Source organism: Martes martes (assembly GCF_963455335.1).
Source record: "Martes martes genome assembly, chromosome: 8".
Taxonomy (NCBI): Eukaryota; Metazoa; Chordata; class Mammalia; order Carnivora; family Mustelidae; genus Martes; species Martes martes.
This window is the reverse complement of record NC_137895.1, coordinates 45,554,091-45,680,782: the sequence shown is the minus strand read 5'-3', so window position 1 is coordinate 45,680,782 and position 126,692 is coordinate 45,554,091. Positions and strand designations below refer to the sequence as shown.

General features: G+C 37.2%; 3 protein-coding genes and 1 pseudogene across 7 annotated transcripts; 3 read left to right on the top strand and 1 right to left on the bottom strand.

Moving 5' to 3' along the window:
* Window positions 1–14,990: 14,990 nt before the first annotated feature.
* On the bottom strand, window positions 14,991–66,227 carry ZFC3H1 (zinc finger C3H1-type containing). Its single transcript, XM_080810566.1, has 35 exons — window positions 65,351–66,227; window positions 59,681–60,094; window positions 52,963–53,027; window positions 49,782–49,980; window positions 49,313–49,536; window positions 47,008–47,131; window positions 44,969–45,066; window positions 43,345–43,554; window positions 42,998–43,162; window positions 41,787–41,924; window positions 41,062–41,183; window positions 40,338–40,487; window positions 37,314–37,488; window positions 36,926–37,057; window positions 36,009–36,551; window positions 35,814–35,923; window positions 34,807–34,938; window positions 34,589–34,710; window positions 33,505–33,606; window positions 33,059–33,178; window positions 32,038–32,221; window positions 30,335–30,521; window positions 28,776–28,964; window positions 27,917–28,154; window positions 25,535–25,640; window positions 25,253–25,451; window positions 24,615–24,709; window positions 20,854–20,964; window positions 20,475–20,579; window positions 20,181–20,346; window positions 19,007–19,107; window positions 16,970–17,071; window positions 16,298–16,337; window positions 15,998–16,060; window positions 14,991–15,868 (listed from the first exon to the last, which is right to left on the bottom strand). The coding sequence occupies exons 1-35, from the start codon at window positions 65,943–65,945 to the stop codon at window positions 15,731–15,733; spliced, it is 5,964 nt and encodes a 1,987-aa protein (XP_080666692.1). The 5' UTR covers window positions 65,946–66,227; the 3' UTR covers window positions 14,991–15,730.
* A 105-nt stretch (window positions 66,228–66,332) lies between these two features.
* On the top strand, window positions 66,333–76,859 carry THAP2 (THAP domain containing 2). Its single transcript, XM_080812330.1, has 3 exons — window positions 66,333–66,907; window positions 73,400–73,595; window positions 75,702–76,859. Exons 1-3 carry the CDS (start codon window positions 66,837–66,839, stop codon window positions 76,089–76,091), a joined length of 657 nt encoding a protein of 218 aa, XP_080668456.1. The 5' UTR covers window positions 66,333–66,836; the 3' UTR covers window positions 76,092–76,859.
* Window positions 76,860–82,545: 5,686 nt separating this feature from the next.
* Window positions 82,546–105,134, top strand: TMEM19 (transmembrane protein 19). 4 transcript variants are annotated; one of them, XM_080810336.1, is made up of 7 exons: window positions 82,546–82,848; window positions 83,122–83,244; window positions 85,324–85,437; window positions 98,394–98,531; window positions 98,920–99,174; window positions 99,985–100,194; window positions 101,637–105,134. In XM_080810336.1, the coding sequence occupies exons 2-7, from the start codon at window positions 83,157–83,159 to the stop codon at window positions 101,798–101,800; spliced, it is 969 nt and encodes a 322-aa protein (XP_080666462.1). In that variant the 5' UTR covers window positions 82,546–82,848; window positions 83,122–83,156; the 3' UTR covers window positions 101,801–105,134. The 4 variants fall into 4 exon arrangements, with proteins under 4 accessions (XP_080666462.1, XP_080666461.1, XP_080666460.1 ...); XM_080810335.1 differs by having other exon boundaries at window positions 82,599–82,848; window positions 83,206–83,244; XM_080810334.1 differs by lacking the exon at window positions 82,546–82,848 and having other exon boundaries at window positions 82,861–83,244.
* Window positions 105,135–116,899: 11,765 nt separating this feature from the next.
* On the top strand, window positions 116,900–117,668 carry LOC308346979 (large ribosomal subunit protein eL32-like; annotated as a pseudogene). The gene has a single exon. The product of its transcript is annotated as a large ribosomal subunit protein eL32-like (transcript).
* Window positions 117,669–126,692: the final 9,024 nt, after the last annotated feature.

Here is a 126,692-nt window from a genome sequence, read left to right as displayed (position 1 = left end):
TATGACTGGAACTATTGATAGCTCAGTGTATTAAATCTCTCATCGGAGCACCTGGAATGGAGCAGATGTTTAAAAAATGATTGCTGTCTTTTCCCCCTTTCCTAACAGCCCTATAACATAAGCAAAGCAGAACTTGCTATTCTGTAGATAAACTGAGAGTCAGAGTGAGAAGTGATCCCTAAGATCAAAAATGAGGAGCTATGATTAAAACTTGGGTTTTATTCAATTGCAATTGAAAGGCAGTCACAGGATGAGCCAAATTACTCTTTTAGAGAAGAAAAACCAATTGGTAGATTATTCAGGGAAACAGAATTGGGCTTAACCTAAGGAAGATTCACTTCATCAGATGTCTTGGGTACCAAAGAAAGTCTATTACATTAAATGAGAAGCTAGATTAAATAATGGTTAACTAATCAATTCTCAATTTGTTTTAGATGAATTCTTGGAAAGTGTGGCATTATGATTTATAATAAGAAATATGTATTTGGTCTTGTTCCCCATTCCCGGCAGAGTTCTTGAAACCCTTGGAATTTCCTAAGTGATGAAAACCATGTAGGTGTGAGTTTTTATGTTAATGAATGACTTTGGGGAGATCCCTAGGTCACCTAAGGATGGAAGCTGATTGCCAGGGGAGCCAACCCTGTGATTAGAGGGTTGGAACTTTCTGTGTACTCCCCCCACCCTCCCACCTCCTTCTACCCCCCACCCCAAGCTCTGACCCTGCCCTTGATCTCCTGGGAGGGGAGGGGACTAGAGATTGAGTTCAATCACCAATGGCCAATGATTTAATCAATCGTGTCTATGTAATGAAGCCCCCATAAAAATCCAAAAGGATGGGATTCAGAGAACTTCCAGGTTGGTGAACACATGGAGATTTGGGGAGAGTGGCTCCCATGGAGAAGGCATGGAAGAAGTGCCTTTCCCCATATTTTGCTGTATGCATCTCTTCCATCTGGCTGCTACCGAGTTATATCCTTTTATATTAAACTGGTAACCTAGGTAAAATGTTCCTCTATGTCCCACGAACTGCTCTAGCAAATTAATTGAACTCTAGGAGGGTGTCTTTGAAATATCCCATTTGTAGGAAGTGTGTCAGAAGGTAACAACCTGGGATTTGCAACTGGCATCTGAACCTAGGGGGCAGGGGGTGGGGGAGGGTTGAATTGTGGTTGTTGGAAGGAAACCCACACATGGGAATTGGTGTCAGGACTGTAGAGGAAATTTTGGAGACTTAGGAATTTGTTGGGGGAAGGCAGTGAGATCCTAAATCAACATCCTGAAACCTAGAGTACATAGCTCTATGTCATGAGTGATGGACATTCAGACCATTCATTTAGTGACGATGAAGAGTAAAGACTTGGGATTTAAAGCCCCTTCTTAGAATCCTGCTATGGGATCCTGGGCAAGTCTCTTAATTTCTCCAGCCCTTCACTGTCTCTCATTCTTCCTCAAACTACTGATGAAACAGTATCAACTCCCTAAGGTTAAAGTAGGTTTGAAGCCTGTGAGAGGGGCAGGTAAAGGCCACATAAGTCAGAGAGCCACAGCACAAAGTCCCAGAATGTACCAGCCCGAAGATCATGGGTCACCAAGTTGAAGCATCACATATCAAATTCTCTCTGTAGTTAGTTCAAGTCCTTATACTTCCCTTTTTGTCTTTCTTCTTCCTTCCCTGTATTTTCGCCCTAAGCTGTACGTATTAAAATACTGAGGTGACAGAGTCAGTGATAGTGGTAAATTAGGCTCTTTTGATCATAAGTAATGAGGGAGAATAGAGAGTAGTTGGGAGGACACCTGTGACCATAAGGAAAGCAGGAGTCTTGGGGCACCTGGGTGACTCAGTCAGTTGAGTGTTCAACTCTTGATTTCAGCTTGGGTCATGATCTCAGGATTGTGAGGCTCGCATTGGGCTCCACACTCAGCAGGGAGTCTGCTTGAGATTTTCTCTTCCCCTCCCCCTCAGTCCCTGATCCCTCCGTGCACCCACACTATTTCTCTCTCTCTAATAAATAAATATATATTTTTTAAAAATGGAATCTCATAGGAGCACAGGGACAATAAAAATGGGCTTTAGAACCTTAGTGTGGTGTTGGAGAACTAGAAACCTTCAACTCAGCTCTAGGAATGGAAATTCTTGTTATTCCTTAAATTTATGGATCTCTCACCTTCAAAGTGACCCAGTCTTTGTGCTTCAACTGCTTCTATTGCTACCAACTGACCATCTCTAGTCTGTAAGTTCTCTTTAATTTGGTTATTTATAACTTGGGCTCATTCGTGACTTCAGCCTAGTATCTCCCAAGAGGACCCCACCATCCCCTAGGTCTCACTTCAGGACTCTCACTTTGAGACAGACTCTCACTTGCTATCCTTGCCTTGGCTCATTCTGTGTCTTCCATTCCTACTATACAAGGTAAAGATTGATCACTGTTTCCCTGTGGAGCAGAGCTTTGAGGGTTATCCAATCTCAGAGATCACTACCCAGATGAAGGAAATGCTGCCTCTGGGTCATGTAACCCTTTCTGATCCAATTAATCATGGTAGTGATAAGGAAAAGTCAGGGTCACATGTTCAAAACCCTGACCATCAGTACTTAAGGAACAAGCCAGAGTCACCTCCCTCTTGGGCAGCCATGGGCAAATGGGTCTTTTAGGAGAGTCTGGGGGCTCTTGATGGGCCTGTTCTATAGATGTGACAGATTTTTATTTTCCTTACAAAGGGAGAGAGATTGGAGGTACTTGTCCATCCCATGCACCATGTTTGCAGTTGCTTCCCAGCCACCACCCCTATCACATTCTCCTTGACTCAAAACAGATCAATCAGATGCTCTTTCCAAAGAATTTAGAATTAGGACATTAAGACAGTCTAACTAAGATGATGATGGGATGGGTGCTTGAACTGAAAGCTCAAACAGAATTTTGGCTAGCATGGACACCCCAAGAAGTCAAAACCATGTGTAAGGTTAAGTTTTGGAAAGCAGAAAAAGGCACTTTGCAGAGAAAAACAAAAGACTGGTATAGTAAGCAGAAAGGAATAGAAGTGGCTCAATCATTAAGCATCTGCCTTCGGCTCGGGTCATGATCCCAGTGTCCTGGGCTCAAGCCCCATATCGGGCTCCCTGCTTAGCAGGAAGCCTGCTTCACCCTCTCCTACTCCCCCTGCTTGTGTTCCCTCCCTCCCTGTCTTGTTGTCAAATAAATAAATAATCTTTTAAAAAAAGATTTTAAAAAAATAACTCTATTAGATTTTATACCTTGAGACCAAGAATTAATTAAAAAAAAAAGGTTGACTTTAAAAAAATTTAAATTTTAATTTAAAAAAAAAAGATTCCCTGGGTGGCCTGATTGTGCCTTCTGTCCTGCTCTTAGATGTCCATGAAATTGCAGTATCCTCTCAAATAACGTCCTTTTTCACTTGAGCTAGTTTCCCATCTCTCACAAACAAGCCCTCCCCAACTAAAATGCCTACCTTCGCTATCCAAAATGTTTTTAAATACAGCTGAATTGTCTTTCCTAAGTTCCTAGCTAAGATCTTCCCCCACCTCCCCCAGGTTCCACTGACATAGGGGGAAATACAGCAGTGAACCACCAACCCTTCCACAGATCATTATTTTCTGCTGCATTTGGTACTCACTGGTTTATTGGTAATGTTTATATAACTTCCAAAATGAAGCCTGCATTTACATAAAACATATATATATTACATAGAGGGGTTTTTGTTTGTTTGTTTGTTTTTTGCCTAACACTCTAAACCGTATTTTTTAAACTGCCTTCTGTTCTCAAACAGGCAATCTGGACAAAGGGAATGGCAGGCCCCTGGCCAGACAGTCCCACCCCTGAGTGCCAGTGCTACCATTTACCAGCCAAAGGGGCATATTACTTCATCCTGGACGGGCATATTCTTTAATTAATCATGAGCATATTCCTTAATTCTTCTAAGCAGCCATTTCTTCATCTCTAAAATGGGGATAATAATAGCATCTACCTCACAGCTTACTCTGAGGAATTGCTATTGCACAAAGTGTTTGGTACTTCATAAGTGCTCAATAAATGCTTAACTACTGTTTGGTGTTTGGGAAGTTTCAATAAATAGAAACCTTTTTCCTGGCCTTTGTTTGGAACCTGTTGAAAACCAGCTGAAGGTCAAACATCACCTTTATTGCTGTTAAAGCTGAGGAAAGACAGCAGGGCTTTCATCTGCAGACAAGGCGGCTTCCTAATACCTAAGGCTTCCTAATACTTCCTAATAGCTGCCTAGTTCAGATGTATCCACAGAGTCACAGGCCACACTGGCCCGCCACCGATCTCCCCACGTGAGGGTGTGAAATAAAAGCACGGAAGAGCAGAACCTTCTTGAGGGCACTAGACAAGGGAGGAAAAGACTGAGTTCTCGTAAGTTCTAATAGCTAAGTCATTTACCCTCCCTCCAGGACAAGGCAGTGAGAGGACGGAAGGCTGCCAGGAGTATGTTCTGTTCGTGCCACTCACTCCCTGCGTGTGGAAGGAAAGGGCAGGAGGGGGCTTAGGATATGATCCCCCACCAGCCCCAACCCCAGCCTTCACCATTTCTTTTAACTCAGTCCTTTTGGCTTCACCAGCAGGGCTGTGATCAACAACACCGTGTGTGGCTGTCCCTTCAGGAGAGGGTATCAGCTATGTGTATCTGGGCAGTTTTATTCCACCTTTGCAAAGCTGTTCCCCTACGGCAAGCACAGCTTCTGGAAATAGTCCCAGGACCAACAGGAACAGAACCAGAAACCAGAAGGCTCTGTGATGCCATGATTCCAAAAGTCCAGGCTTTCCTCAGCCTTCAAACGCCCCATCTTGCTTAACATCAGTGCAGCCTACATAAAAACATTTACTCGTCTGTAGAGACAGACTCGATGAACCTTGGTAATGCGCCATGACCAAAACACTACGTAGCTAAAGGCCCAGCCCTCATACTGCATTTGACGAGTTCCAGGGAGTGGCACACTTTCTCTCAGCTTGAGTTCTAAGGAAGTGAGAAATAAGAAAAAATAAAGCAGTTACGGATCAATTTGTCACATTTTTAAAAAGTAAACTTAATATTGCAGAATATATCTTAAGAATCTCAGCAAGTGAGCTTTCTAGAATTAGCCATATTCTTTTCCCAGATACGGGCAGCGCTGGATGACCACAGCCTCCCCACATGGAGAACAGGTTTTCTATTACTTCAGGGAGCAGCAGAACTGATGGTTCCTCTGGACAGACTAGTTCCAAATTTTTTAAGAAGAGAGGAAAGGGATTACACAAGCTGGCCAGATGCCTCTCCTGGACTTTCCAGTAAGATTTATCTCTCCTACTCTCCTGAGAGAAGTAGGCTGAGAGGCCAGGATCATGACAGAAGAAAAAACTTCCCTACCGAGAATTATCAAGAAATACTTTTTTTTTAAATTGCTAACAACTATTATTTTAGTATTAAATGTGTTTTAAGGGTGAGTACATCTGGAAAAGCCAGCTTGTAACAATAGTTACCTATTTTTGGAGACCCGACTATGCCAGGCAGCATTTGGTACTTTTAAGTACGATACCTCATTTAATTAGGAGATAAGCCTATGAGATGGGTCTTGTTGTCATCCCCATTTTATAGATGAGGAAGCTGTAGCACAAAGTCATTGGGTTTTTTAAATTTTATTTTATAAGTAATCTACACTCAACATAGAGCTTGAACCTACAGCCCTGAGATCCAGAGTCCCATGCTTCTACCAGCTGAGCCAGTCAGGCACCCCACAAAGTTCTGATCAAACAAAGGTTTGATCACTTGCCTAATATATAGTAAAGATGAGTCTCAGAGGTATTTCTTTGAATAGCTGCACTAGTGATTTTCAAAGTATGGTCTCTAGGAACTTCGAAATTAATTTTCTCTGGCCTCACCCCAGACCAAGTGAATGGGAAACTCTGGGCCTGGAGTCTGTCCATCTGTGTTTTAACTGGCCTTCCAGGTGATTCTGATGCAGGCTCACAAGCTCACGTTTGAGAACCACCACCCCCTCCTGCCCACGGGAGCTAGGTCTTTAGGGAGAATGGAACTATCACTGCTAGGGCAAGGGAGAATGGGAAACAAAAGGAAAAGGAAAGTAGCTATCCCGAGTGTAGAGAAAGGGGGAGTAATAGAGGCAGACAGGAGAAAATTTATTTCAAATTAAAGAAAAGTGGCTGAAAATGTTGGCTAACGCATTGACTAAGAGAAATATTTATAAAACGCTTATAAACATATTCATCCTTTGTTTAACATTTGTCTACAAAAAATTTGTGTAGCACACATTAACTTAAGTCAATTATTTAGTGAACACGCATTGAGTGGCCACGTGGAGGAGGAGTATAACAAAGTGAGCATTCAGATCCTGAAGCCAGGTGGCCTGGGTGCAAATCCCAGCCCTAAGGCTTAATAGTGGGCAAGTTTCTTCACTTTCCTTTCAAGACTACTCACTAAAGAATGGGGTTAATAAAATCCTCACAGTATAGTGCATCTGTCAACGAAGTGCATTTTCTAATTAATTGTAAAAATCAAGAGTAAAATGGGGCACAAAGCTATATTCATTATTGGAAAAGTTGTTTTCACTGGTGGGATTTGCAGCTCATGTTGATCTGATACCTATCTGATTAAGTCCTCAAAGTTTAAATCTCCATTCCACAGTAGAAAAAGACCTTGCTTGACATTTTGGTGAAAACTTGCTAACCACTGAGAGGTTTATTGGAAGCCACAATAAGGAAATGATCCACAAAAAAGAAAAAAAAAAAAACTTTCATATTTTTTACCCAAGGCTTTTGTCTTAACAAGAGAATTGGCCTTCTGGGTTATGGAAGGGGCTTTGATCTAAAGTAGATCAAATTGTCATTGTTTCTGATTAACGTAACTTTATTTTCCAATGGAAAAATGAGAATAATGAGAATTTTTTTTTTTCTTTGACAGAAAGCGCATAAGCAGGCAGAGCAGCAGGCAGAGAGAGACGGAGAAGCAGGCTCCCCGCCAAGCAAGGAGTCCGATGTGGGGCCTGATCCCAGGATGCTGGGATCATGACCCGAGCTGAAGGCAGTCGCTTAACCAACAAAGCCACCCAGGTGTCCAATGGAAAAATAAAAATCCCTGATGTGTTGCTTTGTTATAATAATTAGAAAAAGATTGTGTAGCAGATTTTGCCTACTACAATCTTTGGAATATCCAGTTTTTCTTCTGAACACCTTTGAAATGAAAAATAAAGTTTAAATATTTAAATACTTGTCATGTGTGTCTAGAGGCATGTATCCTGATCAAAATTTAGTGGAGATGGACAATAGCTCCTCTATAAAGCTTTTTTCAATTTTTATAGTTTATGGACAATGGGATATAAATGAAGTTGGGTTGATCATACGCTTGGTCCAATGTAGGAGATTGCAGAAAGATACACAGAGCTGCTTAAGAAGGAGGTGGCATCACCTGAAGCGAAAGGATATAGCCTCATTTTAAAGGGAAATGATACCAAAGTGACAATTTTTTTTTCTTATCTGCTGGCCTGCTGGTAAGAGGAGTTGCAGAAGTTTCTCCATTTGGTTATACTCATCATTCACTGCTTCTTTGGCTCTAGATCAAAAAGGCCAACCTTTGATGTGGGAAGGTCATTATGCATGGTGAGTATGACCTATTTGGAGGAATCAGTTGGGCTATTTTCAGGTAAAACATTCCTCCCCACTTTTTGATACAATTATGAATTAAAGAACTTCTGGGACCACTCTGGATCCAGATTTTTTGGAATGTAAAGGCTGTCTCGACTGAATAGGTGTTCTCTGCTTTTATAGACCCCTCTTTTCCCCATCTAATTAGGACAAAAATCCATTTGTGCTTGAATCAGTAGCCCTTGAACTAGTTCAAACACGGGTGTGAGATATGCAGGTCATTTATTGTTTGTGCTCCCTCCTATCCATGGAGACTGCAGAGGCTCCTAGCTGTGTAAGCTATACTCAGAGCTACTGATGGGTTTCACTGCTCATAAGGAAGAATTTCCTTCACAACTGTAGTTGCCAGGCTCCAAGATGGCCCCTCAATGATCTTCACCTGCTGATATTTATACCCTTGGATAATCCCCTCCCGTACTGCACCAAGGTTGGTCTGTGGTACTAAAGAGATTACAATCTCTTTAGTAGCATATGGCAGAAGTGATGGCACGTCATCTCCAATTTTAGGTTATAAAAGACTTCAACTTCCATGTTTTGGTCCTGTCTGTCTCTATCTCTGTGGGTCGCTCTCTCCCCTGGCTCATTCTGGAGAAGCCAGCTGCCATGCATGAAGCCACTCGGGGAGTGTATGGAGACATTCAAGTGGTAAGAAACCTAGGCCTGCAAACAACTACGTGAGCAAGCTTGGAAGTAGATCCTTTAGCCCTAGTTAGGTCTCAGATGACTGACAGCAGCCCCAGCCAACAGCTCAGTTCAACTTCTTACAAGACCTGAGCCAAACCACCCAACCGAAAAGGACAGGATCTTCATATTGATCTCTTCTGACTTAACTTGAAGGAAAGACCATTTGCTAATGGACAGTTTTTTTACCTGTTATTTTGGGCAGTAACACCAGTGAATTCGAATGGTAGTGCTTTCTATTGTGTTGCTTAGAGACAACTAACTCATGCTTGAGTATTTTGTATGGTCACATGCTCCAACAGACAGAAATGAAATTATGTCCAAAAAAAAGCAAACTTATTTTGTAGCATCTGTGCCCTCAAAATTTTGGATAATGATCCCAAACTCAAAATATTGTTTTTAAAAGGTAATTTCTACTATGTAATCTCTCAACACCCCTGAAGTAAATGCACATACTTCTATATTTTGTATATGTGGAAACAGACAAGAAGAAATGAAATGACCTGTCATGATTACACAGCTAGTTAATGGTAGAGCTAAATCACATCCCGATCTTTTAGATATGTGCTTTTTTTTCATTACTCACATTGGTTCATACTCTTGAAACTATTTCTTTGTAGCTCCATTTTGACCAGTATGAAATGCCAAATCTATCCACAGGCAGTCATAATTTTGAGTGTATGATGTGCTAAGTTTAGTGTTTGTTTTGGCCTTGGCAACAGATGTCCTGATTACCTCCATTAATGCAAACAGCTCCCAGTCCTCTCTCATTCTTCCTAATTGGTTCAGCTCCCTTAGGCTATTGGCTACCATTCTCTTTCATAATGCTTATACATCATTAGATAAGAACACTCGCAATATTTAATTTGCTTGACTGACCAAACAATATTGTGAACCCACTTTTGATTTTGGCTGCAGTTGATAATCCTGAGGTTTTTAAATTACCAAGGGCAAATGCAGCATTTTCTTTTAGAATAGCTGTGTGAACAGTTTTCTTATTGGGAGTTAGGGCTTTACTTCATTCATAGAAGATGGCCCTTTGAAGAGTCGCATTCATTTATATTTTGGGTGGCCCCTCAAATTTATTAACATCTTCCATAAAAGTAAAGTATTTGTTATTCTATGGTGTTTGTGAAACAACTGACACATTCTTAATATTCTCTCCACTGTCTTTTTTTTTTTTTTAAGATTTTATTTATTTATTTGACAGACAGATATAACAAGTAGGCAGAGAGGCAGGCAGAGAGAGAGGAGGAAGCAGGCTCCCTGCAGAGCAGAGAGCCCAATGCGGGGCTCTATCCCAGGACCCTGGGATCATGACCTGAGCAGAAGGCAGAGACTTTAACCCACTGAGCCACCCAGGCGCCCCTCTCTCCACTGTCTTCTATGCAGTAAGTTGTACCTTTAAACTGGAGAAAAAAAATTCCGGCCCACCAGCACTCATACTGAAGTCATGACACTTAAGACCGATTAAATTTGCTTCCAATAGTACAGATCTTCTGCTTTCTTGATGAAAACTAGGGAGCACATATTTCTTCTAAGCTCATGTATAATTGTTTGCTCCCCAGCTGAACTATTTCATTCCTGGCATTACTGAGTTCCACACTGACTGAAACAGTTCTTGTGTTGGGCTAAAATGTGTCATTTGGAAAAATCAGTTTAAAGCATTAAAAGCTGGGTTATCTCCAGGTAGTTCTTTTATAGATAGAAAAACAGCGGTGAGTCTTTTTTTTTTTTTTTAATATTTTATTTATTTGACAGACGGAGATCACAAGTAGGCAGAGAAGCAGGCAGAGAGAGAGGAGGAAGCAGGCTCCCCGCTGAGCAGAGAGCCCGATGCGGGGCTCGATCCCAGGACCCCGGGATCATGACCTGAGCCGAAGGCAGAGGCTTTAACCCACTGAGCCACCCAGGCGCCCCCAGCGGTGAGTCTTAAAGACAGTCATGGAACAGAGCTTTGTAGCTTTGACTGGGATTGGAACAGGGCCCTGCAGTATTTGCAGATACTAGTCTATGTTCAGAGTAACATTTCATTCATGCATTACTGAAGGAGTTAAGGAAAAAAAGAAAAAAGGAAACCAGTAGCAGTTGTAATTCCAATCAGACTCCCCACATCGAGGCTGTTTAAATTGGGTCTGATAAGCCTGACTTCTATTCAGCATGTTCACGTGCATTTGGAAGCACAACATGCCCCAAGATGGACAGATGTGGTTAGTATGGAGTTTTACATGTCCTACCTGTTGTCATGTCTAACAAACAGTCAGTTGTGAATAAATTAGTACAAAGTTGAAGCAGCTTTTTAGGAAGTTTAAAAAAAAAAAATGGCACAGGTTTTGGGGCACCTGGGTGGTTCAGCGGTTAAGCATCTGCCTTCAGCACATCCTGGACTAGAGCCCAGCATTGGGCTCCTTGCTCAGAGGGGAGTCAGCTTCTCCCTCTCCCTCTGCTGCTCCCCCTGCTTATACTCTTGTCAAATAAATAAATAAATAAAATCTTAAAAAATAATGCACAGGTTTCTAAACATCTGCAAACCCTTCTATAATATTCAGGTGTAAGTACCATGTTATTTTCAAAAAATATTGGCCGTAACTTTTCCTATTTTATGACTTCACTGGTAATTTACTTCCAGGAAGACTTTCCCAACCTGTCCCAGCCCAAACTTGGAGCCCCTCTGAAATGCTTCCCTAGGGGGTCACCTGGGTGGCTCAGTTGATTAAGCATCTGCCTCTGGCTCAGGTCATGATCTCAGGTTCGTGGGACTAAGGTCTACATCAGGCTCCCTACTCAGTGGGGAGCCTGCTTCTCCCTCCCCCTCTGCCCCACCTCCTCCACCATGCTCTTACACAAATAAGTCAAATCTTTCTTTAAAAAGATGCTTCCTTAGCACATATTCTTGTTAGATTTAGTGGCCTCTTTTTTCATCTTTGTACATCTAGCACAAAGTTCAAATTGTTTTTTTTTTTTAGATTTTATTTGGGGGGCAGGGAGAGGGAGAGGGAGAAGCAAACTCCCCACTGAGCAGGGAGCCTCATGCAGGGCTCAATCCCAGGACACTGAGATCATGACCTGAGCTGAAGGCAGACGCTTAAACGGACTGCACCATCCAGGCACCTTTTTTTTTTTTTAAAGATTTTATTTATTTGAGAGAGAGCACGAGGCAGAGGCAGGGAGAGGCAGAGAAGGAGGGAGAAGCAGGCTCCTTGCTGAACACAGAGCCCAACACAGGGACCATGACTTGAGCAGAAGGCAGACAACCGAGCCACCCAGGTGCCCCTCAAATTGATTCTGAAATAAAAAAATGTGATTCTGTTCTGTGAGGTCTCTGAAAAACTTGTACGGTCCCTCGTGTGAAGATTGAATGAAATGAAGAGTGGAGACAAATTCTACAAACATTTTACTATCATGAAAGACAGACACGGCTATCACCTAGCTCAAAGATGCCAGAGAAATAAAAAATAAACTCTATTCACACTGACTGCAGACACCTCAGTCAAGTCAGACTCACAAAGTACAGCGTAACTGTTACTGAGGAGGCTGAGTGAGTGGTGGTGGGCCATGGGAATGAAGGCAGGGCAGCAATGTCCTTACATGGCTGTCCACCGGCCCCCAAAATAATAAATGCACAACTGAAGAATACTTGCAGAAAGTGAGGAAGACTTCTTGGTGGTAAATGGAATACAGCCCTAAAAAAATAAATGAAAGAAAAACTGTTTTCCAGCTCAGGTCTACCACCTACATTACGCACCACAGCTTGGGAAGACAAAGATAAGAGACCCAACTGTGAAACTGTGAGGTTGGACAAAAAAGAAACAATGTCAAAAGTGCTCCTTGGAAGTCTGCCTTCTTAAAGTTTTTATTCCAAAATGCTCTGTATAATTACTGTTAATTTGTACTGAGGGGCCATGATACATTTGCAGGCATAATACCCAAATCTAAAAGGTTACTAAAATTGCATTTCCCCATTCCTCCCTCACACTGATGTAAAGCGGACTAAGGAAATTACGATTTATCTGTGAACACATGACAGCTTTAAGCAAGAAGAGTGACCCTGCTTTGTATTACAGCCACATGTTCCTACTTTTTCAACAACCTTGAAAAATAAATATTTGAACTACAATCTTCAATAAAGTCTCTCTACATTTGTTGTCAGTCTTAATCACCTTTTGCTTGTCTGCTTAGTGCCTTTAGCTCTTAGATGTTGCACCTGGAGATTCTTGCTTGCTTTATGATGTAGGTTTATATGCCCTTTAATTGAAAGCAAACCGCCTTAGATAATCCAGTGACAACAATGTTACAAGGTCCACTTTCCGTTAAAAGGCAAATAGAAATATTAGGCTGTTCTCTAAAATGAAGGAAAGCACATAAAAATACACCACAATATGCCACACCACTTTCTTTACCAGAGATAAAACCCCAAAGTCTAAAATGCCTCTTTTGTATTTTCCCCCACCCCCTCGGTGGGAGTAAGGAAGTGCAAAGAACTGCAGTTCTCAATGACTAACTTTTCCTCACTGTACGCCACTTCTCTGCCCAAAGACTTTAAGTCATACAGCATGTTAAATATCATATTTATCCTACTACAGTACCTTTATCAACTTTAACCCCAAGTTTTAATACACTAATTACTTTATGTTGAAAGCACTAATTAAAAAAGATAAAAATGAATATGGAAGGATGACCAAAATATATACATACACCTCAACTATAAGCAGTGCTTTTTATTTATTTATTTTTTTGAGGTTAAAGTGGATTTGTATGACGACAGGTAGGGTGACATAAGAGGTTATCTTAGAAGGAATAGAATTTCTATAAAACAGCTTCTTGATTTTATTTATGTAAAATACTTTTTTTTTTTTAAAGTAAACTCCACCCCCAATGTGGGGATTGAACTCACAACCCTGAGATCAGGAGTCGCATGCTCTTCTACCGACTGAGCCAGCCAGGCACCCCAAGCTTCTTGATTTTAAATATCAGTATAACATCAGTATAATACCAGTATAACAACTACATATGCTAGGTCCTCTGCCTGCATAACTAAGCACAATATGTGATGGTGACCCCTGGAGTTGTTATAGTGCATAGCCTGCATGGCGGAACCTTAGAGGTGATGCACCAAAGCATTCTTCACCACCACTCCCGCCCCCCAAGGAGAGAAATAGAGAGGGGGGCAAAAGGAGAGGGAGAAAGAGAATAATAAGCAGGCTATTGGCCCATGGCAGAGCCTGACACAGGGCCTGATCCAATGATCCTGAGATCATGACCTGAGCCAAAATCAAGAGCTGGTCACTCAACTGACTGAGCTACCCAGGTGCTCCCAAAGTATACTTTTCTTTTTCTTTTTTAGACAGAGAGAGAGACAGACAGAGAGAGAAAGAGACTGAGCATGAGCAGGGGGGAAGAAAAGAGGGAGAGGGAGAAGCAGACTCCCCACTGAGCAAGGAGCCCAACACAGGGCTCAATCCCAGAACCCAGAGATCATGACCTGAGCTGAAGGCAGATGCTTATTAACCAACTGAGTCACCCAGGTACCCGCAAAGTATTCTTTTTGAAAAAGATAAAGTTACTGCTGATGAGTTGTTAATGCAACAAATCATAGTTTAAGAATATACAAAAGTTCAATACTTAGCACTGTCTCAAAAAAAAAACCAAAAATGAAAAAACTATTGAGACACTTTAACTACTAACATCGAAACTGTTACACTATGAGGGAACAGACTGGAAAAATTTCTCTAATCACCTAACAATGGCTTTCAAATAATAGAGCAGGAAAAACTTTCAATGTTAAATAGTTAAATGCATAAAATGGAAGAATATAATCTTCTACCCAACTTTCTTTGGTTTTAGAGAAAAATCAATCAGCCTCTTTTTGATTTAATGAAAAACACTAGACAAGTGGGTTTCGTTCCTGACCTCACCCAACAGCACTAACTCGCCAAATATGCACCATCTGGTAGGCACACAGTGGGGCCTCAAAACATGGTTTTATTTTGACTAAGCATTATACAAATGTACAAGATGTACAAATTTGCCTGTTATTTCAAGGGAGTTGCTGCTCTGCCTCAAACAGTTAGACTGAATTGTGGCTATAACAACAGATTTGTGGAAGTTTGTGTGTGTGTGTGTGTGTGTGTGTGTGTGTGTGTGTGTGTGTGTTTGAGAGAGAGAGAGAGAGATTAACCAATTTTCTACCAAGTGCAAACCATGGACTAGAGACTAGAAAAAAAAAAAAGTGCAAGGTCTCCTTTGTATTTGGTCACACTGATATTGATATTGAATATAAGAAAGCCTGTCACTAAGCAAATCATTCAAACTACAACTGGGAGATACTTTCTAAACATGGGTCTTGAGAATGAGGAAACAGTAATGCAAATCTATGTGTTCACTGTCCTCAAAACAGAACAGAACCTATCCTGTCATGAATGAAAAAGTCACAAGACTGTTTTTATAGGAAAGGAGGTTAGGATATAGTTACAGTGAAAATCTGGATCTCCTACTTCAACCCTTTCCCACCACAGTGTGAAAAGTGAATAAAGACAGCAACATTTTTTAGAAAGTTAACTTATATTAAAAATATTTTGTTTATAAACAATTTTAATACTACAAAGTAGTATTTCAATACAAAGCAGTTCAAATATTAACTGTTCTTTAAACTGTTAAACTTTATTATAAATTAAAATTTCTTTACAAAAAAATTGCACATAATATTTGACCACTCTTAGGTTCTGATGCACTGGCATTTGCAATAGTTTCTTTAATCTTCAAGTTAAACAGTCTCGGCAAGGAGTCCAGAACGTAGAAAGGGCAATTAACAACCCTGTTAGAGCATTCAAGTGCAACTAGCAGACTTGTGGCCATGGCAGTTACACTTTCCTTAAGATGGACTGCTTAAGTTTTAAATCCTGAAATGAAGAATCTCAAAAGGTTTAAAGAAGAAGAACTAAAAGGGACTGCCTGCATTTTACTGTAAACACAGCCCTGGAAATTAAATCCCAAACAAGAATCTCTCAGGCATCAGAGAGTGTCAAGTGAATCAGGAATAGCACAACGTAAAGAAAGGGGAAAAGTAAAAAATAAAAACAAAACAAAGCAAAATTAAAATAAATGTCAGTCACTTTGAGGAACTATACTTACGTACATGATGTTATGAGAATCTGGCAGGGCCCAGAAGTAGGCCAAACAGGAAGTTCATTTATCCAACCGAAGAGGGTCATGTTCATTGCTTCCGGTTTTGAGGATAGTATATTGTAGGGGACTTGATATGATCAGTAATGCTTGTCTGCCTTACACAGACCTTAGCCAGGGATCAGCCTAATCTTGAAGGATCATTCAAATAATTTTGGCAATTATTATAAGGACTTAGAACTGACTGCACCCAGTGTTCAGTGATTCTTGCTTTCTGTTTTGTAACTGTTTAAATTTAAGAGCTCATTTAGGCTGACTCCAATCTCTTGGCACTTGGAAACTAGTTTTCTCAGGTTATCAGTTTTACCTCCTTCTGATGCTTCAAACAAGAGTTGCTGTAAAAGACAGGGAAGCACAGAAGTAAGACTTAGCTAGATTTTGAGCATCACCACATCAATGGATATGGCACATGCAGAAAATTTATAGGAAAACTTCAAGATGAAATAAAAGATAAAAAGCATTACATCTTTCCACAGTGATGCACAAAGAGGTAACTTCTGTAAGGCTCTCTGATATAAACGGTGGACCTATAAGATAGATATACACACAATTCCATCAGGAAACATGATGAAAAACACCTCTATAATCCTAATTATTTAACTGGGACCTCATAATATACAAAACAGGTTTTCAAGTTTCCAAACATTTAGAGTTCTTAGCATGTAAATGTTTTTGTTTTAATCCTTTCAAACTGAGAAGTCAACAAAAGGGGCCAAACAGCATAAAAATAAAATGACCCATCTGATAAATCAATCATAGCTTACCTCTCTTTGTCCCTTTAGAACAATCTCAGCAGCAATGGCTCTAAGAAGAAAAAAGGAATATAGAAAAGGGAAAAGAAAAATTTATATATCTTTGAATGAAATGAGATACTACCACTGGCAGAATACTGACTGTGGGAATCTGAGTACAAAACTTCCTGAAAGTAACAGGCTAAACTTCCAAGGAGGGTAACCTATAGTGAAAAGAAAAATTCAACAATTTTTATCAACTTTACAAGAATTAAGCAGACCAGTGTTTTGAACATAGATAACGTTCATGAAAAATACTCATAATTACTAGTAAAAAAACCTGACACTAATAATACCTTTAAAAGAAAGAAGACATCAGACTATAAGAAGGGGAAAACCCCCACATTTAAGAAAAAAGATGGTCTTAAAATGTGCATAATGATTTGTTTGATAACAATACTGTTATCTAAATGTTCTGCTTCAAAAAAATTAAAACTCCATCCACTCTGCTTTTAGAAGCAATTGTTAATGAGCATGCCCTTACTCTCAGGAGAAAAGCTCAGCAAGTGTCAAAAATAAATCTAAATTAGAGTAGAGATCTGTCCAGGAAAAAAAAAAAAGATGTCATTTCAGATTTACCTGTCTGGAGCAAACCTTACAAATAAAGCAAAAGCTATAAAAACATGTACATGATTGCTGCATTACATTTTCCAGGTGGCCAGGCATGTTGGAATATTATATGTAAACATCTTGGCTTGAAGTTTCAGAATCTGAACATTGCTTTCTTCCCATTCATGTTGAAGTAGCCTGCAAAGTACATTCAGGAAAATGAACAAAGCATTGCAAGTGTAGGGAACCCCAAATGTGCTCTATGAGCAGAATGTCTGCTGAGGTTTAATTTTTGAACAGTTTAATTCCCTCAAGGCCATTCAGAAAGGGATTGTAGAATGCCTCTTACAAAAACTGCCCTGGGACAGGAATGGGCAAACTATCAAGATGCCCAGTCAAGGCCCCTGCCACATTCAACAAACTAAAATAGGCTCGTATATTCCCATTAAAGCACTCACTCCATGTGCTTCCTACCCCACAAATTTTTGAAAATAATGACTTGATATGTTAATACAATTTCCTTGTATTTTTCTTTACTAAACAGAGTAGATGTAAATATGAAATGTTTCTTGGGTTAAAATGTAAGTACACTAATTACTAAGTTCTCTATTCCGGGTGGGGGGGGCAGCGGAGAAGAATGACCACAAGGAAATAACTATCAGAACACCGAGAGAGAGCTATACCATCAAAACCGACAATTAAACAACTTGTATTCCTAAATGCCTATCCTAGTCGTAATTGTCAAAATACAACATTTTCAGTTTTTCATGTTTTACCAAAAGTGATGCTTTCTTTATTTTTAAAGATTTTATTTATTTACTTGACAGGGAGAGAGCATGCTAGAGCACGAGCCAGGGGAGGGGCAGAGGGAGAGGAAGAAGTAGACTCCTTGCTCACAGGGCTCAATCCCAGGACCCTGAAATCATGACCTGAGCCAAAGGTAGATGTTTAACTGACTAAGCCACCCAGGGGCCCCAAAGGTGATGCTCTGTAATAGAAATTTCCACATTAGCTTCTGCAGACTGGAATGCTTACTAAGAATTTTTATTATGAAACACTATTTTCGCCATAGCCTTAAGCCTTTCAATTTTTTCAATCTCATACCATTTTCCCACATACATGCTAAGAGGAATGTAAATAAAACACAAGGAAATACTTGGTAAGTATTTTAGGTACCTTATGATCCACAAAACAAACTTAGAAACGTAAGACACAACTGATGTAGTGGGAGTGACTGCACAATTAGAAGCCAAAGCATTAGCCTGGAGGGTACTGTTTTGAATTAAAATGCTCAATTCTTGAGGGTGAGAGAGTAAGTTTACTCTGTCAGAGCAAAGAAATGCTCAGAAATCTCCTTCTAATTCAATGTATGAAATCCCTAGATAAGTGTTTCTCAAATATATTTGAGGGTTCAACCTTAGGAATCTATATTTTATTTAATTAATTAGCTGACTTTTAAAGTAGGCTCAATGCCCAACATAGGGCTTGAACTCTCGATCTCTGAGGATCAAGAGTCACACACTCTACCAACTGAGTCAGCCAGGTGCCCCCAGGTATCTGTATTTTAAATGGGCATCCCAGGAGACTCTGATGCATAATAATACTCGAGCGTGACTGATCTACATGAAAACAAGTCATAGTAACCAAAATATATATAGTTAGCTGCTATCTCCATGAACACTTCATAAACCTTTTAAGTAATATTCCTTTGCTATATAAAACATGATCACTGCTTATAATGCATGTGCTAAGGACATATGGTGTGTGCTTAGTGAATGCAGATGAACTTTACTTGAATTATACGCCCCTTATAACCTGCAGTTTTCTAAAGTGACCAGATATTTATACTCTTACATGAACAGCTATATATTGCTCAACAACTCTGAAACTGCAGTAGTATGTATCAATGAGAAAAGGCTAAAGAACAGACAACTCTTATTTAAGACAATTCTTATTTAAGAATAATCTTATTCTTAAATAACTTAATTATATTCTTATAAATTATTATATATTATATATTATTCTTATATTCTTATATTCTTAAATAACTTAAATAACTTATTTAAGAATAATTTTATATGAGGAGCTATATACTATTAGGCTGAGACCAAAAATAATTTTATTTTTTCTTACCTCAGTGCAAGTCCAGAATTAGTTGGCATAATTGAGCAAAACCGTTCCAAGGTTTTGGAATGCTGAGTCTTTGGAACACAGCTCAAATAAAAGAAAATAACCTGTAAAGATTGGGGGGGGGGGGGAATGAATGCAACAAAATGTGAAATCCAATTACCTATGTGTTTTAATGAGAAAACCAAAATGGTCTTTAAGACATGAATGTATAAATTATAACAATGTATGATGCTGTGAGTTACAGTTCCTACCATTAATTATATTAGTGACTTTCCAAATATGAATTAGGTAATATGATCTAGTGATGACAGCCATGGACTGAGAACACTGGCAAGAAGCCAGGAGTCCGGGTTTACATTCCTGAGTCTACCTTTACTTGCTGTATAGCTGGGCAAGTCATAGGACTAATAATACCTGCCACATCTTGCTCATGGAATGCCCGTGTGTAAATGACTTAATGTCCATAATGTGGTTTGAGATCCTGGGATAAAGAATGGCATAGAAGTACAAAGCATAATTGGTTATCCCAAATAGCAACAAAACCATCCCACCAAAAAAGAAAATAAAATACATTTATGTTTTAGTCTACATGGAGCTTTAATAGGAGCTCTTAGCCTACACTGCACTGAATGAAAAGTGTCTCTGAAAATATACAAAACCAAACCTGTGCTTCCCTTCCTGTAAGAAAATAACCTTATAAATATATTAGTCATATTCTACTATTAAAAATCTAAACTGTGTAATTTCAGCTTTCTTATGCCCTATGTATAGCTAATACTCACTTGACAAAATAGTAACCAAAAGAAGTAGCCACATTGTACATTATGGAATTTTTCATTGAGTAAAATTTCCAACTAATCAAGAAAAACATCACTGATACTATAATTACTTTTTTCGATCTTTCTTCTTTAATATGTCTTAAACCTTAACATCTCTTTAATTTTACTTTAACGTTAAATGTTCTTAAATATAATAATCAATATGCACATTTTATCTTAACTTAAAGGGCTCTGTTCCTAGATTTAAGTCCTAAGTAGGAAACATGGTCAAGAATAACATTAGATGCTACAAAAGTGGTCCTAAGAAAAGCTCTCTTGATATAAAACAATAGTTTTGCTGTCATTTTTTAAGTCCCTTTCTTTTGCAAATATCAAAAGAAAAAAGTTTAAGTTCTTACCCTATTATGAAATTCATAGTTGGACCAGTAATCAGCACTGCTAAAAGGAATGGGGTATCGGGCAGGGACTGTAACCAAACATCTATTCACTAAATCGGTAAAAAATTTGAATTCTTGGACTTTGTTTCTGGATCCAGCAGCTCTATTATTGGCAAAGACAAGATAACTGCCAAAAGAAAAATATTATAATTTAGAATAATTAAGGCAGTGTTTTTCTCCGAAAGCTGATCACCCCTTTCCCCACCATATCCCTTTATTCCAAATCCCATTCTTATTAAGAGGAACTAAACTTACTCCATCCAAATCTTCTGCACTATATCAGATCTCATGGCCACCCCTAATGCTGCCTCATATGCCTCCACTGTCTCTTTAATACTTGATTGAAGAGGATGACAAAGGCTGTTTAAAAAATGAAGGAAAACATTGTATGTCTACAGCTCAATTCAATTAGGTAAAGGAATGACAAAGTATTATTTTAAACATTACAGATATTATTACAATGGAATCCTTCTTTTGAGGTTTCTTCTTTAATAATGTATAAACCTTAGCATCCCTTCAATTTTGCTTCAATGACTTTAACATCAAATTAGTTTTAATATAGTGTAACTCAGTAATAAATAATAAATGCAAGTCTAATACGCAGTATTTCTCTCCACAGTAGATAATGTCTCACCAGTAAATCAGCCACAAATAAGGAACTTGGTAGTTGAACATCTCATCATCAAAATTCCCTTTACATAAACGGGCTGGAATGTCAAGTGGTCCTGGTATATTTAAAAGATACCTGAAAACAAAACAAAACAAAAAAACCCCTCTGTTTGAAATTATGTCTATGCACACATGGATTACTAATACTTAAGAAAAACAAAACAAAACAAAAACACCTCTGCTTCAACTTAAATGTTTTTTAAATATTTTGAGTCTTGAGACTTTGTGTTCACGTGTATACCATACTGCTTTGGTAACATCTCTAGCATCACACAGTCTATTCTTTTATACCTATATGAGTAACTCCTTTTCAAAAATGTATTCTATCCCCCAAATTAAACAAACCCCATAATCATCTAATTAAATCTAATTAAAAACAGAGAACACCAAATGGGATTACCATTTCTCTAAAACTTTCCCACAACTATACTTTCTTGCAAAAAAAAAAAAATTGTTCTTTAAGAGCTTGACAGAACTTGACATCTGAAAACAATCTCTTTCTCATATACATACATACACATACATACCATTATAGTTTTCATTTTAGAAATGATATCGAAGTATATTCTGTAACATACTGGTCCACAGGCACTTGTCAGAGGAGGTCCATGATCATAAGATTGAGAAATACTGAAAATTACAGCCCTCTCTTAAAAAGCCACAGTAGGATATTTAATAGGATATTAAAGGCTCTATGAAGTCAATCAGTAAAGAAATCTATTTGACTCTCACTTATTAAGATTTCTCCCTAATACATCCGATTTTGTGTGTACAACACTTACTAACATCCACAGGAACCATGAGTTAATCACTTAACTTCTAAAGATACTAGATTCATCACCTGCAAAATGACATAAGAGATGACTTCAAATCTAATCTATGACAGACTCCATCCCTAGGCTAACTTCAGTAAAATGAATAAAATCACAAAGTTAACTTTTGTAGCTATCTACTAAAATTCGAACTGACTTGACATGCATGAAAATTACCTCATCTAGTTTTTGTTTTTTTTTAAAAGATACATTTATTTATTTGACAGAGAGAGAATGTGAGGGGGTGAGGAGGAGCAGTTGAGGGAGGGAGAGAAGCAGACTCTACCCTACACGTAGAGCTTGACGCAGGACTCCATCTCACAACCTAGAGTCAGACACTCTAACCACTGACACACCAATACACCTCCTCTCTGTCCTTAGAGTAAATGTTACACGGGAAATGACAGAATCCAACTCTAGGTAAGTATTACAATACATACAAGGTTCTAAGCATTTTGCTTTACAGTTTCTACTTATGAAGTTGAAAAAAAAATTTTTTTTTGACCCTAGTAAGAGCACTGACCAGCACCATTAATAAACTTTGGCTATATTTATAAATTTTAAAAAATTATGTATCAATAAGAAATATGACAATGCTAAAAACTCTCTGACCTATCGCCATTTTTCTAATAACTGACTCAAAAAATATTTTCTAAATTAACAGAAAAAGCACACTCTGTATGAATAAGGTCTTCAGTAATGTCTAAATAAACTAAGCACAAGATACTCTTTTTGTCAACTCTTAGTATACTGTGAATTATGACTATTCCCATGAAAATCTAAATAAAGCAATGACTTAGTAAACAATGAGAAGATTATATGGAGGCACCCCATTTCCAAATTTTGACTGACAGTTATTTAGTCTGCTTCATTAAGCTGACATCAAGAAGATCTGAAGATCTCTAGTTACCACAGTAGAAACTGGCAGCATCTTTTAGGCTAAACCAATTACCTCCATGCCCAAGGGACGATCAGAACCAGCAAGTCTGTAAAAAGGTCAGCTTTGGATCTGTCCTGTGCCTAAGTGTGGGACATTAAAGCACTCTAATTTAAAAAGGGACAAAGTCAGCATGGGGAAGCTGAACAAACTCTAACTTTCTTATAGAATAGTTTAATTCTTCTCCATTAATTTGTATTTTAAATTGTTCTTTTGTAATTAATCTTAAGGTATTAACCAAGATGTTAGACAGCAGAAAGAATTTCAGGAACAGTACTAAAATCACTATGTCAATAAACTGGTTATCATTAAGGACAGACATAAAGACTCAAGTCTAGGAAAAAACAGTGACCCCAACTTTTGCCGAATCTCAAATAAAACTGGAATGTTCGTAAAATATTCTAGGGTAGATGGATTACCAAATTAACAAAATGTGAATTACTTCTGTTTTTATGTAACACTGCTACACTGTGGGGTAGGCAGAGGGAGCACCTAAATTAAGAAAAATATTTCTAAATATTAGATTTGCATATATAAAACCAAAATGTTATCTGTACTATTTTCTATAGTAAAAATTTTCGGGAGATATTCAGCCTAGGCCATTCTCTTTTTTTTTTTTCTTCAATTTTTAAAAAAAGATTTTATTTACTTATTTGAGAGAGAATCAATGAGCAAGAGAGAGCATCAGCAGGGGCAGGAGCAGAAGGAGAGGCAGACTACCCACGGAGCAGGGAACCTGATGCAGGGCTCAATCCCCTCCAGGATCATGACCTGAGCCAAAGGCAGACGCTTAACAGAGACTGAGTCACCCAGGTGCCCCAGGGCCTTCCTTCTACTAACATAAAAAAGTAAAGTATGTAATGATAAAGTACTTTCCTTTTGATGCTGTTTTACTTGGAATCAGCAGACTATGCCTATTTTTATAAATAAGGTTTGTGGGGGTTTTTTTGTTTTGTTTTGAATAAATAAGGTTTTATTAGAATACAGCCATGCTCATTCATTTATATGTTGTCTCTGGCTACTTTCTTCCTAAAACAGCATAGGTGACGGTTAGTGATAGACCATATGGCTTGCAAGCCTAAAAGATTTACTATCTGGCCCTTAAGTGAAAAACTTTGCTGATGCCTACAGAGAGATGGGAAGAAGGAACGAGAACCCCCCCCACCCCCAGCAAATAATTTTTTACGACTTCCTGTGGCCTCTTATTGTTGTTCTCTTGTTAGAGTAAGAACTCACAACCAAACAAGCAAAGGCAGTAAACACAGAGCTTTACATAAGTTACTGAGAAAATGATGCCTGAGAAAAGACTGCTTGAAAACTTCTCACTCTGTATTTTAGAGGCTAGAGTGGTTCTCTTTAGACTTAAAAAAGGTAAAAAGTGTATTATTTACAACCATTTGAGGTCAACAATCAAATTAAAATTCATTTTTTTCAAAACTTACTTGAGATTGTCTCAGATAATTCATTGCTATAGTATTAAGTGCTAAAATTAACAATAACAATGAATTAAAAGTAGAATGAGTCACCATGATGTTAATATAAGCATTCCTTTGTCAGTGTCTTTAATCCAAAGAATGCAAAGCATATTACATCTTTTCTTGGTTTGTATTCAGTTCTACTGCCCTCATAACAGTTCTGTAAGAGTGTTCAAGTATTTTTTTTTACATTAGTCTAAAATGTAATCCCCCCCAAAAAAATCTATAATCTTTCCACTAAACTATATTGTCCCTTTCTTCTATAAAATCAAGAGTTCAGGGGCGCCTGGGTGGCTCAGTCATTGGGCGCCTGCCTTCAGCTCAGGTCATGATCCCAGGGTCTTAGGATCGAGCCCCACATCGGGCTCCCTGCTTGGCAGGAAGCCTGCTTCTCCCTCTCCCACTCCCCCTGCTTGTGTTCCCTTTCTCGCTGTGTCTCTCTCTGTCAAATAAATAAATAAAATCTTAAAAAAAAAAAAAATCAAGAGTTCAACAAACTTACCGAAACAGATCCAAGTTACTATACTTCTCAAACCCAGGTTTAAAGAAGGATGCAATAAATTTCCGCAAAAATGGAAGAAGATTATCTCCTTGATTCTATTTCAAAAAGAGAAAGGAAGGATACACATTAATGTGACTTACAATGTTTAATTAAATCTTTCAAGGGAGGAAAAAGCACCTAACTGCCCCCTACTGATTAGATTAAGTTTCTCAAATAGATGTGGGTAGAGAGAACTTCTATATTCTGATCTCCAATTAAATTCAATCAACCATTAAACAGCTTAACACCCAATATACCACATCTACCAACTGTCTAATAAGCTTCTATTACATGTTTAGCACTGGTGCTAGGTGTGTTGGGGGCTCTAAATCTGATTAAGACATGGTCCTAGCCCTCACAAAGTCCTTATTATAGTATATAAAAGAGCTACAAATAAAACAATGAAGCCACAGAGTAAGTACAATGGTAGAACAGAGTATTTCTAGCAAAGAGAGAAGGAATACCTAACACAGTCTCCAAAGGGAAAAAGACTAGGAAAAGCTTCCTAGAGAGGCTGATGCCTCAAACATCGTGAAGAATGAACAAGAAAGTGTGAAACACAAAAAAATATTTAAGAATTATGAGGCTTTTTTTTTTACCTGTAAGATGAAGAATTTGCACATATGATAAAAAACCTCTGCATTCTGAGGATTTCTTTCAAATGCAGTAAGCCACACTGCCCTGGCTTTGTCATGTTGATTTGTTTGCAAATATAAAGCAACAAGGGCTTCCAACAATTGGCAGTTCATGGGACAGGTTTCCAATAAACATTTACAAAGCTCCACTGCAGCCTCGTACCTTAGTAAGAAAAAAGCATGTCTAAACACATGAGAAAAAATCACTTTTAACACAAGGTTAACTGCTTGCCAATTAAGTTTTACCTCTCTAGAAGCTGGTGCAGAGCAATCATGTTTGTGTAAAGTGGAACGCAGACCTCTACTCTCTCCTCAACAGTAAGGCTCTCATCTGTGCAAGCTTTCACTGCATCTATCGAAAAACATCACAGTAACAGAAATCAAACATAAAACGAATTATGTGACTATGTTATTTCAACTCTAAGAGACCAATGAAATATGGTGGCCTACCCTTTTCTTTTGCCTGACCATCATCTTACTATCTTTAGTGAACTCCTGGCTTATTACCCGAAGGAGGTATTTCCAAGTATCTCCAAACTCCCTAAAACTCAATCTCTTACCTTCACATTCCCAGTAATAAAACCATGCTATGTAAGCTCTCGCATGGATCAACATTTTCACTTAAAAAGTGTCTCTGCATTTACCTGCCTTAAAAATGATCTCAAAAAAGAAAATCAATGAATTCTCTTCATCTTTCTTTGACCCCATTCAAGAGGCCCTGCTTTCTGTTCTACAGCCATTTAAATGTCTCCACCTAAACTAAATCTTTCATTACTCCTTCAAAACTCTCTTTTCCCCTTGTAAAATCCCCACTCTGCATCTCAGAAAGTGGGCCACTGTTTCACCAAACAACTGTCACCATGTTCTCCTTGCTCAGTGGTATCAAGATTGCCCAGATTTACAGAGTTTAAAAGTGAATGTCATTCTGAAACTGCACTTCTGACGTTCACTTATAAAAATCATCTAAATAAACCTAAAGACCCAGCTCTCCATTTATTTGATTAGCATTTGATAATGTTGTTGTTCTTCATTTACAGGTCCTCTTGGTCTCATTCATTGACTCCTCTCTTTCAACTTCTTACTGATATACTCTTAAATATCTGTTTCCTCAGAGAAAGTATCTCACTGCTTCAACTATGGAATAATTTATTGCAAAAGCACACTAAAAACTGTAAAGCATTTTTTAATACAGTAACTCCTATGTTAGTAATTTTCTAATCATTTCTCTATCCATAATCACCCACTTAAGGTTCAAGGTCCACTTATTTCCTCTGCAAACAAGCATTTCCACTTGGATGACCAATTACCATAAATACTACTCCTACTACCAAAACCAATCTTCCCAAATTTACTTGTGTTCTATCCATACACTTTCTTTTTCCAAGTCTCAAAACCCTGAAATCATCTTTGACTATTTCTTCTCTTCTTCCCTGACATTTAATCAATCCCCACATGTCTATATGATAAACTCCAAATAGCTCCAATAAATAGTCCCTCTTTCCTGGTTACTTTTTTTGTGCTCACTTTTGGTCATCAGCTTCCGGCTGTTTTCATACCTTTGCGATCACTCCTCTTCAGCACACACATTCTCCCTTTCTTCAAGAACCATCATCAACAAGTCTACCACACTTAGAAAGTTCTTGAAAATCTGGTATCATTCTACTTACCAAGCTTAATTCCTACTATTCTCCTGCATAAACTCTGACTTTGGTAAGGACTCTCCCTTCTCCTAATCTCCCTTCAAGTCCACTGCACCAATTCCTATGTTGCTTTTTGTTTACTTAGCTCCTCTACCAGGAATATCCTTCTTTTCCTTCCTTTCTTCACTGGCTTATTCAATACATATTTACTAAGCACTTAGTATGCTGCCAGACATTATAGGTCCTTGGGACATACAGACGTAAGTAAGACAAGAATTCCATCTTTAAGCAAGCCAAATATGTCACATCAGAGTCAAGCTTCAAAGTCCAGCTCCAAGTCCTAATTTTTCTATGAAGAATTCCTTCATCATGCCAACCTACAATAGCCTCTTTCCTTTGAGTTTATGACCTGTACAATATAATTCTATAAATCACAGATCTTTGTTTCTTCTGTAAGCACAGAACTTAGACTATATACTAATACAGTTACATGGTCTCATAATTTAATAATTATATCAAATGTATAGATTTTATCTTCTGACTAGGCTATATACTTCCTACTAGGAGAAAATAGGCTTTACACCTTACTGTTGTCTAGTTACTAGAAAAGATAAGATATAATCTTTTCATGTTCAGCTTGACAGACTGCTTTAAAAAAAACTACCTGGTTCTCTAATTCAATCAACTCATTAAACCTATATATAATCTCTATTACCTACATATTTAGCTAGTATCTTTTACCATAATGAGAAAAATTATGTAATGCAGCATAGTTCCTGGCTTTCGTATATGCCAAATGTCTAATAACTTATATGACTCAATTCCTAATCATCTTCTTTTTTGATCCTTAATCTTCTAAGCACTTACATAATAATGTGTGAAACTACAACTTGCAATATATACATACAGATTTGTTTCATTTAATTATGAAGACTCATAGTAAGGGATAAGCTGATGCTCTAAATAACTTATAAACATTTACACTTACCTTCAAAAACTGCTAACAACATGTCAGGATTAGTCTTTACATCTTGAACTGCTTGCCATGGCATTACAAATGATTCTGTGTTAACAATTCTTGAAGGATTGGCATTAGATGGATCATAAAATTTTGAAGGGAGAACGTTGAATTCAATAAGATGTACGTAGGCCAGCCATGCCAAACATCGATCACTTGTTTTAAGGTATTCAGCTACTATTCCACTATTAGCTGATTTCAAAGCATTCTAGGTAAAATGAAAAAATAATCTGTCTTTTTAAAAATAATGACTCCTATTTCTCTTAAGATTCAAGTGTGAAGGCAAAGAAGAATACAAACTTCCTATTTCTTTGGAGTGGTTCTTAAATACCTCAGTCAAAAGAGTGACAGTCAACAATGTTTTTAATAAAAAAAACTCGACATGTCAATACCAGATTGTTTACTGTGCTTAAGATTTATGATATAATTTGTGGAAAAAAAATTCAACTTATTTGTACATTTTAACTGTCTTGACATTCAAAATCTAGTAAGATAAAAAGAAAAGAGTGAAACAAACAAAAAAGGCTCCGATACCCTTAGAGGAGATTTTCAGTATGGATTATTTTCCCGTATGTCCGAATACTGAAGTTTATTCTGGTGGGTACTTAAAATACGTTATTTTTATTTAAACCTCATGAACACTCTTAAAAACGCATTATCTCCACTAAGCAAATGAAAAACAGTCATAAACTGATCCAACTTACTAGTAAATGGCAAAACAAGGATTCAAATCTAAAGTTTGTGTTCTTATTAAACAATGCTAACCTATAGTGTTTTAGACCTTTAAAAAACTCTCGAAGTGTAACTAAATGCTGTAACAAATGTTTACCTGTAAAACTGCAAGTGCACTCTGGCATCTTCCAGTAAATATGTGGAGCTGAACTCTAAACAAGAGGGCCTCTAAGAGCTGAAAGGACAGAATATCTGATGCTTCCCGCTTGGCTGCTCCCATCAGAAACTCCACCATTCTTTCACATACATAATCCTTTTCTTCAAAGGTGCTTTCTAGGTGGAGAAACTGCCCAAAGAGGTTTCATATAATTATATTTCATAAAAATAAACTGTAAAGCTACAGATTTCCCACATTTCATTAAATGTTTTATTAAATCTTCAATTTCTGCAAAAAGGATAATTATAAATATGTATAAACGAATCTTCCTGGGGCATCCGTCTGGTGCCTCAGTCCACAGAGCATGAGACTCTTGATCTTGGGGTTATGAGTTTAAACCCCATGTTGGGTACAGAGCTCACTTACAATAACAACACACATCTTCCATTACTATAACCCGTATTTCCCTTTCTACAAGTTGGAAAATAGACTCCAATGAAACTAATAAAATTCAGATGTATTCTTAGAAAACCCTGAAGCAATTTCATCTCTCCTTTCCTTGAATCATCATATAAATGGCAGTAAGACCACGACAGATTTTCTAAAGTTCATGTTTATGATCATATACAATTTATATTGCTTAGGTGTATGAACATATACAAATTAGATATATGTGGCAAAACAAAAGGGCCTAAGAAATTAAGAGGTCCTTTATAGACCAAACAACTTTGAGGAAAAACACTATACCCTATAAAATCTTACGAGGACCAGTGGCATTAACCAATGCACAAGGCTCCAGGTCAAAAATCAAGCACCTTTCGCCTCCATACCTGAGTTAGGAGAGTAAGAGAGTGGCAAGTTCATTCAGTAAGGAATACCATGTTATCCAAATCTATCTGTTCTGAATTTCAGTTAGCAAGTAAATGATGGATCTGACAGTAACAGATTAGCTAAATCTTCTGGTTGTTGAGTTTGGCTGGTAAAAATTCAGATATTAATGAATACTTGTTTTACAAGTGGATTAATTATAATTTTATGTTTAAGCATGGGTAGGAAACACTCCATTGTCTCAGAAAATAAAGAAGAAAGGATTTTTTTCACCAAATCTTTGTATCTTGGCAAGTTCAATATTAGTATGAATTACAGATTATTTTCATAAGTAACGAGAACAGATAATAAAAACAAAATGTTCCTCAACATTCATGAAAATGTTATATAAACATAAGAAAACTTTTTTAAAAAATTCTTTTCATGTGCTTTACAAGAAACAATTCACTTAACTTTCGCCCAAACTTTAAAACTGCCTCTGAGTAGGTAAGTGTAGAATGTTTTAAAATGTTTATAAAGTTAACAAGAAAATTTACTTCTTCACTAAATATTTTCTTCTTGTTTACTCTGAATTTAATCCTGACCCAGGAGTGGTTTTGAGGTTTGGGACAATGAAAAATTATTATATGTATGTACAAATTAAGCATATGACTTAAGCTACGTATCAATATTTAAGATGATCCAAACACACACATACACACACACAGAACTATGTTATCTTTTCTACTCACAGTCCAAAAACTTTGATAATCGGGAGCATATTCAACAGCTGTTTCACACATTTCCTGCACCTCTTCCTTGGTTCCTCGTTTTGAAAATAATCTGAGGTAATGGCACCAAATCTCTGGATTGTCTTTGTTGTTTTCCAAAGCTCGAGCCAGAACATTTAAAGCAGAATCCAAGGACTCTGAACATAGCCTATATGTTTAAAAGAAGAAACAAGAACATTTTTTTTAATGTTTTAAAATACTCTTAAATCAGGCTGATCTGATGAGCCCATTTTAAAGTTCCATTTCTACTGGAACCTACCGAGGAGCTAGAATCGCCTATGACAAAAATAGATTAGGATTTTAAATCACATTAGTCCATAAAGGGTCCTAATTTCCCATAGACCTAACAATTCCTTTTTAAGTTGATATTCAGTGAGCATTTACCAGATAAAAACACAATGTTATAAAACCCTAGATTATCAACTTCAAATGCACTTTATGTCCATATTCAGCAATACCTTTTATGAGTTACACTTGTCTGGGAATGGGAAAAGTTAAACAATTCCCCCTCAAGGCCAGCTACTGCCAGCACAAAATATCAAAGCTTTCAATGTAACAGTTTTTTCAACGGTCAAAAGCTTGCTATCTCTTGAAGAAGATAATTGTCTCTCATGATCCTATTCATAAAATGATACAGTTCTTTTGGCCTTCACTCAGTAAATGAGTCAGAAAAGAAAACAGTGTAACTTATCCCACATGGAAATGACACACAAGGCAAGTTAAATGAGCACCACACTCAGGTATGTGTGATATATTAGCATTCTGTATGCTGCCTTACTGAAGAAGCTTTTATACCAAGTTTTAAGACAGATATTCTTTTCTTTTCTCAAAGATTAAATTAAAATTTTAAATCATAGTAATAAAAGGTTATTCCTAGTAATAAAAGATTATTCCTGCTAATACTATCAAAAAGTAGGAGTCAGAAAATGTAATAGGTTAGTGAGAAAAATTACTATTTACCTTATTTGAAGGCACATAATATAATACCACCCACAGAAGAAAAGTCAATTCATCAGAATTTAGATGTTCCTATACAAGCTTTAAATCTCTAAATAAAAAAACTAACATTATTTAAGTTGTTCTATTGTGACTTTATCATAATCTTAAGAGACTATCACTACTGGGGCACTTGGGTGGCACAGCCGGTTGAGTAGCTGACTCTTGGTTTCAGCTCAGGTCATGATCTTGGTGTCATGAGATCAAGCCTTGTGTGGCGCTCGGTGCTCAGCTCTCTGTGCTCTGTGCTCAGCTTAGGACTCTCTTTCCCTCTCCCTTTGCTCCTTCCCCAGGTGTGCTTGCACACATGTGTCCTCTCTCTCTCCAAGAATAAATAAATAAATCTTAAAAAAAAAAATGCTACTATCAAAACCTGCCTTCTAAAAAGAAAAACCAATAATCAATCTTTAGACCACCAGAATTTACTCTTTTAACTAATCCTACTAGAGTTAAAAACTGGGGCTAATTTATTACTCACACACTGAGCCATGCAAACAAGTCAAGATTTAGAGCTTTTCTACCAGCTTTTAAACAATAAAGTGCTATTGACTTTGTCAAAAGACTTCATTGAGACCATGATGGAAACGTGATTACCATAGATGAAACAAACTTCAAACATAAAAATATAAATGTGCAACAGATGACACAAAGATTAGAAGTAGACCTACCCCTCATTTTGATTCAAGTACTTGTACGCAAGCTTGAGCCAAAGTTGTACATGAGAAGGATTTTCAAGCACGCTTGCTTCTAAATTAGCAATGTCATCAGTCTCATTTGTAAAGTATCTAACATCGTCTGGAGTGACAACCGTATCTAAAGCTGGAACATTTATTCGGTTCTCTGGCTGGAAGGCTGGAAGGAAAAGTATCATTAGCTTTATACTTTCTCTTATCCACAGACCAAGAAAAAAAACAACTGGCTTCGTCTTTAAAATAATCTAAAAATCTAAAGATTCAAAATAAACACATCAGCTCATAGCTTTAAAGTAGACTGTAATATAATTTACAAACTGGACACTTCTAAAAGTGAAAGGGGTGTTATTAAAAACTACACCAGGATAACAAATATAAACTAGGATTCTGCTGGGCAAACCAGAAATATGGTCTCCCTACTTCAAAGGTAAGTGGCTTCACCTAATAATTCAGAAATTCACTAAACAGTAAAACAAACAAAATTATCATTTATGAAGATAATTTATTCCACTATACTTAGAGAAAAAGTACTATATTACTTTAAATAAGCTCATGGGATCATGTATCTATTAGATATCAAATCCACAAATAGTGAACAAATTTTGCAAACTTTAATAATTAACACAAATTTACAATAATATAAGATGCGCTTGATAATACAGAACTCATTCATATTTACTTTGTTCATTATTTATTCATTCTGTGAGCCTATTGCATGTTAGAAAGCACAGACTCAAAAACAAAATAAAATACTACACCTGCCCTCAAGACACAGGCGAGGCAATGGGCAATCCTGCACAATGAGGAACTGCATTAAATGCCAAATGGCATCACTATTCTAAAAAAGAAAGAAAGAAAGAAAGAAAGAAAGAAAGAAAGAAAGAAAGAAAACAAAACAAAAAGCCCAAGCTGGCAGATACACCAAAAAATTAGTACTGTGTTAGACAAAAATGGAACACCACAATGTAATGATTCAAGGTCTTAAATTACTTCTTACCATACTTAATTGGTCCTGTAGACTGTTCCTCATCACTACTGAAGCTATTCTCTGAAACAGGTTTCCTCCAAAACTTTGGCTTCCACTTTCTTTTATCTTTGTAGGTTGTAAATGGAGGTGCTAAAGTAGATAGGGAAAGATTATTATCTGATGTAACTAGTTTTTTATAGCTTAAAAGGGTACCCAAACAATACTCAAAACGAGCTAAAATTATTATTAGTCAGAAATGACATACATATGTATTTTCTGCCCTACAGAAAGAGATGGTTATTCTACTCTGTGAGCATGTTACATACATATATACACATACGTATTTATTTTGGAAAGCATAACATCAGAAAATTTGCTATCATAAAGAAACTACAAGGTCCTTGTGTGTGTGTGTGTGTGTGTGCGTGCATGTGCGCACATGACAGAGAGAGAGAGAGAGAAAGAGAGAGACTCACTATGGCCTTTACTTTCGTTGATATTGCTAACAAGGAGAACAGCCATCTGGTCCATTGACATTCGATCTTTGTTTACTCCAAAAAGTTTCTCAACATATTTTTCTGAAATTAGAAAAGTATTATCTTCATTTATAAAAAGCATAAAAAACATGGATTACAGAGACAAAGCCAATTAAAAAATATAAAGAGAAGAGTAATTTAAAAATTAAAAGAAAGTGTATGTTACCAGTTAAAAACATTTATGCCTCCTAAAAGGCAAGGCTTCCATTACCTTAACTACTATAGCAAATCTTACCACATCATGCACCCAAGTTGGGCTCAAAGAAAAAAAAAAAAAAAGGTATTTACTGAAACAAACCAAACAAGCAAGTGAAAATTAAAGTCCCAAATTAAGAAGGACTACACAGATTCAGTGACTTCATGATCACTCCGGGTTGTGGTTAACACTAAATTTAATAAACACCAATTCCTTTACTTCTAAAATACTTGCAGTTTAAGGTTGAATATTTGGTAACAAATCTAAAGAAAACCTTAACAGTATTTACTTACAATGCCACAGAAATCTATGCTTTTTACAATATCAAGGTGTATAAAGTCTTTTTTATTTCTTTGTAGAATTTGAAACCACAATTTCCAATCCTTCTCTATTTATTAAAACATAATAAAAATAGGGCTCTACTTAAAAATCATTAATAAAATTGTTATACAAGTATGTTACTATATTCCTCTAAATAAACAACTATTTAGATGAGCTCTATCCAAAGAACTTCACACAACAATGGAATATCTTCTATCTGCACTATCCTATTGGTAAGCACTTAACCGCTAATGAGCTATTGAGCTCAAATGCAGCTATCAAGCACCTAAAATGTGGCTACAGCAACTAAGGAAGAAATTTTAATTAATTTGTATTTGAACAGCAAGATATGGCTAGTGACTACTGTATTAGAGCAAATCTGGATAAAATGCCATAGGTGAATGTATTGAATTATTATTACAACTCCTTAAAGATATCAACAACTAAGCAAATTTAATTGCCTACATTCAAATTTTCTCTTGGAGAACAGTAAGAGTCTTTCAATACCTGCTGCTGCAGCAATTTCGTCATCAGTGCTCGTCTCTGAACAACCAATCAGAGACAGATTATATGACAAAATGTCCTGAAATAGCTGTTTTCGGCTAAGTGTATAGTCTTGTGTATGCTGCCTAAAACAAAACGACAACACACAAAAGATAATCGTGTAATATCAAACCAAAACTGTCTTTTAAGTTATAAAATATTCACAAATAAAAGCTACTCACCACTGACAATCATCATCATTACATGTTCCTGTTAAATCAAAACGGCAGAAACACTGATCCGGTTCAATCATATTACTGTATGATACTGAGCTTAAGGGAAGTTTTTCCTTGGTTCGATAGTATGGACTAAATCTAAGGAGAAGAAAGGTAGACAGGGACATTATGCTCGACAAACACTCCCTAGAAAATTGGTAAATTTTTCATTTTTCTTAATTAAAATTTCTATGCTTTCAGTTTACTATTTATCTAACAATATCAAAATTAACTCTAAAAAACCAGAATATCAATGACAGGGACAACTTTTTTATACCTAGAACACAAAAGATCCAAAACAGAAAACAACAACAAAAATCCCTGTATTTCAAAAGTAGTGTTTTCTGGGTACCTGGGTACCCAGAAAGCAGCCTCTCTGCCTGCTTGTGATCTCTGTCTGTCAAATAAATAAATAAATAAATAAAAAATCTTAAAAAAACTAGGGGAAAAGCCTATAGTACTTGATATGTGTTTTACAATTTTATGATTAAATCCTACCCACTTACAGTCTCACAACTTCCAGAAGTTTTTTTCAAAAGAAAACCTCAATAAAGTTACCATCTTTATCAATCAATTCAACCACATCAACCATAAAATCAATTTTATGGAAGCTGGCCGAAGCATTACTTAGAATAATGGTAAAATTATTTTTAAAACTTAAAAATTCTTATTTGACTCTAATTATTTTTCCTAAAATCCCTACCAGAGATAATTCAGAGTTCTCCACAATTCCCCCCAATAACCAGAAATTAGAACTTGGTAAGAATAAACCTAGTATGAGCTAAACCTTACTTCCTGATATGGTTCAAATCTGACAATAAGACAATTTCATTTTCCCTAAAAGGACAAGTTCATTTTTTAATCACCATGACGCCAATTATTTTTTTCATTATCATGAACTAGCCAAGGTTATACTGTCATTAAGATCAAGGAGCAGTCCTGAAATTCAAGCTTGTCGAATCTTTCTTTCATACCTGTAGGACTTAAAAACTAGAAGAGGACTATGGTAGGGTCTAAAAGGACACGGCTTCACTTCTGTTGTTTTACTCTGTGCTGTCACAAAATCCACATCCACAGAAATCTCCTGCAAAAGAAAACAGTAATTGCATAAAGCAAAGACAGCTAGGGTGAATCCTAGACTTTATAAAGCATATGAAATGTTCAGTTACCTGACCATGCAAAGTCTTTTCCATAATGCCTGTGGTGGTCTTTAAAATCAACTGTTTTAAGCTATCAGCTTTTGAATATAATTTCTGTAATTCACCGATTTTTAACCCTAGAAAAAGTTCTGGTTTTTCTACTGTATTCTTAGTAGGTTTGTTGATGCATTCTTTGTTAGGTGTATCAGTGTGCTTAAGGTTAGGTTTAGTAAAAGAATTCGACTCTAAAAATGATCTTCTTCGTTCCCTGTTTGAACCCGACAAAATCTCATCATCAACATCATTTTCCTCAGTGTCCAGACTTAATTTATCTTGAGTCAAATCGTGAAGTGACGGTTGAGGTAAAGAAAATTCAGGTTCCTCTTCCACAACTGGAGCAATATTTAGTTGTTCCTTTGCTTTAAGGGCCCGGGCTTCTTTCAGTTTCTGAATTTTCAGGGCATATTCATATTCTAGCTTTTGTAATCGTCTTTTTTCCATAGCAATCAGTTCTGCTGAATGCTTTCTGGGACTTGATATTGGAGAATTGTCCAGTCTCATCATTTTGTTTGGCTGGAGGAAAAAATGGTATACATATTTTACATCACTATGATTTCATAAACAATTTTTGGTTAAGATAAATGTGTTATCCCTACAATACAGTGCCAATAGTAAAAAACTAAATCACTGACAAGAATATAATAGTTTGACAAAACTCCCCAATAGTTATGCCAGTTAATCTATAATCTATGAAAAACAAATGACAAAGCCAAAACAAGAACTATAAAATAAAGCTTCCAAAAATGTGGACATCATTTAAAAACAAAGCTTTAGCCTTTCTGAATATGCAAGAAAAAACCCGAGTTATTTTATACATCTCTTACCCTCGGAAGTACCATGAAAAATTTTTCCTTTGCAAAAATAAAATATTCCTACAAACAACTTACTCCAAGGCGATCCTGTTCCAGTTTACGTTTTCCTATTTCTTTACTAGCCACTGCCTTTGCCCGCGCAAGCTCTTCCCCATACTTTAGAGTCAAAGCTTTCTTAATGGTAACACGTTGCTGAACTTTGTGAATCTGAAAATACAGGGTAATTCTGGAAATGTAAATGTAAACCTTAGGAGAGAGGAAATACCTTCTTAAACACAGAGTAGCTTTAGGGTATGCACCTGAAAATAAAAATATGCCAATATTATGTCACAATGGAAAACAGTACAAAAGTTATACATTTTGAGGTCTTTGGTTTATGGTTTTGTTTTTTAAAAAATCTGGACCATAAAAATATACAGTAAACATGAGACTACAATATCTTAATGTAAAAAAAGAACATTACTTGTTCCTGAAGCTTCTTTAAAAACATTCTGTTGACACTGAGAATTTTCTCTGTTGCCTGAAGCTGTTCTGTAAGTTTTGTAATCTTTGTTTCAGCATTTCGAACAGATTCTTTCTTCTTAGCTTCTTGCTGTACGAGATTCTTTAAAACAGATTCATCTTTCATCAAGAGAATCCTAATTGAGAAATAACAAAATTCTTACTAATGTCTTTCTAAACTAGTAGGCTAACACCATCAGAATACAAAACTTACAAAGCAGTAGCTTGTTTTACAAAATATACTGACAGGGTGCCTAGGTGGCACAGCAGGTTAGGCATCCAACTCTTGGTTTCTTCTCAAGTCATGATCTCTGGGTGGCGAGATGGGAGCCCCACAATGGACTCTGTGCTCAGCAAGAAGTCTGCTTAAGACTCTCTTCCTCTCCCTCTGCCCCTACCCACTGCATGTGCACATACATACTCTCTCTCAGATAATCTTAAAAACATATATATTGATATTAAAATGATGACTATTTTCACATGCACTAATCACAGATATTCAAATAAACATTATTCCATTTTATGAAAGCTATGAGCTGATCTTTTTCTTAAAAAAAAAAAAAAATTTAAGTCTGAGTAATGTGAATTACAGTTGAAAAACCACTACTAGATACGACTGAATCTGACCATACAGGACTCCTAAAAGATGAGGACTTAGGACAGAAAACCGCAATGTTTAACATCACTTATAATGCTCAATATACACACATATAAACATCTGATAAACATACTCAAGCACACTTACAAATCTCTAACTCATTTTATCTAAAGCAAGGCAAGCAAGGGGAAAAGGAAGTCTAAATTTTTAAACAATATACAGATGTAAAGTTTGGAAATGAGAATAAAAACAGGACAAAAAATAAATTTATAGATACAGATTTTCATTTTCTCAATTACTGAATATTATAGTTTAAAAAATGAAGGATCTTTCCCTGAAGATGTATTTCAACAGCTGATATCTAGAAGGAATCATAAAGACAGAGAATATGTGATAGAATGGGGGACAGAAAGACAAAGAATTTTTAAAAACCTTTCCACTTTTTAACTTGTTTTTTTTTTAAAGATTTTATCTATTTGACAGAGAGAGAGATCACAAGTAGGCAGAGAGGCAGGCAGAGAGTGAGAGAGAGGGAAGCAGGCTACCTGCCAAGCAGAGAGCCCAATGTGAGGCTTGATCCCAGGACCCTGGGATCATGACCTGAGCCGAAGGTAGAGGCTTAACCCACTGAGCCACCCAGGCGCCCCTACCTTATTTCACTTTTTATTGAAGCTACTAAATAAATGGAACTTAAGTGAATCTATTTTAATCTTCTTTAAAACACACACAATATCATTTCATATTGATAACGCTGGAGGTTTACAGTCACCACAGCATTTCATTTATGAAGCACATTTTTCAGATCTTCAGTATCAGTAATGTCTTAGCATCACTGCGTATCATAGTTTGGCTAGCAGCAGGTTTTCTTAGTGCATAAAATAATGGCATACTTTAGATGTAATAAAATGCTGAAGACATTTCTAAAGACTATTTTTAAATGTATTTTATTTTGTTCAGAATACTTAATCTCCAATGTCTTGTAATGAAATGAAAAACAGAACATATTTCTGTTTACTTATAAAAAATTTACAGTCACTAAGTCCTTGAGCTATCTATGGTGCCTTACCAAAACATTTCAAATTACATTGTTTCTCGTGATTTAAAAAAATAAAGAGTACCAAAATGGTTATAAATTCCTACCTTTTTCCATTAACCGTGGGTAGATAAACTTTTGAAGCTTATTTTAAAAATCATTAAATTATTTATACATTGCTAATTCATCACTGCAATCAATTTTTACAATCCAACTTTGAAGTTTAAGAATAAGTCAATTAGTTAATAACAACAGAATAAGGAACGTCTTACTTGAACAAAAACTCCCCGCCTTACGTATGTAAACCTAGGGGACTAGCGGAACAAAACTCACAAGTGTTGATGTTAACACTTTGTTCTTCACCAACTAATGATTTCAAGGTGTGTGGAGTGAAAAAGATGTATAGCCACAATCAAATATAATCATTTCTATCAAATATATGCTAATGGTCCTCATCACAATAAAAAAAACCTTTAACTATATATGGGGACAGATACTGTGGTGATCATTTCATACAGTACATAAATACCGTATCATTATGTTGTAGACCTGAAACTAATATAATATGTCAATTATACCTCAACAGAATAAATAACTTCCCCAAATACGCTAATGAATTCTAGGATTATGTTCATCTTGTGAGGTTCTATTTTTTTTTAAGATTTTATTTATTTGACAGAGATCACAAGTAGGCAAAGAGGCCGGCAGACAAAGAGGAAGGGAAGGAGGCCAAGCAGAGAGCCAGACGTGGAGCTCAATCCCAGAACCCTGGGATCATGACCTGAGCCGAAGACAGAGGCTTTTAACCCACTGAGCCATCCAGGCGCCCCAAGGTTGTATGTTTTCAAAATTTTGAAACACCACTCAAAACACAGGGATTTCACAAAACATGTTAAGTTTAGGATTGTAACTTAATATTTACACATTCATAACAACATCATATTTGACTATGTGTCTTATTGAACAGACTGGGTAATGACTCTTTCCAACAAAGAAGCCCACCTTTAACAACAACCATACGGTTCCAATGAAGGTATTTCAAAAGATGTCAAAGTTTTAAAGAAAATTCAAAAACAAAGAGTTTCATACATGTTTTTAGCAATGAATAAGCCATGTGTATATCTGAAGAAAAACAAATCTCCTTTGAAGTCTTGATATTTTCATTTAAACATTAATACTATTACTTTATGTAAACATACAATTCAATAAATGATAATCTTCTATAGTTTTCCCAGGTATGAAAGAATCTGTAATCATATAGTATACTTTGTATGACATACAGCCACAAAAATACATCATTCTAATATAGGAACATTTAAATACATACCAATATTTAATCAGATAAAGAGGCTCACCTATGTTTTTTAAGTTTTGCTTCTGCATCTGTAACCTGCTTAGTAACCATTGCTATTCTGCCAATCCCATCAATTTCCACGTCAGAGTTTCCTGGGGATGATGAACTTGTCTTCAGCTGATCTGATTTAATCAAACGCTGTTTCTCTCTACTAAAATAACCAATAAAAGTAGAATTATACCAAGAAATAAACTAGATTTATCTTTAAAGCTCTATTTTATTTCATAAAATAAAAATATTAATCATGTGGACTAATAATGATGACCCATATGCATGACCAAGCTAGCATTCAAAGTTGATAAGTCTGCGTAGCCTAAGTATAGAGTTGTCAAATCACTATGTTGTACACCTAAAACTAGTGCAACATTATGTGTCAACTACACTTTAATTTTAAAAAAGAATACTGCTGATTCTAAGTATTTTCTCAGCTTTACTGAGGTATAACTGACAAAATGATATATTTAAAGTATAAAAATGACTTAGTGAGTTCTCTTTTGTAACAGCTTTCATCTTGCTCTAAGCTGTTTATATCTCAGTGCACCACTGTATTCAAGTCTATAAATGATCATCTGGCTCCCCCTTCTGTGAGTTATAAAAACATTAAGTCTGGATCTTGGATAAAATCAGCACCACTCATCTCCCAATGTCAATAAACTGTATAAAGACTAAGTTAAGTATTGAAATAGCACATACCTTTAAAGCTAATTACAAAAAATGCTACTTACTTGGCAATCTCTTCCTTTAACAATCTATATTCAATCTTCTTTTCTTCAGGCAAAGCTTCAGGTGTTCGCATGGGATCATTTTCTTTTTCAGATTTTGGAGGTACTTTCGGTTTTGAAGCTTGCTAGAAAATCGTTAAAGTCAACCAGATCAACAGCTTCCAATAAAACCACTGAGATTTATATTTCACATCACAACCCAGCGCACATTTATGTAGTTAGAAATAACTGAATAACTTCATAATTATTTTCTATTTCTTTTCTTAAAACAAAGCAGCCTGTTAGCCACAACTTAACTGTACGATCCACTAAGTCTACAGTTTTAAAATAATCGAACTAAATCATATGTAACCTACATATGTGTAGTAAAAATAGGGGTAAAAGTTATATTTAGATTTTATGTTTAATAAAAACGGTTTTCTGGTAATGTGATACAATTTTCAAAGCAATACATTTCCGTAGTACAGAGGACAATTATCCACTCAATTTTTACTAGTTTGAAAAAGGGACTAGTCAATTGGAAAAAAAATAGATTTTTGATAGGTAAATCCAATTAAATTTATACATTCTTCATTCTGTAAAGTCCCAAATAACACAAACACTTAAAATATTTCCACAATTCAATATATTAAAAATCTAGACCTCTAAGGTCTAACTTTTGGGGGAGGAAAAAAAACCTTTAATGACTATCAATAAATCATCTTTTTATCTTTCATTATTGCACTGACCTCAGCAGTTCGTCTTGCTTCTTTAATCATGGACTCCAATCCACCAAAAACACTATTTGTTGACTTGGAAGCCTCTCCATCAGACTCACTGTCATCTGAATCATTCAGTGTTACAACTACTGACTTATGCTTTGGAAGCTGCAAAAATAATATATTTGTTTCTTCTGATGCAAAAGTAACTATTTTTCCTTGGTTCTACCCCCAATTAGATGTGTTGTCTTGGACAAGTCATTTAATCTCTTGAATTTCAATTCCTAAAAATAATGGACTCCAAGTAGACAGTCTATGGTTTCTTATGGTTACGTTGATTATCTAACTTTGTCCCATTTCACCAATACTGGTTATTTACCCACCACATAAAATACTCTATATTTTCTATAGTTCTGGACACTACTATGATCACCTTTCCATTAAGTTTTATTTTCTCCAACTTTTTTTTCTTTAATTATTTTGGGAGGAGGAAGGGCAGAGGGAGACAGAGAAAGAATCTTAAGCAGGCGCTCTATCCCACAACCTTGAGATTACAACCTGAGCTGAAACTGAGTCGGATGCCTAACCGACTGAGCCATCCAGGCACCCTATTTTCTCCAACTTTCTATAAAGAACCATAATGCCACCTAAATTAGCTATCTTATCAACCAAACAAAAAATTAACAATTCTACATAGTTACTGACAAAACTTTTTGGCTTTTGTGGTTATATTGAGAGGGTAAGTGGCCAAAATTGGTTTACCTAACTGAGGAAAGATTTCAACTTGGCTTTGGCTCCAGTTATTTTATTTCAAAGCCATTGGAAAACAAGGTAAAAAAAAAAAACTGTCATTTCACTTTCTTTAATGGACATCAGTAAACATCGTAAATAAATCCTACCATTACAGTATAATCAGTAATTGAAAAAAATACGAGCAAACATAAACAAAGGTGGGAGAAATAAAAAAATATACATACAATTTGCTAAAAGTAACTCCAGAAACAAAGAAAATCTGAATGGATTTATACAGAAAAAAAAATGGAAAAAATGGCAAAAAAAAAAAAAAATAATGCTTCTCCAAAAACATTATCACTAACTCTACTAGTTTTCAAGCAAAGAAACTGCTCCCATTTCACTATTAATAAATAAAAATTGTTTTTACTTAAATAGGACAGCAGGAAAATTTCATAAAAATTTCTCACAAACTGTTTAACAGAATTAAATATGTTGCTTGTTTTTACCGAGATCACAGTTCGTGGAAGACGAGGTCCTCTGTGAAACTTTGGATTCTGTATCCTAGGCTGAGATACCGTATTAATACTGACTATCGACAGATTGCTTCTTGGCACAGGCTGTGAATTGTTCAGAACTGGAGGTGAAGGTGGGTCACTATTACTGGATGTTTCCTAAATAAAGAAAAAAGAAATATGAAACATTTTTAAATAAAGAAATTCTGTCATCTTGAAAAGTCCTGAGTAAATTAGCTTCAGACATATCACTACTCTGAAAGGCCCAATGAATCCCAGAGAAAAGCAAAGCTAAAACTAGGGTCAAGAGCACCACCTAGAGGTTCAGGCACCTAAATTACCTCTGGCTTAAAAGCTCTTTTATTTGCAAGAGATTTAAGGAGCTCTTCTCTAAGCAGCATTTCTTCCTCCTCTTCCTCATCTGCAAAGGGTGGTTTTGGAGGCTGTTCTGGATCTTCAGGTGGGAGAGGTGGTAAAGGTGGTAGAGGAGGTAGAGGTTCAAGAGAAACACACAAGCCTTCCACATAAGGCTGGCTCAAAGGTGGCATAGACTAGTTATTTTTAAAAGAGAAAAAAATAGTAATTACAGTGCAAATTTTATAAATTTCAAATATTTATCTCTGGAGCAACATTAAATTTAAAAAGATAAACTTTAGGTTATTACTTTAATTGTAAGCATAAGTGAACTAAGTGTCAGTAGATCTTAAAACTAAACCAAATTCAATATTCAACCATGAAAAGTGTAATTTTTGCAAGTAAAAAAACATTTTTTGAAACATCAAATTTCTGAAACATCTAATTTATGAACTTCAGGGTAATTATACAAACTTCTCCATTCCCTTTCTTATTTTCACTCAGCTTTCCAAAAGACAGAAATCAAAGTCTAGAGAAGAGACGGTTACCTGAAAACAAGTGAGGATACTGAAAACCAAAACATATGATAGATATTTAAGTAAAAAAACAAAATTAGGCACCAAAGGAATTCTGGAAATAGTCCAGAGTATCTCAAGAACTATTCAGAAGAATCTCTTAGATGTTTGAGCAGTGGCTTCTTAGAAAGTACTTATGAAGAAAACTAAATTTATACAAATATTGGAGTTTGGATATATTTTTGTTTTAAAGAACTGCCAGAATTTCTCTCGGCATTTAGTTCATCCATTCTCCATTTCCCAAAAGGAAACATTTCAAGGAAGAAGAGGAAAAAAAAGTTTTCTTTCACTCTGTGCTCTCATATTCCCCTCACCTTAAGCTTCCAAGGAGGACATCAGATGTCCACCTAGGAACTATGAAATGACAAAGATCCCGTTAACCTACTGAGAGATCCGACTTGGTCTGCAGGTTCTTTCAAACTAGAAATAACCTCAGAACTTTTACTTTATGATTCTCCCACTTACTTCTTCCTTCCTTCCTTTTTTTTTTTTTTTTTTTTTTTTTTAAAAAAAAAAACGAGGGCCTGGCAGTTCTTTTAAAAAGAAGCTGGGAAAAAAAGAAACTAACTACTATATACAACGTAACATTCTTTAGATGCAATTTCAAATTAAAAATAACTGTATTCATCAAAAGAGGAAAAAGGAAAAGAATTCATTTCTAAAAGTACCCTAATGCACTTAAGCCCGACTGCCAAAGAAGATAATGCAAAATAGCAGATAATCTTATTCTGCTTTGGTATAAATTTTTGGAGAAGCTACCAGTTGAGAAGGAAAATGAAAACATGCTAAGTACTGAAAGAAAATACACGTAAGATTAAAAATTACCTATGAAAAAATCTCCCAAATGGACAGCCTGCCAATATATAATTAACTATTTATTCTATAGGCTTCAGAGCTATTAATTTTGGTAAACAATTCTACTTTAAGCTCTCTTTAAACATTAACTACTTTTAGTTACATACCAGTTATTCAAAACAAATTAGGAAAGACACAAAACAGAATAATTTTCTTAAAAATCACATCAATTCACACTTACAGAAACCTGAGGTGGTGGAGGCAAAGAAATAGACGGTGCTGGAGAAAAATACCCCAGTGAACATTCAGAGAAGAATGGTGGCTGCACCGGTGAAGGGGCTGTAAAAAATTTTAAGAGTTTACAAACAAATATACTTAGAAAGGAATAAATTAAGATTACGATATGCCTGAAGAAATACAAATACATCTATCTAAGCAGAGTGCAAATTAGTATCTTTAACCTCCATGAGACCTCCCTACCCATTCAATAGTGTCCTTAGTCATCAGAAAGCCAGCCTTCCAACTTAGTTGACAATTAGTGCCTTAAAACTCTTTGTTCCACTTTCACTCATCTTAACAGGAAAGAGAACAGGAAACACAAGAAAAACACTTTTTTTTTTCCTCTTTTACAAACTATTTTTAAAGGAATAATAAAACAAAAAATTCCTGAATTTGCTTAAGTGTCCTAACGAAAGGACAAACAAAAAACAAACCAGTAATGTGGTAATTCCATTCCTCCCTTTATGTGGAATGAAAAAATGAACTACTTAAGTTGTATAGAAAGCAAATAGCATGAATGAAAAGAACGACTTCCTGCTGTATTTATCAATTAAATGTACACTCTGTCACATTTAATAATTCTGAAATAGTTATAATCAATGCACCTCAATGAAACTGTTAGCATTTTTCTCTTCCCTGGTAGCAGATAAAAATAATCACGCATTTTACCTTCAGTGGTTTCTTACAAGCCAGTGAAATACGCCAGATTTGAAGACTACTCTTGCTACCCAGTAACTATAAACCTCAGGTAAAAAAAACTAATGTTTCTTTATCCCAGCTGTCTCACAAGTCAATATGGCCATTACCCACATGATTTATATGGTTAACTTGTGCCTATATGATACTATTTGAAAATTCAATTGGCCTTTAGAACATTTTACTTCTTAAAAATAAATACTGGTAGTGAATATAACAAAAAGCTATAACTGGACAAAGGTGAGTAAAGAGTACATTCTCTACTAATTTTTTACAAAATTTTTTGAAAGCATAGTACATAAAATTATTTTATAGAAATAGAAAGTATTAATAATATCGTTAATACTTGGGAATACAATGAAATATCTTGAGGAACCTGGAAGCAAGAAAACTTAATACTGACCAGAGAGTTAAATTCTGAAATCAAAACATACTATTCTGAAACAAAACATAATATGAAACAATCAAACGTAAGTCTAAAGGGTAACCAAAAAATAAGCACTTTTGGTAAACATAACCCAAATCATATAGATTTTTGTTTCTGTCTAGATATACTCAAGTAAGATTCTCGTTTTGTTTTGTTCTGACAACATGATCATAGGGAGAAAAACACTGATGAAATGATCTTTCAAGTAAGTGTTCCAGTTCCTAGAATGCCAACTGCATTCAGTTATCTGCCTCAGTTTTACATGTTTTAATTAATGAGAAAATAGATCTCCCACAGAATTACCCCTGAATAGCAACTAAAGCAAGTCTCCAGCCCTCAAGAAGAATCACATCCTAAAATATGCAATCTAATTGAACATTGCCCTGAGTGGTTCTAACCAGCCTCTACTGAGACGCCACTAGTAATACCACTTACCATCTCCAAATTCCTACAAAGTAACATCACTGGAAGAAGAAAGGAACCTAAGAACACGAAAGATTCTTTTTTTCCACTAAAGCAGAAATTGTCTATGATATAAAGATAACTTAAGAGATGAAAAATCTATTTTTTTTAATTTAAAAGCAGTGTTCTCATCTTTCCCACAATCTTCATTTTTAAGATCAAACAGTTAATAGTAGACTTTAAACACTGCCTTTTTATTTAAATGCTATCTAGAAAGAAACACCTGAAAGAAAGGTTAATATTATATATTTGAGGTTTGCTCTCAAAGTATCTCCACTAAATGTCTATGGTTACCCAATTCACCAGCTAACATCACTTTCATTACACATTTCTTTCAAGCTTTTGGGCAGCTTTATGATCATTGTCCATTTATGAAAACTTGTGAATATGTGAATGTTTCCAGTTTGGGCTCATACCTGGAGAATTGGTTTCACTATCTGTATCCATAGCAACTTCTTCATAGTTATCATACTGATAAATGCCGCCTCCACTATCAGTAGGTTGCTTATCTAAGGATCGTCTTAGGTCAGGATCTGAAGACTAATAACACAAGATATTTTTCAGTTTCAAAGCATTTTCTGTCTTAGTCTATTCTTAGGCTAGAAATTACAAAACAATTGACAGCTATCCTCTAGGGAACAGCATCAAAAATCATATTCCTCTGTAAAATAAGATGACACCAAGTTCCTGAACACTTATGGCCTCTCTGTATGAGAGACTGGATGAATAAATTCAAGTTTTATGCCATCAAGACTATACTGTAGAGGCTCCTTTGTGGCTCAGTTGGTTCAGCATGTGACTCTTGGTTTCAGCTCAGGTCATGATCTCATGATTGTGGGATCAAGCCCTGCACTGGGCTCTGTACTCAGTGCAGAGTCTGCTTCAGATTCTCTGTCCCTTTCCCTTACTCTCTCTCTCTCTCTAATGAATAAAAATCTTTTTTAAAAACCCTATATTTTAGAGTATTTTGAAAAAATACAGTAACATTTTAGTTATGAATACACTGATAAGAGCTGAAAATTAGAAACTCTTAGGTGATGTGTCTGTGTGTAGTTTTCTTTTTTTTTTTAATTTTTAATGATTTTATTTATTTATTTGACAGACAGAAATCACAAGTAGGCAGAGAGGCAGGCAGAGAGAGAGGAGGAAGCAGGCTCCCCGCCGAGCAGAGAGCCAGATGCAGGGCTCGATCCCAGGACCCTGAGATCACAACCCGAGACGAAGGCAGAGGCTTAACCCACTGAGTCACCCAGGTGCCCCTCTTTTTGTATTTCTTACATTTCACTCAGAGACAGTTTATAGCTAACAAAACCTATCCAGATTGGTAAGAGTAATGTGCAAATACATACTTTTCTCTTTAAAAAGATTCTAACAGGGGCGCCTGGGTGGCTCAGTGGGTTAAAGCCTCTGCCTTCGGCTCAGGTCATGATCTCAGGGTCCTGGGATCGAGCCCCGCATCGGGCTCTCTGCTCAGCGGGGAGCCTGTTTCCTCCTCTCTCTCTGTCTGCCTCTCTGCCTACTTGTAATCTCTGTCTGTCAAATAAATAAATAAATAATCTTTAAAAAAAAAAAAAAAGAAAGATTCTAACAAAGTACTCTTTAGAAGTTCCAAGTATTACAAATTCCTTGCTTAAGCAAACCTAATTTCTGACTCCTTAAAATTAAAGAGCTCTTATTCTTTAATATCCCTCTCTTCTTCAACAGTTCATTCACACGCATAATTTCAAATCTCAAAATCCTGAAATTTGTCACTGATAATATATCACAAGATTAATTATTAAATCTCCAGTTTACTGCCTGACACCATCCATAATAAACAATGACAATCATTATCAATGACATTACTTAGTAAAGGTTTACAAATGCTAAATAAGTAACTAAAGTAAGCACAAGCACTAATGCTATGATGATTTAACTTTCTTTAAAATAGTCCATACCAATTAGTCATGACACACTTTTAATTCTATAATACTGAACAAATGCTAAAAAAAAATTAATGGAATTCCACCCCTATACTTAGGGTATGGCCATTTTCTGGATAAGTCCTCACTACAATTTAGTAATCCTATTTTTTTTTTAAAGATTTTATTTATTTGACAGAGAGAGACACAGCAAGAGAGGAAACACAAGCAGGGGAAGTGGGAGAGGGAGAAGCAGGCTCCCATGCCAAACAGGGATCCCGATGCAGGGCTCAATCCCAGAACCCTGAGATCACAACCCGCGCCAAAGGCAACCGCTTAATGACTGAGCCACCCAGGTGCCCCAGTAATCCTACTTTCATCTAAATAGAAAAAGATGAAAAAGCTATAAGGAGACTTTGCTAACCATACTTTTTATTTTTCATTTCTTCTATTTCTAGTATCTACAACAATAGAAAACTCATTCTTAATTATAACCAAACCTCCCCCCAAAAGTTATAACAAGTTCTATTAAACACAAAAACTCGGGGCGCCTGGGTGGCTCAGTGGGTTGAAGCCTCTGCCTTCGGCTCAGGTCATGATCCCAGGGGTCGGGCTCTCCGCTCAGCGGGGAGCCTGCTTCCTCCTCTCTCTCTGCCTGCCTCTCTACTTGTGATCTCTGCCTGTGAATAAATAAATAAAATCTTTAAAAAAAAAACAACACAAAAACTCTATACTTTTTCTTAGTTGATTGTATTTATGAAGATAATAAGGACACTTAAATTTGAATAATGTTTTGATTTTATATTTTTACATTCTTTACCTTACTTCTTGATCTCCTCTTCCCACCAACCAATTTCATGAATCGATTGTACTGCTCTTCCTGATTTGAGAGATCTCGAATTTTTCTGATTTCTTCTTCTCTTTTCCTTCTCTCTTCTTCTTCAGCTTGTTTCCGCTGATCCTCCTCTTTCTGTCTTTCCTGTTCTTTTTGCTGTTGTAGTTTCTTCCATGCTTTTGTTTGCTGCTTCCTTAATGCTTGTTTAGCTTTAAATAAAAATACAGAAATATTGGTATCTATTAGTTAGAATTTTCTAGATAAAAGAAAATAAGAGCTTTATAATTTATTTTCATTGTCATTAAATCAAATATACAGATGCTCCTCCAAGTTCTGTTTATATAGGACTGTCCCCATTCAGGGCCCTATAGTTCCCAAACTTTAAACTTTCTGAATTAAAATCTTAAAACTGTACTGATATATGAAATCAAAAGAATTTAACAGAAATGATCACCTGTAGTGCTAACTTTTTTGGCTGAATGTGTTTTCGTACTGGTTTTAACTTTTTGCTGTACAGTTTTCGTCTTAGTCAACTTTTCTTTGCTTTCCTTCATCACCTGCTGTTCTTTTTGTTGCCATTTTTTACTGGCTGACTGAAGAGCCAAAAGACGAAGTTGTAGTTCTGACAGTTCCTCTTCATCTTCACCAAGTTTCTTTGAAAAAAGAAATAGTTGTAACTTTTTAGTTTAGTTTTATTATTTGACTTTAAACATTTCACCAAGTCAAACCTTTCCAAGGATCAGAATTTAGTTGTAAAGCAAATACTTAACGGCAATATAAGTAAAATAAGGAAACTGAACTATTTACCACAGCCCTACATCTCCAATCTTTATGATACAGACAGATCAACCTGTGGAGGGTGTGTGTGTATATGTAAATTGAAGAGTTAGAGGAGATGAATACAACCGATGGAATAGTATGATGCAAAAAGGAAGTTAAGTGTCAGAGATCAGCATTTAACTGAGCCTCCCAAGCAAGAAAGTAAAAATCTGATGACAGCAAATGCAAAAAGAAATCCACTCAGAAGAGGTCAAGAATGAAGAATGAAGTGGTTCCATAAACATGTGATTTCCTAGTCTTACAAGTAATACAGAGAACAGGTACGGTACACTGAATGTCAAGATTGAAATTTGCAAACTTTAAAAAAAAAAAATATTTTATAATTCTTCAGACTTACTTACATTTGAACAATGTATGTTCTAAAATTACAGATACTTATCTGAATGTTTAAAATATTTTGAACACCCAAGACTTTCCTACAGGGAAGCTAAAACAGGAAAACAGGTTAAAGACAAATGTTTGAAAGCTTTTTTCCAACTGAAATATCTAATTTTTTTCACCCTACCTTTTTTTAAGGTAATTTTAAAAATCTATTCTCTACATTTTAGCTAAAATATAACTGAAAATGTCAGGTAAACTAAGCACAGATTCTTTTTTTAAAAGATTTTATTTATTTGACAGAGAGAGAAAGACACGGCACAAGTAGGCAGAGAGGCAAGCGGGGAGGCAGGCTCCCTGCTGAGCAGAGAGCCTGAGGCGGGGATGTGGGACTGGATCCTAAGATCCTGAGACCTTGACCTTAGCTGAAGGCACAGGCTTAACACACTGAACCACCCAGGCGCCCCTAAGCACAGATTCTTAATTGAAGTACATGGATATAGTGGGGACAGACGTATTTGGGAGTCCTCTGGCTTCCCCATCCTTTAAAATTAAATGCAAAACTGTTTTTCTTTTATGCGTATGTATAAAAAAGGAGGGAATAAAAAGAGACTAAGAAACTAAGACTCAAAAAGGTCAAGGCTCACTTACCTAATAACCTTTGCTTACACATGAATTATAATCACATTTGTCTAATATCCAATTAAATTATTTAACTTCTGGGAACCTGGGTGGCTCAGTGGGTTAAAGCCTCTGCTTTCGGCTCAGGTCATGATCCCAGGGTCCTGGGATCGAGTCCCACATCGGGCTCTCTGCTCAGCAGGGAGCCTGCTTCCTCCTCTCTCTCTCTCTCTCTGCCTGCCTCTCTGCCTACTTGTGATCTCTGTCTGTCCAATAAATAAATAAATAAAATCTTAAAAAAAAAAAAAAAAAAAATTATTTAACTTCTTAAGATACCTTAACCATAAAGAAAACAGTGGGTACTTCCTACTGGTTTCACTCTACTATGAACTATTATAAATGCCTAACTGAATTGCCACCACGTATTTCAGTACTCCAGTTTATCCAAACCAGGCTATACGTACCCTTTCCACTGGTGGGAAATATATGTAACAAAGGAGTTGAAAAAATTATCTTTTTTTTAACTCTAAGTCACTTAAACATACCAAATTCTACTACTTGGTCCTGCAGTTCTAGAACTGTGCTATCCAGTATGGTGGCAATGAGCCCCATGTGGCTATTTAAATTTAAATTAACTCAAATTGAGTAAGAAATTTAGTTCCTCAGCCACACTAATCACATTTCAAGTGCTTAAAAGCCACATGTGGTTAATAGCTACCATATTGGAAAGTGCAAATAAAGAACATTTCCATTATTGAAGAAAATTCTATTGGATAGTGCTGATTGAAAGCATTTAAAATAAAGTTATCATCACTGTTCCATGGAGACTTAAAAGTCTTTGATTACTTTTTGCAACCACTCCTTTCGGAATAAAAGAAAGAAGTTACTGGTTCTGTCATACAACTATATGCTACGTAAAGCAGCTACCTGATCAGCAAGATTACTGAACCCCATTTAACTCCTGGCTCTAACACTTAAGTCCTACATAACTTCAGGTAACTCACTTAATCTATCCATATAAATCTTACCTCATTTGTAAACCAAATAATGTCTCCCTAATTTATGAGGTTATTTTAAGGACATTAAAAAACATATATACATGCACACATATATGCATATATGTGTGTGTTTGTGTGTTTGTGTGTACATGGGTATCTATTTTATTATCAATCTTAAATTCAGGATCATCTCTTTTCTAAAGCTTCTAGGCTCTTTGCTTCATTTTAATTTACTCATAAAAACTAACTGAAATCTTAAAAGAAGGAACTGAAGGTATTTCAGATCTCTAATTCAACAAAGAAAAGACTTGGGCTATTGAGAGCTACTACATGTCAAACACAGTGCTGGGTGCCTCTGTACTTTATCCTGCTCAACCTGGCCACAATCCAGAGAACAGATGATATCACACTCATTCTGTAGAAAAGGAAATCAAGGCAAGCAAAGGCAAAGGGCTTACACAAGAACACTCAGCTAATAAGAGGAACTAGAACCGAATTGCAGGTCAAGGTCTAACTCCAAAGATTTCCCACACAGGATAATCCCCCAAAAGCAGGAAAAAACTCTCTGGGTGAAAATTAAAAGTTTCAAAAAACTAACTAACAAAAAGATCATCTATGGATATATATAAAAAACACTTCAATTAAATTCAATTTAACTGAACCCAGCACAAAGATACTGAAGGACATCTCTCCAGATTTTATCTTTAAGATTTATATCCAAATGGAGGTAATGATGAAAGAAATGACATAAAGGAAATGAGTAGAAAGCAAGACAGAACCTTCTTTCAAAAGAACAGAGTAAAGCAGTATAAGAATCAGTCTTACAGAGACACCCAATTCCAGAAAGCAGAATCTTACCTTTTCAGATAGAATGTCTGAGGCACTAATTCTTCTTGTTAAATTTTGTTCTTTATCTTCTAATCCTTTAAAATAAAACAGCATACTTTGAATACTCCAAAAAACAGCTACCATCAATTTAAAATAAAATGCTGTATGATACTTAGTAGTAATTATTTTAAGAAGTCTCTCGTTTTCACAATCACTAAGAAGGAAAGAATTCTATTAGAATGAAAATCTGACCAAACTTTTCATATCAGCCTCATTTCTGAAGTTATCAGGCAAAATGATTCAAAATATTAAATAAGTTAAAACTGTACTTTGATAAAAGGACTATGAATTAAAAGTATTTCAATAACAAAATTTACATTAAGTTGGCAGCACCTTATTAGCACAAAGCTACCTTAAAAACAAGTACAAATCATAAATTTCAAACTATAAATCTAACTTAACACAAAGTCTATAAAAGCAGGTAATTGTTTAATTCACCAAACATGTAGTTAGACACTGTCCTACCACTGTTATGGGTCACTACAATATAGTTATTTCAATTCTGACTCCGTATTTCCAATGAAAATTGGTCTTTTGCAGTCATGCTGTATTTTTTAAATTATTATCCAGAATTCTAAACTGAACTAAAGACAATCATCAGGACATAGGCGATAGTTAAAACCATATAATTAAGAACACCCTTGGAGAATGGAACAGAGGGCATTCGACAGTTGAGGAAATACAAAGGAAAACTTCAAAAAAAAAGGAAAATCAGAAGGTTATAAGAAATTCTAGATGTGTATGGTATTACCGAAACCCCCCAATTTCATATTTATCAAGAAGAACATGACTAAATATAGTAGATATGTCTACTCCCTATAGAATATTCTCAACATTGTGGACTGAATGGTCCTTTGAGAATATAAATTAATTATACCAGTCCTTTTGCTCAAGATCCTGCAGTAGTTCACATTTCATTTGGAATAAAAAACAAAGTTCTTATGAGGCTCTACATGATCTATCCCAACCCATCATCTCTGACTTCTTGTCTTTCACTACTCAGCACCCCCACTCTCTTTTCTTTAGTGGCAAGGCCTGTTATTCCTCAAATACAGCAGGTACCCTTCTGCCTTAACAGTAGTTATTCTAGTTTGTTGATTTTCAAACTTTACCAGGTATTAGAATCAACAAGAAGGCTTGTTAAATACAGATTCTTGGGCCTCATTTCCAGGGTTTCCAATTCAGTAGACCTAGGATAGGGCCTGGGCATTTGCATTTTTTCTTTTCTTTTCTTTTTTAATTTTAAACAATTTTTACTTATTTGAGAGAGATTGCACATGCGCTAGAAAGAGAGAGAGAGAGCACGCATGAAAGCAAGCTAGCACAAGTGGGGTCGGGGCAGAGGGAGAAACAGACTTCCAGCTGAGCAGAGGGAGGGATGAGAGGCTAATCCCCAGACTCTGGGATCAGGATATGAGCCCAAGGCAGCCTTAACGGACTGCTTATTAACCAACTGAGCCATCCAGGCACCCCAGCATTTGCATTTCTATCAGGTTTCCAAGTAATGCTGGTCCAAGGGCCAAAGTTAGAAAATCAATACTCTAGGGGAACCTGGGTGGCTCAGTTGTTAGGCGTCTGTCTTGGCTCAGGTCATGATCCCAGAGTTCTCGGACTGAGGGCTGCATCCGGCTCCCTGCTCAGCAGGAAGCCTGCTTCTCCCTCTCCCCCTGCTTATGTTCCCTCTCTCACTCTCTCTCTCTCTCTCTGTCAAATAAATAAATAAAATCTTAAAAAAAAAATCATTGCTCTAGCTATTTATTATCTGCCTAGAAAGCTCTTCCCTCACATATCCATTTGGCTATTCCCTCATGGTCTTCAAAGCCTTTTTTTAAATCCCACCTTCAAATTCAGGCCTCTCCTGATCACTCATTAATACTGCAATCTATATCTGCCATCCCCCTACTTACCCTGCTATACTTTTTCCATAACTGTTTTTTACTAATCATACTTATTCTCCCCCCTTTCTAAAACGCAAGCCCATGAAGACATACATGACTAATCTGTTCATGGATAGATTTCCCAAAGCCTGAAATAAAGTGCTCAATTTCTGAATCAATGGAAGAATGAAATGAAAAAATGAAGGAAAATTAAAATTAATTTTGTAATTACATCAAAGTAACTCTGTCCTGACTAGTTTCAGTGAAGAGCAGAAAAGCAGATGGCATTGGATTGAGAGGTAAAGTGGAGAGTCAACATGGACCAGCCTTTCAAGGAGTCTGGTTGAAAAGACAGAGGTTAAGGGAGAATACAGACAGGAGAAAGTGATTACATTTTGGGAAAGAAAATGCAAATATGTTTATACTAAGAACCCCTTAAGAGAAAGTGACTAAAGATGAATCAAAATAAACAACAGATGGAGCAAGGTTCCAGAGAAGGTAGAGGTTAGAGCCAGGAATACAGGTTAATACAAAGTGGCCATAAACAAAAATGAAATGAAGTGAAAATCAATACAGTTATAAGTTTACGGTAAGAAAGTGAGAAGCTGAAAGTTGAGTCAGATCACCTGAAATAGGAGGCACACCCATAGGCTGAACAATAGGAATAAAGATGAGTAAAAGCCTGAAAAAAATAATGAGGTTTAGAAGAGTTGTTGAAAGAAATGGAAAAGCATTTCTTAAAAATGCTTAAAAGCTTAAAAGCTTGATGGCAGAGCTGAGAGTCTTGCTGAGGACTGGGGAAGGCAGAGGGTAAGGGGTGGAAAGGATGCATATGAAGAAACTAACCAATATAATTTATTCAGATAAAATTTTAGCTTTTTGGGTTTTCCTCCAACTCCTCTTCCATACTGCTGTCAGTTACATTTCTAAAACAGATACCTGATAACATCATTTTCCTATTTAAAAATATCTGATGACCCACCTGACATTTAAGAAAATCTATATTCCCTAGCCAAGACATTCAAGGCTCTCTGCAATCCGATTTCAATCTACCCTTTTATAAATTTATATCCAACTCCTCCAAGAAACATACCATATATCCCACACTGCCCCCATTTCAGATCAATCTCAATTAGCCTTTAAAAGTTCTGTGCTTTTTATCTGCTCGTTTGGTTCCTTCTTACTTCCCAAGTCGAAAAGACTAATTTTTTGAGCCACAAACCAAACATTTCCATCACTAATGAAAACTTTCTAAACCCAGGCAGACATATTTGATCCTTTCCCTGTATTACTGCAAGCTTTTATACATAACTCTTATTATACTCTGTAATAGTTATTTGCATTTTTTTTTCTATCCCACTGAGTTATACTTTTTGAAATTTCCTACCTGGAATCATGGTGCTAAACTGAAGAAGAAAAAACATGTTCCTGAGAGTATGTAACCAAAACCAGTCACCACTCAGGTTTGCAATACAATGTACACATGGCTGGCCTTGAAAACTTCAAATATAGAGCAGTTCCAGAGCAAAAGTCTACTCAGGTACCTGGCAGTGGCAAAAGCAAACCCTCTCTTGGAAATTCTTCTTTGTCCCAGGCCTCAAAAAATTCCCATCAAAAAAACCTGAAACTAAAATGAGCACCTTAAGAAACAAAAAAGAAGGAAGAGAAAAAGAAAAGAAAAAAAAATCACTAAGCATTCAAGAAAAGGTATCAAAAATTGGAACCAGAAATGAGACCCATAAAAAACTTAGGTACTGAAAATTAGCAAACAAGGGAAAGAAACAACTAAAGCAAACCTATGGTTAACATGCTTAAAGAAATAAAGATAAATTTGAAAAAATAAGCAGGAAAATCTAAAAAGAATGACCAAAGTAATTTGAAAAAAAAAAATGCTAAGATAAAAACTGTACTGAATTTAAAATTCAATAGGTGAAATTAAGACAAATCAGACACAGCTAAAAAGAGAATCCATGAACTGAGAGATGCATCAGAAGAAATTATTTAGAATGTAGCAGATTTACAGAGAGATGGAAACTTAAAAGAAATTAAGAGAAACGGAAGATAAAGATGATTTGACATACATATATACAGAATTCTAGAAAAGAGAATGAGAAAATGTTTAAAAGATGACAATTTTTCAGAATCAATGAAAATAAGAAGCACAACAAACCGCAAGCTATTCTGAATAAAAAGAAATCACAATCAACACATCATAAACTATAGAATATCAGAAACAAAAATTGGATTTTTAAAGCAAGCAGAGAAAGAAGATAAATTAACTTCAAATTAGAAACTATTAAGCCTGATAGCAGACTTTTCACCAAAATCAATAATGGAAGCCAGAAAGTATCTTTAATATATCGAGAATATAATTAGCCAATCTAGAATTCCAAACCTAGATCACCTCTTGGCCTTCTGGCTAAGAGCAAGTGTAGAATTCCAAACCTAGAAAATTATCTTTAAAAAAAGGGCAAACAGATAAGTTTTCTATCCAGCAGACACATCTAAATTCTAAAAAATGTCTTTTAAGGATAAAAATTCTAACCATAGAAAAGTGAGTGAAGAAAGTGTTAAATTATGAGCAAAGCTAGGCAAATTTACTGGCCTTTGTACAGGAGAGGGTAAAGACCTTGATTAATTTTAAATGCTGATAAGAAAAATTCATGTTACAATTCTGAAAGGAAACAATATGAGACAAGAAACTTAATATCTAACTTCCAAACCAGTAGAAGGAAAAAAAAATTGTAATGGGGGGGAACACAAAAGAGGCATGAAAGAAAAAGAAAACAACAAAAATCCGAATATCAGTAATAATGATAAATGCAAATGAGTAATATATTCTAGTAAAGGACAAAGACTGTCAGACTAAGTTACAAAAGAAATCTAGTTCTATACTATGTACAACTGACATGTGAGACTTGAGAATATGGAAAGACTGAAAGAATGGAAAATGATATACAAGGCATTTATACTTTTCAAAAGAAAGACGGTGTAACTATTGGCATAGGATAAGTCTTTCAGTCAGAAGCATGACTAGAGATGAAGAAGGCCACCACACAATAATGAGAATAATGAGTCAATCCTCAGCCTCAAAGTATTTAAAACAAAAACTGAAAACCATAAATCCACCATCATAGTGGCTCATGTTAACAAACCTTTCAGTAATAAATTGATCAGATCAAAAAATGAATAAAGATGTGAACATAAAAAGCTTGATCTAACAATCCATGTATTCCTTTCTTTTTTTTTTTTTTTAAAGATTTTATTTATTTATTTGACACAGAGAGAGAGATCACAAGTAGGCAGAGAGGCAGGCAGAGAGAGGGGGAGAAGCAAGCTCCCTGCTGAGCAGAGAGCCCGATGTGGGGCTTGATCCCAGGACCCTGAGATCATGACCTGAGCCGAAGGCAGAGGCTTAACCCTCTGAGCCACCCAGGCGCCCCCATGTATTCCTTTCAAACACACACAGAACACTTATAAAAAATCAACTGCATACAATAAAACAAGTCTCTACAAATAAATATGACAGTATCTATATTCTCATTCTTTTCTCTAATAGCTCCTTCTCTGACAGCATGGTTGACTTAGAAACCAGTAACAAAAACTATAAAGAAGCTTCATGTTTGGAAGTTAAGAAACATACTTCCAAATAGCTACAGGTCAAAGAAAAACAAAAATGAGAAAATATTTAGAAATGAGTGGGAAAAAATTATATATCACAAACAGCTAAAGTAAAAACTTCAAAACCCAAACCGATCTTAATAGGAGAAAGGCTGAAAACTAACAAGTTTTTTGTTTTGCTTTTTTAAGGTTTTATGTATTTATTTAACTGAGAGAGAGAGAGAGAGAGAGAATGAGAATACAAGCAGGGGCGGGGTGGGAGACAGAGAAGCAGGCCTCCTGCTGAATAGGGAGCCAGCCCAATGTGGGGATCAATCCCAGGACCCTAGGATTATGACCTGAGCCAAAGGCTGATGCTTAAGGGCTGAGCCATCCAGGCACTACGTTTTAAAAGCTATGGACTTATTTCTAGGGAAGTCTAAAAACTGGGGGATATAACTTATAAATGCTACAAGTTATAGAAAAGTGAGATTCTTCTTTTTTTTTTTTTTCTTTTTTAGATTTTATTTATTTGAGAGAGAGAGAAGCGGGGGTACAGGGAGAGGGAGAAACACACCCTGCTGAGCAGGGACCCAGGACCCTGAGATCATGACCTGAGCCAAAAGCAGACACTTAACCAACTGAGCCACCCAGGCACCCCAAAAAGTGAGATTCTTAAGAATTTTTTTTATAGGGGCGCCTGGGTGGCTCAGTGGTTAAAGCCTCTGCCTTCGGCTCAGATCATGATCCCAGAGTCCTGGGAGCGAGGCCCACATTGGGCTCTCTGCTCCTCAAGGAGCCTGCTTCCTCCTCTCTCTCTGCCTGCCTCTCTGCCTACTTGTGATCTCTGTCTGTCAAATAAATAAAATCTATTAAAAAAAAAAAAAAGAATTTTTTTAATAAATTTCACAACTTATAGGAAATGGACACATTACTAGAAAAATACAGTTTATCTAAACTGCCTTAACCAGAAACAGAAAGCATGAACAGTCAACAGTATAAAACCTCCCCAGAAAAAATTCCATCCAGACCCAGGCACTTCTACCAATAATACCTACCAAATATCCCAGGACCAATTCTAACTTTATTCTTGAGAATAAAGAAGAAACCACTCCCCAACTCATTGTGACCATTATCATAACCTTATACTAGACCTTGGCAAGGAAAAAGGAATAAATCTTAGTACTAATTGAAAATTTTAATTCCATTACCTTGACTAGGTTCAGTAGTGTCAGATTTCAGGGAAAGCTGTTTTGTTCCATCTTTAACTTTTTTCAACCGGTTCTTATCCCCTGGTAAAGTCAATTTTTGCCTGAGTGGTTTTAATTCAAATGCCTGAAAAGTTTTGACCTGTGTTTTCTCCTCAGGAGCTACTTCTTTACTTGGGTCTTTTGTAATACTGACATCAGTGCTTGTTTGGTCCTCAAAGTTCAATGTTTTAGCATCTTCCTGCACATTCTCTTCTTTGCTACTCAAAGCTAGTTTTTCATCTTTATTGATGCATTCTAGTTCCAACTGTATTTGCTTATACTTCAAAAGTAAATCTTCAAAAGTTTCTTCTCCACAGTTTTCACTTTTTGATGAATAATTTTGTTTTCTTGATGGAGATCTTCCAAAACTTTTGGCTGAAGAGCTTATTAAGGAAACCAGCTTCCAAAATTTTTCCAGTAAATTTAATAAAAACACATTAGGTTATAGATGACTTATCTCTCTTTTTAGCATGTTTTTCAAAAAAGACAAGTTAGTATTTTTAATTACTAAATTACATTTACTGTATGTCCAATTTCTTAATGTGCCTGTATTTCAAATTTAACAAGTTACCATACAGAACAGTCCACTTAGAAAATCACTGGTATCAGTTACTACGGACAGTACATACAGGTATTCCACCTACTTAGGTTAGGGCAGCATTCCTTCTATAGTTATCAGAAAAGACTATATAAGCTATATCTTAAAGATTCCTTTTTAAAGAAGAGAGGAGAAATAGAATGGTTTGTCAGATATGGGTAATTTACACTTCAGATAATGAGGAGGAAACATTTCCTCTTAATTCGTTTCTTCTCAGGTCTCAAATTTTAAAAAAGAAGATAAAAAACACTGACAACTAATAGTTAAAACTAATTTATAAATAGGAAGCATTTTCTTAAAAACCAAATACGTAAAAATCTTGAAGCTCAAGTATACTAATATGCAACATATGCACAACAAAAAACGAGGGAATTACATTGTTTTAAAAAAAAATACCTTCCATTGTATTCAAAATGTATATCTTATAAACTAATTTGTCTCTGAAGACAGGGAATAATGCTACCAAAAAATGTTTTCCTTCTCTAACAGTGATACACAGAACATAACTTTTTCCTTAGAAATAAATGGCTATAAAATTCCAAACTGCAATTTTTTCTCAAAATAATTCACACTGGCAAAAACTGTTACACCTCACTTCTCCAGCCTAGATATTAACAAGATTTAAAGACAAGTACTTTATGTGACAAACGTCATTTATGGATCATTTAAAACTGGCTAGGATATAACATTACAGTTCCCTAAAGATGGTTCCTCCATTTAACAACCTACAGTACCAATCAACCTTCAGATATTTTAAAATTTCCCTAATGACTAATACAAGAATGGGAATCACCACCAAATTTTTTTCACCACCATTAACTTCAGAAACTAAACTAGCATCACAACTGAAAATCTTAACAGTTCTGCAACAAAACTGTTTTAGTAAACCTCTGGTTCTGTGACCTAAGCTCTTCAGAGCCAAGTTTCTTCAAACAATATTAGTCTCTCATAACCTGTCTTACTCTTCAAACAGAATCTGGCTTCTGCTAGCTGAGTTTGTTTATCCACCATGTTTCCAAACTATTTTACCTGACTTCTCTGCAGCTTTGGGCACTGCAAACAACTTCTCTCTTGGCTTTTCTAACTCCTCTCTCCTTTTTTCCCTACATTCTATCTTCCTTTAAGTCTTCATGACTCCTTTCCAACTCCTATAATAATGGTGTTCTCACTATTTAGCCTCTTTCACTTTTCCTTTTGAGCACTCTAGTGCACTCCTGTATGTTTACGTAATACAAGAAGTTTGGCCTCATGATAGATATTCTGGGTCTTATCTTCCACAAGCCATCCCCTACTCTGCTGCTGGACTAATGTATCTAGAAGACAAATCTGATCAGATCTGTCCCCTAGTTTAAATCTCATTAAGAACAGAATCCAGGGGCGCCTGGGTGGCTCAGTGGGTTAAGGCCTCTGCCTTCGGCTCAGGTCATGATCCCAGGGTCCTGGGATCGAGCCCCGCATCGGGCTCTCTGCTCTGTGGAGAGCCTGCTTCCTCCTCTCTCTCTGCCTGCCTCCCTGCCTACTTGTGATCTCTCTCTCTGTCAAATAAATAAATAAAATCTTTAAAAAAAAAAAAAAAAAAAAAAAAAAAAAAAAAAAGAACAGAATCCAAAATACTTACAATGGCATACAATGCCTTCATTTGACCTGTACTTCCTTTCCAATCTCACATTTCCCCTGTTCATCACAATTTATGCACAGCTTTGTATTTAGGTTTTTCTGTTCTTCAAACCGACCCCAATCTAAAATTCAAATGAACCTCCTATCTGAAGCCAGAGCATTACTTGCTCCCCCCACCATTATATACTTTGTACATAAATTCTGTAATTATCCTCATCTATGGAGCCATCCAAAGGCATAACCACAGTGATTAAAAAAATAAATACAACTGAAGACTTTAGGAAGACTTGTGGAGAAAAAATATTCAATACACTAACAGAAAAGACAGAAAAATGGGGAAAAGCAACTGAGTTACAACTGTAACTAATCTCTGTCAAGGCTAAATAAGATCTCCTACTTCGGTCCAATATAGGACAACTAGAATGAAACCAACACTTAGAGAAGATTAAATTTTAAACTAGTTAAGATACAATTTTTAAGTGAAATCTGGTTTAAAAAAAAGAAATGCTTTCCAACTGCAGGTGAAAATGACTTTCTACTGATGAGAGACACTGGCCTAATTATGTTACCTCTCATATTAGAAAGTTTAAAACAGAAATCAACCAAAGGAAACATATGCTAAGAGGGACTGATGAAGTGTCTATCACTAAGAAAAATTTTAAATGAATGATAATGAAAATAAGTGCCACATCGGAATCTGCTGTTTGTTTGTTTGTTTTTTTAAGATTTATTTGTCAGAGAGAGAGCGCGCGAGAGCGTGCTCACGAGCACAAGCAGGCAGAGTGGCAGGCAGAGGCAGAAAGAGAAGCCAGCTCCCCACTGAGCAAGGAGGCTCCATGGGGGGCTCCATCCCAGGACCCTGGGATCATGACAGGAGCCAAAGGCAGCGGCTTAACCGACTGAGCCACCCAGGTGTCCTGACTGGTACATTTTATTTCTTTAAAGCTGCACCTAGCTTACCTTAATCATTATAGAAAAATAAGTCAAAAACAAAAAAAACAAACAAACAAAACTACTACTCATGTTACTTCACTTCTAGATTATGGAAATAAGGGATGCCCGGGTGGCTCAGTTGGTTAAGCGGCTGCCTTCAGCTCAGGTCATGATCCCAGCGTCCTGGGATCGAGTCCCACATCGGGCTCCTTGCTCGGCGGGGAGCCTGCTTCTCCCTCTGCCTCTGCCTACCACTCTGTCTGCCTGTGCTCACTCGCGCTCTCTCTCTAACAAATAAATAAATTTAAAAAAAAAATTTTTTTTTAAATTTAGATTATGGAAATAAGCCACAGTATATCCCTTATTCTTTCTTACTTTTTTTTTTTTTTTGGAAACTCCACCCCCAATATGAGGCTTGAACTCACAACCCCAAGATCAAGAGTCACATCCTCTACTGACTGATCTAGCCAGGTGCCCACAATTCTTATTCTTTCTTAAAGTAATTATTTATAAAATAAAACTGTCATTATTGTATGTGCACAGTGGATATACGAATAAGCCTGAATACAGTCTTGGTATTAAGGAATTTAAATTAATAAAATTTTGTATTACAAATTTTGTTTGCTCACATTATGTAAGAGTAGCTAAAAACTATGTTTTCCTTCACAAATTCTTACAAAGAATACCACCTCTAGGATGGATTAATGATACTTCATAAGGAAAACAATGAGCAGAGGATCAAAACAAACATCCTTTTCTTAAGCACAGCATCTACGGAAAAGAAACAGCAAGAGAGCTCATTTCTGCTAAGTTACTACGGAAATCGGACTGGATATATTCCTGTACTTTTTTCACATCATATGCCTGTTTATTAAAAGAAACATATAAGCTTAACAATTAATAAATATACATATGGCAAAGACCAAACTGGTATTGAATGAATGGACAGAAAGAAGGCAAAGGCAGGAGCTAAGCAAATCCCCTCATCACCACCTTCTCTAATACAGATTAATTGAAGAAAAAACTCTGTGCTTCCAGAGTACTTTTTACATACCTCATTTTGAAGTTTTTACATTAAACTATATATTTATTACATTAAACTATATTTATTCACACCTGTCTCCCCAACACAAATTCTAAGTTTCCTCTTTTATATTCTTAAAAAATATGTATGTGCTGAAGCAGCCTCTTTTTAGAATCAGAATCAACAACTAACAAATCCTTCATTAAAAAAGTATCTTGGGCAGAGTTCTTTTTTTGAAAGAACATCATTTACCTTTTTAAAAGTTAAATCCCTACTTGATTTTCTTTGAAACAATACTAGGTGCTCCTAATCCAACTTTTGGTTGCAGAATTAAGTTTTCTTCGGGGCACTAGCACCAGAAACTGCCACTTTGTACCTAAACTTACATTTCTTGCCCATTTAATTATTCTGACATCTGGAAAAGACCATTTGATCCTAAGTATTCTATAAAAATAATGTTGAATGTCTTCCAAACAAATGTCATTACATGTAAGTTTCACATATAATATGTTAAAAAATCAATATACCATAGAAATTACAACCAATAATAACTGTACTTATAATGATTTTTATGCAGTTATCATAAAATAAAACCTAGGTTTACAAACCCATCATAACCTAGCAAATCTTCAGATGACTGATTCCCCAGTATAAATCTTAAGTTAAGAATTACATATAATGGGATTGGAGACAACAAAAATCAGATATTTTTGCTATTTTCCTTTTCAACCTCCCCATAATCTCACCCTTCCATACACTCCATGGCTTTCAATATATTAAAATTAAAATAGTGTTTATCTTTCTCTAACCTACATTTGTTAAGCACTGAGTTATAAAATGTTCAAAAACTGAACATAAGAAATAAAGGAGTAAAGTTTTGCAGAAGGTTGTATGAATTCAATAGAGTTGGTAAAGATAAGGGTCCTTCTCCCCTCCCCCACTTTAAAAGGCAGCATGTGTAAAATTTAATCAGGAAAGGTAAAAGCAGAATCACAAATAAAAACTATAGCATTATGCAGAATGGAACTTCACAATTTTCAATGTCAAAGTTCAATACTGCATGAGCAACAGTATTCCCCAAATCGTTTGATTCCTTTTTCTCCTTCTAACAATCTAAGTCAACCTTATATAAAAACAAAGTTCTTGTACCGGTGAAAGTAAATACTATTGAAACCTGGGTTTCCGATGTACTATTGCAAATCTGATCTCACTAACCTGTCCCCAATCCATAATACCTTAATGTTAAAAAGCAATATACCCAAAAAGCAACCTTAAGAAACAGGTCTATATAGTGTGACACATGGAGACTACCAAAGAACAACTTAAAGTATACTGACACAGTGACAAATAAGCGGTTCTGATGGTTCAGAAAAGTTACTCATCTCATAGACCTAATAATGACGCTAAAGGGAACTTTAGTAAGTGACACACCCAGGGCGGACCGCCACGTTAAGGATACAACTCTTCCGAGGTGGAGAGGGCTCTCGCCAGCTCTGACTGCTGCTGAATCCGGATCCTGCTCCACCCAGAGGAGGTCTGCCCCCCGGCTTGCCTCCTCGCTCACCCCCTCCTCGCCCCCGACTCCAGCGACTTCCACCCCGGTAAGGCCTGCCTCGAAAGCGGAAACGGTCCAAGGCGATGTGGCTCCGTTCCCAAAAGGACGGCCGGGGGCTGCTTTCGGACAGTGAGCTCGAAGGCATCCGTACGGAGGGCGGGTGAGACCGGAACGGCTCTTTGGGTCGGTAGCTACTGTGTCCCCTGAGGTGGCCCCGCTCCGACACGTGCCGCGAGCGTGAGAAATTCCTCAACTGCTGCTGAGAAGAGGACGACGACGAGGAGGAGCCACCGCCTCCGCCAGATCCACCGCCCCGGGCCGGGTGAGGAGGCCTTCGCCGCGGATATGGCAACAGCCCGCCGCCGCTGCTGCTGCTGCTGCTCCGGCTCCGTACCTGGCTGTTGTTATCGTCGTCGCTGATTTCCCCATCTTCTAGCTCCCCTTCTTCCTTGGGCGAGAGGCCACTGGAGGCCGGGGCCGAAATATCTGCGGTCGCCATCCCGGGAGCAGCGCCTTCCACACAACCTTAGCCCTCCGTCCGGGGATCCGCCCGACAACTGCTTTCCTCCTCGGTTCCCTTCTTTTCTAACGGACCCGGTCGGTGCGGCCTTACCCTACTCGGACACCTAGCGGGCTTTGCTCCCCAACTTCCCCGCACCCCAGCTCTTTCTCGCCGGACCGTCGCAACCCAGTTCCCTTCCCTAGCGCCCCCTTGCTCCTCCGCGATCGGGGCTCTTCCGCCTCGCGAGAAAAGGCCTCTGCAAGTGGCTCTGCCCGTGACGTCACTTCCTGCGGCACTCAGGAAACAAGGCGTCCAGCTCACGCGATAATAATTAGGATAGAGCGATGCTTAGTGGGACTTGTAGTCTTTCTTTCCTCTGTCTTCGGGTTTGTCCTTCCAACCTCTATCTCACACCCACCCCGGACTCCGGATTGGGATATCTGGGTGCGTGGCGGGGTGGGCGGTCCCGTTTTTAATCTTGGCTGCAAGAGTTTCATAGTGACGGAGGGGAGGGGGGAGAGACACATTTTTCATTGCTCCGAGGACCGCTGCCAAAGAGACGCAGTAGTTCCACTCCCTTTTTGGAAGCCGGGAGAGGGCGGCTTGTGTCCGCCATGTTGGTGAAGGTAAACGCAGGCGACCGGAGCTCCAGGACTGTCTGCTTTGCTGGCTGAAGTCCGCCATATTAATAAAGAGACAGGGAGGACTGACACCCCCCTCCCATTCCCCCCCCCCCCATTCACAAACCCGTTTTCCCCTCTCGGCTTTCACGACTTCTTTCGGTGGGCCCGTCCCCTGCCTCGCTTGCCTAGCCTTTGCCCGAAGGAAGCGTAGCAGCCAGCGCCTCAGAACAGGCTTAAGGCAGCGCCGAATGAGGGGGAAAGGGAAATGCCGACCAATTGCGCCGCGGCGGGCTGTGCTACTACCTACAACAAGCACATTAACATCAGCTTCCACAGGTAACCTGGGCAGGGAGTGGGGGTGACAGAAACGGGAGTTCCTAGATTGGGTGTCGCTTGTGTGGAAGGAATAAAAGGATCCTACTAATTCTAATGACTTCACTACCTAGCTAGTAGCAGGGAAGCATCAGTTCTGCCCTTTGTGTCTATTTCTCAAATCTGTCCAATTTTTTTCTTCTTCGGGGAGGGTTAAATCACTTTGTCAAAGAAATCCAAGTTCTATATGGTGGTTACTCCTTAGAGAAAAAGTAAAAGAATATTTTAATTTTTTATTCTTTTGTATTAGGCTGGGTCTTGACATGAATGATGCCTTAAAAGGAAGCGAAACCTTCCTGTTCGAGTCAGCAGTCACCTTAAAAGCCTGCTGTGCTCCCATCAATATTAGGAAATTCTCACTAGCTAAATTGAGATGGGAAGCATTTAGATTTCTAATAGTCACATACAGTTACTGCGGAGGAGTTGAGTCATCATTGATATCCATGGAATTAAGAGATGGTAATGAAAGTGCAAAAGATGAGCCTTCTGTTCTTACCAGAATAGAGTAATAAAAAGAACTTAGGTTTTGTTTTTCCTCCGTTTGTTTGAAGAGCAGTCAAAAGTTTTTAGTCCTGTCAAATCAGAACTCTTGAAAACATTGTGAACACTGCATGAAATATAGTAAGTACTCGGTAAATGTTTACCTTCCGTGCCAGTGCCTGCCCTGTGCCTGAAGAAAAGAAGCATTGAAAAAAAAAAGCTATGTGCAAATAGTTCTGATTTTATATATCTCTCAACTTAGTACGATCTTAGAATGTGGGGAAAAAATTATATCCTTAACCATTTTCTTGCTTAATTATGACTGAATGATCCCTTATTAAAAACCGCTACTTAAAAAAAAAATCCTTGTGATGTTTGTTTTTCAGGTATTTCATGGAAATGTAGTGCTTCATTCATTCATCCATCAAATGTGTACAGGGTTCTTATTTGCCTGACGTTCCGCCAGCGATCCAGAATTTTTTTTTTTCTTTTTTTAAGATTTATTTGAGAGAGCTCGAGCACACAGGAGCGGGGGAGGGGCAGAGGGAGAAGAAGACTGAGCCTATCCAACAAGTGGGGGAGCACCACTGGCTGTTAGATCTCACATCCCTGAGATCATGACCTGAGTCAAAATCAAGAGTTGGGGGCCTAACCGACTGAGCCACACAGGCGCCCTCCCACCCCCTAACCCCCGGAAAATTCTTATGCTTTTTGAATTTAGTAGGTAGTGAGAAAGAAGGATAATTATGGTTAAGTGCCACAGAAGAGACACCTCGGATACCTAACCTATAGTCTTGTAAAGTCAAAGAACATTTCTCAAAAGGCTGTGAAATTTCAGATGATACTAAAGGATGACAGATTTAGTCCTGTATGCTACTTTACTGATTTTCTCTTTTATCCAGTGAGTATTTGAGAAGACACGAAGGTTTTTAAAAGAACGGCATGATTAGATTTGCATATTAAGAAGCCCTCTGGCAGCAGTGTGGAGAATTATGGTGTTACTGAAAGTGTTCAGAATGAGCTTATTACACAATATTAATTTATCTACTAATTCTTTCACAGAGAAATTCTCCTACAGTGTCAACTAAGCTAAACTATATACTTCATTGCTGGCACAACCAGCACTAGATTGGAAGAGGTGAGAGTTAGTAGGGAAAAAACAGGAACTTAGAGTTAAGGCAGCATCTACCAGTAACCTGGACTAGAGTGATACAGAGATAGAAAGACGTGAACAGATTTAAAAAATGTTTGAGCAGAAACTACTGTATGGTCATTTGATATGGAAGATGAGGGAGAGGGAGGAGTCTAAGGCACCAATAATCTGGAATGTTTAAGAGATACACAGTGATACAGTAACATGCATACTTGACCATTTGCCTCCTATGAAATTAACCTTTTCATGGAAACTTAGATCTTAACATTATAATAAATTATATTCCTATTTCATAAATACAATGTTTGACTAATTTCTTTCCTAGGATGTTGATAGACTTCTTTATCCCTGTGTACAATTTATGTTCTCTAAACTCACTATCCATTTTTCTTATCTCTTAGCCCACTCCAGTCTAAATCCCCCAATAATCTTCTGAAACTGCTGTTGCTACGAGTTATCACTCTTGTATTTCTTTTCATGGCATGTCTTCATTTCCTCCTTGAAATACTCTCTACTTTTGAATTATTTGACACGAATTTTGTGATTTTCATCTTCTTTGACCTGTCTTCAGTTTTCTCTGCCAGCCTCTTCCCTTCTTAGTCCTCTGACTTAGGTCTTACTATTCTTGCCAAAATGATTTCAACTGTTCCTGTGGCCTCAGTTTAACTCATTGGTGTCTCAGTATTTCCCTTGTCTCTCTTCAGTTGCTCAGGTTCAACGTATCAAAATTTTATATTAATGAATTTGCTCTTACCACCACCCCCCCATTCCCTTTTTCAGTAAATGAAAACACCATCCACCCCAAAAGTGGCAAGTCATCCTCCCTTGACTTCTCCCCTATTCCCTCTTCTTTTTTTTTTTTTTAAGATTTTATTTATTTATTTGACAGAGAGAGATCACAAGTAGGCAGAGAGGCAGGCAGAGCGAGAGGGGGAAGTAGGCTCTGCGCTGAGCAGACAGCCCAGATGTGGGCTGGATTCCAGGACCCTGAGATCTTGACCTGAGCCAAAGGCGGAGGCTTAACCCACTGAGCTACCCAGGTGCCCTTCCCATATTTCCTCTTGATTGGATTATTACAACAGCCTCTGAACGGATTCACTGCTTCTATTGATGCACTCCTAACCTCTCTTCTGTAATCAATGGTATGTTCTTACAGGTTTAACAGCAGGATCTCCAGGGAAAGGGGGAAGCACTGATTTATAGCATTTGCCCAATTTCCATGATATAAATACTCTACCATGGCTAGTTTCAAGTTATCAGTATGACATCACTAATCATTCAATCAGGAAGAAATGTGCAGTACCACACACAGAACAGACAAATAATTTTAAGACTATAGATAATAGTAAAGTAATTAAGAAATGATGGGTTTCAGTATTTATTATCTTTGGTCTTCATTTCATTTCAAATGTACATTATTTTTAATAATGGCTGTGCTTAACAGCTTGTTAAAAAATTTTATGTTAATAATCAGTTTTCTAAATTAGGCCTTTTAATGGCCTTCTGATGCCATTTTGGATGAGTTCAAAATTGCTCTTTAACTTAGAAGCCCCTCCAGCATCATTTCATGTCATAACACTCTTCACTGTCCCCATGATACTTAACACTCTTCGCCACCCCCATCCTACCTTCTCTATCTAATGCCTACTCTCTTAAAACCTCCTGACTAGATTAGCTCTTCCTGTTTTATGATTCCGTGCCACCCTATACTTAACCCTTTGATAACACTCATGGCATCTGTAGTTACTTTTATATTAATAAATAGCCTTTATTTAGTATTTACTGTGTACTGTGCACCAGGTGAATTATTTACTTACATTATCTCATTTAATCCCTGGAATCATACTAGGTACAATTATTACTCCACTGTATAGCTGATAAAACTGAACCCTAAAAAAGCTAAACAGTTTGCCTAATGTCAGTCAGGTATTACACTGAGGGAACCAGGACTGGCACCTTGATTTGACTCCAAAGACAGTGTTCTCAGCCATCCTTTTTAACTGCATCAAGCCATTTGATTCTCTATCCTTCCCATTACAATATATCTTCATGTAAAAAGTAGATACCCTAAAGCATAAAGGTAGGTCAGTTTTGTTCACCACTATGTCTTCTGCACCTAGGACAGTTTTAGAATATAAAAGGCATTCAGCTATTAATAAAGACTCAAGCAGAGTAGCATTATTTAAAACACTGATTTTCCACAACACCTAATGTTTCTGAAAGCTTGGTTCTATTATTGGTAGACAAATCCATCAGTTAACCACCATGTTAATTTTTTAATATTTATAGGAGGATTTATTATTACTTAATAAAATTCAGCTTATAGGCTACATCTCTCACCCGTTGAATATGCTGAGAAAAATCCAAACTCATGAAAAACAAAATTAAGGTAAATGCTGTATAAAAGCATTGCTTCAAATCAAATCTAAAATGATTATTTTTATTCTATTTCAACATAGGTAAACATTAGTAATGCCAAACTAATCTCATTAGTTTGTTCATTCGTTGATTCACTGAGAAAGTTCATTGAGTGCTTACTTCACAGGATAAAGTAGTGAAAACCATAGCTCCTACGCAGGAGAAACTTATGATCTAGGGGGGGAAATAGAAAAGTAAAACAATTAGAATACAGTGGTATTCTATATGATATAGGAACATCTAGTCCAGTCCATGGAATTTCCTTAGGAATATGGGATTCCTAAATTGAATCTTAAAATAAGGAAGGAAAATTGGCTCAAGTTAAGGTTCAATTAGGCACTGGTTTCATAATTAGTTTTAAAAAGAGCTAGGGACACCTGGCTGGCTCAATTGGGAGAACATGCCACTCTTGATTTTGGGGTCGAGTTCAAGCCCCACACTGGGCATGGAACCTACTTTAAAAAAATTAATTTTCAATAGACATTGGGGAGGGTATGTGTTGTGGTGAGTGCTGGGTATTGTGTAAGACTGAAGAATCGGAGGCAAACAGATAGTTTGAAACTGAAACAAATACTACATTTTTGTTAATTAAATAAAAAATTAATAATAAATCCAAAAAATAAAAAAGTTTCTGCAAAGGAAAAAAACAAGTTTTCTACAAAGAGCTAAAAAAATTAAAAAGTTGAAAAACAGTATCTGACAGTTTTCATATATTTGAAGGTTCTTATAACAATGATAATGACAATGATACTTATTTGTTCTGCATCTTTATTGAGGCCCAAACAAGAAATGTGCTTGTAAAAAGCTTGACTTTTAGCTGAGGCCACAGGAAACATTTCCAGACCATTAAATATTGGATCAGACATCTTTGAAATGAGAATACATTATTATTAACAAGTAAGGGCTAAGCAGAGTAGATAAATCCTCCATCAGAAGTTTCTAGTGAAATAGAAAAAACTAACATATGAAAACGTGAACTGTAGAGTGACATACAGATGTTACTATTTTCAGATTAGGGTTTGTTTAGGTAGGGTAATAAGGACAGGAAATGGGGTTACTTACCAGTTAATCTGGTTTTTCATTTGTGCCCCTCACTACTGGTAATTTGAGCAAACCTACTATATGTGGTCTAACAAAAGCTGTTGTTACCTAGTAAAGCTTCACTTGGGTTTCAGAGCCACATGATCTTTTAACATGATTTGAATGGTTCTTTTAAAATCCGAGTTAGTTCATAATACGTAAAGGATAAAGTAATCAAACTAAAGAAGAGCTCAATTCTAATACATATGAATGTTGATTTCTTATGTTTTCAAGTCAGCATACTTACCACTAGAATTTTGGGGCAGTCCCTTATATTTTTCTCTTCCTTAACAGGTATACAATGGTACATACCAGTATATTTTGTATTTAAAATAAATATGAAAGAAATAACATTCCTGCTTGCCTTGTCAGCAGCATTTTACTTTTTGAAATAATTATGCTTTCTAGTGTACTACATAGCTTGAGTTCATTTTTTTTTTAAGATTTTATTTATTTATTTGACAGACAGAGATCACAAGTAGGCAGAGAGGCAGGCAGAGAGAGAGGAGGAAGCAGGCTCCCCGCTGAGCAGAGAGCCCGATGTGGGGCTTGATCCTTGGACCCTGGGATCATGACCTGAGCTGAAGGCAGAGGCCTTAACCTACTGAGCCACCCAGGCGCCCCTTGAGTTCATTTTTTAAAACTATATGCAGTTTACATGGAATTAATACAGTGAATTGTTAATTTATGTTTTTATATCAATTAAGCAAATATTTGTTGAGCCCTTACTGTTTGAAAGGCACTGTGCTAAGTGTTAAAGATAAATACATGATATAATGATCCCTGTCCTCAAGAAACTTATATTGTACTTTTATTTCACTGGAAATTTATTAAAATGGAAAAATTATAAAAGAATGTGTTAAGTGTCCCAGTGAAGGAACACAGAGGAAGGAATACAAGACTGTGTCTAGGCTTTCCTTGATAAAATTTAATCTGCAGATATTTGATTTTTCTTGACCATGTACATACATCAGCAGATCATAGCACTGGGAATAACTTGTGCTTGTAATGGGTCTACATAACCATGATCTAGATCAGTATAGTCTTGTTTATTTTTACTGCCCATGTTAAGAACCAGGTTGAGAAGAAAGATCTCTTTAAAACCCTGAAAAATAAAAACACTGAAGTCAGTTTTTCATTAATTTTTTTGCAACTTATAAAAAATAGTATGAATTGCTTTTTGTTCCAGTGTCTGGATATTACAATTTTTTATGTAGATGGAAGACACTTTAAATCATCATCTTTTAAAACTTCTTTTAACCATTAAGGTGCAACCAGAAGTGTAATTGTTGGAATATGAGTTGCCTTTTTTTTTTTTTTTAAAGGTTTCCTTTGGATCCTAAAAGAAGAAAAGAATGGATTCGCCTGCTTAGGCGCAAAAATTTTGTGCCAGGAAAACACACTTTTCTTTGTTCAAAGCACTTTGAAGCCTCCTGTTTTGACTTAACAGGACAAACTCGACGACTTAAAATGGATGCTGTTCCAACCATTTTTGATTTTTGTACCCATTTAAAGTCTATGGTAGGTAGCATTACTTTTCTCTTACCCGTTTTTACCATTTTTGGTACCCATTCTTTTTTGTTTACAAATTAAAACAATTCAGAATATATCAAAATTCATATATAATACTGTGCCTCAAGAAAGTCACAAAACTTCTCTTGTGCAGTAAAGGTACAGACTACAATTAGAGCTCAGGTCTCCTGACTCCAGTATTCTTTCCCCCAATACAAACTGATTTTACTATATTGGAATTTTACATTACTTCCAGTTATTATCAGTAACTGAACCAATGGTAAAACTGAGAAATCATGAGCAATGATACCTCTAGCATCATTCTGCTCTTGATTTTAAGATAATATTCAAAATATGTGTGATGAGCTTTAAGAACAGCACATCCAGAGAATACCAGAGTTACAACAAAGAATATAAGTTCAGAGGAAGGCATCACAGAAAACTTCATCAAGCTAAGGCATTTAGCTTAGAGTTTGTGCTGGAGTTTGAGCTTGGAGTTTAGAACCTAGGAGAGGGTTCTTAACCTTGCACAGGACAATTACAACAACATGAGGAGAACAGAAGCCAATGGGTTGAGGGTTAAGTGGAAAATATTCAAGTGTTAGCAAGTGATACGTAAAAGGAAGGAGAGAATTAAGGTAGATAATGAATGTATTAAAACAATATTTTATCTAGTTGGGAATCTAGATAAAAATCTGATCAGAGAGGAAAATTTATTTGTCCAAAAATGAATTCCTGTGTTTTTAATAATATTTGTTGAATCAATAAAAGAAACAAATTTAGGAAGTTAAGACATAATCTGGGAACGGAAAGTGATTTAATATTATGGGAGTATGAATCAAAATGGTGAATGGCAGAATGGGGTGAGATCCTGTATTGTAAGTTTGCTATGTAAAGATTTTTTTGTCTTTAGATAATGAAGCAAAGAGAAAGTTAGCCAGTTACAGAAACATCAGATCTATTAGAAAAATTATTCTGGTGGCAGAATATGAATTAGGATCAGAATGAGGTGGACATCATTAAAGAATTTTTTAATATATTCAAGCCAGGTATGATAAAGGCCTGATGTGGGCAGTAGCATTAAGCATAATGGACGTGATGGTGAGCGCTGTGAATTGTCTAAGACTGATGAATCACAGACCTGAACCCTTGAAACAAATAATACATTATATGTTAGTTTAAAAGAAAAGAAAAAGAAACACACCTTAACCAAAAAAAAAGAAAAAAAAGAAGAGTGATGGAAAAGAAAGGATTCATGGTAGAGATATTTAGGAGGTAGAATTAATTGGACTTGAGGACAATTGAGTAAAAGAGATAAAGTGGGGGGGGGGGAAGTCCTCAGGGTCCTCAGATTTGGGTATAAAGTTCCTGGCCAGATTTTAAATCTTAGAATAGAAGATGTAATTGTGAACATTTAATAAGTAAATCTATTCAGGAGCTTGATAACTTGGGGATAATTTTTTATTAAATAGAACCCCAGGTTTGAAATATCAAATTGAAAGAATAGTGTTTACCTAAAAAAGAGATTAAATCAGTATCAGAGATAAACCAAATGTCTAAGTACATTACATTGGCCTTAGTGAGAAAATTGCAAAAGATTTTTAAAATCTCCCTAAAATCACACTTAATAACTTGAAAGAGACCTTGGAAGTCCATTGTCTATTTTTTTTTTTAAAGATTTTATTTATTTGACAGACAGAGATCACAAGTAGGCAGAGAGCAGGCAGAGAGAGAGGGAAGGAGAAGCAGGCTCCCTGCTGAGCAGAGAGCCCGATGCGGGGCTCGATCCCAGGACTCTGGGATCATGACCTGAGCTGAAGGCAGAGGCTTTAACCCACTGAGCCACCCAGGCGCCCCCATTGTCTATTTTTAAACAATGTTTGTATCCCTCTGGAGAGAAATGACAAGATGAAATAAGGTGGCGAGAGCTAATGCAACAAGTTGAGGAGCTTGAATCCACGACTACATGAGATGGGCAGCTGATGTTTCCTATCAAACTTTTAAAATCAGTTTTTAAAAGAGCAGTTTAATTACTTTCATAAAAAACTGGACAAAATTTACTTATTTGTGATATTCCATAATTTATGTTCGACTCTCTAATTTTATTTGGCTTAGAAACTCAAGTCAAGGAATCTTTTGAAGAAAAACAACAGTTGTGCCCCAACAGGACCATCTAATTTAAAATCAAACATTAGTAGTCAGCAAGTACTACTTGAGCACAGTTATGCTTTTAGGAATCCTATGGAGGCAAAAAAGAGGATAATTAAACTGGAAAAAGAAATAGCAAGTTTAAGAAAGAAAATGAAAACTTGCTTACAAAAAGAACGCAGAGCAACACGAAGATGGATCAAAGCCACATGCTTGGTGAAGAATCTGGAAGCAAATAACATATTACCTAAGGGCACATCAGAACACATTTTACCAACTGCCTTAAGCAGTCTTCCTTTGGAAGATTTCAAGATTCTTGAACCTGATCAACAAGATAAAACATTACCAATTCTATAAAACATTCCTTTAAGAGTAGCCCACAAAGAACTTGATCCCATCCTTCTTCTATTCAAAGGTAAAAATATTTAAGGAAATTGTGCCAAAATTGGGTATTTAATAAAGTTTTACTTGAAGTACCATTATTACTGTATAATTTATAAAGACTTGATTATTAAAAAAATGGAAACTTTCTATGAAACATATTTGAAAAAGAATGGAAGTGCCTTACATGAGAATTATGTACTTAAAAATTTTGCTAGGAAATTGTATGTTTACAAGGTGTTTTGTGTTTTTGTCTTTTAAAACTACTTTTAAAGAACTGTCTATGACAATATGTTTAATTTCTATTAGAAATTTTTTTTTTCCTGTACCAATGTTGGGATATTACATTCTAAATAGGATGGTAAGTAAGAATTAGCCAACATTAAATATGACTTTAAAACTGCTGGATTTTGTATTAATTGAATTATTATTGGCACTGTGATTTGGAAATTTTGTAAGGAAAAAGTCAGAGGTACAAGGCAAATTCTGTTATTTAAACTTTCTGTGTCTGCTCACTAACAAAAGTGACAAAAGTCATGGCCTCCTTCATGAAAATATTAGCTTTTAAAATAGATTATAAAATATTTTGAAAATAATATTTTGAATGTGAAGTGCTCTTGAGTCATCCAAGCAAGGTAAGGCCTCAAGTAACTGAGACTAGAAAAACTGATAGCCAATTGTATGTTGTGCAATAATGTAGACATTGTGATCTAGCTTTTACCTTAGTTAAATAAAAAGATATATTTATATTACTTTTTTCTCAAAATAAAAATTCTACATTTTCAATTCTAAAGTTGGTCCACTAATTAGGTAATGTGATGCAAAGTTCCATATTAGGAATACCTCCTCTACCCCCACTAATATTGTATGTATCAATATACATACCGAAACTCGTAAGCTTTTTTTTAACCCCAAAAGTCCACATTAGGATTTTATCACAGAAAAGCACTTACCATATTTTATCTTCACAACTTATAACTTAAAACAGAATCAATTTATTGTCCCTATCAGCTTGTTTTGATCTCCTTTTTTAACAAGTCAAATAGAGCAACGGTGTCTCATAAGGGAAGGGAAATGTATTTTCTATAAAAATACATGTGTCTGATAAAACTATGAAAATGCTAATTATTTTACAAAATAGAATATGAGAACTATGATAGTTGCCACTTGAACTAATTAAAGAGTTCACCTTATTTCACCGGATAAATTTTTAATTTTAGTAAGAATCCTTTCCTTCAAATAGCTTTGGGCAAATCACATTAAACTTATTAATGCATAACCAAGTTATTCAGTCTTAGTTCAAGCTTCTGACACTACCATATGAAAGCAGCATGTATATGCCGAACCATAATTGTTAGAAATTATTGCTTTAAGGTAATGGTGGTTTTATTTTATAAAGAATTTTTTGTGGGGGGGGATTGGGTTGTGTTTGTTTTGTTTTGTTTTGTTTTTGGTGACATTTGCTTGGATTCTAGCAGTAGTCTTTTTACAATATTAGCAACCTTTCTTTCTTTCTTTCTTTCTTTCTTTCTTTCTTTCTTTCTTTCTTTCTTTTTTTTAAGATTTTACCTATTTATTTGACAGAGAGAGAGAGAGAGATCACAATTAGGCAGAGAGAGTGGGGGAAGCAGGCTCCCCACTGAGCAGAGAGCCCCATGAGGGGCTCAGTCCCAGGATCCTGAGATCATGACCTGAGCCAAAGGCAGAGGCTCAACCCACTGAGCCACCCAGGTGCCCCAGCACCCTTTCTTTTAATAACGAATGCCTCCCAAGCAACTAGATTTCACAAAGGCAAAGGTAAGAAAAGTCTGTGTGGTTATCCTGGGGCACTTTAAACATATATTTATGAAAATCCTCTTGTGAGTGTTATAAACCTTCTTAGTCATTTTTTCTCAAATACTGGACATAGCTCCTTGAAATTGTCATTCCTTCTTTTTTTTCTAATATGGTTTCAAATATCTCTTCACTTACTGACCATAGCTTTTATACCTCAAAATAAGCTGAGCAAATAATCCTCTAAACCTAAACTGTGTTTTCCAAGTATAAACTCTCATGTGGTTCATCACCCCTACCCTATATAAAACAAAATACTAATTAATGCAGGCTCGTTCCCATCTACAATAGTATCTTGATATCTTAATATAACATTTTAAAAATCACAAAAATAAGACATAAAATACAAGCTTTTAGCAAAGCTAACTAGACTTCATTATTATTTGAGACTACTGAATAAACTACCACTCAGTAATGTTAAAGTACATTTTTTTCCATGTCATTTTCCATGTTACTGTCCTGATAACATGCTCCAAATTCTCCCTGAATCAAATTATTTCATTAACAAACATACATATGTCTACCTTAAAACTAGTCTCATTCATAGAGGAAAACCTAAATCTTTTTAAATCCTGTTTTCTGTTGTTGATAAACTTATCAGTTTGACCACCTACCATAAAAATAAAGCAGCTCTTTTTCTTCTGCTGGACCCAACACATATCCTCTGTTCATTTTATGTGTTATTCATTCTATGCCTGCTAGGCACTAACCTCTATGAAGAAAGAGCCAAGGGCTAATGACTTGACTCAAAGATGATATGATTATCTGCCCTTAAGTTCCTCAAAAGTCTTCTGAGAGAAAAAAATATGTATTTGTAATACAATATGATAAATGCTATTAAATCTACATGAAGTGCTTTGGTAAATGCTGTTGAATTGGAATTTAAAAAGCATATAAACTTTAGACCTTTTTCCAAAAAACTTTTCCCTTGAAACAAAACTGATTTCTTCTTATGACTTACCGAAGGAGACAGAAGGATATCAGAATTGACCTGAAGTATATACAGTGTTCTTTTAATGAGTTGTAAGACATTTTCCCCCTTGAAAATGAACACTGAACAAATTAGTTGTTAATGGTATCATTTTAACAGGAAAATACAACTAAATAAACTACTGTATCAGCCAAGTACTCAAGTTTATTTGACATTTGATATTTTTATAAAATAACAAACTTTGCTAAAAGATTTTTACAAATAATTTAGTTCAGAGTCTCAAGGTTAACAAAGCACTATGGCATCCATTTGATCTCTTATTCTTTACAAATATTCTTTGTGGTAAGTAGCATTATCTCCAATTTACCAATGAAGAAATCCTTGTTAATGTTATTTATTTATTTAGATGTTTAAAATGTGCCAAGTGGCACAAAGGATAGAAGTGCCAGTGATCTAGGAAGTTCAATCCTAGATTGAGCAATGGTCTTCAGCCTTCAAATCCTCTGCTTTGCCCTCCACATTATAACTCCCATCCAACATATGAATCATGTTACTAAAGTAGGACAAGTCGTGTGTCTCAAAAAACTAAAATAAAAAATTTTATATATGTAGTTAAGATCATCTATGAAATCACTGTAGATCTTTTCTAGGTAGACTTTATAATGTTGGTATTTTATCTCAGTTCTCAATGTTAGAATACGGGTAAATTTGAATGTTGATAATAGAGAAAATAGTTCATCTTTATGCCAGAATATGGGATTCTGTAGGTATTTAGACAGTTGAAAACTTCCTAAAATTAATGATTTTATAATGTATATTAAACAATTACTATTGTATTCTGAGAATGTTATTAAAAATTTTTTTACAAGGCAATTACTGTCATGACTTTTTTTTTTTTTTTTTTTTTTTTTTTTTACAAAATACACATGAATAGCTCTGTGGAAGTCTTTCCCTTACATGGACCCCCTAAAATATTTCTGTAGAAATCCTTTACCCTAAATTGAAGCAAACTGTAAACAGAATAGGGATTACATAAAGACTAGAAGAGGAATTATCATTTTTATTTTCATGGCTCAAGTTATATCTAAGCATATATGATAGTTTATTTGCAGTGGTTTTTTCCAGGGTTTTTTTTTGTTGCTTTTGCTGTTCTTTTTAAGATTTTATTTATTTATTTGGGAGAGAGAGCACAAGAGCAGGAGCCAGGGTGGGGGTATGAAGAGCAGAGGGAGAAGGCCAAGCGCGGAGCACAGAGCCCAACACAATGAGCGCAGAGGACCTGGACATCATGACCTGAACCGAAATCAAGAGTTGGACAACTAACTGACTGAGCCACCCTGGTGCCACTGCACTGTTTCATACTCGTTATGCAATCTAAACCAGATATACAAAGGGCTATAAAAATTGTCTCTCCCAACAATAATTCAGAGGCTCACACAAAGATTTATTTGTAAATACAATTACCAAAGCTGATTTTAATAACAAAATAGGAAATAACATGTGATTTTTTAGTTTTATTTTTCTTTAAGACTTTATTTATTTGACAGAGCACAAGCAGAGGGAGCAGTAGAGAGAGAGGGAGAAGCAGGCTCCTGGCTGAGCAGGGAGCTCGACGCAGGGCTCAATCCCAGGACTCTGGGATCATGACCCGAGCCAAAGGCAGACCCCTTAACAACTGAGCTACCCAGATGCCCCATAAGATGTGATTTTTTTAAAATTCATTTTTAATTTGATACTTTAATCCAAAAAATACTATATTAATATTCACTAAAAGACACTGAGCAAACTAGGATGAACCAGACAAGTCCCTGTCCTCAAGACTACTGGAAGGAAATATTCCATTTGTTTACTCCTGCTCCCTACACTTCCTAATGTCCTTTACAATAAGTCGAATCTAATATAAGAAATCAGTCTTCAGATTGCTGCCTAGGCTTTTAAAACTTGTGCTCCAAAGGTTGAAAGAGAAAAACTTTTGAGTTTAATATCAAGAAAGATATGTATGATGCCTGGATTGCTCTGTTAGTTAAGCAACTGCCTTCAGGTCTGGTCATGATCTTAAGGTCCTGGGATTGAGCCCTGAGTTGGATTCCCTGCTCAGTAGAGAGTCTGCTTCTCTCTCCTGCCCCTACTCCCAACTCGTGCTTGCTCACTCTCACAAATGAATGGATAAAATCCTTAAAAAAAAAAAAAAAAAAAAAGAAAGCAGGTATGTGCCGATCTCTTAGGTGAACTTTCAGCTTGTTTAGATACAATATTTCAAACCTTATCTCTAACTCTTTTCCATTCTCTCGGACTTCCTATTTTCATGCTCTCCTTAACCAACTACAAGTGCCCTTCCCTCAGCTTGGTCACTTAACTTGGTCATCTTTCATGTCTTAGCCCTGACAATCCCTCTTTCTATGACACTTCCCTTAACATACTGAAGTGACATTAACCCTACCCAATTATCTGGTGTGACTGATATTGGGCAGTCAACTTGCTGAGGTAATTCAATTATTTATCTGTACCAAACAGAATGAGACAAAAATAAAGTGAGCACATAATTTCTTCAGGAAGACCATATATAAATTTAGTCAAATAAGATGGACACTACTATTTAATCCCACTTCACAGTTAATTAGATTTCTTACCAAAGAAAAGGATGTTAAGTTGTCTTGGCATGTTACTTAAATTTAGAATTGTGTTTTTAAAAAGTACTCAGTAGTTAAACAACTACTACTTTTCAAAGAAAAAGTACTCTGGGTTAAAAAACATTTGGGTACTATACCTAAAACTCATTTGCCTCCTCTTCTTACATTGTCAGCAGTCAACTGAAAAAGTTCAGATATGCCATAATTATTACTTAATTTTAACCCAGGCACACAAGTTAATTTCAAATGCAACATAAGCCACAAGGTTCAAACCTGATGTTAACAAGACATTCTGTTTTCTAAATGAATTGACTGAAGGCACACACTTAAAATGAGAGGTGTAGGGACAGAGTTCCACCATGTAAGTGGTGTCCGACAATAAATTTGAGCTCAATAGCAGGAACTATGCCCCACTTTATCTTTACATCTCCAGCAACCAGCAGTGTCCCTCACATTATATATGCTAAACAGTGTCACTTTAAATAATGTTCTCAGTCATGAAACTGCTCCTCCAAAACAATATATCCCTTTCCCCCTTAAAAAAAAAAAAAAAAATCCATAATATTAGGGGCCCCTGGGTGGCTCAGTGGGTTAAGCCTCTGACTCTTGGTTTCAGCTAAGGTCATGATCTCAGGATCCTTAGAGCAAGCTCCGGGCTCATCAGGGAGTCTGCCTGAGGTTCTCTCTGTCCCTCCCTCCACTTGTGCTCTCTCTCTAAAACAAATCAACAAATCTTTTAAAAAACCCATATTATTTTATGGCATGAACTTTTTATAGATGAAAAAGCATTCAATTACGGTTGAAATGGACTTACTGGGTTTAAATTCACTTGCACTCCTGTTTTCCATTCCTACCCTAGTGGTAGTTTCAACCTTCTCTGAGTATGTTCTCAAACGCAAGGATCTAAGGCTCCAGATCGCTATTCAGACGAGAACTCAACCCCTGGAGCCCCTGGGTGCTTCTGCCAAGCCGCCGTCCTTGGAGCCGCCTTTTAAACGCTCACGTGAGTGAAGCCCCGCCCTTAGATGGCGGCAGCGCATGCGCGCAGGAAGCAGAGACGCGATTCGGCGTGTGGGTGTTTCAGGGTTCTCGGCCTGGAGGTCTGGACCTGAACTTTGGGGCGGTTCCCGCGGCTGTTGAGACGGGACCCCTACCGCCTAGGGCTCACCCTCGGAACCCACCCTGGTTCTGGCTGCGCGCCCTGTCTCTGAGACCGACGCCCCCCCACCCTCGACCCTGCGTCGGCGCGTGGGCGTGGGGTGGAGACGGAGCCCGCTGTCCCAGGACCTGCGATTGGCTGATTCCGTTTTCCTTTCGCCTTCCTGGCTGCGGAGCTCAGGTGTGAAGTGACCGCCTGTGTGGGACCCCGCGCTCGGAAGGAATGAGCTTTGCTTTTCCAGTGAGGTCCTAACATCGCCCACAGGAGTTTGAGCTATCCGTCAGCCGCAGTTTCCAGAAATAGTTAGGATTTATGTTAGTTTTGCGGTCGGTGGAAGATGTTGGCATTTATGTTTGCCTCCGGGAGTTTTTTGGCAACTTATAAACGACTTATTTTTTCCTAGAAACACTATTCTCTCCCTCAGGGGGCTCATATTGTTATTTTCCATGACAGGTCCTGACGACAATATTTGCAAAAAGTATATAAAGATGATAACCAATATAGTTATATTGAGCCTGATCATTTGCATTTCTTTAGCTTTCTGGATTATGTCTATGACTGCAAGCACCTATTACGGTAAGTATGAATGTTCTGAGTTGTTTTCCTCTAATCTAATTGGTGGAATTGAAAATTGTATTGTTAATGAAATCCAAAACTTGCATCTTAGGAGTGGTTATAAATTATGTTTTCCTAACTTCCACAGCCTCAATTTAATTTACCAACATTAAAATACAAACACTGCTTTGAAGATTTAAGAACCTTTAATAAACGCTGCCTCTGATAATACTGGTTAATCATTTCAAAATACATTTCTACGTTGTGTGTAGTTATTACATCTACATGAGAAATAAGTGAAATGAAATACAGTGTTGTAAACCAATTGCAGTGATGCTTTTAGTAAGAATATTTGTAAGTAGTTTATCAGTTTTATGTATCCTGTAAAAATAGCAATAAAAATAAAAGGTGGTATAGTGTTTACATTTGGAGATTTGGAGGATTTGTCTGGTCTTTGGTCACGTCAAAAGAGCAGACATCTTTTTAAAATCTGAAGCCCTACTTTATAAGATATTCTGGACTCAAGCCTACACAGTTTTGAATACTCCTTAGAGTTTAAGTATGCCTTTACAGAAATTTCCTTGGTACTCCTATAAAAATGGAATTCTGGGGCACCTGGCTGGCTCAATGGGTTAAGCCGCTGCCTTGGACTCAGGTCATGATCTCAGGGTCCTGGGATCGAGCCCCACATGCTCAGCAGACAGCCTGCTTCCCCCTCTCTCTCTGCCTGCCTATCTGCCTACTTATCTGCCTACTTATGATTTCTCTCTCTGTCAAATAAATAAGTAAAATCTTAAAAAAAAAATGGAATTCTGTTCAGCTGAAAGGAAGAAGTGAAAGTAGAGTCAGAAAGGGATTAGCCTTTTTCAGAGACATGTGAATAATCGAATGAGTGGTGTTCAGGTTCAGAAGCTTTCAGACTTATTCATTCATAATGATTCACAGTAGAGCATGAGGGTTTGAAGAGAAGAGGTATGAGAGGAGATTCTTGTTTGTGCTATTATTTTTTGTTTGTGCTATTATTAACTCTGACTTGGACTCAATGGAATAAACCTGGATTTGTAAACCAAAGTGTCCCTGTGGAACCAGGCACCTGATTTTTGCATCTTAAACACACAAGAATTGCGTTCATTTTCAGAAGCAGAATTTTTGTTTTTGAACATTTGGTCTGCTTTGCCTTCCATTTTCCCATTTTTGATAGAAATGTGGGCCATAGCAGTAGTTCACATTTTTCGTCACTATACTTACTTAGTCTTGGTGTGTAGGAGTCTGTCAGGAACTGTGGGGATTTTAAACGAGAAAGCTCTGACCTGTCTAAAGAGGGTGGTCTCTCTCCACTGTAGTCAATTCTGCCATGTGGGCCTGAGCATCCAGTTTTTAAAACAGAAGCCAAGGTTCTGGGTTTTTATATGAAATCTCCTAATCTTTAAATATTGACTCCCAACTCTTTGAAAACATTCTGCTAGCCAAACAAACAAACAAACAAACAAAAACATCTGTGAGGTGAATGTGACCTTTGGAAAAATGAGTTGCTAATTGTTGAATAGAGGTATGTAGCCTGTAAGAATGTTACTTTAAAAAATAAATCTCTCTAAAAAGCAGAAAGAGAAATAATTGAATCCTGCTAAGAAAGTAGTTTGTTCTGTACAATTCTTTTTTTTTTTTAAGATTTTATTTATTTATTTGACAAAGACCTAGTGAGAGGGAGAACACAAGCAGGGGAAGTGGAAGCAGGGAGCCTGATGTGGGGCTCAATCCCAGGACCCTGGGATCACAACCCCAAAGGTAGACACTTAATAACTGAGCCACCCAGGCGCCCCATGCTCTGTACAATCCTTGAGATTTAATACATGCCTCCTTTTCAAAACAGTGGGGAATTAGATATATATTTCAAATCTCCAAAAATGTATGAAGTACCAAAACTTAGTACTTACTTGGGCATTTCCCAAAAGGACTCTCTCTCTGGAAATACACAAATCTCAACAGTTATTTTATTTTGGTGACTTCATCTCGGTTTCTCTACTTAATGATAGTATTTTAATCCAGAATGCATTTATCAAAGCTTATAGCCAAAACTTACCTGTAAATTTAATTTTTTAGGTAATTTACAGCCTATTTCTCCTTGGCGTTGGCTGTTTTCTGTTGTTGTTCCTGTTTTGATCGTCTCTAATGGCTTTAAAAAGAAAAGTCTAGACCACAGTGGGGCTTTAGGAGGTATGTTTTTCTTTTAACTGTTTATGTAATAAGTGCTTGCTTATATAATTTAAACTCATGTTTTCTAAATTCTGAACTTATGAGACTATAAATCCCATTATGCATTTTAGACAATGATAAAGTTGTTACTCAGCATTCCTATTCTGTCAGAATTTCAGATACTGACATACTCAGTGCAATGTACAAATTTAACTTTTAATTGATATCAAGTGGATTAATAGGATAGATTTCTTAGTTCCTTGATTATTCTGCTCTTTCAGTTGTATTAAATTACCTGCTGTCAGAAACATTGGAGCACTCCTGGTAGGTGTACAGTAGAGGAGCTGTTGGAAAGAATCATTCTAGGAAATTGCTATTAGTAGCCTCAAACAAAGCAGTCCAAACTAAGTATCCTAGATTTATTTTTCAGAACTGAGTTAGGGATAGGCCAGATTTTTCTTTTAGGACATATTTATCAAGTACTTACTATATGCCCCTCTTGGAAACTGGGGATATGGCTGAACAAGGACAAGGTTTCAAGTTCTGGTGGAACTTTTATTCTTTAGAAGAGTTAGGTAACAAAATACATAAAACTTTTATATAATGATAAATTTTATGAGAAAAATTCAGATAATAAAGTGTGTATGTTAGGGAATGTGGGCATTCTTTTGTATATAGAGTCAAGCATAACCCTTTACTCTAAGGAGGTAGTTTTGAACCAAAACTTGAAGAAGCTAGCAATGAGAAGGTCTGAGAGAAGCATGTTCCAAGCTGACAGAAAAACATGTGTAAAGACCCTAACATATACCCTGGCTTATTTAGGTATGAGAATAGGCTCATTTGACTGGAAAATACTTTTAAAAAAAAAAGGGGGGGGAACATAGAAAATTAAGGAAATAGGCAAGGACCAGCTAATAAGGAGTCTTGGACACAGTAAAGATTTTTTTTTTTTTTAAGATTTATTCATTTTAGCAAAGAGAGCGTGTGTGTATGAGTAAGAGCTCGTACGAGGGAGGGGCAGAGGGAGAGAGAGAATCCCAAGCAGACTCCCCACTGAGTACAGAGCTTGATGCAGGGCTGACCCCAGGACTCTGAGATGATGACCTGAGCTCAGACTGATGCTCAACCAACTGAGCTACTCAGGTGCCCCACAGTAAATATTTTATTCCAAACTAGGTGGAATTTCCCCTGCCTCAAATCAAGGGGGTGACATGATCTGATGTGACATCAGGACTTTCATATACTTCTAGTGTTATAAGCCCCAAGCCATGAGGATTCCCCCTCAAATACTACATGCAGGATGAGATCACTACAGAATGACATTTATTTATTTGTTTGTTTATTTATTTTTAAAGATTTTACCCATTTGACAAAGAGAGACACGGTGAGAGGGAAGTGGGAGTGGGAGAAGCAGGCCTCCCACCAAGCAGGGAGCCCGACTCAAGGCTTGATCCCAGGATCCCAGGATCATGACCTGAGCCAAAGGCAGATACTAAATGACTGAGCCACCCAGGTGCCCCCAGAATGACAATTATTTAGAACTGGGAGGTCTTTTTTTTTTTTTTTTTTTAGATTTTATTTATTTATTTAGAGAGAACATGCGCTTGGGGACAGAGGGACAGAGGGTGGGGGGAAAGAGAATCTTAAGCAGACTCTGTGCTGAGTGCGCAGAGCCCAACACAGGGATCCATCTCACGACCCTGAGATCTTGACCTGAGTGGAAATCAAGAGTTGGTCACTTAACTAACTGAGCCATCCAGTCGCCTCTCCTAGAAGTATGCCTTCATGTTGAAGCCATGTACCCAACCTTCAAAATACTACTGGTCATTAGTCCTAATTTAGCACTGTAAACACACTCTGCTGCCTCTGATCTCATTGAGAGATTATTTCGAGAATAAGGAGGATCACATGAGGGGACATATGGGAATGTGACTATAAACCGTAAAGCACTGAGTAGATGATTTGTCCTAAGGAGGTATTATGTAGTCCAATTGTTCATTGTGTTCCTTTGAACTCAGTGTGGACAGTCTGTCATTGGATTTTTGGCTTGACAAGTTTTATTATTTTTTAAAGAATGCATTTACTTATTTGTCATCGAGCAAAAGCAGAGGGAGCAGCAGGCTGAGGGAGAAGCAGGCTCCCTGCTGAGCAAGTAGCCCAACGTGGGACTCGATCCCTGGGATCGTGACCTGAGCCTAAGGCAGATGCTTAACTGACTGAGCCACACAGGCATCGCTTGACTTGACAAGTTTAAATTTAATTTCACTTACCAGGACTATTCAGCTTGGTGGCTTACTGTTTTTTTTCCCGGTCATTCATTCAACAAGTGTATTGTTGGGGTCTCCTATATGCCACATACTTTTCTCGGCACCTAGGATTTAGTAATAAACAAAATGGATAAAAATCCCATTGTCAGAGAGCTTACTGTTTTAGTCAGGGGACACAGATGATAAAAGAGATGGGTTTGAGGCATTTAATCCCCAGAGCTATATGCTGTAAGTGTAGTGGAAATGCACGCAAATGGAGAATTGTCTAGAAAGGCCAGTGGTTGTTCTTCATGTGATTTCACAAGAGTGGCCTTGCTTTTTTTAAGTCACCAAGTTGTGTCTGGTGTTCAGTCTTTCTGAAATAGAAGCGTCATTTTGTCAGGTAGCCAGAGCTGATCAGACCTAATAAAACCAGTTTCTGTTGCTCATTGTCTCATGGGACTGGTATATGAGTCAGAATGCGACTTTATTAATCTGATAAAATAGAGACTAGTCAGGGTGCCAGTTGGCTCAGTCAGAGCATGTGACTCTTGGTCTCAAGGTCACGAGTTCAAGTCCCCCACATTGGGCTCAGGGCCTACTTTAAAAAATAATAATAATAAATTATGTCTTTAAAGATATATATGTAGAAAATATATAGAGAGAACTAGTCGATTGCAGACTGAAATACAAACATCACTGTTCAGGCATACCCTGTTGTAGTCAGGCCATTTGTCAGAGTTTGACTAGAGAATTTCTTTGGTGAGTACTAAGTCTGAGAAACAGTCGATATGATGCCAGCAGGCCAGGTCTGGGACCCAGAGTGGGTACCACAGAACTAGGCAACAGAGTCCTTGGCTGTGTGCAGGATAGAAATCAAATGTGAGCCAGCAGGAGGTGAAAGCAGAGTTTATCGAAGATGTAGAGAGAACACAGATAGAGATAGTGTCTGGGAGACTCAGAAAGGAAAGGAGAGAGTCCCATCTTTGTTTGGGGTCTGGGGTTTTTAGTGAAGATTGTGGTCCAGTATGTGTGCCCTCTTCGGCATCCAGGAATCAGTAAGAACAAAGGTGAGGGCCCAGATGTTACTCCTTGGAGTCAGGGGTCTTAGCATCCAGATGTCTGGTACCAGGGTCTGGAATATGCATGTGATGGCTTCCTTGGGTCATCCTTTTTTTTTTTTTTTTTAAGATTTTATTTATTTATTTGACAGAGATCACAAGTAGGCAGAGAGGCAGGCAGAGAGAGAGGAGGAAGCAGGCTCCCTGCTGAGCAGAGAGCCCAATGCGGGACTCGATCCCAGGACCCTGGGATCATGACCTGAGCCGAAAGCAGAGGCTTTAACCCACTGAGCCACCCAGGTTCCCATCCTTGGGTCATCCTTACCTGGTCCTTACTTAGAAGTTATCAAGTCTAAAGAACTCATTAACTCCTTGTCCCTTACAAAGAGGACATAAACTATTTGCATTATGAAGCATCTATAAAGCGGGGGTTCGTGTCCTCACAGCCAGAGAAGGAAAAGGAGCAAAAAGCAGATGTTATGGAATCCTTCCATTTCTCTATCTCAGATATTGCAGATCCTTAGGTCAAAGGGTCCCATCCTTTGTACAGGATTCAACAAGTCTGCCAACTTCTAGTTCTTTGGCCTTCATGTTTTTTATTTTGGGTTAATGAGCCTTCTGTTGATTTCCAGTCTTTCTGTAGGTAGATTACCTGTGGTCGAATTGATTAGATTTGAGTTTATTAAATCATAAAATTCTAGTCCTACCTTTCCCTTTTCTGCCTCTTAGGGTTATTATACCGAGGTCACCTTAGTTGAAATTTTTGGTATAACTCTAGTCCTGCTCTCAGAGACATTTATAGACAGTGTTGTTTTACTTCCCTATCTGGCTCTGTTAAGTGCAGAATTTACCTATTTAAAACTCAGAAGGCAGTCATAATTCTTAAATCTTGAAGTGTTTTGAGAGCACCCTTTTGTTATGCATATCAACTCTTATCATTGACAATTAGAGATTCCAGAGGTGGTTTGGGGGAGATGGAATAGACAAGAACTGGAGGCAGCAGTTATTAATTTAAGAGTTCAGACATAGCTAGGAGTTGCAGAAAATACCAAGGTATTTTTAGACTACATGAAAGAAATCATTCTTTAAAAGTACATTGCCTTAAATTTTTTTTTTTTTTTTAAAGATTTTATTTAATTTGACAGACAGAGATCACAGGTAGGCAGAGACGCAGGCAGAGAGAGGAAGGGAAGCAGGCTCGTTGCTGAGCAGAAAGCCCGATGTGGGACTCGATCCCAGGACCCTGGGATCATGACCTGAGCCGAAGGCAGAGGCTTTAACCCACTGAGCCACCCAGGCGCCCCACATTGCCTTAAATTTATTTCCTCATTCTGAACCTGTCATCAACATGAACATTGATCATGTTATGCAGTATTTCAAGGTGATTGAAGTAAAAAGGATGTAGATGATTTTGTACCATTTCAGTGTAGGGTGTTTTAGGACCACCTTACTCTGAGTCTGCTTGAAGCAACAGTGGAACAAATTTTTAATAGTTACTATCAGAAAAGGGATCAGAGTGTGGGGGTGCACAGAGACATTTAGATTTTTACTGTGTATACTTCCATATTTTTTGGCTTTCCCCTCCAATAGTCATGTACTACTTTTGTAATACTTTAACACTAATTGAAAAAAACTTAAAGGTTGGATAACAAAAATAATATTCATCATTAATTTTGTTATAATAAGAATATATAATTACAAAAATAGTTATTGAGGTTTTACCACTGTAGCCATTATTATTACCAGTGATATTAGTGAATGTTTATGAAAGTCTTTCTATATCTGTAATATCATAAGCATACTGTAAAAAATTATCTCATTTAGTTTTCAGAGAAAGTCAATGAGGAAGGAATTGCTGTTATTCTCATTTCACCACTAAGACATTGAGGCTTATGGTTAGGTAATAGTTAGTCAAACTGAGGTAAAGGGAGGAGCCAACATTTGAACTCCAGACTGTTCAACAGTAAAGAGCTGAAGAACTTTATTAGTCGTCTACTCAGCATTACGCTATTTCTTGCACTTACTATTAAAATGTGCTAAACTTGAGTAGAAAGCCAATATTTGAGTATCTCTGGATAGATCAGTCAGTAAATGTGTCAGTAGTTGTACCTGAATATTGAACTAAGCAACAGAAAGAGTTTCTTTTTTTTTTTTTTAAGATTTTATTTATTTATTTGTCAGAGAGAGAGCATAAGCAGGGAGAGCTGCAGGAAGAGGGAGAAGCAGGCTCCTGGAGCCCCATGTGGGACTCAGTCCCACGACTCTGGGATCATGACCTGAGCCGAAGGCAGATGCTTAAGTGACTGAGATGCCAACAGAAAGACTTTCTACAGAAATAGAAAGCTGGTCCCCTGTTCTATTATTTAAGAAAATACTATTTAATACTAAACACCTGTTGAATATCTGTTCCATTAATAGTTTTGTTTAACATGTTAACAAAAATCTTTATATAACAAAACAATATATTTATCTTAAGAGTTAGAGAATGGAAGTTATTTTTTTGTTTTGTTTGTTTGTTTCCATTTTAACCAGGCTTCACGTTCAACACAGGGCTTGAACTCAAGACCAGAAGATTAAGAGTTGCGTGCTCTACTGACTGAGCTAGCCAGGCCTGAGAATGGAAATTGTTAATGATAAAGTTAGTCAGGGATGGGAGAATTTGTACTTAGAAATACAAGCAGGCAGCCTGGAAAGGGCCGCACAAGATAACAGTGCCTTAGTGTGGTTGTCACATTCTGGGAAACCGGTCCCCAGCCCTGCAGGGCCAGAGATGGATTCTCTTCAGACCCCCTACCCCAAACTGAAAGTTTAGACTTAAAGCACCCAAACTTGTAAGAGACTAATTAACAAAGAATGTAAATTTCTTGAGTGCCATTGATCCATGTGCTCAACAGCAGAGTTAGCACATTCTCTCCCCAAAAGGAGGACTATAAAATTATTATTTAAAAGGTGCTTATAAAAGGGCACCTGAGTGGCTCAGTTAGTTAAGTGTCTGCCTTCAACTCAGGGCATGATCCCTGGGTCCTGGGATCGGGCCCCATGTTGGGCTCCCTGCTCCGGGGAGCCTGCTTCTCCCTCTCCTTCTGCCCTTCCCCCCTGCTTGTGCTCGCTTTCTCTTTCTCTCTGTGTGTCAAATAAATAAATAAAAGCTTTAAAAAAAGTGCTTATGGGGTGCCTGGCTGGCCTAGTAGGTAGAGTATGTGACTCTTGCTCTTGGGATTGAGTTCAAGCCCCACTTTGGGTGAAGAACTTTTAAAAAAAATGTGCTTATCAGTTGGAAAGAACACTTAGAGAATGCTACCTGTTATGTAAAGAAGAAAGGAAGATAAGAAAACATGCATTATATATACTTTACAAAAAGAAACACAGTAATGATATGCTAAGAAACAAAGTTTGTTTTCTACAAAGAATGGAGGGAAAGCAAAATGTGGAGGGAGAGAGGGGCAAAGGGACCTGGGAGGAAATGACCCTTTTCTTAGTATACCTTTTTGTGTAAGTCTGACCTTTGAAAGCATGCTAGTGTTCTACATATTTAAGAAATAAAATAGTAAGGATGGGAAAAGGAGGAATCTAAAATTGAAAGCAAACTAAAACAAATGATCCCAATTGTATTTTGAATCAATACTATAAGCATACTGGAGGGGAAAAAAAGAAAACTTACGAACATAGCATTTAACTATATTCCTTCAGTCTTGGATTAAGGGAAGGGGAGAATGCCAAACAAATCCTAAATTATTTTAGTGTGGTTCTAAAAGTTTTAAATGTGATAGGGGATTGAGAAAAATGAGTGAAATTAGCATTGTTGTTTGAAACCAGGTTCTTACCATGGAAAGAAGCATTCAAATATGGAATGGGGAAAAGCAAGAGAAAACCTGCAGAGATGGATTGTAATTGGAGTTATTGGTGTGATCTTGTGATTTCTAAAATACGTGTGTGCGTATATATACATGTATATATGCACATGTATATGCATATGTGTATACCTTGTGTTCGTGTGTGTGTGTGTGTGTGTGTATTCACTTGCCCTGTCCACAAAAAGCAAATACACCCAGTAGCAAAGAACACACTGTGAGCCTAGATCTTGACCCTCAATATCCTTCCCCACTAAAATGTACCAAAACTCCTTAGAGAGATGACTGGTTCCAGGACTGGGGAAAACTGGGTTTGGGAAGAGGTTAGAGCATCTTGTTACACCAGAAAGAAAGAAAATGTGAGAAAGAAGAAAAAATGTGGGGTTATGTCATATGGTTCAGAAGTGAGTTTATCTATTTTGTTTGGTATTAGTGTAGCCACTTCTGCTCTCTTTTGGTTACTGTTTGCATGGAATATCTTTTTCAGTCCTTTTACTTTAAACCCATTTAAGTCTTTATAGAGTTAAAGTGAGTTCTTTATAGACAGCATTGGACTATGTGTTTTTATTTCATTTTGTCATTCTGTGTCTTTTGATTGAAGGATTTCATCCCCTTACATTTACTTTTTTTTTTTTTAAGACTTTTTTTAAAAGTAATCTCTGCATCCAACGTGGGGCTTGAATTTACAACCCCAAGATCAAGAGTTACATGTTCTACCAACTGAGCCAGCCAGGCACCCTAATTCCCTTAGGATTAAAATAATTACTAAGGAGAAACTTATTTCTGTCATTTTGCTATTTGTTTCTCTTTATCTGTTTCTCTCATAGTTTTTTTTGTTGTTGTTCATTTCTTATATTACTCTCTTGTTTAGTGTTTAATTTTTTGTAGTTAAATGTTTGAATTCCTTTTTTCATTTCCTTTTGTGTATATTTTACAACTGTTTTCTTTGTGGTTCCCATGACAATTACATATAACATCCTAAAATTATAACATTCTAATTTGAATTTTTGCCAGCATAACATCAATAACAAACTCTCTTAATTTCTCCTGTACTTTTTTTTTTTTAAGATTTTATTTATTGGGACACCTGGGTGACTCAGTCAGTTAAGTGTCTGCCTTCAGCTCAGGTGGTGATCCCAGGGTTCAGGATCAAGTTCCACATTGGATTCACTGCTTAGCGGGAAGCCTGGTTCTCCCTTTTCCTCTGCCACTCCCCCTGCTTGTGCTTTCTCTCAAATAAATAAATACAAAATCTTAAAAAAAAAAAAAAAGATTTTTTGAAAATAGAGCTAACCTATGACCCAGCAATTGCACTACTGGGTATTTACCCTAAAGATATAAATGTAGTGATCCAAAGGGGCACGTGCACCCAAATGTTTATAGCAGCAATGTCCGCAATAGCCAAACTATGGAAAGAACCTAGATGTCCATCAACAGATGAATGGATAAAGAAGATGTGGTGTATATATACAATGGAATACTATGCAGCCATCAAAAGAAATGAAATCTTGCCATTTGCAGCAACGTGGATGGAACTAGAGGGTATTATGCTTAGCAAAATAAGTCAGAGAAAGACAACTATCATATGATTTCCCTGATATGAGGAAGTCGAGAAGCAACATGGGGGGTTTGGGGGGTAGGAAAAGAATAAATGAAACAAGATGGGAGGGAGACAAACCATAAGAGACTCTTAATCTCACAAAACAAACTGAGGGTTGCCGGGGTGAGGGGGGTAAGGAGAGGGTGGTTGGGTTATGGACATTGGGGAGGGCATGTGCTATGGTGAGTGCTGTGAAGTGTGTAAACCTGGTGATTCACAGACCTGTACCCCTGGGGCTAATAATACATTATATATTATTTTTAAAAAAGAGATTTTATTTATTTATTTATTTATTTAATTTTATTTTTTTTTTAGATTTTATTTATTTTTTGAGAGAGAGAGACAGCACAAATGGGAGATGGAGAGAGAGAATCTCTCTCTTTTTTTAAAGATTTATTAGAGAGAGAGAGTACAAGTGTATGTCGGTTGGGGAAGGGACAGAGGGAGAGGAAGAAGCAGACTCCCCTGGTGAGCAGGGGAGCTTGATGCAGGCTTGAACCCAGGACCCTGGGATAATGACCTGAACCGAAGGCAGGCATTTAACTGACTGAGACACCCAGGAGTCCTGAAGAAAGCGAATCTCAGGCAAACTCCTTTCAGAGTGTAGAGCCCGATGTGGGGCTTGATCCCAGGACCCTAAGATCATGACCTGAGCTGAAACCAAGAGTTGGATGCTTAACTGACTGCACCACCCACACACTCCTCTCCTTTACTTTTGAAAAATGATTTGGCTGGGGCCCTTGGGTGGCTCAGTGGGTTGAAGCCTCTGCCTTCTGCTCAGGTCGTGATCTCAGGGTCCTGGGATCGAGCCCCGCATCGGGCTCTCTGCTCAGCAGGGAGCCTGCTTCCCTTCCTCTCTCTTTCTGCCTGCCTCTCTGCCTACTTGTGATCTCTGTCAAATAAATAAAATCTTTAAAAAAAAAAAAAAGAAAGAAAAATGATTTGGCTGGATATAAGCTTCTTGTTTGACAGGTTTTTTTCCTTTTCTTTTCACACTGAGTATATCAGCCCAGTACCTTCTGGCCTCGGCCTTCTGGCCTCCAGAGTTTCTGATAAGAAACCTGTTGGTAATCTTATTGAGGATCCCTCATATGTGATAAGTTGCTTACCTCTTTCTGTTTTCAAGATTGTCTTTGTCTTTGAACAGTTTGGTTATAATGTGACTCAGTGTGGCTCTCTTCGAATTCATTCTACTTGGAGTTTGCTAGGCTTCTTTCTTGTATGTTTATATGTATGTCTTTCATCAAACTTTGGAATAAAAAAAAAAAAAACTTGGTAAGGTTTCAGCCATTATTTCTTCAAATAATTTCTCTGCCCCCTTTTCCTTCTCGGCTTTCCCACATGTGTGTTGTTCTCCTTGATGGTGTCCTGTATGCCCCACAGGCTCTGTTCTCCTTTCTTCATTCTTTTTTCTTTCTGTTTTTCATATGGGATCATTTCCATTGCCTGTCTTCAAGTTGTTGATTCTTTCTTCTCCCTGCTCTAAAGTGCCTTTGAATCTCTACTGAGTTGTTTTCAACTCCAGTATTTCCTTTCAGTTTCTCTTTAGATTTCTATCTCTTTATTAGTATTTCTATATTGTCCCATATTGTTCTCTTGACTTTCTTCATGTCTGCTTTTAGTTCTCTGAGCATCTTTAAAACGGTTGAAGTCTTTGCTTAGTAGGTCCACCATCTGGCCTTCCAGTCTCCATTCATTTTTTTTTCCTTTGAGTGGGCCATACTTGTCTGTTTCTTCATATGCTTCATGATATTTTTGTTGGAAACTGGACATTTAAATCTAACAGTGTGGCAACTCTGGAAATCAGAATTTCCTCTGTCCCCAGGGTTTGCTCTTTTTCATTTTGTTTTGTCTTGCTTTTGATTGTTGCAGCTGTCTTTGTGCCAGGGATCACCTTGATGTGTAAACCTAAGATCTTCCCAGTCTTTTCTGAGCCTATACCTCTCCCTGGGTATGCACTATCACCTAATTTTCCCCATAAATGGAGTTTCTTTTGAATGTCCTAGTCTTTAATGTCTGGCTTTCCAAAGGAGGAAAAACAGAAAAATGAAGGGGGGTTAGCATCAGTCCTTTAAATCCTTTGGAAGTCTCTTCAGCCAGACAAGAAAGGGCTTGTAACAGTTGGGGGTGGAGTGTAATAACGGCTGCCAGCCTCTATGTCTATACCTCCATAATCAGAAGCAGCAATCATTGATCAGAATACAAATCCTGAGGCGTGCTTGGGTGGCTTAGTTGTTAAGCATCTGTCTTTGGCTCAGGTAACGATCCCAGGGTCCTGGGATCAAGCCCTGCACTGGGCTCCCTGCTCGGTGGGAAGTCTGCGTCTCCCTCTCCCACTCCCCCTGCTTGTGTTCCCTCTTTCGCTGTGTTTCTCTGTCAAATAAATAAATCTTTAAAAAATATCAAATCCTGGTATGTGGGAGGTAAGTCTTTCCTGCCAACCTGGCTCCCACAAGCTGTGTGCAGACTGCACCTGCAGTTCCTGCCCTGCCTGCCATGGGACTGGGAGTGGGAGATGGGTAGGGGGCTACACTGTTAAGAACTGAAATTGACCAAAGTTAAGTGCAGTTTCCCCTCCAAGCCTTCCTTTGAAAGTTACAAGCCTTCAGTAGACTCCAGAGTTCCAAAACAGTTTTGTTAGATTCTTCCAGTGCAATTGTTGTCTACATGGGAAGACAGATTTCCTGGTGCTTCCTACCCTTCTGTCTTCCCCAAATTCTCTGTTCCATTCATTTTTGTAGTATTAACTAACCATTGTGGTGATAGAAACAAGAGTACTCTGCTGCTCAACCACCAATTTTACACAAAGAACATTTTCAAAATTTGTAACAAAGGCCTTTAAAGATTATCTGAGTCATTTCAGTGGGGGGTTGGGAGGCACAGAGGGAGAGGGAAAGAATCCCAAGCAGGCTCCATGCCCAGAGCCTAACATCCAGGGCTCGATCTGACCACCTGAGATCATGACCTGAATCCAAATCAAGATTCTGACACTTAACCAATTAAGCCTCCCAGGTGCCACTATCTGAGTAATTTAAGAAGCTAATTCTAGGGTGCCTGGGTGGCTCAGTCATTAAGTGTCTGCCTTTGGCTCAGGTCATGACCTCAGGACCCTGGGTTCCCTGCTTGGCAGGAAGCCTGCTTCTCTCTCTCCCTCTCCCACTCCCCCTGCTCATGTTCCCTCTCACTTTGTCTCATTCTGTCAAATAAATAAATAAAATCTTAAAAAAAAGAAAAAAAAGAAGCTAATTCCAGCAGATATGCATCTTCTCTATATAATAACCTATAGGGGAGCACATGGCTGGCTCAGCTGGTTGAATATCCAACTCAATTTTGGTTCAGGTCATGATCTCAGGGTCGTGAGATCAAGCCCTGTGTCAGGCTCCACACTCAGCTAGAAGTCTGCTTTTCTCCTTCACCCTCTGCCTCTACTCCCACCCTGCCCGCTTGCATATGCAATCATGCATGTGCACAGTCTTGTTTGTTCTTCTGATTAAACTGTACGTATTATAAGCCTTCCTTGAAATTGGTCACTCATGGAAAAATGAAGAATGTCCCCTTTCTTCTTTGTCCAAATAAAAGAAACCAATAAAAGTCTAAAAATCTGAAATCACATTTACAGAAAGTATTCCATTTTTGATTCCACATAAAATCCAGGACTCTTTTGATAGATTTACATATTAAAACATAACTAAGAAACACTATCTCCATCTTCTCACATAGTTTATGAGGCTCAACAAAAGGGCATGTGAAAGTTTTTTGAAAAGCATGAAAAGCTAGCCTGTAAGTAGAAAAAAAAGATCCAGGCTATGAAGGGAAAATATAAAAATTAGAAGCTAGAAAGACTGTACAATCTAAACCTCCCTGGGAGATCTGCAGTTAATTTGGAAAGTTAGCTATCTATCCAAATGTTATATATAAATCACTACTATTTATTGTGTTCTACAATTTGATTATAAAAAGTATGTCTATAATGATTACATTCATATATTTATAGTTTGTTTGAAAGGAGGTAAAAATATGGTAAAAAAAATTTATCTCAATTTAATCAAACCAGTTTTTAGTTTACTATTTGGTAATACCTGAATTGGTAAAAATGAAAATGTTTTGGAAATGTACATTTCAGGTCATAATGTAAAAACTGGAAAAAGTCCCTTTTTTTTTTTCACTGCATTAATGTATGGAATGAGTATAATTCTGTGTATGTATGTGTTTCTTTCAGGGCTTGTGGTTGGATTTATCCTAACCATTGCAAATTTCAGCTTTTTTACCTCTTTGCTGATGTTTTTCCTTTCTTCTTCAAAACTCACTAAATGGAAGGGAGAAATAAAGAAGCGTCTAGATTCAGAATACAAAGAAGGTAAAATGAATTATGTTTGACATCACTTATAATTTATTTTACTTATAATTTATCACTTTATTTCATCCCAAGATACTATAAGCTTATAATCAGAACATGTTTAGACTATTGAAACAGATAAATTTTGTATGAGAATAACTTTAAGTAGTGGCCTAATTTAGTTTATCCTTACTTCAGCACAATAGTAACAGCAGAATTTTAGAAGCATTAAAATCTATCATTATTCTAAAACAATATAGAATGAAGGCAAAGGTACCATTTGATTTTTAGTCATTATTAAAATTGTAGTAATTTTTCTTTCTTTAAACTTTAAGTTCCTGTAACTGCATGATTTTCCTTCTGAAGAGAAAACATTTCTTGTCCTTTTTATCTACTTGTTTGTTTGTAGGTGGGCAGAGGAATTGGATTCAGGTGTTCTGTAATGGAGCTGTGCCCATTGAGCTGGCCCTGCTCTACATGATAGAAAATGGCCCCGGGGAAATCCCAATAGATTTTTCCAAGCAGTATACTGCTTCCTGGATGTGTTTGTCTCTCCTGGCTGCACTGGCCTGCTCTGCTGGAGACACGTGGGCTTCAGAAGTTGGTCCGGTACTGAGTAAAAGCCCACCAAGGCTAATAACAACCTGGGAAAAAGTTCCAGTTGGTGAGTATTTAAGTTTCTTTAAAAAATGAAATGAACAAAAAAAATCTGACTTACTGTGTTTCTGACTTAAGAGACTGTTAAGAATTTTAGTTTTCTTAACTGGAAAATTGCTGTCGGCTATTAAATTGATGATAAATAATATTTGCAGGAAATGATAGCAAGTCCTAGATAAACAATACAGAAACACAGAGACATATCAGCAGGAGAGGAAAAGGAAGAGAATGTTAGAGTGTTTCATGAGGACCTGGTATGTGGTTAGGGCTTTAACATAGATCTCAGTTCCCTGTTACTGTTAACTCCTACTACTACTATATTGTTATCTTCATCATCACCTCCCCTCCCTTTTTTCTTCCCTTCTCCTCCTTGTCTTTTTTCTCCCCTACTTTCTCTTCTTCTTCCTCATGTCCTTTTCATTTTTTTCTCTTAATCATTATCATCATCCTCTTTAATACCCTTAAAATTCATGTGAATCGGTTCTTTTATTATTTCCATCGTACTAACAAGAATATTAAGAGAAGTTAAGTAACTTAACTACAGTCACATAACTTAGAAATGGCAAAACTATGATTGAAATCAGGCAGTTTGGCTACATGGAACCATTCCCTTGCATTGCTTAGAATGTCAGGAGTTAATGAAGAGAAAAGACTACTTCTTAAGTAAACTGTGTTCTTTGGATTGTATGAAAGAGAACCCTTTCTTCGATTGGTCTTGATAAGATAGGTACTAATTTTTTTGTTTGTTTGTTTCCTTGATTTTATGTGTTTGTTGATTGTTAACCAGATTATTTTATATGTTTTTTTTTTTCTTCAGGGACCAATGGAGGGGTCACAATGGTGGGCCTTGCTTCCAGTCTACTTGGTGGCACCTTTGTGGGTATCACGTACTTCCTCACACAGTTGGTTTTTGTTAATGATTTAGACATTTCTGCTCCCCAGTGGCCAATTATTGCATTTGGGGGTCTGGCTGGATTACTAGGATCAGTTGTAGACTCATATTTAGGAGCTACAATGCAGTTTACTGGTAAGTATATCACTTTATTATTGCAACTTGTTGGTGTAGTAAATGGGAAAGAAATATGGGGGAGAAAAACATGGCAATGAAAACAGTCCCAAAGACAGAGGAATCAAGAGGCCAGGAATGACAAGACAGAGTCTTTTCTACAGTTCTGATTTTTAAAAAAATTTTTTGTTAAATTAATTGAAAGAGAACTAATTCCACAGAGCAATGAGTAGAAGCTGCTTGGGGAGGATAATAGTGCAGGAAACATATGCTTTTGCTTTGGGGACTTCACCTAATCCCAAGGAAAGCAGAACATTTGGGATCAGATCATTTTAATGCTCCACCTTCCATTTGTTTTCCAAGTCCCTTTGAGAGAGAATTATTGTACTACTCTGTACACATATGACCTGTTTTTCTACTGTGACATAATGCTTTCTGTCCCCACTGAATTTTTAGCCCCAACTCAAGGTATATGGGAGAGTTGGTTTTCCCCAGAATTTTCTATGCATTCCTTCTGAGCTTTTACTTTATGCTTTTTGCTTTATGCTTTTGCTTCTGAGGCATTGTCATTTCAGTGTACTGACATATTCTGTTAGGTGTGTATTTCCTCCACATTCTGACCAACCATGTTTTCTCCTTTGATTCATACAGGTAAGAGGCTGGGAGTTTGGGGAGTTTCCTTGTGTACAGCCCTTCCAGTTCTCTTCATGTACCAAGATACTGTTCTTACCCTTCTGCTTTGCTGCCTACCTATCAGAATGTTTTTTCTTTCAGATTCATTTCTCTTTCTAAATACCAAGGAGGAAGCAGTCTGATTTTAGTTCAAGATCAAGGTCACTAACTCTACACACACACACACACACACACACACACATATTCTCACACACTCTCACACTCTCTCTCCCTCCCTCCCTCCCTCTATGTTTTTGGGTCTTTCTGTTTGTTTGTTTAGGAGCCTAGGTTTTATTCTACACTGGGCCCTAACTGGGGAAGTTTCTGATCATGTTGAGTGGATTGAAAAAATTAATGTAGGCTGTGGGAAAGGTTAATTCCTTCAGTAAATTCTTTGTGTGCCTCCTTTGTGCTGGCACCATGCTGGGTCCTGGGTTTCCATTGCAGAGGCTAAATACATGATTTCTATTCTCAAAGATCTCACAGGTTGGTCTTGGAGACCTAGTCTTCTAGTTTCATGCTATCTCTGCTTTTAATGTTCTTCCTTCTTCCAGTGAAGGAATTCCAGCAGTGTTGCAAAAACGGTATTGAGGTGTACTAAAACTCACATTTCAAAAAAAGTCCTTGGTAATCAAGGGTTCCATATCTCTCACCTTATAATTATCCACTGAAGTCAATTTATAAGTGGTTGAGACTTTTTCAAAGATTATATTCTTTGGAGGAGAAAAGCTAATTTGTTTTAAATCAAGTCATTTGGATTTTCCACCTTACTTGCTTCTTTTCCACTCCAGGTTTAGATGAAAGCACTGGCATGGTGGTCAATAGCCCAGCAAATGATGTGAAGTACATAGCAGGGAAACCGATTCTTGATAACAACGCAGTGAATCTGTTTTCTTCTGTCCTCATTGCCCTCTTACTCCCAACTGCTGCTTGGGGGTTTTGGCCCAGGGAGTGAACTTCTTTTCATTTACAAAGGTTGAAAGTGTGGTAAATTCAGCTAAACTTGCAATTCCAAGTTTCATCCCTAAGAAGAATAATTGTAATTGGCAAAGAGAAAATACTGGCTCTTCCCATATTCATTGTGATGAGATTCCACATTTTTCCTCTCATTAACTCCCTTGAAACAGCCAACCTCTTTGTAGTGAAAGATAAGTGTACATAGAACTTACTTGTATTTTTCTTCTGCTAAATAGAGCTTCTTGAGCAATGAAGGTCTGATGTCCCTAAATATTGGTGTATGTTGGCCTAAAAGTGTAATGCCACTTGTGCCAGTTGCCCAAATTTTAGTTTTGGGTGGTTTAAATTGATGTGTGTGGAAGCCTGAATAAATATTCTCCTCACTTCCTCCATTATTTGCCATTTCCAGTTGTGAAAAGTGTGGAGTATGGCTCTTAGGGGGCTACTCCACATGTGTTCTTCCTTCCTCAGGGTTAGTAATGAAAAAAAAGTAAATGTCTTTTTCATATGACCATTAGAATGCATGAAAAAAATTATTTTTAAGTAAAAGCAAAAGAGATTTATCTTCTGTCAATAAAATGTGCACCTTACTTATATTTTAGTTGATTTTTGAGCAGACATTATCTTGGATTTAATATTTTTTAATGTATTTTCTAGCTTTCTTTGAAATTTATATAGAAATCTGTTTTACTTTGGCACCCTGAACAGTTAGAGTCACTGGAAAACTATCGTAATTATTTTTTTATTTGCTACCTAGAATTGATTGGAAGATGCTATGATTTCCTATTCTGTGCTGAAGTTATGCTCTCCTGTACAATAATAGACTCAACTAAAATGAATTCTACTTTTCTGTTTTATCCTTCACTATGATTTACTGTATGCTAAAGGAGTTTGAAATGGTGTGGATTATTTTGCTGAAAGTATTTAAAAATATTTCTCATGTGATTTCCATTCACCACCCCCCTTACTTCTTTTGCATTGAAATTGAAACTGAAGAGAGATTCCATGAATAAGCCACCATTATTAAGAGTGGATAAAGCTTAGATTTCTTTACTGGTGACTCTACTACAGTGATAATTGAGAACTGAGTTGATTCTGGAAGAAAGAAAGAAGAAAACAGTTGACACCCTTAATCCTTAATCCAGTCAACAGAGGGGGTCTCAATCCGTTGGTTTTCACCTTTGGGTATACTTTGGAATCACCTGAGTATCTTATCCTGGGCTTCACTTCGAAGGATTCCAATTTACTTGTTCTGGGTTAGAGCCTGGGTATTAGCACTTTTTAAGAGTTCTTGCTGCTACACATGAGAATCATCTAGGGTGGTTTTTTTTTTTTTAAAGATTTCTTTTTTTAAAGTAATCTATACACTCAGCATGAGGCTTGAACTTACAACCTCAAGATCAAGAGTTGCATGCTCTACTGACTAAGCCAGCTGGGGTAGGGCATTTTTAAAAACACTTGCCAAGGCCCCTCCCTAGATCAAGTAAATCAGAATATCTGAAGGTGAGGCTCATGCATAGGTTATTTCTAGAAAGCTCTCCAGGAGATTCTAATTTTAAACAGGTTGAGAACTACTAAGTCAGAATGTCCTAAAGCACTATGCATAAAAGAAGCTTCAAAAGAGTGGGACTTTGCATTTTTATGCAGGCAGCTATTAGTAGCAGTGCTGTATGCTGTCTTTATACAGTAATATCTTCTAATAATTATACCGTGTCTTATAGCTACATCACTTACCAGCTCATTCCTGTGTTAGTTTTCGATGCAGCCTGTTTATTCCTATAGCTGGTCCAATATGCCTTTTCTCTTTTCCTGGTGACTCATCCTCATGACATACCATGGAATAAAAATATTTTTTGCAAACATCTTTGGGTTTGATAGAATCACCATATCATTAACAGGTTAGGGAAATACTGCTTGACAAGCCTTTATTTGAAAACCTAGGGCTAATTGTGTTTTGAAATCAAAATTTTCAGATTTTAGAACACTAATAGAGTACATATATTTTCCTCAAATTCTCAAAAGAGTCTAAGATAGCAGCCATTCTCAAATACACTAATATTTCTATGGTGAATGTATGAATAGCACCACTAAGTGTGATAACTGAAGACTATAAAGAGCCTCAGGTCAGGTCAGTTTTGTCACCAAATTTAGGAAGAAACTTTCTGTTTGCAGAGCTTTTTTTTGGATATGAGAATTATAGATAAGGAATTGTGGCTCTTTTTGCTTTTAATCTTAGCTGTATTTTATTGTAACATCCTTTGTAAGTGGATATTTAACTAGTTCAGTCTATTCTTCCTCTTTACTGAGTGAACAATTTATTTTAAAAACACTTTCATAGGGGCATCTGGGTGGCTCAGTGGGTTAAGCCTCTGCCTTGGGCTCAGGTCACGATCTCAGGGTCTTAGGATCAAGCCCTGCATTGGGCTCTCTGCTCAGCAGGGAGCCTGCTTTCCCTTCTCTCTCTGCCTGCCTCTCTGCCTACTTGTGATCTCTCTTTCTGTCAAATAAATAAATAAAACCTGTAAAAAAAAAAAACAACCACTTTCATAGAATTCCATATAACAGTATAATAAAAAAATATGTACTGCCAACCTTGGCAGCTTAAAGGTGTACATACCATTTCTTAAAACACTATTATGCAGTAGAGGAGAGGAAGGTGTATGTGGCTCAAGGCTTTTGAAGCATTTGAAGGAGACCTGAAAATTTAAATGAGTGGCATTTGAGGACTCATCAGTGGAGGTACCAGGAGAACAATGAATTGATACAATTGGTCATTCCATTCTTAGCTTTTCTTATTACTTGGGTTATGTATGCCTCAACCAAGCTGAATATATCTTTCTTGTTTCTAACTCCTACATATGTAGGGTGCTGGCTTCAGAAATGCCAACCCCATCCCAATTAGATAAAGACCTAGTATAGAGAAAAATCATGCAAAAATCATAAGCTTTGCCTCATTCCTGTAGCATTAACAGATGCTTCCTGTTATGCACAGTGGGTATACTGGAGCCCAATCATCTGATGTCCCTGGTGTTATATCTGCTGTTGTGATGTCATTACAATGAGAAAAAAAGTGTTGTAGCCATCAAGTTTCAGGTGAATTATATATGCTTTAAAGATGAAAACAAAATTATGCAACTAAATTATTTAATCTCCTAATGGAGTATCTGTTGCTGTAATTCCAAATGGTCCTGAATATTTTAAAAATATGTAGATGTCCAATATATGTTTGTTAAATTAAGTTGTTTGACTGTAAACAGTGTTTTCTTTTAGAGTCACCGAAAATTGATAATCAGGAACATTTTTCTGGAGGAAAATAAAAAATTAAAAAACCAGTTTGGCTACCTGAATTTCTGAGGACTGTGATGATTCCAACATTTCTCAATCATGTGATACACTATTAATGGTTCCGGAATTAATGAATCAGGAAATGATAGTAAGGGCAAGGCTCCTAAAATTGTTTTCTCTGCCAAGACTAGACATGTTAACTGTCATTCATCACCCCCTTCAAAATTTTATACATGTGGTAACCCTTTTATGTTTGGATTTTTTTTTCTTTTTCGTTTTTTGCATTTTTTTTTTAAGGCATCTCTACTCCCATTGTTGGGCTTGCACTCATGACCCCAAGATCAAGAGTCGCATGCTCCATTGACTGAGCCGATTTATTTGGCTTTATTTCTTTTCTTTTTCTTTTCTTTTTTAATTAATATTTAATTACTTATGTAACACACTGAATCTATTCTTTTAATTTTTTAAAGATTTTTTAAATTTTTATTTGAGAGAGAGAGTGCGTCAGTGCACAAGTGGGGGAAGGCGGAGGGAATGGGAGAGGGAGAAGCAGACTCCCTTCTCAGTGGGGAGCCAGACACGGCTCCATCCCAGGACTCAGAGATCATGACCTGGGCCAAAATCAGGCTCTTAACCAAGTGAGCCACGCAGGTACCCTACACTGAATCTATTTTTAATTAGAATATTTTTTAATTAGAATTAGAATATTAGAGATAAAGCTAAAATATCCTTTTGCCTCCACAACCCCCTCAATAAACCAAACCTTCTATCTTCCCCAGAATAACTACTGTTAGAAATTTGAGATATTTTCTACACAATAATTGTTTGGGTGTATTTTTAAATCTTTTTTAAGATTTATTTATTTGACAGAGCACACAAGCGGGGGGAGGGGCAAGCAGAGGAAGAGGGAGAAGGAGGCTCCCCACTGAGCAAGGAGCCAGATGTGGGACTTAATCCCAGGACCCTAGGATCGTGACCTGAGCTGAAGGCAGATGCTGAACTGACTGAGCCACCTAGGCATCCCTGTTTTGGGTGTGTTTTAATACGTTCTTTTTAATCAATGAAATTTTGTTATAATTAATACCATCATTCTGCTGCTTTTAAGTTGGATGCCTACCTTCAAGAAAAATCTATTAAGGAAAAAAGGTTAGAAGGGTATATACCAAAATATTAATGTGTTCTTTCTAAAATTTCTACAGTCAAATGTGTTTTTTCTACCAATCAAAATATTCAAACAAAATAATCTCCAGAAATTACTCCTCTTCCCCATCTACCCTTCCCCATCATTGTTTTAAATGGTATTCCTTTTCTTTATAAACTATCTTATTAGCAATCAATTAAAAGAATAAAATGGGGGTGCCTGGGTGGCTCAGTCGGTTAAGTGTCTGCCTTCAGCTCAGATCATGATCCCAGGGTTTTTAGATTGAGTCTTCATCAGGCTTGCTGTTTGGTGGGGAGTCTGCTTCTCCCTCTCCTTATGTCCCTCCCCCTGCTTGTGTACTCTCTCTTAAGTAAGTGAATAAAATCTTAAAAAAAAAAAAAAAAAAAAAGAAACACAACTTTGTTTGTTTGTTTGAGATTCCCTATATTGAAGCCTGAAGCACCAGTGTAATCCAAGTGGTAAAGCTTTAACTTTAGGGGCTCCTGGCTGGCTCAGTCGATTAAGCGTCTGCTTTCAGTCCAGGTCATGATCCCAGGGTCCTGGGATTAAGCCCCACATTTGGCTCTCTGCTTACCGGGGAGCCTGCTTCTCCTTCTCCCTCTGCCTGCTCCTCCTTCTGCCTTTGCATGCTCTCTCTCTCTCTCTCAAATAAAATCTTTTTACAAAAAAAAAAGAATAAAATGGGAGTTGAATATAACAATGAAAAGTAACAGTGGATATTCAAAGCAATACTTTAATACTTTGCACTTTTGGATTGTTGTAAAAATTAATACAAGTATCACAAATCTCTACCTGAATGGTGTATTTTGAGTGTGGTTGTTTTTTTTTGTTTTGCATTTTTTTTCAAATTCTGATCTTAGCTGTTTGCATTTGAAATTATACATGACAAACACCTTGGCAAAATTCTCAACACGTTGTCATAGAATTCTAGAACAAAGAACCTTAAGGAATATTCTCAGCTCATTGCCCAGACTTGAAACTAAAAAATATGTATACCATCTTACATGAGTGAGTGTATTGTTTTCTAACATGAATGCCTCCTAACCTTTGCATACCCTGTCCTACCTGCCTGGAATTCCTATCCCCTCTCTTCCCTTATTGACACTTCAAAGATGGCTTAACGGGCTTAATGGCACTTCCTCCAAGAATCTTCTCAGGTAGGCACGCTTGGGTGGCTCAGTCATCAGGTGTCTGCCTTCAGCTCAGGTCATGATCCCGGAATTCTGGGATCAAGCCCCGAGTGGAGCTCCTTGCTCAGCGGGCAGCCTGCTTCTCCCTCTCCCACTCCCCCTGCTTGTGTTTTCTCTCTTGCTGTGTCTCTGTCAAATAAATAAAATCTTTAAAAAAAAAAAAATCTTCTCAGGGTGAATTAGGTATCCCCATACACATTCCATGCTGTAACTACAGCAGTTACCACACAATGAACATTTACTGACTCAGCATATTAATACTTACCTTTTTCTTCAAACTACTGGTCTCCCTATTGCTAAGAACTGTGTACATGTTCTTAGAAATGCACATGTAGAAAGGGCTCTAAACATTTCCTTAGGACTAAATATAGTTTTTAAGTCCATTTGTGGGGCTAGACTAATGATAGGGATTCTATTATTTTCTCTTAATCTCATCAGGCTACAATGTTTTAAATAGCAGTATCATATAGGATTAGCAGCACCTGGGTGGCTCAGGTGGTTAAGCATCGGACTCTTGATTTCCGCTCAGGTCATGATCTCAGGGTCCTGGGACTGAGCCCTGCGTCAGTGGGGAGTCTGCTTGTCTTCCTCTCCTTCTGCCCCTCCCTCTGCTTGCATGCCCTCTCTCTCTCTCAAATAAATACATCTTGAAATAAAAATAAATGGTGTTACCATATAGGATTACCAGAGAATAAACTCATTAGAACTGGATGTGGTAGATACAGGTCCCCATATTTCTATTGTGATAATCTGTGTAATGCTGCATATAATAACTCAGTTATAATTCTAATAGAATTTGATCCTAAAATTGATCTTTATAATGGACTAATATATTATTCAACAAGATTAATTCAGTTTTTTCCATAAAGTAGGGCACTAAATTGTGTCCAAACACTAACCATTCTCAAGTGTGTTTCCTCAGTGATTAACAAGCAGCTTCTCTGTCAGTTACACAACTTGTACCCTGGCATATATCGAAATATATTTTGAAATAACCGTTTTTTCTCAATTTTAAGGTAATATATTCATTACATAAAATTAAAAAAAAAAGAAAAAGGTGTAGAAGGGAAAAAGATTCATAATCCTTCTCAAAGACAGGATTATTATTTTAGTATATTTAATATTTTAGGAAGGAAAGAAAACATCTAAATCCTTTTGTGTGTCCTGGTGCAGAAGAAATCATGATTGTTAAGTGGGTCTGGTCCCAGGCATAACATTCTGTTTTGATTCTCACTATATGATATCCTGTCTCACACCTGAGCAGTGAAGTAGTGTGATAGAGGGCTTAAGGGGCACCTGGGTGGCTCAGTTGGTTAAGCATCTATCTTCAGCTCAGGTCATGATCGCAAAGCCCTGGGATTGAGCCCCACGTCAGGCTCCTTGCTCAGTGGGGTGCCTCCTTCTCTCCCTCTGTTACTCCCTCTGCTTGTGCTACCTCTCTCTTTCTCTCTCTGTGTCAAATAAATAAATAAAATCTTAGAGAGAGAGAGAGAGTTTAATCTTGAGGTAAGGAAACCTGAGTTTTAGCTTCCAGTCACCCAAAAACATTTGTGTGGTGCTTCTATGCTTTAGGTACTGTGTTTTGAAGTTGGTGAATCAAAGATGTATAGGACAAGAACCGGGCACTTCTGATAAATATGGGGAGAGAAATGTGTGTGACCACCATGAACAAATATGTGTCTACTGTGGTTTTTTTAAAATAAAGATTTTATTTACTTATTTGACAGAGAGAGAGGAGACCGCACAAGCAAAGGGAGATGGGGAGCAGCAGACCGAGGGAGAGGGAGAAGCAGGCTCTCTGTTGAGCAGGGAGCCTGATGCAGGGCTCCATCCTAGGACCCTGGCTCATGACCTAAGCCAAAGCCAGATGCTTAGCCCACTCAGCCACCCAGGTGCCCCTACTGTGATTTTTTCTTGAGTACTTTTTTTTTTTTTTGCCTTCTGTTGACCCTTGAATCAACTTCCCATAACCTTATATAAGAACTCCAAAAAGTCCTTGACATTTCTCTTGTTCTTAGAAACCAGAGGGAGAGCAGGTCGATGAACTGAGAGAACAGAGAATCATGTTCCTCTTTCCCACTGCAGGCTTGCAGCCTAAAGCAGGTTCAAGCTGAGGGTGGGTGGGGAGACTAGGTCAAATTTGAATGATTTATTTATTTGTTTATTTAATTTTTTGCTTTTTTTAAAAATTTTATTTATTTATTTGAGATGGAGAGAGCATGAACAGGAGAAGGGGCAGAGGGAGAGGGAGAAGAAGACTCCCTACTGAGCAGGGAGCCCGATATGGGGCTTGATCCCAGGACCCTGAGATCACGACCTGAGCCATAGGCAGATACTTAACTGACTAAGCCACCCAGGCACCCCTGCTTTTGTTTTTTTAATCCAGGTTTGGCTATTCTAAGTGCTGAATTGAGACTGTTGTTAAATTGAATTTTTGCTGATACTGGTTGGTATGTTGTTAAAATTCACATTTTAAAATCCTAATCCCCAATGTGATGACATTAGGAAATGAGGATTTAGGGAGGTGATTAGGTCATGAGAAGGGCGCGCACTTGATTGGAACCTGCATCGGGCTCCCTGTTCAGTGGGGAGCCTGTTTCTCCCTCTCCCACTCTCCCTGCTCTTCCTCTCTCTCTGTCAAAATAAATAAAATCTTTAAAAATAAATAAGATAAAATGCATTTCAATGCTATAAATTTCCATCTAACCACTACTTTCACTGCAAGCCACAACGTTGGATAGGTTGTATTTTAATTTTTACTTATTACAAAACACCTTCTAAAATATTATTTTTTATTATGAAATAAGTTCTATTCCCAATGTGGGGCTTGAAATCATGACCCTGAGATCCAGAGTTGCATGTTCTACCAACTGAGCTAGCCAGGCGCCCCTTAAAATATTTTCTAATTCCTGTTGAGACTTATTTTTTGACCCATGTACAATTTAGAAGTGTATCGTTTAATCTCCAAATACGTTGAGATTTCCCAGCTATCTTTGTTATCGACTTCTGGTTTAATTACCTTGTGGTCTAAGGGCAAACTTTGTACGAAATTTATTCTTTTAAATTTGCTAAGGTGTGTTTTATGGCCCAGAATGTGGTCTATGTTGGTGAGTGTTTCATGTGAACTTGAGAAGAATGTGTATTTAACTTTTAAGTTGGATGAAGTATTCTATAAATGTTAATCATATTCAGTTGATTAATGGTGCTCTTCAGTTCTGCTCTATCCTTACTGATTTTTTGCTTGTCGGATCTGTCAATTACTCATAGGTATTGAAGTCTCTAACTCTAAGAGTGGATATTTCTCCTTGCAGTTCTATCAGTCTTTGCCTCACATACCTTCAAGCTCACTAATTCTTCCTTCAGCAACTGATGAGAACATCAAAAGCATTCTTCATTTCTGTTTATATCTAGCATTGCCTTCTGATTCTTTATTAGGATAGCCATCTGTCTGCTTACATTACTCATCTGTTTTTACATATTGTCCACTTTTTTCTTTAGAGCCCTTAGTATATTAATTAATTATTTTAACTTCCTTGTCTCATAATTCCAAAATCTTTACCATATCTGAATCTGGTTCTGATGCTTGCTTTGTCTCTTAAGACTGGTTTTTGCCTGTTAGCATGCCTTGTAATTTTTTTTGGAAGCTGGACATGATATACCAGGTGTAGGCCTCAGTATGAGGTTTTATGATTACCTGCAAAGAGTTGTGCTATGTTTAATGTTTGCTTTGCTGTGTTGTAAGAGGCTAAAATTTCCTCTAGGGTCCTTGTTTTTGTCTCCCCAATTGTCTTTAGGTATTACTAGAAGAGGAATATAAGAATAGAGTCTGAAGTTTGTAGTTCTTTTAGCTTTAATCTCCTGTTATTATGCAGGAGCCCTATTGATGGGGTGGCCAAGTGTGGGAGGAGAAGTGTTCTATAATCCTAAAATTAAGTCTCAGTCTTTTAGTGAGCCTGAGTTAGGTATTCCCTTTTCCTCCAAGTCAAAGGCTAGACGAGGCTGGAGTTGGGTATTTCCCTTCCCCCATGTAGGTTTAGGCTTTGGTTAAATGCCAGTCAGTTAGGCTCTGGTAAAGCAGTTTTCCTTGAGGGAGAACTTTGTTAAGGATAACTGAGAGCTCTTTAGCACTTTAAAAATAAATACTTTTGGGCACCTGGGTGCCTCAGTTGGTTGAGTGGCTTCCTTCAGCTCAGGTTACGAACCAAAGGTCCTGGGATCGAGCCATGGGTCGGGCTCCCTGCTCAGCAGAGCGCCTGCTTCTCCCTCTCCCTCTGCCTGCTTGTGCTCGCTCGCGCTCTCTCTCTCTCTCTCTCAGATAAATTTAAAAATCTTAAAAAAATAAAAAATAAAAAAATAAAAATGATTACTTCCCCCCTCCCCCAGAGGGATTTTTCTTTGGTCTTTACAGTGAAAACTAGGTATAGCTTTTAGAGGTAAAATTTAGGAAAGTGTAGAGGCCCCCCTAATCCTGGGCCCATTAGGAATTTTTAATTCTCAGCCTAGTCTGCAGTGAGTTTTCCAGCAATTTGCTAGTTACAGTTTAAAGATTTCCTGCTAATTAGTGGCTCCAGCTGCTGGCTTTTGCTCCTGGGCTTCTGCTCCTATAAACTGTGATTCTGTTTGTCTCTCAGTTTTCAGGAAAGCAGTTTGCCCTGGGACTTCATTTCTCAGCTACATCTAAGAATTGTTTATTTCAATTTGTTCAGCTTTTTTCTTGTTGTGAGGTTGGAAGTGACGACTTCCAAGCTCTTTATGTGTCAGATGAGAATCAGAAGTCACCGGTGTGGTTTCAATGTTAACCATTTATGAACTGTGTGATAATGAGCCTCGTTTTCTCATCTGTGAATAATAATACCTACTTGGCAAAGTTGCAGAGATTTGGGTTGTATGCATGCAAATCACTTAGCATGGTATAGGAATTCAATGAGTGGTTGCTTTACTATTTGTAGATGCCATATTTTTCTGAGGAACTGGGCACATTCCAAATAGTAATCTAATCTGGACTAAGGATTAGCAACCTTTCACAATGATTAACAAAGCCTTTATTCACTTCTGCTTCCACTTGAAAACTGAAACTCAGTTTTCAGTATCTTCTAACACTCACTTTGTATTATTCAGTAAAAATTGTTTTTCTGAATGATGAGTGCATTTAATCTTCATTCATTCCATATATAAAAATAACTTTCAGGGCACCTGGGTGGCTCAGTGGGTTAAGCTTCTGCCTTCGGCTCAGGTCATGATTTCAGGGTCCTGGGATGGAGCTCCATATTGGGCTCTCTGCTCAGCAGGGAGCCTGTTTCCCCTCTCTCTCTCTGACTGTTCTCTGCCTGCTTGTGATCTCTCTCTCTCTGCATCAAATAAATAAAATAAAATCTTTTAAAAAATTTACTTTCTTGATCCTCTTGTTTTATATCTACAGTAGCAAATCACTTAGTACTGGAAAGTTCACTGGACTTGGAAGAAATGAGACAGAGTCCCAATCCATCACCAGTTAGCTGAATGATTTTGGGCAAGTAATTTACATACTTGAGTATCAGTTTCTTCAAACCACAAACTACTTGAAATAGACAATTAAAAACCCCTTCCAGGACTAAATTTCAATCTTTCTCCCTCTCTCTCTCTCTCTCTTAGTAATCTCTAACCCAACGTCAGGCCCAAAATTATGACCTCAAGATCAAGAGTCACATAATCTTCCAACGGAGCCACCCAGGTGCCCATAAATTTCAATCTTTTAATCACTGATCAAAATTAAGAACAAACACTTTTCATTTATTGACTTATTAAATATTTATTCATAAGCTCTTGGGTATATTGCACAGTATTAACCATAAGGCATTAAGATAAGTAGAACAAAATAAACATAAAGCTTATAGTCTAGCTAGGAGTTAGGCATTATGCCAATAATCACACAAGCAAATAATTACACATTGTGGTAGGTTCTGTGAGGGAAACTACAGTGTTGGTGAATAGTGAGCCCTAGAGGGACTGATTTTATTGGAAGCTCAAGGAATGTTTTTCTGAGCGAGTGACATCAAGCAATGGCCAGGTAAAGAAAGGGTAGGGAGTAGAGAGTATTCCTGAACAGAAAAGCCCGAGACAGAAAGAGTTTGACACAAAAGTAGCTGGCTAGGCTGGAGCCTGGTGAGCAGGGGGGAAATGCTGTGAGGAGACTGGAGGAGCAAGCAGACAGGGACTGGATCCCCAAAGAGCCTTGCCTTGTCAGATTTGGGGTTCTTTCTTAGTCTGGTGGAAAATAACTGCAGCATTTTCCCGAAGTTTCTTGAATATGAGATTTAGCCTCACTCTGTAGACCTCTCTTTAAAATCTGCATTCTGAAGAGCAAAAGAACCTGTCTGAAAAAAACTCGTATCTACCATGACTAATACACGAGTAGATCAATAGGCAAGCAGTGAATTTTCTTTGGTATAGGGTTAAAGGCAATGGTTCTCAGTCTTGGCTACAGAGTGGAATCCCTTGGGAAGTTTTAAAAACTCCCACTGCTTTGTTCCCCCTTTTGAGAAATTTCACCTAATTAGTCTGGGGTGCAGCAAAAGAATTTCTAAAGGCTTCTCAGTGATTGAAATGTCCAGCCAAAATTGGGAACAATAGGAAGGGAAAGCTAGAAAGCTCAAAGTTTTTGTTCCACCACATATGCATCTGTTTTCAGAAGGAATTTTTAAAAATAGCCCATATGCTTGCCAGGAACTGTTCTAAGTATTTCACAAAAGTAGACTCATAATTCTCACAATAACCGCACAAGAATGCTCTGATTATTTCTCCCACAGGATTAATAAGGAAATTGAGACATAGAGTTTGAATAATTTGCCCAAGGCCACATCACTAGTAAACAGCAGAGCTGGTATTTGAAATGAGGCAATCTGGCTCCAAAGTCTTCATTCTTATCTACTTTAAGATCTCTATTTTTGGAATCAGAAGACAGGTGATAACCTGCCTGCTTCCTGCATTGCAAGTAAACTTTAATAACTGCTTGTTAGACTTCAAATTCTCCAAAAATCCAGACGTGATCCCTAATAAGAAAAAGAAAGAAAAAGAAAAGCTTGATGTCAGGGCTGTGAGTTGAGTTCAAGCCCCACATTGGGCATAGAGCTTATGAAAGAAAGGAGAGGAGAGGAGAGGAGAAGAGGGGGAGGGGGAAGAGGAGGGAGGAGAAGAGTGAAGGAAAGAGGAAAGGGAAGGGAAAAGAAAAGAACCCTATATAGGTAAGACCAGGAAAAAGTCATAAATAGAAAATAATCTCTTACCCCAAAGAAAACAACCCAAGGTGGTTTTTAAAAACTACTTAATGAAATTCAAGTGCAGTACAATTACTAGAAATACAAAAAATAGAAATCTCCAACTAAATATAGATAGTAGATAAATTGAAAAAAGATTGGTCATTACAGTGGCCTAGAAGGTAAAGGTTAAGAGCCTTTCAAAGAGCAAAATAAAAGCAGACAAGGAAATCAAGAGGGAAAACAAACAACCAGAACAGAAAGGCAAGAGACCTAACATATAAACAATGGGCACTCTGGACAGACAAGAAGTATTCATGAGAGCTAAAAGACCTAATTTCGCATATTAAAAAGGCTCTCAGACTCCAGAGTAGACTGAATTGATGAGAAAACACACATACACAATCTGATAAAAATTCCTGAACTCTAAGACTAAAGAGCAAATACTATTCGCTACCATTTAGAAAGAACAAATTGTTGAGAAAGAAAAAAAGAGCCAGATTTGCATTGGACTTACTGGTAATTCTAGAAGCTTGAAGGCAGTAGAATAGCATCTTTAGAATGAGAAAAGGCAAGATTCTTTACATTAGCCTGTCAAGTGAAAGAACAATCTTTGAAAATGTGCAGTAATTCAGAGAATAGATCATTCACATGACTCATCTAGAAAAATATTAAAGAAGGGATAACAAATAGATAAACTCATGGGTCTGATAAGTGAAAAGAAAGCCAAAATAGATACAAGTGGGCATGAGAAAGAAGACATACAACATATTCAGCAGATATTAACAAAAATTATGAGAATACAACTAAGCAATTTTATAATAACAAATTTTGAAAGCCTTTGATGAAATGGATAATTTTCTAGCAAAATATAAATCATCAAATATGTGCACTCTGTATAAAATTGCCATCTTTATAAGAGATATAGTAAAGATAATTTTTTTTTTAATTTACTACTTGAAAAAGGCTCCAGTACCAGATGGGAGTCACAACTTTTAAAGAACAGATAATTCTGTTCCTTTTAAAGAAAGTTATTGTTTAAATTAGAAAGCTTCTTCATTTATTTTAAGAAATCAGAATAAATTTTTAAAAATATATATTTTAAAATCTTTTTTAAAAAACTTTTTTTAAACATCTTTTTTTTTTTTTTTTAGTAAAGATTTTATTTATTTATTCGACAGAATGAGAGAGAGGGAGAGCATGAAAGGAGAGAGGGTCGGGGGGAGAAGCAGATACCCTGCCGAGCAGAGATCCCGATGTGGGACTTGATCCTAGGACTCCAGGATCATGGCCTGAGCTGAAGGCAGTCACTTAACCAACTAAGCCACCCAGGCGCCCTTTAAAAAACATTTTATTTATTTATTTATTAGAGAGAGAGAGAACAAGCAGGGGGAGGGGCAAAGGGAGAGGACAAGCAGACTCCTTACCGAACAGGGAGCCCCATGTGGGGCTCAATCCCAGGATGCTGGGATCATGACCCGAGCCAAAGGCAGACACTTAACCAACTGAGCCACCCAGATGCCCCCAAAATATATATTTTTTATAAAGGCAAAAATTATAGTCCTATCTTACTGATACAGTTACACAATTCTCATCTAAAATTCAGCAAATAGAATGCATATATATGTGTACATATATTGAAAAATTAAAAATTAGGTTCAAGCAAGATTTGTTGTTTCAGGAATGCAATGGTGTTTGAATAATGGGAAATCTATCAACATAATCTATTACTGTAACAATAAAGAGTTAAGAGCATACACTGACATCAGTAAATGCCAAAAAGTTATTTGATGAAATTAACAGCCATCTTAATAAAAACTCAAATTATAATAGAAAATAGAAGGAAACTATCTAAATATAACAAAGACCATTTATTTAAGAAAAGGACACCTGTTGGCTCAGCTGGTAGAGCATATGACCCTTGATCTCAGGGTTGTGAGTTCAAGCCCCCACACTGGAGGTGAAGATTACTTAAAAATAAAATCTTAAAAAAAAAAAAAAAAAACCCTCTAAAAACAGCACAGCTAGTATTCTAAATGGCAAGCCAGGTAAACAATTTAAATTAAAATCAGAAACTAGACGTAGAATCACCCTATTTATTATTTATTTAAGATAAAAATTTTAAAAGAGCAGTTTAAATATTCTCTTTCTATTGATGACATTATATACCTAAGTTATTCAATAAAATATTAACAGAATTAATAAGAGATTAGTAATGTGTCTATGTATCGAAGCAATATACTAAATTCATAAGGTTTCTCGATTTCAATATTCTGACAGCAAGCACCTAGAAATAAAAAATGAGAAAAACATTCCACATTTTATTCATAATAGTAGAAAAACTATAAAATACTTAGGAATAAGTTGATTAAATATATGAAGAAAAATCTCTAAAATTTTATTGATAGGTACAATATAAAAAACATTAGAACTGAAGAAATCGGGAGACACACTAGATTCTTAGATGCAAAGTTAGCTTAAAAATAATATTTCTTGGTCCCCTCTCTCCCTCGGCACTGCCTGTGAAGCTGGCAGCCATCTGTTACTGGGCATCATGGCTGCCCTCGGACCTTTGGTGAAGCCCAAGATTGTTAAAAAGAGGACCAAGAAGCTCACCCGGCACCAGTCAGACCGAATGTCAAAATTAAGCGCAAATGGCAGACTAGGGTGACAATAGGGTGTGCAGAAGATTCAAGGGCCAGATCTTGATGCCCAACATTGGTTACAGGAGCAACAAGAAGACAAAGCACATGTTGCCCAGTGGCTTCAGGAAGTTCCTAGTCCACAACGTCAAGGAGCTTGAAGGGCTGCTGATGTGCAACAAATCCTACCGTGCAGAGATAGCTCACAATGTCTCCTTCGAGAACCGCAAAGCTATTGTGGAAAGAGCAGCCCAGCTGGCAATCAGAGTCACCAATCCCAACGCCAGGCTACGCAGTGAAGAAAATGAATAGACAGCTTGTTGTGCATGTCATATTTGTGTTAATAAAACCATAAAACTACAAAAAAAATTTTCTCCCAAAAGTAATTACTAATTTTTTTTTAAAGTAAGCTCTATGCCCAATGTGGGGCTTGAACTCATGATCCCAAGATCAAGAGTCACATGTTGTATGGACTGAGCCAGCCAGGAGCTCCAGTAATATATTAATTAGTTGTTACCCAAGTTATGTGTATTACAGAATTGGATAAAATATAACTAACATTTATGTGGAAGGTTAAATTCTACAGAACAGTCAAGAAAATTATGAGAGAGAAGTAAGTACAGTGCAGTGAGATTTGTCTTATTACATTTTGAGCATTTACTACAAATATCCTATCAAATCAATATGATACTATAAAAAGACAAATATTTGATGGGTTAGAATAGGGAAAAAACTTTTATACATATACATATGTGAATATATGATACTACAGAGGTGACAGATTAACTGGAAAGATAGATTTTGCATGTTAAAAGGCATATAACATTAAATTTACCATCTTAACTATTTTTAAGTATACAGTTCAGTAGTGTTAAGTACATTCATATTGTAATAGATCTCTAGAAACTTTCACCTTGCAAAACTGAAACTACACGCTTTTTCCCTCCCTTCACCCCCTTCCTACAACCCTTAACAACCACCTTCCTACTTTGACTCTATGATTTTGACTACTTTAGAAGCTTTATACAAGTGGAATCATATGGTATCTGTCCTTTTGTGACTAGTTTATTTAGCATAATGTCTTCAGGGTTCATCCATGCTGTATGTAGCATGTGACAGGATATCCTTTCTTTAAAGCTGCATAATATTCCATTGTGTGTGTGTGTGTGTGTGTGTGTGTGTGCGTGCGCGCGTGCTACATTTTCATTATTAATTTGTCAATGGATACTCCAGTTACTTCCATTTCTTGGCTATTGTGAATAATAATATTCAATGAACACAGATGTACAAATATCTCTGAGATCTGGCCTTGAATTAGTTTGGATATGTACCTATGAGTGGGATTGCTGGATCATATGATTTTTTATTATTTTTTTGAGGAAACTGCATACTGTTTTCCATAGTGGTTGTACCATTTTGCATTCCCACTAACGGTACACAAGGATTATCCTTTTGAAGAGTATTGATTGTGGGGGCACCTGGGTGACTCAGTTGGTTAAGCATCTGCCTTCAGCTCAGGTCATGATCCCAGGGTCCTGGGATCGAGCCCCGCATCCGGCTCCTAGCTCAGTGAAAAGCCTGATTCGCCCTCTCCCTTTGCTTGCTGCTCCTCCTGCTTTGTGTTGTCTCTCTCTGTCAAATAAGCAAATAAAATTTAAAAAAAAAGAGAGAGAGAGTACTGATTTTGTTAAATCTACTTGAGGATCACCTTGATCCATTTCAGGCTTATTATCAAAATTTATTATGGTAGATCAGGTCCAGCAAAGACTTTACTCTGTGCTTTTTATCCCTATTAAGTCCTGGCTCTTCTGAGGGCTGTACCCAATGCCCTGTGTAGAATGAAGTCTCTCTACCATGACTGGTTGGAACATAAACTATACCCTATCCTGTGGGAACTCCAGGAATTATCTGCTTACTCCTTTCCAGTGGCTATTTCCAAGATTCCTCTCACTTATATGTATATCAATTCTTAGTCATATATTTGAGGGACTCCTCTACAGTTCTCTGGAAGTTTCTCTGGGCAATGCCCTACTCTCCAGTTCTCTGTCTCAGAAGTTCTAGCCTTAACTCTGATTTCTGCCTTTTGAACTTTATTGGTAATATTCCTTTTAAATGTTGTACAGTATTGAACTGTGTTTTGGCAGGTAGTTAACTTACTTTTGGATCAAATTCATCTTTTCAAGGTTTGATTTGAAGTGTTTTAGGTGCATGTGTGTATAGGTAGTCTTTCTTTTAGAACCAGTTCAGCTCTACCACTAAGGTGGGACCTCTGAGATCTCTACTGAATGACCATTTATTCAATGAGATCTCTGCTTTCAGTCGGATGGGCACTAGAATAATTTCAAGACTTGTTTGAGCTTTAGGAATTTTCTGCATTACAGATCCTCTGTAAATGTTCCTTCCTCAGCAGTTGATCTTTGCCTGGCCTCATGGAGTTTCACCCTTCACACATCAGATAGAAAGCTTCAAAGGAAGGACACCTATGCAAATTTCTAGAGTTCTTTTTCTAGCATCTTTCCCTCCTCTTCCCTGTCCCACCAATGTTAGCTGTCTTGTCACCCCTGAACTTTAATCATTATCTTCTCATCTTAATGAGACCTTCCTGCACTGTGACCAAAAAATGGTCCACAGAAAGCGAGGGCAATTTTGCTGCTTACCTAGTTTGTTTCTCCTTTGCTCAAAGATCACAGTCCTGTGCTTCTTATGTCCATTTGTTTCATTCCCCCCTCCCCCTCCTTTTCTAGTTGTTTGTAGTTAGGGAAGAGGAATCCCAGAGCACCAGAAAGATCTAGCCTTAACTTAATCAAACTGATTCTTTGTAGCAGTCCCTGATGTTCTTGAACTTAACAGATACAGCATCCGAAAATGGTTGATAAAAGTGTCTTTGTTCCTAAATGCAGAGAACACACATGAGGGTGGAAGCAGTAAAAATGTTATTAATGCTGCCAAGTCCATAGTTCACTGGAAGTTTTTTTGTTTGTTTGTTTTTTGTTTTGTTTTGTTTGGAAGGAAAACCACACTAGGGGAGTATCATGGGGACATAAAGAGGACAAATCTCGTTAATTTCTTATCCTAAGGGATTCCACTGGGAAAGAGAAGAATGGTTGAGTTTCAGCCAAGCTTCACCTCCTTTCTATTCAATTTTAATAAATAAAGTAGCTCATAAAATCTGTGCCTTTGAGAGGTTTTTCTGTTTGCTTGCATAGAAGTGACAACAAATAGCATAGTCATTATCAGTAAATGGCTTTCAAGTATTCATTGATTTAACAAAATATTTTTAAATGCCTATAATGTGCCAGGCACTATAGTAGGCACTGGGCATACAAAAATAAGGAACAAGTCTCTAATGTCAGGGGGCTTATGAGATAGTAAGAAGATAAGCTCTAGAACATTTAATTATGATGCATTATATAACTGCATAAATAAGAATATATATAAGGTGGAGGAGTTAAGAAGGTGGAGGAGTAAGGAGACCCTAGGCTTGCCTCATCCCTTGAAAACAGCTGGATAAGTATCAAATCATTTTGAACATCCAGGAAATTGATCTTAGAAGTGAGAGAGCAAAACTGCACAATTACGGACTGAAAAAACTGCCACATCATGGAAGGTAGGAGCTTTAGAAAGTTGATTTGGGGGAGATAAGAGCTGCAGATGGGGCAAATGGGAGGGAGCCCTAATCACAGAGAGAGGAGTGAGAGAGAAAGAGAGAGAGAGAGAGAGAGAGAGAGAAAGAATATGCAAGGAACTGCACAAGAAAAACTCCTCGAAACCATTGACTGGGAAAGGGATTGAATACCACAAGTTTTTATAAACAGTGGAGCACAGAGTCTGAAGTTCGGTGGTCTATACCATTGCCAGGGTCATGCCTGATGGGTTTAGCGGTGCTCCAGTGGGGAAGGAGGGTGGAGACCTGGGAGCTGGCAGCATGGTCTTATGGGTTGCATGGGGAGAAGCAGTTCCCTTGGCTTGGTGTGCATTTGGGAGTAGCAGTGTGGGGACAAAAGACCCACCAGTGCCATTGACCTGCCCCACTCCCTAGTGCAGGAACAAAGGGACGGGCTGAGGGCAGCAAACTTTGGTGCTAGCTTTTAGCTCTGCTTTACCATAAACTCTGAACTGCTGCACAGTCACACAACCGATTTCTGGGAAAAGCCAGTACTGGCCACAAAGTAGCAAGATCCTCCCCCAGACGACCGGCACTGGTCTGTATCAAGCCTGTCGCTAAAATCTGGAGTTTTGAACCCAGCTGTGTGCCTGAGATTAAACACAGGAGTGCTATAGCACCTAACAGCGGGACAGCTTGGATGCAGCAGGGTGAAGGTGAGGATCTGGCAGAAGCCAGGGACACAGGAGAGGTGATTGCTCTTCTGTGAAGGCTTCATGAAGAGTGGAGGGAGCGAGCACTTCACTGCAGGGACAAGAGAGTGGGGCGACACCATTCCCTCTCTCCCCTCATCGGCACTGACTGATCCCATGGAGAAAACAGCGCCACCCAGTGGAGGCCAGAGCTGCTTACACCAAGCCCCGCAGCCCTGTGCACCTTGCAGGCACATCTCCAGTAGGGCAAGTCCTCTTGAGAATCATAGGGGCAGGCCCTCCCCCAGAAGACCAGCACAAACCCCTTGCACACACCAAGACTACTGATCATGGAGTGCTACAAAGCTTCAGCTCTGGGGGAAATAGAATATAGCTTTATTTTATTTTATCTTACTTTATTTTATTTTAGATCTAGGGTTTTTTTTAATAATTATTTTTATTAACATATAAGGTATTATTTGTCCCAGGGATACAGGTTTGTGAATTGTCAGGCTTACACACTTTACAGCACTCACCATATCACATACCCTCCCCAATGTCCATAACCCAACCACCCTCTCCACATCCCCCTCCCCCCCAGCAACCCTCAGGGTTTTTTTTTTTTGTTTTTTTTTTAAGACTTTATTTATTTGACAGAGAGAGACACAGCGAGAGAGGGAATACAAGCAGGGGGAGTGGGAGAAGGAGAAGCAGGCCTCCCGCCGAGCTAGCAGAGAGCCTGATATGGGGCTCGATCCCAGGACCCTGGGATCACGACCTGAGCCGAAGGCAGAGGCCTAACCCACTGAGCCACCCAGGTGCCCCCCTCAGTTTGTTTTATAAGATTAAGAGTCTCTTATGGTTTGTCTCCCTCCCATCTTGTTTCATTTTTTCCTTCCCTACCCCTCAAACCCCTGACTCTGCCTCTCAAATTCCTCATATCAGGGATATCATAGGACAATTGTCTTTCTCTAATTGACTTATTTCCCTCAGCATAATACCCTCTAGTTCCATCCATGTCATTGCAAATTGAAAGATTTCATTTCTTTTGATGGCTGCACTGTATTTGGATCTAGTTTTTAATGAGCAGACCAATACACACTGAGGATTTAGGTTCCTTTTTTGTTTTTGTAGGGTGTTTTGTTTTGTTTTGTTTTGATCTAGCTTCTTTTAACAACCAGACCAAAATACACCTAGGATCTAGCGTCCTGTCTGTCTGTCTATCTGTCTTTTTCTGTCTTTCTTTCTTTCTTTTTTCCCCCTCTTCTTAATGTAGCCATTACTCTCAGGAGCAGGAATACAACAGGCTTTCCTAACAATCACATAGGTACACACAAAAATCATTGACTCAGACATAATGACAAGATGGACGAATTCACTCCAACATAAAGAATAAGAAGAATTTACAGCCAGGGATTTAATCAATACAGATGTATTGATTAAATCAAGTAACATGTCTGAAACCATAATTTAAAACAATAATCATAAGGATACTTGAAAAAAAAGCATTGAAGACATTAGAGAATCCCTTACTGAAGAAATAAAAGAACCTAAAACTAGTCAGGCTGAAATGAAAAATGCTATAACCAAGATGCAAAACCAAATGGATGCAATGACAATGAAAACAGATGGATTAGACAAATGAATCAGTGATACAGAAAATAAAATTATGGAAAATAATGAAGCTAAAAAATAAGAGGGAAAGAAAGGTATCAGATCATGACTATAGACTTAGGGACTCAGTGCTTCCTTAAAGTGTAAGAACATTTGTATCATAGGAGTCCCAGAAGAAGAAGAGAAAGAAAAAGAAGCAGGTTTATTTGAATATATTATAGCTGAAAACTTCCCTAATCTGGAGATGGAAACAGACACTGAACTCCAAGAAGCAGAGAGAACCCCCATTAAGTCCAACAAAAGCTGCCATCACCAAGACATATCATAGTCAAATTCACAAAATACAAGGAACATAAATAAAAGGATAAGGAAAGAATCTTGAAAGCAGCAAGGGAAAAAGAGTCCTTAACCTACAAGGGAAGAGAGATTGTTTGCAGCAGTTATGTCTATAGAAACTTCACAAGGCCAGAAGTGAGTGGCATGATATATTCAATGTGCTGAATGGGAAAAATATGCAGCCAAGAATACTTTATCCAACAAGGCTGTCATTCAGAATAGAAGGAGAGATAAAGAATTTCCTAGACAAAAACTGAAGGAATTCATGACCACTAAACCAGCCCTGCAAGAAATATTAAAGGGACTCTTTGAGTGGGAGGGAAAGACCAAAAGCAATAAAGACTAGAAAGAAACAGAGAGCATCACCAGAAATGTCAACTTAACAGGTAACACAATGTCACTAAATTCATACCTTTTAATAATCACTCTGAATATAAATGGAATAAATGCTCCAGTCAAGGGGTGCCTGAGTGGCTCAGTCATTAAGCATCTGCCTTCAGCTCAGGTCAGGATCCTAGAGTCCTGGGATCAAGCCCTGCATAGGGCTCCCTGCTCAGTGGGAAGCCTGCATCTTCCTCTCTGACTCCTGCTTGTTTTCCTTCTCTTGCTGTCACTCTCTCTCTGTTAAATAAATTAATAAAATCTTTAAATAAATAAATACTCCAGTCAAAAGATATAGGGTATCAGAATGGATGAAAAAAACAAAAACAAGACCCGTCTATATGCTGCCTACAAGAGATTCATTTTAGACCTAAAGACACCTGCAGATTGAAAGTGTGGGGATGGAGAATCATCTATCATGCTAATGAATGCCAAAACAAAGCTGGAGTAGTGATATTTATATCAGATGAACTAGATTTTAAAACAAACACCATAATAAGAGATGAAGAAGGGCATTATATCATAATTAAGGGGTCTACCTATCAAGATCTAACAACTGTAAATGTTTATGTCCCCAACTCGGGAGCACCCAAATATATAAATCAATTAATAACAAATATAAAGAAACATATTGGTAATAATACAATAGTAGGGGACTTTAGCACCCCACTTACAGCAAAAGAAAATCATCTAAGCAGAAAATTAAAAAGAATAAGGCTTTGAATGACACACTGGACTATACTGGACTTAACAGATATATTCAGACTATCTCATCCTAAAGTAGCAGAATACACATTCTTTTTGAGGGCACATGGAACATTCTACATCACAACAGGTCACACACTGGGTCACATGTCAGCCCTCAACAAGTACAAAATGATTGAGAGCATATCATGCATATTTTTCAGGCCACAACACTATGAAACTCAAAGTCAACTCTAAGAAAAAATTTGAAAAGGCCACAAATACATGGAGATTAAAGAATGTATTCATTCTACTTAAGAATGAATGGATTAACCAGGAAATTAAGGAAGAAATAAAAAAATACATGGAAGCAAATGAAAATGAAAACACAACAGTCCAAAACCTTTGGGACACAGCAAAAGTGATCATAAGAGGGAAATACGTAGCAAAACAGGCACACCGCAAGAAGCCAGAGTCTCAAATACACAAAATAATCTTATACCTAAAGGAGCTATAAAAGGAAGAGCAAATAATGCCTAAAGCCAGCAGACGAAGGGAAATAATAAAATTTAGAGCAGAATAAATGATTCAGAGACAAATAAAAAACCAGTAGAGCAGATCAACAAAACTAAGAGCTGATTCTTTGAAAGAATTGATAAAATTGATAAACTCCTAGACAGACATATCAAAAAGAAAAGAGAAAGAACCCAATAAATAAAATCATGAATGAAAGGGGAGATCACAACCAACACCACAGAAATATAAACAAAAGAGAATATTATTTTAAAAAAAAGAGAGAATATTATGAAAAATTATTTGTCAACAAACTGGGCAATCTGGAAGAAATGGACAAATTCATAGAAACATACAAACTAAAACTGAATCAGGAAGAAACAGAAAATTTGAACAGATCCACAACCAGCAAGGAAATTGAATCAGTAATCAAAAATCTTCCAACGAACAAAAGTCCAGGGCCGGATGACATCCCGTGGGAATTCTACCATACATGTAAAGAAGAGTTAGTACCTAGTCTTCTCAAACTATTCCAAAAAATAGAAATGGAAGAAAAACTTCCAAACTCATTCTATGAGGCCAATATTATCTTGATTCTAAAAGCAAAAATCCCATTAAAAAGGAGAATTACAGAGCAACATCCCTGATGAACAACACCCCTGATGAATGCAAAAATTTCTCAACAAGAGAATAGCAAAATGAATCTAACAGTACATTAAAAGCATGATTCACCATGATCACGTGGGATTTATTCCTGGGCTGCAGAGGTGATATTAAGCAACATAATATACCACAATAATAAAAGAAAGGATAAGAACCATATGGTCTCTCGATAGATGCAGAAAAAGCATTTGACAAAATACAGCATCCTTTCTTGATAAAAATCCTCAAGAAAGTAGGTATAAATGGAACATATGTCAACATCATAAAAGCCATATATGAAAGACCCACAACTAATATTCTCAGTGGGGAAAACTGAGAGCTTTTCTTCTACAATCAGGAACAAGATAGGGATGTCCACTCTCACCATTACTATTTAACACAGTACTGGAAGTCTTAGCCTCAGCAATCAGACAACAAAAAGCAATAAAAGGCACCCAAATCAACAAGGAAGAAATCAAAGTTTCACTATTTGCAGACAACTGTGCTTTATGTAGAAAATCCAAAAGACTCCACCAAAAATTGCTAGAACTAATACAGGAATTCAGCAAAGTCACAGGATATAAAATCAATGTACAGAAATCTATTGCATTTCTATAAACCAGTAATGAAGCTACAGAAAAAGAAATCAAGGAATCAATCTCATTTACAATTGTACCAAAAAAAATACGATACCCAGGAATAAACCTAACCAAAGAAATAAAAGATTTGTACTCTGAAAATTATAGAACACTTATGAAAGAAATTGAAGAGGACACAAAGAAATATGAAAAAATTCCATGCTCATGGATTGGAAGAACAAACATTGTTAAAATGTCTGTTCTACCCAAAGCAATCTATACATTTAATGCAATCCCTATCAAAATACCACTAGCATTTTTCAGAGAGGTAGAAT

Excerpts from the sequence above, each read along its gene's own strand:
- THAP2 (XM_080812330.1), top strand. The coding sequence starts at position 66,837 with ATGCCGACCAATTGCGCCGCGGCGGGCTGTGCTACTACCTACAACAAG. Across the intron at positions 66,908-73,399 it reads ATTAACATCAGCTTCCACAG|GTTTCCTTTGGATCCTAAAA; the intron begins GTAACCTGGGCA and ends TTTTTTTTAAAG. Across the intron at positions 73,596-75,701 it reads GTACCCATTTAAAGTCTATG|AAACTCAAGTCAAGGAATCT; the intron begins GTAGGTAGCATT and ends TATTTGGCTTAG.
- ZFC3H1 (XM_080810566.1), bottom strand. The coding sequence starts at position 65,945 with ATGGCGACCGCAGATATTTCGGCCCCGGCCTCCAGTGGCCTCTCGCCC. Across the intron at positions 34,711-34,806 it reads AATGATGATGATTGTCAGTG|GCAGCATACACAAGACTATA; the intron begins GTGAGTAGCTTT and ends GTTTTGTTTTAG. Across the intron at positions 16,061-16,297 it reads TTCTAAAGGGACAAAGAGAG|GTCCACCGTTTATATCAGAG; the intron begins GTAAGCTATGAT and ends TCTATCTTATAG.
- TMEM19 (XM_080810334.1), top strand. The coding sequence starts at position 83,115 with ATGACAGGTCCTGACGACAATATTTGCAAAAAGTATATAAAGATGATA. Across the intron at positions 85,438-98,393 it reads CCACAGTGGGGCTTTAGGAG|GGCTTGTGGTTGGATTTATC; the intron begins GTATGTTTTTCT and ends TGTTTCTTTCAG. Across the intron at positions 100,195-101,636 it reads AGCTACAATGCAGTTTACTG|GTTTAGATGAAAGCACTGGC; the intron begins GTAAGTATATCA and ends TTTCCACTCCAG.